Source organism: Petromyzon marinus, chromosome 40 (genome assembly GCF_048934315.1).
Source record: "Petromyzon marinus isolate PM22_M1 ecotype Great Lakes invasive population chromosome 40, UKy_Petmar_22M1.pri1.0, whole genome shotgun sequence".
In the NCBI taxonomy this organism is placed as follows: domain Eukaryota; kingdom Metazoa; phylum Chordata; class Hyperoartia; order Petromyzontiformes; family Petromyzontidae; genus Petromyzon; species Petromyzon marinus.
In genome coordinates, this window is record NC_133706.1 from 11353499 (window position 1) to 11497080 (window position 143582).

Consider the following 143582-nt stretch of genomic DNA (forward strand, 5'->3'; position numbering starts at 1 on the left):
TTCTAAAGACGGCTGCTCTCTCTCCGGAGGAGTGGGCACGGGGAGCTTATGGCAGCGTGGCACCGGGGCGATGGATGAAGGAAGGTCCGGATACGTGAAGGGTCCACTATGCAGAAGTTGCAGTTGCTTGAGTGGTCAGTGGGTTCCCGCCAAATTCTTGGGATAGCGAACTGCATGGCCCTCTTTTCCCCTCTGTACCATCCTACAAAAATACATTTATTTCACCCATGACTAATGTGTAAGAGATTCTCGCAACGTTTTTTTTATATATTTGATATATTTTTACAGTAACATTGAAAATTGTAAAACATTTTTAAATTAAAAAAAAACTTTTACAATTTTAAAAATGTTAACAAATTTGTTAACATAAAATTCAGAGCAACAATTGTCCATCTTACCTTCCAGAGTTTTTTTTGCATTGCTTGCAGGTGAAATGAGGTGCCCAGGGTTTGTCTTGATCCCCGACAGGCATGCCGAAATATGCCTTGTTGTAGGCCTCAAACAGCTTCGCAGATGCTTCCACAGAGTACTTTTTCGCTCTTGTCTTGATCAATTGGCCGCAGACATCGCAAAATGCGTCTGCCGGATGCTTACAGCCTCTTGATGCCATCTCAGAAAAATGCAGATATGTATCCACTTAGGCAGCTGGAACTAAACTGAACTGGTGGGCTTAAGGCCCCTGTATTTATACCATTATTTATATTACTGGAAAGTTCTAGAATGTTCTACAAGTTACTCCAAGTTTACTCAGCACTGAATCTATCTGGAATGTTCTGGAAAATAGGTACATTTCAAAATATCACCGTCCTGGTCACAAAAAACAAAGTCTGTGGGGAATAATAGCCATTTTCTGTACTTTTGAGGCATAAGCAATTAGGAAATAGCACTTACTACCCGGAAACAAAAAAATTGCTACGCAGTGTTATTAATGTTGGCACTTTGCCGCTGATAATGTAGTTACTACCCCACTGATAATGTAGTTACTACGCCACTGACGTGGAGGCAGCAAAGGCATCTACATGTGGCGTTACACAGAGAGCAGTGCACTCTTTGCTGCACAAATCAGTGCTGGGCAGCTTTCCTTTCCCCTCGATGGCTCTGCGCCAATGGTGGGGAATTCTACATTGCTATGGTAGGTGGGAGACCAACCAGCGACTGTTAATTCTCTACACAATGGTCCTTGGCTCATCATCCGGCTGGATGATGAGCCAAGTCCGGCTGTATGATGAGCTAAGTCGACCCGTGGCCAAAATGTGAACTCGCGTGCGTGTGTGCGTGCGTGTGTGTTTGTTTTTCCATTGTTGGGTCGATCTGCACCACGGCACAAGCAAATACCAGCAGTGGCCGCAAGCTCTCAAGCCTGCAATGAGACCTTTCCACTAGATATCAATGAATTAATACGTAAATATTTGTTGCAGCGGTGAAGCTGAATATGTTGATTATATATATACATATTTGTTTTTCAGATTTAATACACATAATGGCAACTGTTGATTACGATACCGTGTTTTTTTTAAGCGGGGAAACAGGCGAGTTTGGGGGGGGCGGTGACGTGGCCGAGCGGGTTAAGGAGGGGGGCCGCGTGGCCGCTTGTTTCGCCGTTCACGCAGCGGCAGTGCCCCCCCCCCCCGGGTCTAACACCGTGGGGTGTCTTGAGCCGCGCACGCTACGGCACCGCCCGCTTCACGGTGACGTTACACAGATTCCCCTTGGCGGTATTCGGGGGAAAAGGGTGGGCCATGAGGGCCGGCATTACGATCAAAATGTGTCAACTTTTACGGCTCATTTCTTAAATTGACTGGATTGGGTTAAGCCAGCCAACAGCGTTACCCCCTCCCCCCCTCCCCGGCTGCTGTTAGACGACAGCTGGCAGCGCAAGGCTATCACGAAGCTGCTGTTTCACAATACAAATGTCACAAATACCAAATGCACTACATTATTATGAAGAGGCTGCTACCATACAGTCCTCTAAAGGGGAGGTGGGGGGACTTTTGTTGCTGTTGGTGAAATGTTAAATATTTAAAACGTTCACTGGGCTATGGTTAGTTTGTTGGTTGTATGTATCTGCAGTATATTATTTAAATAACATACCGAAATACTTACAACAAATAATGCCTCCTTTCAGTATTTGTCTCTCCACGCCAAAAAGCCCATCAGCCGCACAGCATCCTGGGAGTAAATCATTTGCAGAAGCATTGGTTCAAAACGAGCAAAACTCTTGTCCGGATTCGACATTGTTTCGTGTCTCGACAGTGTTTCGTGTCTCATCAGCAGAGCCTGGCTTGTTGACGCCGAAGCTGAACAATTTCCAGATGATTATAGGCAAGGACCCCACGCGGAAGACATGGGGTCATATATTTGACCCAAAACTCTATAATACACCGCACATAATAGCACGTGTTACGTGAGCCTATGTGTTAAGTTAACGAATAATAATAATTTTGCGTTGTGGAAAATATTAATAAATATATATTTTTAAAACACCCCTTCTTTGTGTCTCCATGTAACATACAGTGGATTACTCAGAGAAACCTCACCCAGTTCCACAAATTACTTTTAATTGGTTTCTTTCTGGGGATTTTTGGACACTTCAGTCTATTTTGTGCCTGGGGAAAGAAACTCGACTCTCAAAATTATCCCACAAACATTTGCATCGCATGGTCAGACGCCCACCTTGCACGTTTTTTTTATGTTTTGCCATTGGGTCGTTCTGCACGTTGTTCGGCACTCTGTCAGATGTTTCGCTCCGGGTACTGGGAGCTTCAGGGCATGAACTGGTTCCAAGCAGCGTTCGCTACAACCAAAAAACACATTGCAGAGATAAAGCACCGAAATCTCTGCCCTGCGAGGGAGTGTCTCTCACGGGTTCTGTCTTGCAGTAATCCCCCAGCCGTGTGGTGGCGAGATGGTGACTACCTCGCCTGGTATACAGGCGATTGTGGCTTACCTGCCAACCCATACGGTTTACCCCGTATTCTGGTAAAGGGAAATTGAGTTTTCAGGTCCATACGGTGTACAGCCGTTTCAATACGGGCAAAAAAAATGTTTGTATATCTCCCTTGTGATGGAACTTTGTCGGATGAACGTTGAGATTTATAAGGGGCACGGGGTGATCAATAAGGTCTGAATTGGTCTGTAATAAGGTAGGGCACTGATAAAGGGTTGATATGTATGTTGTGGGTTCGATCCCGACCCTGATGCCTGTATATTTGAAGTGTGCGTGTTCTCCCTGTGGTCACGTAGATTTTTCTCCGGGTACTCCGGTTTTTCCCTCCACTGTTTAGAAACATGCCTTTAGATTATTTGGCTGCTCTAAATTCCTACATAAGCCACTTCGTTGAGCTATCATGTGTGGCCAGGTCGCTTCTGAAAAAGAGCTATATATCTCAGTGGGCCTTACTTGGTAAAAAAAAAAAGTGTTACAGTTTAGTTGTGTCTTTACATCACTGGATTAGAGGTAACACCGGCACACCTGGGGGTGAGAAGCGTGGCAATGGCTCGCACACTGCCCCTGAGTACGACTTCTGGCCATGGATAACTTTCGTGGTTTTTGATATCAGGACTCTGGATGAAGCCTACCCATTCCATATCAATTATGGGAGTTGTTTGATCATACTTCCACTGTTGGTTAGCGTGGTTTTGGGGAAATTGGAGGGTTGCGGGGGGGAGCAAGGCAAGTGAGATTATTTGCCGCTGATGTTAGCCGTAGCTAGCAGTTGAAGCGTCCAAACCGCTGCGCCAGTGTTCATCTCCGAATGTTAGTCATGCTTCAGGAATGCAGCTCACCTGCAACAACCGCCGTCTCTGGGAAAGTAAAGTTGTGTTTGCTTTGAAGGGAAAATCATATGACTGAAAGAGGAAGCTAAACTGGGTCATGTCAAGCCAAGCATCTCGCAAAAGTGGAGAACACACTTTAAAATAATCTTCTTAAATAATTTTGCACAGTTTAATTCACATATTGTGTTTTACAAGCACCGTATCAAGGTGCCTACACGCGCAAAGTAAGGTTGGAGTATGCTAATGCATGTTTACAGCTTTGTAGTTGTGGTGGAAATTCCATATTCTTATGGCTGTGGCCATTATTTGTTTTTTAGGACAACCTCTTTTCTCCACAGTGGTAGTCATTATATTGACGAGGAGATGACGGTTTAACTCTAAGCGAACACCCAACTAGGATTTGAACTCATAGCCTGCCACAGAGACACGCTGTCTTCACGTACCTATTAGGTTTTCATAAATAGCCAAACAATGAAACCAACATTCCTAATGACGTGACGTAAAAAAATCGACGGCTCGGCTATCAAGAATCGCACTGCATCTGTTTAACACGTGGCTGGATTACATTTGTTGTTGGGGGCCTGTACACTTTCAATTTCATTCATGAACTGTGTCTCTCTCACCCTGTCACTGACACCGAACTCTCCGTTGTTATTCACATGGGTTCTTTCAATTATTTTTTTTTACGTGACGGAAGCAATTATAATACTATATCAAATTATAAAGTTAAGAAAACTATTTTAATTTCAGCACGTAAACGGTTGTAACACGGACGGTCATGCTCTGGCTTTCATGACCAAGCGACACTGTTGGGATTTGTCACAGTGCCGCACAATTGCGTTTCACCAATTCTCAAGCTGTCTTTATTTTTGAAAGCTCTTCGACATCCGAGGCTCGCTAAAGCCACGATTCGATTTTTCAATTAATTTGAATAGTTCCGGCTCTGATAATTAAACTCGGCTTGCCCTTTGACAACACTGTACATAGGCATAAAAGCGCATGCCATTAGGTGTTGCAAAATCGGCGCGTTGAATTGATTTCAGAAGTAGTTCTGTAATACCACCTTTGTGGGAGCATTCCCTCACATGGTAGGGCAATGTTTGCCCGAAAGCACCAGATGGAAGTTTCTCCATGGGATTGATACCGAGAGAGCTACTGAATTAGGTTTGGCAATAAAATACAAACAAGATCATGGGGAGATGTAATTAGTATTCCACTCCAGCGCTGTCCTACCAGACAGTCTCGCTCCCTTCACCTGATGAAGGCCGCTTGTGTTGTGGCCGAAACGTCGTGAGAATATTATTGTGTTATTTTATTTTATCAATTTATTATTTTATTCTCATTCTACGTGACTTTACCGAAAGAACCAAAGAAGATGTAATTAGTACTCCATGAAAAACCATAGCTAATTTCTAACAAACAGAAAATTGTGTTCGGCAGTGTGAGAGGCATATCGACAGGTTTCACAATCGTAAAGACCCATCAGTCAACTGCACCAGCTAGAGACTGCCATGAAAAGCTCAGTGTTGTATGGACAAGGAGAGCACAAATGAACGGCGAGGCGAGTGAACGCAGCAGTAGCAGACCCAAAATTATTGCACATTAAGTAAGTGCTGCTCTGGTGAGGTTTATAAACAAGACATACATCTCTGGCAGCAACTGCTTCAGCGCAGTTTGTCACACCACAGCCCATGCATCACAGTATTTATTCGAGCCATCCACTTTCTCTCACGTGGTCACAGCTGCTTGTCCAAGATGGAAATCCCATGCCCCCTCTCGGGGGAATGCTATTTTTTTAAACCTCTGTTTATTTTGTCTGGTTTATTACATCTGTTGCAAGCCACAGTCCCCTGAAAAAGAACATTATATCTTCTTTGGTTCTTTCGGTAAAGTCACGTAGAATGAGAATAAAATAATAAATTGATAAAATAAAATAACACAATAAAATCCTCACGTTTCGGCCACAACACAAGCGGCCTTCATCAGGTGAAGGGACGAGACTGTCTGGAGGACACCTGATGAAGGCCGCTTGTGTTGTGGCTGAAACGTCGTGAGAATTTTATTGTGTTATTTTATTTTATCAATTTATTATTTTATTCTCATTCTACGTGACTTTACCGAAAGAACCAAAGAAGATGAATCCTTGCAGTCACGAAAGCTTTAAATCGAAAAAGAACTATATAGTTTAGCGGGCCTTACCTGGTAAAATAAAAGAAAATCCTAAAATGGTCTTCATTATCAGCCATTATCTATTCACTGCTGGATGAAAGGCCTCCCCAGGCTGTCACCATCTCTTACTATCCTGCGGTGTAATAATACACCAGGCTTCTGCATACGAACTGATTTCATCGTTCCATCTCCTCCGTGAACGTCCCTTCCAATACTTCCCTTCATCATCATCATCATCCCTTCCCACGACATGTCCTGCACAAGCCCACTTAAGTTCTCTTGACAGATTGAACGATTAACGTGCTTATGTTCTATAAAAAATATATATATAGCAATGGCAACATTGGCGGAAGGGAACCGAGAGACTGACGAACGAGAACAGAGAGGGATGGCGTGGACAGCATCGGTGGCGATTAGCCAACAGAGGGAATCTCCTCTCGTCCACGTGTTCCTCTTTCTATCTCAGATTGAAATTCAAAGTGTGCATCTCTCCATGCTTACTTGTGCACAAGTACATTTGTTGTTGAATGTTCGTGTGGAAATGGCCATGTTTCTGCGTGGGATTAGTAAAAAAGAGCGATGTGGACTCAAGACGACAGCGTGTTTGGGGAAGATGCAAAACGACACTGGGTACGTCGCATGCAACAGGGCCGGCGATGTTTTGGCAGTGCTAGAGACGCTCCTCTGCTGAGTCAGCGTGCCCAAGCAATGCGCTGGACTTGGCGATCTTGTACCGCCCCCTGAGTTGTTTCTCGATTTTATATAATTCATTACACTATATGTGTTTTGTGTTATCAGGACGGTGCTGTTTCGAGGACTTACCTTGTGCATCGCATTATGCGCAAATATTAACGTTGGAAGCGTTGGATCACCTTACCCAGAATGCACCAGATTTCGTCAAATCTCTGAAGCTAAGCAAGTTTAGGCCTGGACGGTGCTTGGATGGGCGACCACCATACGGAAGCGGCCAGTCATAAGCGTGGGCAATAGCAGGCCGTGCAGCAACATCCATTGGTCTACTGTACTGTAATTTCTATGGGGCTACACGGTGGACAGCGTGTACTTCTACGATCTTGGCCTTCAGCAAACCGCACTGACCACGGTGGCGAAATGTGGTCCAATAACCCAGGTGAGGAGGCCCTCAACCAGCAGTGGATTTGCAAAAGGGCTGGCAACATGTACACTCATTTTGGAGTCAAGACACAAGTGCATGTCACTGACCATGACCTCACCAGAGTGACTGGTGGAGGACGTGGGATTGTTTGGTTAGGGCTGTACGTGTGTCCCTACGTGTGACTCATCCAAGCCGATGGGCACGCGTCACGCACAATAGTGCACAGCTTTGCGCAATGGTTCCAAAGCTGAAATTTTGCCGTCCTGCAAACTAAATGACTGTACAGAGGGACCAATTACATTGTCGGGCATGATAGCGCACGCCTGTAATATAGCACTTTGGAGGTGAGGTTTGGTGGATCGTATACATTTGTTGGGCTGCAAGGTCGCTGGAAGATGGCAGTACAGCAAATAGGTTGCGAACCCCATCTGAGTATTCACTACTGTGTAGGGTTTTCACGGTTGCGCTGCTGTACGACTCTCGTTGATGTCTTTTCGGATTATGCCACGCAGCGGCATATGTGCAGGGAAGCGCAGAGACCTCTCCGCTTCTCTGCCGTTGCGAGTCCGCCTCCGGCCACGTGGCTAGCAGCCCCTGCGCCTTCGGGGGAAGGGTTGTCCTCCCTGGCAGGGCAGGTCACCGAGGGAGATGGCGAGATCTGCCGGGGGCGGCCTCGTCGAGTTGGCGGCCCGGCCCAGCCCGGCCGCGTAGGCAGAGGGCCCGGGAGGAGTTTGTTGCTCGCGGCGACTTGCAATGATGTCGGACTGGGGACTGGCAGAGGAGGCGGGGGGGGGGGGGGGCTACTCCAGGCGGCACCGCCAGGGCCCTCGTGGCACCCCCCCCCCCCCCCCACACAATTCCCCCACCCTGCTCGCGTAGACTTCGCGTCGCTTGACAGGCCAACCATTTAAATGCGGCCACCTTCCTAAACAGTCTTCAGACTCACTGGGACTTTACCGGACATCTTATTCAAGTATAAGTGGTCTATATAAAACGTATATAGAGTTCCCTAAAAGCCCTAAATTGACACTGACTGATGTCCCAGGTGAAACCAATTATAAAAGCTCGATTATTAAAGCTTAGAAGTGTAGCGTGGTTGGTACGGGTCATGGTGTAATGATATTATAAAAGCCCGGCGTTCCGTTTCTCCGTCAACTAAATTATAAGAGCCTTCTGAACCAGTATGATCAATCTAACTATAGTCTCATACATTATGGTTTCATCCATTAGCCAGAAATACGTACTTCTCCGTGAATTGAGCATTTATTTAGAGTTTTGATAGTTGCGGTCATGATTGGAGAGTGAATTTAAACAAAATATCTAATTTACTTTGAGGTCTAACCCAGTAGTATCTGCGCACATTGGGGGCGGTGGGGCGGGGGATATCAGTGGGGAGGGGCGGCGTTTTGAGAACCCCTCCGCAGGAGCGAGAATTTCTGCTTAGTTTAATTAACTTTTAGTGAATTAAATGAAGCGCCCTGTCCATCCGTTTTCCCCCTCACTCTCTTCGTGGGCCGGTGCCTGGGCTGCTGCGGTCCCTGGTGCAGTAGCACCGCCTGCACACTCGATTGCTACGCCACCGATGAAATTAGTTTTTCTCTTAACGTCTTCTGCACAAGGTTAGGGGTTAGGTTAACGTAAAGAGCTTGAAGCGGTGTGCTAAAAAAAACAGCCCAGCAACCTCTCCGTGGTGTCTGTGTAGGGCTCGGCCCAGCAACCTCTCCGTGGTGTCTGTGCAGGGCCTGGCCCAGCAACCTCTCCGTGGTGTCTGTGTAGGGCTGGGCCCAGCAACCTCACCGTGGTGTCTGTGTAGGGCCTGGCCCAGCAACCTCACCGTGGTGTCTGTGTAGGGCCCGGCCCAGCAACCTCACCGTGGTGTCTGTGTAGGGCCTGGCCCAGCAACCTCTCCGTGGTGTCTGTGTAGGGCCCGGCCCAGCAACCTCACCGTGGTGTCTGTGTAGGGCCCGGCCCAGCAACCTCTCCGTGGTGTCTGTGTAGGGCCCGGCCCAGCAACCTCTCCGTGGTGTCTGTGTAGGGCCCGGCCCAGCAACCTCTCCGTGGTGTCTGTGTAGGGCCCGGCCCAGCAACCTCTCCGTGGTGTCTGTGTAGGGCCCGGCCCAGCAACCTCTCCGTGGTGTCTGTAAACCTACGTTCAAAATGAGGACAAGGGACATCTAATTTATACAACATCAAATCTACTGCATGGAACATGTGACCGTTCTATGTGTGTTGTTTGGATTCTTTGCGGGTTAAGTGAGCCTTAAAATCGAGCCCTTAGATTTCACCCAGCGTGATGCCACAACGCGAACACGTTTCTTTCAGTAGCAGTTTGTGCCGTTTGCCGATTTGCGAAGTCAAAGGAGCAAGAGGCGTCCTTATCGCGCCTCCATCGAGCTGTGTCGCTCCAAGATTAGCATCGCGGTTAGACGGGAAACCCACGGGCTGTGAACTTGAATCCAAAGGCAAACTTCTAGTGTGTGTGTGCGTGTGTCATACTTAACGTGTTATTGTTTTTATTTCCTCACTGACAACACCGGGGGAATCGTTACCCCACTCTGCTGCACTCCCTCCCACCCCCCCACAGACGCGTTTGCCGTAAGTGAGGTGAAATGTTAGGCGAGTGTCCACAATTACCGGTGCTAACATTTGAACAGATCGGGGGGGGGGGTGGGGGTGTGGGGGGTGTCTGCCTTCCTGTCGCACATGACCCGAGATGAGCTCTTGCCTAAGTGCTACGAGATTTTCCACTGTGAGGAAAAGTCGCCCCCACACCACCACCACCACCCTACCCCCACCGCCCTCCGCGACACATTGTTTATCAGTGCATCGGCGTTCTGCCTCGAACTGATGCCCCAATCCCCTGGCAAAAAACTGTACAAGCATCGCCTTGGGGGGCCCTGCCGAGCTGCCACCTCGCCCGCTCGTTCAGGTAAAAGTTCCCCCCCTACCCCCCAAATATAGACGTCAAACTCGGCCTATGGTTTCGTGTTATATAACCTGTGTGGACTGTCGGTGTGTCTTTCTCGTTAAGTACAACACACACGCAACATTCTGCCTCTCTCGGAGGAGCCTTCCCCGTCCCCCACACTCAAAACGAGCGAGGTGGCCGTGCGCCAGCCGTGGAAATTCCACATTCCTATGACGAGGGAGCTGTTACTGTAGAAACCTTGTGAGGCTTCTTTATCATGTGGCTGTAAGTATCACATTCGATGAGGACGTTTGGCTCCGTACGGTGCGACAGAAGTTCAAATACAAAGATCCCCCGTATAGCCTTTACTGAGTGCTGGGGCAAGTGCCGTCAGCGAGCACTGTCTATGACGGCCTAAACGGTACACGAGGGGGTGGGTGGCCAGCACCGAGCTCGATTGTCTTTGTCTCCCCAGTGGCGACATTTAAACACCGCACCAGGTACTCATTTGAGGCTGAGTCGACCTAGGGGAGGCCCAGACAGGTTCAGATAATCGTCACCGGTGTTGGCCGTGAGCGGGAATCAAACTCGGGTCGCCGGGTTCGTAGCGCAGCGTAGCGCTAACCGCTACACTACCGCTCCCCACGAAAGAAGCTGAACACACATACATACATACGGGGTATGGTATATGAATATAATGTATATATAATACATAATAGATACGTTAATTAAATAACCCGCACCGATCGGAGGACAATTTTGTGGTTGTGTTCCTGAAATCCGCGGAATAATTTCCCGCGTGCGAGTACGGCGCGTGGCGCATTACGCGAGTAGCAAAGAAGTCACCCCCACTCCCAATCGTCAGAGAGAATCAAATCAAGCGCGGTACGTGACTTGCGGCTCCGGTGCCCTGCGAAAAATTCGCGGATTATGGGATTTAAAAAAAAATTCCCAACCAGAACCAACTGGAGCAGTTCTGCCGTCTGGGTCTATGTCACAAAATAAATATTAAATAGCATTAAATATAATCAACAGAACTGCGTGCAATTTACCTATCGGGTGTTTCTGCAGATCCGCTTGTGATTGTTGTGTCCTAAAGCTCTCTGATTTGTGTTTTGGTGGTTATTGTGTATTGTTAATTCGGTTTCTATAAACGTCGCCGTCGCAACTCCGGTGAGCTGTCGGGTTTACACCGCAGTGTTGCTTGGCGCGATGGTCAATCTTTCGCTGAGGGTGCTGGTTCAGGAGCTTAACTCTGTTCGCTCCGGCACGTGGAGCGAAACGCCGGACATCGCGCCGAACAACACGCGTTGTGACCCGACAACACGCCCACCGGAGAGCCTGTGACGGCGTCTCAATAATGGATTTTAAACAATGAGTATCTTAACCAAGGCCCTAACAGCACAGCCCAATGTTTTCCCAGTGGGGAAACATCATTATATAATCAGGGCGAAATGACATTCCACGCAGGAATTGCTTAGCTATTGCAGTCGGTAGTCTGTTCACGGTGTCTCCACGCTTTTCCGCACCGCGATGCCAGCTGGGCTTTGCCACTGTTGTTTCTGCCTTCGCTGTTCAGAGAGACGGCAGCGGCTGCTCCGTGGCTTTGCAGTTGGTGTTAGTGTTGGGGGGAGGGGGGGTTAAACTTTTCCGATGTGATGTATTTATTGAATTAAATTCCTCCCTAGCATCTCTTCGTGCACTGGGTTTCCAATAAACAGTAGGCGGAATAAGTTGGCTTATTTGGATCTAAATGTAGTTGCACACTTTTGTTTGTTTATCGTTCAAGGCCCTCCGCTGGCATCGTGTGCTGTGATTTTGCGCGCTATTTCAAAGTGGCGTCCCGATTATAGCCGTCCCTAATTGGATGGAATGTATCGCGTGCAGGTTACTTACAATTGTGTCAAAAAATCGCACGTATTCTACGAAGTATTAAAGTCGTGGAAATGTTTGTTTTACAGTTTAGGAGGAGAATGGGTTTTTTTTTTAAGACGTCTCCTATTTTTCACTGCCCGATTATACAACCAACATTAATTCGGGCAAGTTGCACTTATTCAAATACAGAAGTTAGCTGTGAAAAAAGACAAAATGTTAATCTTGCTATTTTTTCTTTTAAGCCGACGATAATTGTTGTAAAGACGCGTGCAGGTTGGGACACCGTTTCAGATAATGAGTGTGGCTATAAAAGGCATTTGGCTCAAATAGTACAGTACTGCACACTAGTTTCAAAAGCCATTAAACCTTGCCGGTCCACCAATCTGTTATAATAAAGTGTGTACTGTGTTGGCGGGCCACAGGACGTCACCACGCATACACATGTTATGACACTACACGCTGTTGCGATGGTCAGAACATCAAGAGATGTCGTCAATGTTTCGGTGAGCCACATCTCGAGGCGGGAGAGACCCCTGCAAGGTGCCCTTCGGGCCCAGATGTGGCGTGCCACCGCCAAGCAGTTGAATAACCCCGGTGAAGGGCCGTGCAAGTGCACGTGTGACAGCTATTCAGCAACAGATCTGTTCCTACTTAAACTCGCACCACGTGGGCTTTCAAGAGTTAACAAAAAAAAGGTATTTATTCACCCAAGGAGGTCACGCTCAGTCTCGAGACTCTTATTTCACAAGGCTCCTGCTGGGGCCACTGCGTCGAGTGGCCCAAGCGCAGAGCCTTGGCCCCGGTGTGACCGCGGTGCAGCTGCGGAGACACAGCGGATGAACGAGGACAGAAACTTGTCCCTGCGATCCACGAGAAATCTCTTTGTGCCTCTTGTCTTCACCAGCTCCCTCTTGCTTTCATCTCACTCTGGTTTCGCGAAACGATCGCCTGCCTCCTCGGCTGTGCACGTAGCACGCACAGCGACGGCGCGTTGACAGCGTCGATGTGCCAGGGCTTTCCGGCCGGGGTCAGTCGCGTCTTCTTCGACAGCCTTCTTTTTACTCTTTGGTTCTTTCGGTAAAGTCACGTAGGTAGAAATAAAATAACATTATTCACCACGTTTCGATCGCAACACAAGCGACCGTCATCAGGCGGAACCGATACAGCAGGACAACTGCTTCTTCTTGTCGTCATCGTATGGCTGCTGATGGAGACGCGGAGTGAAAACTACAATTTCACATTCAAGTGGCCAAGCGCAGATAACAACCGCGTCAGGTGCTGCGGGAGTGTATGGCTCTGAGCCAGCAGGTCATGGCGACACCCTTAGGGTCGAGGGCCGCGTTATCCAATAGGCCACAGTAGGCACTGTGCCTAGGGTCTACGATAAGTAAGGGCCTACGAAATAAAATGTTGACCGTGTTATTTTGTTGTGTTCGATAAAAAATGAACAACGTCATTTTAAAGGTGCGTCATCCGATATGATAATCAGAGTAAAAAATAGCTGAATACATTTTCGCTTAGAATATTTTTTGGCGTATCTTGTTTTTTCTCTCTCAATAATTTCAAATGAAAATGTTTTTCTCCGTGGCACACAGCGCGCTCCCATAGAATTAGGGCACAGACTCAATAATGAACGTATCAGTCGCGACATCTGTCCAGCGGCTAGACAGAGTCCGCGTGAAACAAGCGGAGTGACAGCGGCGGTAGGAGTGACGTGGTGCAGCAGCTGTACCAACTTGTAGAAAATTATCACTGAAGGCCGACGAAACAGAAGTGCCTAGGGCCGACAAGAACCCGAATTCGGCCCTGCTCGGGTCTGACGCACGCGCGTGTGAAGTACACATCGGGCAGAACGCACGTGGACGTGCGAATGCCATAGGAACTCATCAGTGAAGCTTTCTAGCCGTGGTGCAATGCGGTTGGCATGGGGACTCTGGGTATTGCTACACTGTCTCCGTATTATTCCTGATTGCCTGTGATTAACCTGCGATTGCTCTGGTCTCAGTAAGACTACGCTTGGTAATATTTGGCCAATTACGTAACAGTGGGGGTTAGCACACACGAACACACGGACACACGAACACACGGACACACGAACACACGGACACACGAACACACGGACACACGAACACGCGTACACACGTCCACACGTACAAAAAAGACAAAGATCCCCCATATAGCCTTAACAGACTGTAGGGGCAAGTGCTGTTAGCGAGCACCTATGAAGGCCGGTAACGGTACACGAGGGGGTGGGTGGCCAGCACCACGCCCGACCGCCTTTGTCTCCCTAGTGGCAATGTTTACACACTGTACCAGGTACTCATTTGAGGCTGAGTCGACCTAGGGGAGGCCCGGGACCGGTTAAGATAATCGTCACTGGTGTTGGCCGTGAGCGGGAATCTAACCCGTGTCGCCAGGTTCGTAGCGCAGCGCGCTAACCGCTACACTACCACTCCCCACACACAGACAGACACACACACACGTCCACACGTACACACGCACACACACGTACACACGCACACACGTATACACACGTACACACGCACACACGTACACACGCACACAGTACACACACACACGCAGTTTACAGCAGTACCGAGTCATCTGAATTGGATTTAAACCCGTAGAGTTCAGATATTCTCACACCCGTCCCTGTACTGCCCCCCCCCCCGTCCTTGTATTACCCCCCACTCCCCCGTCTCTTTATTGCCCCCCACCCCCCCGTCCTTGTATTACCCCCCACTCCCCCGTCTTTTTATTGCCCCCCACCCCCCCCGTCCTTGTATTGACCCCCAACCCCCGTTGGTGTACTGCCCCCCACCCCTGTCCTTGTATTGCCCCCCACTCCCTCGTCTCTTTATTGCCCCCCACCCCCCGTCCTTGTATTGCCCCCCACTCCACGTCCCTGTATTGTCCCGCACCCCCCGTCCTTGTACTGCCCCCCACTCCCCGTCCTTGTATTGCCCCCCCACTCCACGTCCCTGTATTGCCCCCACTCCCCCATCTCTTTATTGCCCCCCATCCCCCGTCCTTTTATTGCCCCCCCAACCCCCGTCCTGCCACCCAGGTGTCATTTCGTAGCCCCGCCCCGACCCTGCCCCCCATCGTCTCTGCTTGTAAAATGTTGCTGCCGTCCGTTCGTTGAACTAAATGTCAACAACAACAACAACATCATCCATCACGCTGTCTTTTGCTGCCATTGGGTGATCAGCGAGATCTGGGAGTTTGCTGCACGCGATTATCTGTTTCACCTTTGCGGGGCCACCCCACGCTTTAAACCCCGGGTCTCAGCGCTGCTGGCTTGTGATGAGCACTATAATGATATCCTCCTCCTAGCCGTCCACCTGCACCGCGTTACTCTGGCTTGTTATTCTTCCAGGAGAGGCAGCATCTGAGTTGCCTTCAATACAATCGGCGCAAGGCAGTTTATGCGAGAGCCGGGTGCTTTCGCGTAAACTGAGTTGCACAAGCCATCCAAAACAATGCAACGGCAAGATAAGGACGAATACTATACACCTGTAATGTACACGTCGATAGATTGGAGCAGCAACAGGGGAAAGCAGATAAATTATGATTTTAATGGAGGTAGAAAAGTGGGAAAATAGTGGAAAGTGACCTTATGGAAGTTACTCATCAAGAGCAGATGAGAGAAGGGAGATCTTAGAGGGGGAGGGAATCGGTAGTTGTACGTGTGTATGTTGAAATTCTGTCGCACCATATGTAGCCAACCGTGATAATCGGAGGTGCGGGGGAAGGAGAACAAACGAAACACAAAAAGCAAATCTGAATAAATTAGTTTTCTATCGATATTCTTTTAAAGTGCATAGCTCAAGTGGCTTCCTAATAACAGAAGCAAGAGCGTCCCAGACAGCCGCAAAAGCGCATTTGAAAGCGCGCGATACAGTGACCGTCTTTGTTTTAAAAAAATCCGGTGTGCAGGCGGTGCAACTGCACTGGGTTCCACGGGCCGGAGGAGCCCAGGCGCCAGGATACGAACAGGGGGCCCCCATTTCATTCCTCATACCGGGGCCATGTCAAGCCACGCGACGCCACGATGGTAGCCTGAGGTCTGAGCTCAAAATGGGAGCTCGTAGAGGGATTTCACACTTGGCCCAGGGTGGGTCCCTTCTTGCAGGTGCAATGCCAGCAGTCTGGAGGCAACATCTCTGAGTCATTTGGCTGTCCTGCAATCAAGGATTTCAGGATGCCACAGCGTTATGGACAGCATGAGGAGCGTATCGAAACAATTACTGCAACTGTATAAGATGTCCACAGTTGTTCTCTGGATATGCTGGCTCTCACCATGGGAATATGGAATTTACACCAGTGGCTCAAATCCATGAATGGAGGGTGGGTGGGTGGGCGCTGCTACTTTGTGAATTCGAGCATAGAGATGCTGTGGCCTTGACGGCGGCCCGGGTTTCCCAAGCCAATTTCATTTTTAAACAAGTGACGTTTTCAAATAAGAGTTGTTTGTGGGTTGGTTGGATAAGAAAAAAAAGACACATACAAACAACTCTTCCTACTCGCATGGATAAATCTGAGTGCATCCTTTAACTATAACTATTTTTTTAACAGGTAAAGCCCACTGAGCTATGTAGTTATTTTTTCAGAAGCGACCAGGCCACAAATGATAGCTCAAACTAAGTGGCTTATCATGTGGAAATGTATAGCAGCCAAATACTCTAAACGCACGTTTTTTTCTAAATGTGGAAAAACCGAAGGACCCGGAGAAAAATCCGCAAGACCGCTGGGAGAGAGACACGCAAACTCCACATATACAGGCGTCAGGGTTGGGATCGAGCCCACGACCTCCTGGATACCGGGCGAGGCAGTTAACATCTCGCCACCGCGGTATTTCAATACATAAATGCATTTAGGACGCAGTCATTACGTTTTCAGTCACAATAAGCTATATGTGATATAGATTCCATCCAATCACAGGCAGTCGTGATCAGCACGCCGCTGTGCAAAGGACGAATGGCAGCACACGGTGCACCAGTGGTGGCTGTCAGAAACGTTTCTGTGCTGGAAAACTGGAGGTCACTCAACTTATACGGGCACGCTTTTATTAAAATAAGCCACGTTATTTCCTCCTAATTGATAAATCCGTTCTATAAAGAGTTTCTGGGGAGGGAAAATACATAAATAACGGAATAGAACGCATCTCGGGAGAAACAAGATCCCCCAACACGAACACCCGAAGCCAAGTCGCGCAGTCTCTTTGAACAACTCAGAAAGAAAAACAGGGACAAATCTCAGTTGGCATCGCGCTGCGGTAAAGAGTAGCGCCTTCCCTGCCTCTACCGCGAGACACAAACCTCCCACTCCACATTCCGCGCATCACAGTCAAAGGTCATTCATGTCTGCGGAATATCGCGTGTGGTTTTAACTGCATTATTATTATTTTTCAGCGCTGATGGCTCCGTTTCCATTGTTCCCTCCCTTTTCTCCATCCCCCCCCCCTCCACACCCCCCATGCTCCCAGTCCCAGCTCCCTAACACCCTAATTCCCAGGGGCCCTGTTTCCCCTTGCGCGGCCTGCCTGGAGGCCCTTATTTTAACGTGGCCCAGGCGCTGTTCACTTTGAACCCAAGAATGCAAGTCCTTCTTGCCGCGTTGGGCACAGGCGGCGTGGATGTGTGTAGTGGTGGCACGGACGCGCCAGCACTGCACTTCAGGGCCCAAGCAGCTCAAGAGGCCTCGAGTTCAAGAATAAATACGAGCGAATCAGACATCAGCTCAAATTCAAATCCTAATAGCTATAGTTAAACTCAAGTAATGTGGCCCATCCCGATCGTCCCTATATGTCTCGCCTCTCATCTGACACCATCCTTGTCTCTCGTCTACTTCTGTCTCATTCCACCACATGATCTGTCCCATCTGTACCTCTCTTCTCTCACCTCGCGACATCTCTAACTCTTTTGTGTGTGTTGAACTTATTTTGCACCGTACCTAGCGAACCATGTCTCTCGTCCTTTCACTTCATCTCTATCTCTTGTCAATGCCTCTTGTCTTCTCACGAGGCGTTTATAAATCCAAACGGGGGTTACCCTAAAAATGATTTTTGCTTCGGGCCCCAAGTGGACAGCACCACTGGTGTGTGTGCTCGCTAACAGCACTTGCCCCAACAGTCTGTTCAGGCTATACGGGGGGATCTTTGTTTTTACCTGCACCTGTTGCAATGTGTAAATGTCGCCACTCGGGAAACAAAGGTGGCCGGGCGTGGTGCTGGCCACCCACCCCCTCGTATGCCATACCGTGCCAGCCTTCATAGGTGGTCGCTAACGGAATTTGTTCCAAGAGTCTGTGAAGGCTATACGGGGCATCTTTGTCTTTGCATTTTCAGGAGCTCTTCATTTCTTACTTTGTGTTTTCTGGAACGTCGCGAACTTGATATGGGGTGGGGACAATCGCCGATATAAGGCACGACCACTAAAATGCAACGTAGGCCTATCCACAATAAGCCTATATTATTGTGCCCTATCTTACCTATAAACCTATGATCATATTTATACAGGGTGCATTAGACCCACCGTATTTGTACGTGTGGTTTTCATTCCAGACACAAAATTAAGTGATTACATTTTTTATTGAAAAACAAAACCAAAACTTCTTGCTTATTTCCTATATTTTATCTTCTATATTATTTTATTTCCTATATCCCCCCCCACCCCACCACCACCACCACCACCACAAAACTTTCCCCTGCATATTAAACTCCAATGAATGAATGTAAATGACTCGCATTGACTCCCAACGTTCAGAATGCACAGCTGTGTGCGCTACGTGTGGGCTGGTACGGTTGTGCGGTGATTGATCACTGGGTGGTGAACCCAGCGACCCGAGTTGGATTCCTAGCCATCCATAACAAAGGTTTTTGGGTGAGATCGCGTTACTTAGAAATGTGTCGCAACCCACCACCGGACACGGCCAATCAGTAAAAAAATGTGTCACGTTGACAAAAGACAAACAGTTGACTACTTTAGCCCACCGGTGTGTTGAAGAGTGGATCCACAACATTTACAATTTGAGTAGTACGACGTTTCGCTGGAAATTACATCCAGCATCTTTAGGCGATTTGCCAGAATCGTGAAGCCATCCACCTGCTTCCGGTCTTAAATAGTGCAGGATGACGTCACCATTGTTGAACCCCATTAGGATTCTAGATCAGAGACGGAGGTGGGGGTGTTTGCAATTATGTAATAGATCAGTAATCAGCACTTAGCATGTGACTCACCTGTAAGGAATTACAATATGTGTTGTGTATTACTTAATAATACGCTTCCAGGCTGCGCTGAGTCTATAGCTATCACGGCAATAGAAATTACGTGAATTCTTCTCAATTTCAATTGATTCTCTCCCCCTGTCACCTGCACGCGCCAGCCCCCCCCCCCCCACACACACGGCACTCACGCCACCCCTACTGTCCGCGCGAGTTGCTCGAGCAAGACCAGCTGCCGCGTCACGCCAGGAGCCATCGTGTGGTGCTCGTCACATCGCAACATTTGCGTCACGTCGTTATTGTTATTGTTGTTGTTGCGTCATATCACAAAGGGCTGCCCCGCCACGCAGCGCCGATAGGATATTCCGTGCGCACTTTTCAACCTCGGTTTTTTTCTCTCTCGCCCGCACGGTATCTGCGTCGCAGCCCGCGTGCAGCCAGACCGGCGATGCGTTTGCCCTGGGCTTTGCCTCGCACGCCGCTTCTGGCGCGCGAAGGCCTCCCTCCTGCACGAGAGGGAGGCGCTCGATAGCCTTCGGTGCCTTTGCTGCACCTTGGCCAAACCCATCGTAGGCGGTAGGCACACTTGTACTTGACCGCCAAGCGGGATGTTTTGCGTTTGAACGAATGCAGCGGGTTAGCTCGTTAGGCACCTCATTGCAAAGGTACTGAAAAGGGTGTTTTCAAAACGTTAACGGACGTGGACAAGGGAAAAGCATTGCAGATCTTCACACTCACCCGTGTTGCCAGCTCTGTCCTCCAGACAGTCTCGTCCCTTCACCTGATGAAGGCCGCTTGTGTTGTGGCCGAAACGTCTTTAGAATATTATTGTGTTATTTTATTTTATCAATTTATTATTTTATTCTCATTCTACGTGACTTTATCAAAAGAACCAAAGAAGATGAATCCTTGCAGTCACGAAAGCTTTAAATCGAGACCGTGGGTAGCTTTACCTTCGTGCCATTTCCAGCTCTCCGCACGGCCTTGTTACCCACGTGAAACGCCCCCTTCGTTCACACTGATTTAAAATGCAACGGGACAATGTCACTTGAGATTGTTTTTGTTGTACGCGACCCACCACAGGTTGCTTGGGACCCCGGGTAACCCTGGAACCCCGTAATTAGGCACTGCAGCTAAACTAAGTTTAGACATTTTGGTCAGGGCCTGGAAACCCAAGAGGAGCGCCAGGGTCAACAGAGCCCTGACCCAGCGGTGTGCCGTGTGGAGGGCCCAGTGGCACTGCGTGGGTGTTTTGCCCGGGCGATGTTTTTGACCGTGGACCCAGAGCTGCACGAATGGGTCGTTCGGGTCACGTTGTGCCTCTGCTCCAATACAGCACTTCGAATCTGTGCTTACAACATCCCAAAAGTGTCTCTGCATTTGCAACGTTGCCTCGTTTTTATCGGCGTTTTACAACTCCCTGTAGCATTACTGTCAATGCGGGTGGATGTTTTTGTTCTATTATGTATGTCGGTCCGCTCCCCGCACCTCCGAATCGCACTGTTGGCTACGTACGGTGCGAAACAAGTTATACATATACAGTACATATATTTACACTTACATATATTTATGTATGTTGAAATTCTGTTAAGTATATACATGTTTGTATGTATATGTATGCACGTTGGACTTTTTTCGCACCGTACGTAGCCAACTGTACTATCAGGTCCTCACTGTCACCCTGTACGAAGCGGCCGATCCTCAGATTTCCTGGGAGGAAATTGGGCAATTTATCTACACCCACAAATATATAACCACGTGGATTGACTTATTTCCTTTGACCCTGTGCATATCTAATGCTATTCAATATTGTTGTTGTCACTTTTGCTTTTAAGGGGTGCCCGGGCTAAATGCGGTTATGTAAATTGTAAATACAAATGGCCATTGTTAGATACTGTATATATTTTTTCCCTATGACAGTGATCCATTCTCATGAGTAACGATGCAAAGGGATCTTTATATTTTCCCTGCAGGTCATTTTGTAAATATCATGTACAAAAACAAAGACCCACCCTCTCCATAGAGGGGTAAGTGCCGCAGGCGAGCATTTATGAAGGCCAGCACACCACACGAGGGGAGTCGGTGGCCAGCACGACACCCGGCCGCCTTTGTCTCCCCAGTGCTGATGTTTACACACCGCGGTAGGTACTCATTTAAGGCCGAGTAGACCTAGGCCAGGCGCAGGACCGGTTCAGATATTAGCCACTGCTATTAGTCGTGAGCGCGAATCTAACTCGGCCTCCAACCATCACGCTCCCCCGCCAAGGATCTTACAAACAGGCACGAAGCGCCCTCGCTGGAAGCGTGGAAGCGCCCTCGCTGGAAGCGAGGAAGCGCCCGCGCTAGAAGCGAGGAAGCGCCCTCGCTGGAAGCGTGGAAGCGCCCTCGCGGGAAGCGAGGAAGCGCCCTCGCTGGAAGCGTGGAAGCGCCCTCGCTGGAAGCGTGGAAGCGCCCTCGCTGGAAGCGTGGAAGCGCCCTCGCTGGAAGCGCCCACGCTGGAAGCGTGGATCCGCCCTCACTAGAAGCGTGGAAGCGCCCTCACTGGAGGCGTGGAAGCGCCCTCACTGGAAGCGTGGAAGCGCCCTCGCTGGAAGCGTGGAAGCGCCCTCGCTGGAAGCGTGGAAGCGCCCTCGCTGGAAGCGTGGAAGCGCCCTCGCTGGAAGCGTGGAAGCGCCCTCGCTGGAAGCGCCCTCACTGGAGGCGTGGAAGCGCCCTCGCTGGAAGCGAGGATGCGCCCTCACTGCGGAGCGGCTCTCTCCTTCTCCAGCGAGCTGGTACCACGACAAGGCTGCAGATTTTCTTTGTTTTCGCTTCGCCAGTGGCTGCGCTTGCCTACGAGTGTGTACACCTACGAGTGTGTACACCTACGCGTGTGTACACCTACGTGTGTGTACACCTACGAGTGTGTACACCTACGAGTGTGTACACCTACGAGTGTGTACACCTACGAGTGTGTACACCGCACAACTGCCACTGGACCGAGCAGATTGTTGCATAATTCCCCGCATAATATCCTGACCCTCAATGTTGGATATCTGAAAATAATCCACTTGTACAAATGGTCTGCTATGCACAGTCTCTGGTGCATTGGAGATGTATACTGTGAGTTGTTAAGGTGATGCGCCCTGTGTGGAGTAGACCATATCCGCAGCCAATGTGGCCCACCGAATAAATGAAGCCATATAAGCCACTCTGTTCGATAAAGTAAACACTTATCCAACACCGGCATTGCGTTCCCCCCCACCTCCAATACTAATCCCAGGTACGTGGCCACACACCAACACTCCATGAACGCACGTGACCAAGTGATCCCAGCAATCGCCACACTTTGGTCGTGCAGTCTTCCGATGCTTACTGTGCCATCGCAATCTGAGTGAGGTGCTGGTGGTGGCGGTGGTTGTAGTGGTGGTGGTGGTGATGGTAGCGGCCATGGTAAGCTTAGCGGGGCCACTTGTGACGGTGGTGGTGGCGGGATTGCGCGTCGTGTTTGGTGGTGTGGGGAGCGGTGGCGCAATGGTTAGCGCTACGCTGCGCAACGAAACCAGCGGCCGAGTTCGATTCCCGCTCACGGTCAACACCAGTGACGATTATCTGAACCGGTTGTGGGCCTCCCCTAGGTCAACTCAACCTCAAATGAAAACCTGGTGCGGTGTGTAAACATCGCCACTTGGGAGACAAAGGCGCCCGGGCGTGGTGCTGGCCACCCACCCCCTCGTGTGCCGTGGCGGCCTTCACAGGTGCTACTCGCTTACAGCACTTGCCCCAACAGTCTGTTAAGGCTATACGGGGGGATCTTTGTCTTCGTAATGGTGGTGTGGATGTGGTGGTTGTGGTTCTCTGGGCGTCAGTGCACCATGCTAGTTGCTTTCGCAGTTGATTGACTCAAGGTACATGTGGCAAACTGCACGCTCCACTAGACTCAGTGTGGAGATGAGGGTCGCTGATTCGCATCCGTGAGGCTGGACCCCTTAGGGTTTGTCTAAGCGTACAGTGCCTCACGTAAAAAAAAACACGACGTGTGAGAATTTCAACTTTAAATCGCCACCCTGTTAGTCGCCCAAAGCTTCCGTCCAGAGATTCCAGTTTCCATTATTTCCCAGAGGCAATGACGTGCGCCTGTCAGAAGCCTCTGCGACAGGATTTACGCCTTGCTTCGTGTTTACGTGGGCAGACTACCTCAACCCAAAGTGTTGCCCAATTCAGTGTCTTTCATGTCGTGATCATCACGATTAGCCATTGTCTACTGCTGGATGTAGGCCTCCCTGCACCATAGCCATCCCTGGCTGTGTGTACGAATTTACCGGTCGCATTGTGATGCCCCGAGTGCTCAACCACGGGGGAACACGTGGTCGTCAAACGAACCCTCTACGCGACTGAGCACTCAAAATATCAGCTCAGCCGTCGGTGGTTCAACTTTGTATTCATGTTTGTGTGTGCAGCATACATGTTGATCTCCTTTGCCAGAACACGTAGCCAACCGCGCTGCGGGGTTTGGGTGTGATACTGGTAGGAACCTCCTGGTTACACCAGCCCACAGGGGATTATTGTGTCCGTCCGTCGTGCATCCAAAAATGGGAGGTGTGGGCCTGGGTGGAGAGGGGAGGGTGGGGAGGGGCTGGGTGGGGAGGGAGGGGCTGGGTGGGGAGGGGAGGGTGGGGAGGGTGGGGAGGGGCTGGGTGGGGAGGGTGGGGCTGGGTGGGGGGTGGGAGGGGTGGGGCTGGGTGGGGAGGGGCTGGTCACCCCGTGGTGCCCTTAAAAAACTCAAAGTTCAACCTACTCACGCCGGCTTGTGCCCGCCCTCACAGTCGGGCATATTTGCGGAATACACCACGTGGTGCCGCCGTGTGACCCTGGCCATTGACCGAGCAACCCAACGTTCCTACCAGCTCCCTCCGCAGGAATGTGATCGTTATTTAAAGCCCCTATCTCAATCCACGTCTCGACGACGACTTTACCGCCACACACCCTTTTCAGTCATTGTTTGACCATACTTCACCACGCTGGTTGGTGCGGGTTGGTTGAAGGATACAAAGGGACCTAAGACCGGCACCGGCTAATATCAGACCCACACTGATGCTGTGGTAACACAAATGAGAAGCTGCCCGTGGTCTGATAGTTATCGCACTGGGCTCACAATGCAGGGGTCGCTGGATTCGCAGTTGAAACGACGGCACAAATGTCCTTAACCCTCCACCGCCTCTGTTACACCACAGGCGAGCGGCAAGCAGATACGGTGGGGTAAAATGTGGGGCGGTGGTACATCCACCTCTTCCAAGACATCTGGGCCAGAGCGGAAGAGTAGGCCAATGTCCTCACGGCGGGCTATCTAGAGCTCTCTCGAGTGGACATCCTTCCACAGGCAGTGGCGTGGAGCAGGCAAAATGTAAGGGCGGCACCTTCATCTTTGTGGAGAATAAGAATAATTGGCGTTACACTTTCTGGCATAAAAGCTGGAGGTGCCCAAGTACCGAATATAAACCTTTGAGACACGCACATGTGGTGAACATGCAAACAAAACGTGCTCTGCTAAAATATATGCATTGTCTTTGAAACTGATTGGCCGAAATCTTTACTTACTATATATAAAAACACACACTTGTAAACATCCTTAAAACTATTTAAAATCCACCGATGAAAATGTCAATTTACTAATACAGTAGATCATCTACAACTAATTATCAGGCGGCTTCGGCAGGGATTGGGGCGCCGGTTTTTTTTTAAAACGCTGGATAATTATCAACGTTTTTTTTATGATCACCGCTAATCATAATTTAAAATAGCTATTTTTGCACATTCTTGCATGACATTGTGCTTATAGGTGTTGTTATATGTTTTTGTTCGTGTTTCAAATGTGTTTACGACATGAAATTGGCATAAACAAACATACAAATCGAGAAAAATAAACATCCTGCTTTAACAAGTGACTGCATTTACTGTAACCGTACGAACCACTCCACAAGGGGTGATGAATAAAGCGCAGTATTTTCATTGTCTACGTTATTGTACGTCGTGTAAAGTGTACCGTGTATAATATTTGACACTGAAATCAAGCAGAGCTCATTTGTTTTCGTCACGGGCGTGGTGCCGATCGCCGGAATGGTGAGGGCCTCTGGAACGGTTTCGCCGGATCAACTGTAATTATTCAAAAAAATAGTGTTGTGTATGCTAAACGCATTCGCTAAAACAAACGGCACCTTCCAGGGGAAGCTTTCATCCGCCTGTGGATCGAGAATGTCCGATGAGTGAGCAATGCGCTGTGTACGGAACGCGGTGATCCGTTTTGCCACTCCGGACAGAGGAGGAGGCGGCGTTCCGTGGCTGCGCGTTCGAGGGCACCGCCTGCTGCCCCTTGATCCAAGTTGCTCTCCCGCAGATAGCGATCCACAGTTTGCTCGCTTCAACAAATCCTGCTCCACGAAAAGTGGTTTCCCGGAGAGCCAACCCACGGGGTTGGGGCGGGGGGCTGATGGACGAAACGCGTATTTGGTATTTATATGTGGAGACACGAAAGGGAATTCCGCCGGTGTGTGTGTGTGTGCGTGCGCGCACCTCTCACGTCAGTTCTAGAGGGTTGCACGCCACTTCGATTTGGCTCAGCCGCGATCCGCAACGAGAAACTTGTCGAACACAAAGCACCTGTGAGACGTTCCGCGGCAGCCGTGATTGATGTTCGTGTCTAGTTCAGTCAACCGTCGGCTTCGCATCGCGTACGGATACTGCCACCGCAGTGGTTGCGATTGGTCAGCGCAGCTGAACCTTGAATCCAGAGATCGCCGATTCGGCTCCATCTCTCTCCCCCGCCTCTTTATTCCCGGCAGGAATGATGGGTACCGCCACTTCTTCATAGACGCATGGCCAGCGTGGAAGAGTAGGCCAAGTACCCTCTAATACCTGAACAAGTCCTGGGCAACACTCCTTACTCCCTACACCAACCCGTACTGACCAGCCTGGTGAAGTATGCCCACACAACCCCCCACCAACCGACACAATGTGAGGACATCTTCATCCAGCAGTGGATTGGCAACGGGCTGTAAGTTATCGATGTATACAAACGAAAAGAAGTATCCGGCTGATGGTAATCTCCGTCTCTGTGATTAGCACGGTTGGCTACGTACGGTGCGAAGGAAGTTCATCATACATACATACATGGGGAGCGGTAGTGTAGCGGTTAGCGCTGCGAACTCGGTGACCCAGGTTCGATTCCCGCACACGGCCAACACCGGTGACGATCATCTGAACCGGTCCTGCCCCCCCCTAGGTCGACTCAGCCTTCAAAAGAGTACCTGGTGCGATGTGTAAACATAGCCACCGGGGAGACAAAGGCGACCGGGTGTGGTGTTGGCTACCCACCCCCTCGTGTGCCGTGCCGGCCTTCACAGGTACCGTACTAGCTAACAGCACTTGCCCCCAACAGGCTATACGGGGGATCGCTCTCTTTGTTGTGAATGCTGAATTCGTATATGTATGTACATAGCATGATGGCAATAGGCTAACGGGGAGCCTATAGACATCGATTGCAACCTTGTACGGCTTTCCAATTACAGTGAGGGAAAAAAGTATTTGATCCCCTGCTGATTTTGTACGTTTGCCCACTGACAAAGAAATGATCAGTCTATAATTTTAATGGTAGGTTTATTTGAACAGTGAGAGACAGAATAACAACAAAAAAATCCAGAAAAAACGCATGTCAAAAATGTTATAAATTGATTTGCATTTTAATGAGGGAAATAAGTATTTGACCCCCTCTCAATCACAAAGATTTCTGGCTCCCAGGTGTCTTTTATACAGGTAACGAGTTGAGATTAGGAGCACACTCTTAAAGGGAGTGCTCCTAATCTCAGCCTGTTACCTGTATAAAAGACACCTGTCCACAGAAACAATCAATCAATCAGATTCCAAACTCTCCACCATGGCCAAAACCAAAGAGCTCTCCAAGGATGTCAGGGACAAGATTGTAGACCTACATAAGGCTGGAATGGGCTACAAGACCATTGTCAAGCAGCTTGGTGAGAAGGTGACAACAGTTGGTACGATTATTCGCAAATGGAAGAAACACAAAAGAACTGTCAATCTCCCTCGGCCTGGGGCTCCATGCAAGATCTCACCTCGTGGAGTTGCAATGATCATGAGAACGGTGAGGAATCAGCCCAGAATTACACGGGAAGATCTTGTCAATGATCTCAAGGCAGCTGGGACCATAGTCACCAAGAAAACAATTGGTAACACACTACGTCGTGAAGGACTGAAATCCTACAGCGCCCGCAAGGTCCCCCTGCTCAAGAAAGCACACATACATGCCTGTCTGAAGTTTGCCAATGAACATCTGAATGATTCAGAGGACAACTGGGTGAAAGTGTTGTGACCAGATGAGACCAAAATGGAGCTCTTTGGCATCAACTCAACTCGCCGTGTTTGGAGGAGGAGGAATGCTGCCTATGACCCCAAGAACACCATCCCCACCGTCAAACATGGAGGTGGAAACATTATGCTTTGGGGGTGTTTTTATGTTAAGGGGACAGGACAACTTCACCGTATCAAAGGGACGATTGACGGGGCCATGTACCGTCAAATCTTGGGTGAGAACCTCCTTCCTTCAGCCAGGGCATTGAAAATGGGTCGTGGATGGGTATTCCAGCATGCCAATGACCCAAAACACACGGCCAAGGCAACAAAGGAGTGGCTCAAGAAGAAGCACATGAAGGTCCTGGAGTGGCCTAGCCAGTCTCCAGACCTTAATCCCATAGAAAATCTGTGGAGGGAGCTGAAGGTTCGAGTTGCCAAACGTCAGCCTCGAAACCTTAATGACTTGGAGAAGATCTGCAAAGAGGAGTGGGACAAAATCCCTCCTGAGATGTGTGCAAACCTGGTGGCCAACTACAAGAAACGTCTGACCTATGTGATTGCCAAAAAGGCTTTTGCCACCAAGTACTTAGTCATGTTTTGCAGAGGGGTCAAATACTTATTTCCCTCATTAAAATGCAAATCAATTTAGAACATTTTTGACATGCGTTTTTCTGGATGTTTTTGTTGTTATTCTGTCTCTCACTGTTAAAATAAACCTACCATTAAAATTATAGACTGATCATTTCTTTGTCAGTGGGCAAACGTACAAAATCAGCAGGGGATCAAATACTTTTTTCCCCTCACTGTAGCACGCGAGCACCGTCAAGCCCCCAAACCCTGGACCACACAGCGCTCATACTCTCTGGTTCTTTCGGTAAAGTCACGTAGGTATGAAATATTTTATTTTTATTTTATTTTCTACCTACGTGACTTTACCGAAAGAACCAGAGAGTATGGATTCCTGCAGTCACGAAAGCTTCAAATCTACACACAACGCTCCTCTAATCAATTGCACGGAACGCGCAATGATGCGCATCCAGACCTTTGTGTCGGTCCTCTGCCGAGTGAACGCCTCGGCACGCCGTGATTGTTGTTGGGGGTCGTTTTGTTTTGTTTGCCACTCAAATCACCCAGCCGGTGACCTGAGTGGCGTCATCGCTCCACTAGTCCAATGTATTTGATATTTAAATGTGTGATTGTTTGATTCTAAAGACAACATGGCAGGCTTAGTGCATAATTAAGAATTGATGGTTCAGAACATCTGGGCTTAAACATAAAATCGTTTTGAAATTGGCGTTGCATTATCTCGTCACTGATTGCCTATGATTTAGATAATGACTGAGCTCTCACTGGTATGTACGTACTGTATGTTCAACTTCTTTCGCACCGTACAAAGCCAACCGTGCTAATTGAAGGTGCAGGGGAAGGATAACAAACGAAACACACAAATCAGTTGTAAAGAAATGAGTTTTTAATCTACATGATTTAAAAGGGCATAGCTTCCAGTGGCGTCCTATAACCGGGGAGGAAGAGCGTTCCAGACGGCCGCAGAAGTCAGTGAGCGAGAGGCAGACACGAACTCAATCACCGCATGACTGGAAGTGTAGCGTGGGCGAGGAGTGAGGGCAAGAGGCCCTTCTGGAGGTCCCTTTCAACCAGCAGTAGCGCGAGCGAGAAGTTTACAGGGCCTGCACCTTTACCTTTCGGAACCGCAATGACATCGTCATCTGTTGTCATCTCCATCACAACCTGCGCGCGGCCCCCACACCCCCAAACCACAGTCGCCGCTCACACGCCGACGTGCTGCCACGCCTCACATTCAGAGGCAAATTTGAATTCATCTTCACCCCCCACAGGTGCAGCAGCCCCAGGCCGAGTGTCCCGCGCTCACCGCCTTTACTAGGACATCTGTTTACTATGCACATAAGCTTTTGTCAGTCCACGTACGGTCACGCTCATCACGCGCACGCGCGCACACACAAAGTGCCTGCCACGAATGAACTAACATACCATGCCGATCTCGTCAAGGAGCAAAAACAACATCACGAGAACTTCGGTCATTATCACAACAACTTCTGGCTATCCATCGAACAAAGGCGGCCACCGCATCGCGCGCTCTCAGATGCGCTTCTGCGGCCGTCTGGAACGCTCCTCCTGCCGACATTAGGAACCCACAGGAGCTATGCACTTTTAAATCATCTAGATTGAAAACTAATTTCTTTAGGAATTTTTTTTGTGTTTAAATGAGTTGTCCTTCCCCCGCACCTCCGATTAGCACGGTTGGCTACGTACGGTGCGAAAGAAGTTCAGCATACCCACACTGCAAGATGAGATCACGGGGGTTTGTGGGCGTTATTTGACCGTACTCCACCATGCTCGCCGTGCCAATTGGTGTAGACGGGAAGCATAGGCGTGATGGCATAGCCATGCGACGTCGCGCTCTACTCCGGCAGACACGTATTCCCACAAGTCCTAATTGCAGCATTGTTTGTGGATGGTGCTCGCACCTTCATCTACTCTCCAGGCTGAAAGCCCTGCTTAGCTTTGTCCATCTGGCGAGATTAAAAGAACCGTCTGTCGTTTGGTCATTGAGTGATTTAGAATTTCAAGTGTCGGAATTGATTCCATCCATACTCATGAACATATTTAAATGTGCATACATCAGTATGCAAATTCACATCGCCCTTTGTCCGAGAGATGATTCAAATGCGCCTGTTGTACTCCCATCTGCTGGGCACCTTGAAATTCCAACGGGTTTTAGAGTTCCACAAATCTCTCCGTGGCCCACCAGCCCCCAGGCGTGCGCCACTACACTCGGCTCATTGACGTATTCATGATAATCGCACATGAATTATTCCACATCATGATTTTCCAATGTGACCTAAATACAAAGAGAAAAAAATAGTGCTCATATCATTGCCTTGAGTGAAATACTAACGTACAGGGTAATCCAGATGTCTTGTGACCCACATTTAACTCTCAATACTTTTTTAAAAAATAATGTTTATTTAAAACAGGAATGAATATTCAAAGGGTAAAACATGTAAGCGGACAATTTATTGGTGGTCGGGGGGGGGGTACAATACATTTGGACCACTCTGTAACAATGCAGAGGCTTTAACGTGGGTATAAGTGAATCAAAAGTGAACGTATCCTTTTGATACTCTTTGGTTCTATTGGGTAAAGTCACGTGGAATAGAACCAAAGAGTATGGATCCTTGCAGTCACGAAAGCTTTAAATCTATCCTTTTGATTTAAAGCTTTCGTGACTGCAGAGATTCATATTCTTGGTTCTTTCGGTAAAGTCACGTAGAAGGGAAACAATAAAATAATAAAAATATAAAACAATAAAATTCTCACGACGTTTCGACTGCAACACAATCATCACACCTGATCATCATCATCACATCTGATCATCATCAGGTGTGATGATTGTGTTGCAGTCGAGACGTCGTGAGAATTTTATTGTTTTATATTTTTATTGTTCATCATCACACCTGATTATCATCAGGTGTGATTATCATCAGGTGTGATGACTGTGTTGCAGTCGAAACGTCGTGAGAATTTTATTGTTTTATATTTTTATTATTTTATTGTTTCCCTTCTACGTGACTTTACCGAAACAACCAATAACATGAACGTACCCCGCCGATTAAAGAAGACGCGAGGTTAAGGCGACCGCGGCACGTGTTTGACGCGAGTCCCTGGAGAACCCCGCACGCGGAACGCAACAACCTCAACCCACGCCCATCGCCGACCCGCGCCCACGTGGATGTAATCCGCGACGGCCGCTCTCCACTCCTCGCCAACGAACCTGCCCCTCGTCCTCTCGGAAGTTTATTTTATTTTAATTTGTTTCTGTTACCGCTCCCTTTCAATGACCGCCTGTGTTTCGCCTCGTGTGACCACGGGGATCAGAGACGCGGACACGAACGAGGGAAATGAGAGGGGGGGGGGGGGGGAGGTCATCGCGCGCTGAGAAGTGTCACAGTGAACGCGGAGAGTTTGATTCACGCGTACGGAGTTTGCTACGGGTTCAGAGAGAGAGACGCAGAGATGAGCGCGCGGGTTATAGTCAGTGAGTGGCACGCGAAAGGTTCAACGACCCGTCCGAATCGCCAAGGAGAGAGAGTCAGATTTGATTGAGCAGGACTCGTCGCTAGGAGGGATGGTGGGTCCTCGGTCGAGACTACAGTCGGGGTGTCAGCCAAAGGAGTGAACCTCTGCCGCCGATGGGATGCCCAGCGAGGAGACGGGGCGGTGGCGTCCGCTCGTGTGCATGTGCTGCACGGATAGTTGTGACATCTCAGGATCGTGAGATGTGGCGGAGGGCTTAGCAGGAGAGGTGTTTACCCAGCAGTGGTTTTAATCGTGGCTGACGAGGACGATGTGAATCGGATATCGGCGCCCGGGTGTGTTGGGTCTCGGAGCTGTCGACGCATCAGATGCGTGCAGCAGCGACTGCTGGGCGCGCACAGGTTGTGAGTGTGTGTGTGTCGAGTGTGTGTGTGGTGTGTGTGTGTGTGTCGAGTGTGTGTGTGGTGTGTGTGTGTGTCGAGTGTGTGTTGGGTGTGTGTGTTGAGTGTGTGTGTGGTGTGTGTGTGTGTTGAGTGTGTGTGTGGTGTGTGTGTGTTGGGTGTGTGTGTGTCGAGTGTGTGTGTGTGTCGAGTGTGTGGTGTGTGTGTGTGTGTGTCGATTGTGTGTGTGTCGAGTGTGTGTGGTGTGTGTGTGTTGAGTGTGTGTGTGTCGAGTGTGTGTGTGTCGAGTGTGTGTGTGGTGTGTGTGTGTTGGGTGTGTGTGTGTCGGGTGTGCGTGTGTCGAGTGTGTGTGTGGTGTGTGTGTGTGTTGGGTGTGTGGTAGTGTCGGGGTTAGTGGGGAGCGGTAGTGTAGCGGTTAGCGCTACGCTGCGCTACGAACCTGGCGGCTCAAGTTCGATTTCAGCTCACGGCCAACACCGGTGACGATTATCTGAACCGGTCCTGAGCCTCCCATAGGTCGACTCGGCCTCAAACGAGTACCGGGTACGGTGCGTAAAAAACATCACCGCTAGGGAGACAAAGACGGCTGGGCGTTGTGCTGCCCACCCACCCCCTCGTGTGCCGTTCTGGCCTTTATAGGTGCTCGCTAACAGCACTTGCCCCAACAGTTTGTTATGGTTATAGGGGGATTTTTGTCTTTGGAGTGTGTGTTGAGTGTGTGTGTGTGTTGAGTGTGTGTGGTGTGTGTTGAGTGTGTGTGTGTGTGTCGAGTGTGTGTCGAGTGTGTGTGTGTGGTGTGTGTGTGTGTGTGTTGAGTGTGTGTGGTGTGTGTGTGTGTGTTGAGTGTGTGTGTGTGGTGTGTGTGTTGAGTGTATGTGTGTGGTATGTGTGTGGTGTGGTATGTGTGTTGAGTGTGTGTAGTGTGTGTGTGTGGTGTGTGTGGTGTGTGTGTGGTGTGTGTTGAGTGAGTGTGTGTTGAGTGTGTGTGTTGAGTGTGTGTGGTGTGTGTTGTGTGTGTGTGTGGAGTGTACGCACAGGTGTGCGTGTGCGGAGTGATTGTGGAGTATGCGCACAGGTGTGTGGCGTTGATGTGTGTGTCAGCCTCGCGAGGGAGAGCGCACAAGTGAGTGCAGTGACTTCCATTCCCGCCCACGGCCAACACCAGTGGCTATTATCTCAACCAGTCACCGAGGTCGACTCAACCTCAAATGAGTACCTGATGCGGTGTGTCAACATCGCCACGAGAGAGACAAAGGCGGCCGGGCGTGCTGCTAGCCACCCACTCCCTCGTGTGTCGTTGCTATCTTCATAAGTGCTCGCTGCGCGCCCAGAGCACTTGCCACAAAAGTATCTTGAGTATATACGGGTTCTCTTTGTCTTTGTGTGCGTTGGGAGGGGCTGCCCTTCCCCCACACCCCAAGCCCCCTCTGCTCCCCGCCCGCGCCCCACCACGCTTTAAAATGAGCGCTGCGCTTACAGCAGCGTGTTCAGCATCTCCATCCTCCATCCTCCTCATCGGCCTCCTCGGTCTCCACCTCCCGTAGTGCGGCCAGAGCAGCAAAACCTGCAGGTAGAGGCACCCCGGGGTCACGTGCCTCGTTCACTCTCCTGCCCGGATTCACCGAGCAGAGGCAGAGAGAGAGGCGGGAGTGGAGGGGGGTTCGTTGTGAGGTTTTTTTTTAAGTTTGGGAAATCGCAAACGTTGGAATATCGATGCCGCCTCGCACGCGCATTAGCCGTCGTTGCTCGCGTTTAATTTTAGAGCGATCGGAATGTATACGTGTAAGAGTTTTTTTTGTTTTAATATCTTGATAAATGCGGTTTTACAAATAGACTTGGGATGTTCATTGAGTCGGCGGGACCAGGTGGCGGCTGTTGTGATAATGAGATGGTGAAGCTTTGCTGGCATTCGATTAATTGAATGGTAACAAAGCTTGTATGTATATTGTTTTATATATATTTTGTTATTTTGTTGTTTCTCTTCAACGTGACTTTACCGAAAAAACTAAGAATATGAATTACTGCAGTCACGAAAGCTTTAAATCAAAATTTAAAGCTTGTATGGTCAACCATAATTGTGTTATCACTGTTGTTGTGTTCACTGCGTGCGACGATCCAACAATAGTGCATGTGGTATGTTAAACAGCCGCGCGTGTGTGAACGCGATGTGTGTGTCTGTGTGTCTGTGTGTGTGTGTGGGGAGCGGTCGTGTAGCGGTTAGCGTGCTGCGCTATGAACCTGGCGACCCGAGTTCGATTCCCGCTCACGGCCAACACCAGTGACGATTATCTGAACCGGTCCTGGGCCTCCCCTAGGTCGACTCAGCCTCAAATGAGTACTTGGTGCGGTGTGTAAACCTCGCCACTAGAGAGACAAAGGCGGCCGGGCATGGTGCTGGCTCACCCACCCCCTCGTGTGCCGTGCCGACCTTCATAGGTGCTCGCGAACAGCACTTGCCCCATCAGTCTGTTACAGGCTTCACGGGTTGGTGGGTCCTTGTAATGAAACGCCGTGCTTGTGAAGATGCTCCCTCGTGTAACAAGGGAGGGGATTGAGGGGGCTGTGGGTACAAGGAAGTGGCACCACAACAGCGAACTTAATCAGGGGATGAGACTCGTGGTGCTGAACGCGAACGTCTGTTCGCCCTGCGAGCACGTGGCCTTGACTGGAAGTGCGGTCGGCGGAGGAAGCCACACAAGGTGTCCGTGAAGGGCAGCTCAGGGAGTTTGGCGAATTGAGAGCGTGGTTTCACTGTTGAGAGATCTACACGAAGTTGTTTCATAATAGTGGCACGGTGCAAAGTCGACGCGCTACAGGTTGTTCAAAGTGTGGACTAGTATGACGGTAGTTTTATTAATTCGCGTTACTCGTTTGGGTTCAAACGTGCACGATTGTCGGAGTCTTACTGTTTATATCTAGTAACGTTTAGGCGACGTTACGTGTTCACCCTGTGTGTGTGTGTGTCGGTGTTCACCCTCTGTGTGTGTGTCGGTGTGTGTGTGTCGGTGTGTGTGTGTCGGTGTGCACCCTGTGTGTGTGTGTGTGTCGGTGTGCACCCTGTGTGTGTGTGTGTGTCGGTGCGCACGCTCCGTGTGTGTGTCGGTGCGCACGCTCCGTGTGTGTGTCGGTGCGTGCTCCGTGTGTGTGTGTGTCGGTGTGCACCCTCTGTGTGTGTGTCGGTGTGCACCCTCTGTGTGTGTGTCGGTGTGCACCCTGTGTGTGTGTCGGTGTGCACCCTGTGTGTGTGTGTCGGTGTGCACCCTGTGTGTGTGTGTCGGCGTGCACCCTCTGTGTGTGTGTGTGTCGGTGTGCACCCTCTGTGTGTGTGTGTGTCGGTGTGCACCCTCTGTGTGTGTGTGTCGGTGTACACCCTCTGTGTGTGTGTGTGTGTCGGTGTGCACCCTGTGTGTGTGTGTGTGTCGGTGTGCACCCTCTGTGTGTGTGTGTCGGTGTGCACCCTCTGTGTGTATGTGTCGGTGTGCACCCTCTGTGTGTATGTGTCGGTGTGCACCCTCTGTGTGTATGTGTTGGTGTGCACCCTCTGTGTGTATGTGTCGGTGTGCACCCTCTGTGTGTATGTGTCGGTGTGCACCCTCTGTGTGTATGTGTCGGTGCGTGCCCCGTGTGTTTGTGTGTGTGTCGGTGCGTGCTCCGTGTGTTTGTGTGTGTGTCGGTGCGTGCTCCGTGTGTTTGTGTGTGTGTCGGTGCGTGCTCCGTGTGTTTGTGTGTGTGTCGGTGCGTGCTCCGTGTGTTTGTGTGTGTGTCGGTGCGTGCTCCGTGTGTGTGTGTCGGTGCGTGCCCCGTGTGTGTGTGTGTCGGTGCGTGCCCCGTGTGTGTGTCGGTGCGTGCCCCGTGTGTGTGTCGGTGCGTGCCCCGTGTGTGTGTGTGTCGGTGCGTGCACCCTGTGTGTGTGTGTGTGTGTCGGTGCGTGCACCCTGTGTGTGTGTGTGTGTGTCGGTGCGTGCACCCTGTGTGTGTGTGTGTGTCGGTGCGTGCACCCTGTGTGTGTGTGTGTGTGTCGGTGCGTGCACCCTGTGTGTGTGTGTGTGTGTCGGTGCGTGCACCCTGTGTGTGTGTGTGTGTGTCGGTGCGTGCACCCTGTGTGTGTGTGTGTGTGTCGGTGCGTGCACCCTGTGTGTGTGTGTGTGTGTCGGTGCGTGCACCCTGTGTGTGTGTGTGTGTCGGTGCGTGCACCCTGTGTGTGTGTGTGTGTCGGTGCGTGCACCCTGTGTGTGTGTGTGTGTGTCGGTGCGTGCACCCTGTGTGTGTGTGTGTCGGTGCGTGCACCCTGTGTGTGTGTGTGTGTCGGTGCGTGCACCCTGTGTGTGTGTGTGTGTGTCGGTGCGTGCACCCTGTGTGTGTGTGTGTGTCGGTGCGTGCACCCTGTGTGTGTGTGTGTGTCGGTGCGTGCACCCTGTGTGTGTGTGTGTCGGTGCGTGCACCCTGTGTGTGTGTGTGTGTCGGTGCGTGCACCCTGTGTGTGTGTGTGTGTCGGTGCGTGCACCCTGTGTGTGTGTGTGTGTCGGTGCGTGCACCCTGTGTGTGTGTGTGTGTCGGTGCGTGCACCCTGTGTGTGTGTGTGTGTGTCGGTGCGTGCACCCTGTGTGTGTGTGTGTGTGTCGGTGCGTGCACCCTGTGTGTGTGTGTGTGTGTCGGTGCGTGCACCCTGTGTGTGTGTGTGTGTGTCGGTGCGTGCACCCTGTGTGTGTGTGTGTGTGTCGGTGCGTGCACCCTGTGTGTGTGTGTGTGTGTCGGTGCGTGCACCCTGTGTGTGTGTGTGTGTGTCGGTGCGTGCACCCTGTGTGTGTGTGTGTGTGTCGGTGCGTGCACCCTGTGTGTGTGTGTGTGTGTCGGTGCGTGCACCCTGTGTGTGTGTGTGTGTGTCGGTGCGTGCACCCTGTGTGTGTGTGTGTGTGTCGGTGCGTGCACCCTGTGTGTGTGTGTGTGTGTCGGTGCGTGCACCCTGTGTGTGTGTGTGTGTGTCGGTGCGTGCACCCTGTGTGTGTGTGTGTGTCGGTGCGTGCACCCTGTGTGTGTGTGTGTCGGTGCGTGCACCCGTGTGTGTGTGTGTGTCGGTGCGTGCACCCTGTGTGTGTGTGTGTGTGTCGGTGCGTGCACCCTGTGTGTGTGTGTGTGTGTCGGTGCGTGCACCCTGTGTGTGTGTGTGTGTGTCGGTGCGTGCACCCTGTGTGTGTGTGTGTGTCGGTGCGTGCACCCTGTGTGTGTGTGTGTGTGTCGGTGCGTGCACCCTGTGTGTGTGTGTGTCGGTGCGTGCACCCTGTGTGTGTGTGTGTGTCGGTGCGTGCACCCTGTGTGTGTGTGTGTGTCGGTGCGTGCACCCTGTGTGTGTGTGTGTGTCGGTGCGTGCACCCTGTGTGTGTGTGTGTGTCGGTGCGTGCACCCTGTGTGTGTGTGTGTCGGTGCGTGCACCCTGTGTGTGTGTGTGTCGGTGCGTGCACCCTGTGTGTGTGTGTGTGTGTCGGTGCGTGCACCCTGTGTGTGTGTGTGTGTGTCGGTGCGTGCACCCTGTGTGTGTGTGTGTGTGTCGGTGCGTGCACCCTGTGTGTGTGTGTGTGTGTCGGTGCGTGCACCCTGTGTGTGTGTGTGTGTGTCGGTGCGTGCACCCTGTGTGTGTGTGTGTGTCGGTGCGTGCACCCTGTGTGTGTGTGTGTGTGTCGGTGCGTGCACCCTGTGTGTGTGTGTGTGTGTCGGTGCGTGCACCCTGTGTGTGTGTGTGTGTGTCGGTGCGTGCACCCTGTGTGTGTGTGTGTGTGTCGGTGCGTGCACCCTGTGTGTGTGTGTGTGTGTCGGTGCGTGCACCCTGTGTGTGTGTGTGTGTGTCGGTGCGTGCACCCTGTGTGTGTGTGTGTGTGTCGGTGCGTGCACCCTGTGTGTGTGTGTGTGTGTCGGTGCGTGCACCCTGTGTGTGTGTGTGTGTGTCGGTGCGTGCACCCTGTGTGTGTGTGTGTGTGTCGGTGCGTGCACCCTGTGTGTGTGTGTGTGTGTCGGTGCGTGCACCCTGTGTGTGTGTGTGTGTGTCGGTGCGTGCACCCTGTGTGTGTGTGTGTCGGTGCGTGCACCCTGTGTGTGTGTGTGTGTGTCGGTGCGTGCACCCTGTGTGTGTGTGTGTGTGTCGGTGCGTGCACCCTGTGTGTGTGTGTGTGTGTCGGTGCGTGCACCCTGTGTGTGTGTGTGTGTGTCGGTGCGTGCACCCTGTGTGTGTGTGTGTGTGTCGGTGCGTGCACCCTGTGTGTGTGTGTGTGTGTCGGTGCGTGCACCCTGTGTGTGTGTGTGTGTGTCGGTGCGTGCACCCTGTGTGTGTGTGTGTGTGTCGGTGCGTGCACCCTGTGTGTGTGTGTGTGTGTCGGTGCGTGCACCCTGTGTGTGTGTGTGTGTGTCGGTGCGTGCACCCTGTGTGTGTGTGTGTGTGTCGGTGCGTGCACCCTGTGTGTGTGTGTGTGTGTCGGTGCGTGCACCCTGTGTGTGTGTGTGTGTGTCGGTGCGTGCACCCTGTGTGTGTGTGTGTGTGTCGGTGCGTGCACCCTGTGTGTGTGTGTGTGTGTCGGTGCGTGCACCCTGTGTGTGTGTGTGTGTGTCGGTGCGTGCACCCTGTGTGTGTGTGTGTGTGTCGGTGCGTGCACCCTGTGTGTGTGTGTGTGTCGGTGCGTGCACCCTGTGTGTGTGTGTGTGTCGGTGCGTGCACCCTGTGTGTGTGTGTGTGTCGGTGCGTGCCCCCTGTGTGTGTGTGTGTGTCGGTGCGTGCACCCTATTGCAGCTGCATGAGTCACAGTGCTAAACCTCCCACATTTTCCCTCGGCATCACACGCGTGGGGGTTCGCACCCCACACGAGCACGCGCGTGTCCAAGCAATAACATCCTCTGGACTACATAGTGACGGAACAGCGGATGCGGGCCCATGGCATTGACGCCAGGATCTACCGTGGAGCTGATCTGCCCACTGACCATCGACTTGTCATCTGTAAGATGCACCTGCCATGCTTCCACTCCGGTGGTGGGTGTACGCCCAGGACCCCATTTAAACCCACAGTGGCCTGCTCTCACCTAGCTGATGAACGTTGCAAGCGAGAATTTGATCATGCTTGCGGCTGGGGTTGGCAACTTCCCCCGCTCCTCCTGATGCCGAGGAGAAATGTGCGAGGTTTAGGACTGTGGCTCATGCAGCTGCAATGGCTGCTTTGGGTACACGGTCCAGACCTCCCCAGAGACCCTGGCTGACAGAGGAGTTAAAGTAGTCATCCTCTGTGAGTGGCTGGCTGAGGTGCCATCTCTTGAGGAAGTACTGAAGGCGATTCGGAGTCTGAGACCAGGAAAAGCACCGGGCAGAGATGATCTCCCAAGCGAAATGCTGAAGGAGGCTGGCATTTGTGCACATACTGCCCTACATGACATCATAACAGTCTGGACCACTGGACAGGTTCCACAGGATTGGAAGGGGGACCTCAGACTGTAACAACTACAGGGGAATCTCACTCCTCAGTGTGCCGAGAAAGGTCCTGGCAAGGATTATTCAACATCGCCTTGCCAGGCACGCTTAAGAGAGGCTTGCGGAGCCCCAATGGGATTTCGGGAAAGGGGGGTCCTGCACATATGCCATATTTTCTATCCGTCTGCTACAGCAGAGGTGTAGGGAATTCCAACAAGACCTGCATCTCTGTTTTAGTGACCTGGTCAAGGGCTATAACACCATCAGTAGCCCTGGGCTCTGGGATGTTATTTGTGCTTTCCGAGTCGCTGACCCGCAGCTCACGATCATTAAGGACCTTCATGATGGTGAGCGGTCCCGGGTAAAACTACGTGGCCGGGATTCTGAGCCATTCCCTGTTCACTTTGGGGTACGACAGGGATATCCTCTGCGTCCCACATTATTTAACATCTATTTCGACCACGTAGTTCGTGAAGCCTTCAATAGCTGTACCGGAGGAATTTCCATCTGGTACAGAAACAATGGGAGGCTGATCGATACCCGGGTGCGGTCAAGGGATGGCTCGCTATTGGTCAATCATGTTATGTATGCCGATGATCTGGTGATTGCTGCTCACTCAGAGGAGGAGTTGGAGGCGCTGCTGCTGAACCTGGAACTTGCCACGAAGAGGGTGGGACCTTACCATCAGCCCCACCAAAAAAACGAATCACCTGCCTGGGTATTTTGTACCATTGGACACTCCACCCCCACAACTCCCAATTGGTAATAGGGCATTTGTGGAGAGTGTGAAGAGTTTCCCAAACCTGGGCAGTGTGCTCATGACCAGCTCTGGTTTGATAGCAGAGGTCTCAATCCGAATCAGTCGAGCGGCAATATCTTTTCATCGGTTGCGTAACGCTGTGTGGAAGCTACCTGGTCTGTCGCTCCAGGTCATCTCGGCTGCAGTGATTCCCTCCCTTTCCTACGCTTGCGAAACGTGGACCCCCCTAATGGAACATTTTCACCGGTTAGAAACATTTAGGCTGGCCTGCCTACGATCCATCCTGGGTTTAACCAGGCTGGATTGTGTGAGGAGCTCACAAATCCTTGAAAGATCTGGGCAAGGTCCCATCGGTGAGCTCCTCCGGCAGGCAAGGCTGCGTTGGCTGGGTCATGTAGCCCGCATGCCCAGCCACCGCATGCCGAAACAGCTTTTGTTCGGCCGGATCGAGGAGGCTAAATGGGCGAGGCATGGGTTAGAGAAGAGATGGAATTATGTTGCACAAGAGGATGTGGAGCTAAGTGGACTTACCGATGACTGGTGCCAGCGGTGTCAAGATCGGCCTCTGTGGAGGAGGCTCGTGAAGGATGCTACTGGCCAGTTGGAGGCAGCCGCCCTACAACAACTACGGAGGGGGGAGGAGCGACGCTCACAACAACGAGTGGAGCGCCGGGTGGTTAAAATACAGCAAAGTTGGCACAATAGGGGGCACAGGTGGTGCATCAGCCAGTCATCTCAGTCAGTCGACCCGTGGCACCTGCTGGGTCTGCCCCGTGACCTCCTGCCAGCGGGCGTTCGACACTTCAGATGGCCTCAACGTGCACCTAGCCTGGCACAAGCGTCGTGATGACGTCACCGCCACTTAGTGGCGAATGGCGGCTGTTGTTGTGTCGGTGTGCACATGCACGTGTGTGTGCGGTGTTGTAGCGGTTGGCGCGCTGCGTTACTTACCTAGCGACCCGGGTTCGATTCTTGCTCACGGCCCACACCATTGACGATTATCTGAACCGGTCCTGGGCCTCGCCTAGGTCGACTCGGCCTCAAATAAGTACATTGTGCAATGTGTAAACATCGTCACTAGGTAGACAAAGGCGGCCGGGCGTGATGTTGGTCACCCACCCCCTAGTGTGCTGTGCCGGCCTTCATAGGTGCTCGCTAACAGCACTTGCCCCAACAGTCTGCTTCGGCTATACAGTGGATCTTTGTCTCTGTCTCGGTGTGCACCTCGCACCTCCGATTTGCACGGTTGGCTACGTACGGTGTGAAATAATTTCAACATGCATACATTATCCATTATCCATACGTGCGTGTATGTTCACCCTCTTTGTCTGTGTTGGTCCGTATACATTCGCCCTCTTTTTCGCGTCGGTACGTTCACCCTGTGCGCGTGTGCGGTTGCAGACATGCCGTCGCACGATGGTCGCTTCAAGCAGCTGGAGCGCAAGCTGCACGTGAAGAACGTGATGATCCGTGAGGCCTTGGCCGAGTTCATGGGAACCTTCCTTCTCGTCGTGAGTACAGAGAAACTTTCACGAGCCCCCCCCCCCCCCAACACGCACCCGCACCCGCCAATTCTCTAAACACCTGTGCACAGCGCAGTCTATGGAGGGCACTGATAGTGTCCTGTAGGGTGTAGTAGTAGTAGTAATAATAATAGGGGTATGAAACCAGTACTAGGATAGACTAAACACCTGTGCACAGCGCAGTCTATGGAGGGCACTGATAGTGTCCTGTAGGGTGTAGTAAGTAGTAGTAATAATAGGGGTATGAAACCCTTTCTGGGAATGGAACGGGAGGTATTAAAATGTTCAAACACCAAATAGACACCTTTTGCATGGAATCAAGTGTGCATTAACCACACGCCCTTGTGGTGAACATGCAAACAAACAAACATTCTCTGCTAATTGCGTTGTCTTTGAAACTGATTGGCCTACGCCAGCGACGGCAGTCGCCTTAATGGCCTCGTCTCAGAAGTGTTGTCAGCCCAGAGAACGCCAACAAGGCGAACAGTAAAAAGATAATCTTTTTTTTTAAGCTTTCGTGACTGCAGGAATCCATACTCTTTGGTTATTTCGGTAAAGTCACGTGGGTAGAAAAAAACAATAGATCACAACGTTTTGACCACAACACAAGCAATCGTCATCGGGTGAGACGAACACAGCAGAGCTGCTGAGGCTGGAAACCCAAAAGGTGAACAGTAAAAAGACAATGTATGTGTCGGTACATTTGTAGCTCGGGTTGAGCAACTAATATCATGGATATTGTTTTATTGCCAGAATGGGTAAAACCTATTCTTATTTTTTGTAGTTTGATTCTGGCTAAAAAAGGTCCCGTGATTATGAAAGTAATAAGGGTACTTGCATTCAGATTGTGCCCATAGTATAATAAAACGTCCTCTAAGTAAGGTTGTTGGGGGGTGGGGGCGTGGTTATCCATAGGGAGGACCCCTCTGAATGTCAGCTTTTAACCCTGTCTGTGGCACAAGGCGAGTCTGCACCGGCCTGGCATGGTGGGCATTATTCCGCCAGTAGGCAGGTGATGATTGCTCTCGACCTCCTCCAATTGAGCAATTTGCGGTGCAAGTTTTCAACATGGAAAAGTGAACCGTGACTCTGGCACAGAACACAGCCGCTCTTTCTTTTTTCCTTTCCACCAAATGACGTCGAGGGATTATTTTTAACCGTTCACTGCAAAGCAGGAGGTGCGTATTTACGGTTAATTACACCCACGGCTTTAACCAGGGCTGCCCGCGGGAACCGAACTGCGAACCTCTGCGAGAAGCGGCGAACAAGCTGCCCGTTGGGCCGCTACCACTGCCGCCCTGTACGATCTGTGCAGGTGGATTCTGTTCGTATGCCCACGAAGGGGGAAAGGATTTTATGCTTTGAGTTGCATTCGTTTGGAACAACCCGCAAGCGTATAGCGCCGTGTTTATTTAATTATTTGAATCTGGTGGTTATAATTAAACGGAAGAAAAAAATTGCTCTCCTTTTTTAAAAGTAATAAAAAAACAATTTTAAAACACAGCCGCCTGTGTCAATCTACTGCTGGATGAAGCCCCGCCCCCACGCCCCTCCCCTCTCCAAGCCACGTTCTTCGTGAGCGATGGTTGTTTGACTTCGCCACACTTGTCAATGCGGGTTGGGGGAGGGTCGAGTTCGTTCACTTCTGACATTGGCCACGGCCAGGACTCGAACTCGGGTCGAGCTGCTGGTGCGTGGCTTCGTTGAGGGGTCGCTGATTGATTTATTGTAAGGGCTGCTCGGCTATTAGTCAATGCGATGGTTTTTACTCGTGGTAAGCGTTTGTAGGATGCTAGTTAAATCGTGGTTAAAGCGGTTAGTCGAGTTTGAGTAAAGTTTGCTCGTTGTTGTGCTAAGAGAAGTTGCCTGTCGTGACCTGGCTTGTTCGAGGCGCGAGGGTGACCAACACCTGCTCTGCTGCACGGCGCTTGGGTTCCACTCGGTCTCTGTGTTGCATTGCACCACTGGGGCAATTAATATGAGCGGCGCGGTTTCTCCACTCCGTTCAGGGGCAGGTGGTCATGCGCACACAAAAGGCCCTTTAGATTTACGTTCGCACCCAGCGTGGAACGGCGGGGGCGTCCACTGCCACACCCTTAGGGTCATTGCATCTGTGCAAGAGCTGCATCTCCCCCTGGTCCAGCGATTCCTCCGGTATAAATCAATATTCAGATTCGGGTGATTTTTTGCTGGGCTGCGACTCGCCATCATTATCAGTCCCTGAGGCTGTCGAGGACAATTCCACATTACTTTTCAGTAGTGGTGCGAGCCCCCCATATGGGGAGGGGGGGTGGCGGATAAGTGTAGCATACTTTTTGAGATGACATAAAGGATGTTGACAAGCGATGGAGACCTACTGAGATCCGAGAAATTTAGACAATAAAGATATGTAGTGAGATTAGATATTATTACTTGGCTTGCTTTGTTTTTATAGATTTTAAACTTGAGTTCCGAGGTTGATGCGCACCCCCTTTTCACGAATCCAGGGACACCCCCCCCCCCCTTGAGCTGCTTGAGGCCCTGAGCATTTGTTTGGTAGTGTCGCTTGCGCCAAACACCAACTCCCCCCCCCCCCCCCACCCCAATTGCGAACGACCTTTGCCCATAGCGCTGCTTAGGGGACTCGCAACCAGAATGTTGCCACGTTATAAACCCCCGCTCGAGAGTCGAGCCGGCTCGATGGCTCCCGTGCGAGGTTGACGCATGCCACCTTGTTGGGTAGTCCTCGGTGCGTGGTTGTGCCGTGCACGGACGGACTCATCCCCTGCAACAGGAGTGTGGAGTTGCTCCCAACCGACTCCTCCCCGGGGGGAGGATGAGTGCCTACCCCCCCCCCCCCCCCAACGCTGCATTGGAGTAAGGGTTGACCCCCTTAATCTCTTAACGACGGCAAACTCTGCCAACCCTGCAGGAAAAACGGGCGCGTCGCCGTCAAAAACATCGCCATCGTTCTGTCCGCCACAAATCGGCACGACGAGCACGGTAATTGACCACGCATCGTCTCGTTGCCATTTTGTGATGCGTTTCTGTGGTGCGGGCAGCGTTGCTGTGGGCCGGGGCTTGTAGGGGCCTTCATTAGTTTGCGACGCGTGATTAAGTTGGCTGTCGTCGACCATAAAATGTGCGCTTCATGGAACTTTAAAAAAAAATCTAATCTGCGATTTGTTCGGCCGAGCAGGTGACGGCATCGCCGGGTGAGCTCATGTGTGGGCGTGTGCCCCTTGCCTGCCTGTGCCTGTGCGTGCGTGTGCGTGTGTGGCCGACGGGGCCAGGGTGTGCGCGGGAAAAGGGGGGGTTGGGGGGGGATGAAGCTCTGAGGCGACGGAGGTAATAACGGGGCCGCGCCGCGGCTAAACGTGGGAGCAGCCCCGGGATGGGCATCGACTCTCAAAACCTCAAACTTCGCTCAAGTTAAGCCGCGACTCTTCCCACCCCCCCACCCGTGTGGCCCCGTGTGACACTCTCCCCCCTCCCCCCCACCCTGCCACGCAGCTGTTTGGCTGCGGATCGGTGGCGCAGGTGGAGCTGAGCGACGGCACCAAGGGGCGGTTCCTCACCATCAACCTCGCCTTCGGCTTCGCCGTCACCATGGGCGCCTACTGTGCGGCCGGCGTCTCCGGTAGGAGCGAACGAGGAACTCGCCGCACGTCGCCGCCGCCGCCAAAAAAAACACAAACGCAAGCCCCGCGACTCGACCCTGACGTGACGAACGTACGCACGTGCGTTGCTTTGAGACTTCTTTCGCACCGTGCGTCGTCAACCGTGCTAATCGGAGGTGCGGGGTTGGGGGGGGGGACGACAAACCAAAAGCGCGTGTAGCTTGCGCTGTGCGGCTGCCCCGATGCAATCCGGGTTGTGCCGCGCGATGTCCGACAATTCGCTCGACCTAAACTTTTTTTAAACTCTTCTTCTTTGGTTCTTTCGGTAAAGTCACGTAGAATGAGAATAAAATAATAAATTGATAAAATAAAATAACACAATAATATTCTCACGACGTTTCGGCCACAACACAAGCGGCCTTCATCAGGTGAAGGGAAGGTGAAGGGACGAGACAGTCTCGTCCCTTCACCTGATGAAGGCCGCTTGTGTTGTGGCCGAAACGTCGTGAGAATATTATTGTGTTATTTTATTTTATCAATTTATTATTTTATTCTCATTCTACGTGACTTTACCGAAAGAACCAAAGAAGATGAATCATTGCAGTCACGAAAGCTTGAAATCGAAATTTTTTTAAACTTTTTTTTTTACACAACCCATCGGCCACACGGACTTCTGGGACTGACACCGCTCGGCTGCTGTCACGTGCAGTCACAAATACTTCAAATGAAGTTTTCACAACCCTCTTATCCGCGGTCAACGTCGCGCCCAGTTCCACGCCCGTGCCCTGGGAGCTTCCAAGGCACTCGCGCTCAGCAAAGGGTGTTGGGGTTGTTGTTTCGCTGTCCCCATTCCACTCTCAACTCCAGCAATTTGTTTGCAGGGTTGGTGAACCACACCGAGGTGTCAAAACAACATCGCACGCGTAGGCGCAGCAAGGTGTCTCCGTGAGACGTGATGCGGACAAGTTTAGTCCAGCGGCAGGTGGGGAGGTCGTGGGGTAGGAGTGTCGGGGGGTGTGGGAGGGGGGGGTACTGAAAGGTGGAGACCAAATCACCTCTCGAGGTGCTCCTAGAGCTCCCTCCTGTTGGAGCCTCTTCCCGGCATGGTTTTAGTTCTACGTGCGATAGTTCTGACGTTCTTCCCTCCGTGTTTTTGTATTTTCTCTCGGCTCCCCCCGCCCCCCCCCCCCCCAATTTGCTCCCATGTAGAAATACCTTTAAGGGAATTGGGAGGTTCCTCCCAAGCGGACTTGGCAGGCGGTGGGGGGGGGAGGTGGGGTCACTTACCACCGCGAGGCTTTCCTGCGTACGCAAATAAATGCTGAGCGATTATCATTAAAACCAGCTCGAGGCAGTTGGGCACAACAACAGGCTTCGCTGTGTAGGCTCAAGGGGTCGTACCGCAGCCGAAAGTGAAACCGCATAGCCGGGGCAACTTCATCGCCGGTGTTCGTTTTCTTTCTGTGCCAGATTCGGTTCCCTTTTTTTTGTTTTTGGAATGTGCGCGTGCAGGCGCGGCTCCTCAACTCCTCCCGTTTTTTTTCTTGTTTTTCTGCCAGCACCTCTTTTTTTTCTTTTTTAACCGACGATCCATTCGAAGCTTTTTCCCCCCTGACGTTCAACGACATCATCGCGGAGGAGGCTCCTCTGGTGGCGCGGCACGTGCAGCGTGTGCGAATTCGCGGAATCCCTGCTCGTGTCCGCGCGTGCGCACCAACTGCTCGTTTCGTCACGCGACACGCTTCTCTTTAGGAATAACTAATAAAAACCTGACCGGCCGAGGTTCAACAGCCGGATTGTCCTTTTGACAGACGCAGTATTTGGCCTGGGTCCCAAGTATATAACATGTGGAGGCCTTCAAGCGATATTTATGATTCTAAATAGTGTTTTTTTTTTTTGGTCGGATGGCACAAGTACAATTCTGGCAACTGTCTGCTGCTGCTACTGCTTTATCGCCACCAGCGAAACGTTTGCACCCAATTGTGCGTGGATCGCTATCGAGAAATGCCACCTGTGTTGTGCAACAGCTTCATCATTCATTGGGCTGTGTCGGGTGAAGGAGGGTTTTATGGCACGCACCTTGTAGCTTGTGCAATCTCACCCAAAAGTCTGTTTATGAATCGGTGGGGGAGATGCGTTTTTTTAGGACAATTTCGGGTCTTTATAGATTGTTTATTTCTTTTTTTATAGAATCTAGTGCACTCCATTCTAACAAAAGTGGTGTCACCCGATGCTGTGTGACATCGCTTGGCAAGAAAGATACAGATGTCGCGGGATATCGGTGGCAGTTTGCTGTGACGCCATCCATTCTCTCCAAAACTCATTTTACAAATCCCTATCTAGGGCTCATTTGTAGATATTTTTTCAGATCAACCCAAAACAATCGAACACTATCCTAGTACTGGCATTAAAATATATATCCGGGAGTTTGTTCATACTCCAAGCTGTTGGGTGGTGCTTATCGCTATTGGATGTTCTGAACAAGAGGTGGAACTTCCACATTGCTGTGGTGGGGACCCGTCTTGCACAGCTATGGATTTTTTATCGGTTGGCAGTGTGGCACTTATGCCTGCTTGTTATTGAGCTGTGGGCGCACTAGTGAAGCCCATCGCTGATCAACGGCTTGATTAGGTTCCAGTGTGCCATTAGGAACCGCACTTAATTAAATTGTGCACATTATTATCGCAGCCTCTCGACAAGTGTGCCTGCATTATCGTTGTACGCTATTTGATATTTGACATTAACCCCCCCCCGTTCCAGTTATGATCAGCTTCTCAGATATTCAAAGGAAACGAGGCCAATCTGCTCTGCATTTGGGAGCCGCAGGAAAGCTTGCCATGCCATGTTTGTCCAGTCCCTTTTTTATTGGAGAAAAGCTTTGGCCACGGTAACGTATGTTGAGCTTCTTTCGCACCGTGCATATGCTAGGATACGCCACGAAAAACGCGCGTGTAAATTCGCAACGATTCTCAATTTAAAATCGTCTAAGCCCACTCTAATCGGGGCCAACACGGTGGCTGTGAGCCACAATTATTCGCCTTGTGAAGAGAACGACTGAATATAAGTTGTCTGTTCAATGGAAACTTCAGAAATTGTAATGCCTTCTGGGAGATCTCTCCCGTTGTACGGTGCGAACTAATGAAGGTTGATTAAAGAAATATCGGAGATATTGCTGGGCAGTTAATGAATTGCGAATAATTCGCAAAGATTTGGTAAAAAAAAAAAAGTATTTTTGGTCGTATTCTGATGTAACACATCGTATGCACCCGCAAGAGGGCGCACGCCTGGAGAGTCAAATGCCCTAACACGGCGTTGGCATGACCTGTGCTATGGCTGGTATTCCAATCATGAGAGGAGGAATAATTAATCAAAGTAGTAAACGGCCTACTCCGAGACGTTGGAGTTGGCTGCACACTGTTGCGCACTGTGCTTACGATTTACCGGTGCCTATGACCCCAATTGCCCGGAACGTGCCCAATTTCGGTAAATTTGCCGACACCGAGCAGGGCCTTTTCTTTTTAGACTGGATAGTAACCACCACACCCAACAGGTGCTATAGGCTTGCGGGGCTTCATAGTTTGCAGCAAATGGCAGTGCTTCAAAATCCAATGTTATTATAATTATGCCTTCCCCCGCCTTCGACGTTCACTGACCAGCTCGATGAAGTGCGGGCCAACAACCGCCACGTGACCTGCACGGTTGCGGGAATCCCCCCTCAAATCCAAGAGTCAACAAAGCGCCCATGGGCAATCGACTATGACTGAGAACGTGAAGGCATGGGGGGTAGGGGGTGCTAAGTGTAGCTGCCAATTGAACAAAATCCCACTGGAGGGAGGCCTGTCGGCCAATAATGTGGCTGCTGCTGCTTTTACCAGGACCACTTTGTATACGGACGCTTTGCATTCGCAGCAACGCGCCGCGGTCCTGTCACGTGTTTTTTAAAGCGCATGCCGATGGCCTCTCCTTTTTGTATCTTGACCTATATATAAAACCATGACTGGAACTGTACTAACGGCTCGATGGGCCCTCCCTGCCGAAATAAATAAATACAATCTAATCTAAGTTTTTGGTTCTTTCGGCAAAAGTCACGTAGGTATAAAATAAAAGAAATCGCGACGTTTTGGGCGCAACACAAGCGTCCCGGAACGTCGTGATTTAATTTATTTTATACCTACGTGACTTTACCGAAAGAACCAAAATTGTGGATTCCTGCAGTCACGAAAGCTTCAAATCAAGATTAATCTAAGTCTCTTAAAAATAAAAATGGATGCAGCATGACGCACCACACAGTAACTGCCCAGGCCTGTACGGACTGTTTGTCCTGTCGTGCTTCTCATGCATGCTTCTGTAAACTATCCCTCGGCCAACTTTTAAAAGTCCTACGCCACCATTGAGTTTGAAGCTTGTGGTTGGTCAGAATTTGATCAATGCACCGGCACGTATTGATAATATGTTTGTGTACGGGACAATATTGTTCAGTGGTGGCAGGTTAATGCCACATTTTTAGCATCGTACGAGCACCACGTGGCCTATCCTAGGGCCAGTTTGTATTGCCATTTTCGTCTCCCCCCCCCCCCCCCCAAAAAAAAATGTTGGCCAAGTATAGGCGACCTCGCAGCGTCGTGTGTTTATCAGTTTGTGGTTGTCAACATAATGGATTAAATCTGCTGGGCTTATTAACGACTCTGAAACTGAAGCATTGCCGCGTGACGTACATTGCTCAAAGGACCCTTGTGAGCTCCTTTTACGGGACGAAAATACCTTCCTTGATATTGAAAGTTGAATTTGGAAAGGGGTGGGGGAAATTCCCTTTTACGGGTCATTTGCATGGTAGATTGCTCAAAAAGCCTTCCTCGTACCGGGGCATGATACCTGATCCTGTGCGTACTGTACTTAATGCTGCATCAGTTCTCTCGCTGTCAGATTGACCCCCCCTTCCATTCGATCAATGGCATGTGCGTGTTGCCGGAGTTGCAGATTAGATTTGTCTCGTGCATCGCAACGCCGGTGTTGAAACTAAAATGTTATCATTTTAAAGACTCCTGTATCGATTTTTTTTTATTTAAACGTGCAGTTAATTAGAAGCCGAACGAAACCATTTTTTTTATTCATCGATTGTGCGTATTTATCATCGGTAAGTAACACAAATGTAGGGGAGAAAAACATTTCTCGCCTCGGCTTCCACGTGTGCCGCTGGACGGGAGGTGATGGACAGGCTTTGACGTCATCGGCCGCGTGACACCGGGCGTGGCTTTTTAGGGGGTTTCTTGCCTTTTTGGGAGGCTGGATGGGCGATGGGGGCGCCGTATTTTAATGGGCCTGGCTAATCGACCACACACAAAGTAGTTGACTAATTCACTCGTAGTCCCCAGCTGTACGTTTAAGTAAAGGAGGGGGCGACCTACGGCACCAGAGCCGCGTGGAGCTCTTAAAAGGACCGGTTCGTGACATTTTATAAGGGACCACAGTCTCGTTTTCACGTGCGGTGTGGCTCTTAAAATATTGAGGGGTTTTTTTTGTTACCGAATTCGGAAAAAAAAAATCTTATTTTGGCTGCCCAACCCCTGATTTAGTGGAGTCACAGTAGTCACGTGGGCCCAAGTAAGGGTACTGGTGATGCGGCTTAAACTATCGGCTTGCGTAATTATTTTCTTCATACAAACATTTTTATTTCACACATATGGATTAAGCCACCCAATCCCTAAGCTGCATCATATGCGAGGTGTTGTTGGACCGCACTTCACTTGGCTGCTCTGTGCAAGTGGCGGCCCAGCACCGGTCTGGGCATCCCTCGCCACTGGCGTTAGCAGTGGCTGGAGATTGAACTCTGGTCGCCGGATTTAAAGTGGCGGCATGCTAATCGTTACGCCACCCCCACCACGCCACCGTGTGTACATACGTCCCTGTTGAAATAGGCGTTAATCAACTTCAAGTAATCAACTTCAAGCAATTTTGCGGATTAAAGAGTCGCATGGTCTTATTGTCTTAATCATCGCAAATTGTAGTGTTTATGCTGCTCTTGAGTGCCAGAAATTTTGCATAACAGATTTCGTTTACACGCAGGTGGTGGGAACCGGATCGGACTCACGTGCTCTGTTTGTTTGCACTTTGTTAAAATATGCTTCTGGGGGTGGGGGGGGTAGGAAATCCCACAAGACGGAACTGCTCGTTTTGCACGCCGCGTCAGGCGGCGATGTCGTGAGTTTGCCACGCACGACATCGCCGCCTGACGCGGCGATGTCGTGCGTGGCCAACGCACGACATCGCCGCGTCAGGCGGCGATGTCGTGCGTGGCCAACGCACGAGCGACGGCTCCACGCGTTTTTCGCTCGCTCGCATCCCCGCATGGCGGCTGACCCGCCAGCCTTCCTCCGATTGACCGTTGACTGCATTTTTTTTTATATCGCCCAGGGCAGCAGTTGAAGCGATGAGCAAGTGTTTTTACATTTCACCCACGCCCACCCCCCCCAGCCGCCTCTGTCCACCCAGCGGTGTAAATTCGAACACCGCAGGCAATCGGCTAACGTTGTCTGCTCACCCTGGAAGAGTAGGCCAAATACCCTCCGCAAGCCCTTCCACCGCCACCAGCAGCAGTGGCGTGAAGAAGAAATTGCACGGATGCACCATTTAACGTTCTTTTGAAAATTGCCACATTGTTGATTTTTGCCTTGAGTCACGGCGGAGAAGTCCCTGCCACTGATGCTCTCCATGTGGACGTACATTGAACTTAAATTTTGATTTAAAGCTTTCGTGACTGCAGTAATTCATATTCTTAGCTCTTTCAGTAAAGTCACGTTGAAGGGAAACAATAAAATATAGAAAACAATAAAAAATTATCACGACGTTTCGACCATAATACAAACGGTCGTCACCTGATGACGACCGTTTGTGTTATGGTCGAAACGTCGTGAGAATTTTTATTGTTTTGTATGTATTTTATTATTTTATTGTTTCCCTTCAACGTGACTTTACCGAAAGAGCTAAGAATATACATTGAACTTCTTTCGCGCTGTACGTAGCCAACCATGCTCATCGGAGGTGCTCGGTGAGTCCGGGTTTTTCCTTGCGCAAACGAGCGCTTGGGCAGCATTCGTCTGTTTCCAAGTCGGTGATGGAAATTCGACATTCCAATGGCGGGGGGTCAGAATATCCAATGTAGTTTTTTTTTTTATCAACGGTCACTTACCACAGGGGCTACTAATTTTATCTACCCCTGAGTAATGATGGCTGAGTCCATCCCCATTTTGTGAACAAAGAAGTGGCATGTTCTTGACGTGGTGATGTTCTCCAGACACCGCATCCTGTTCCCCTACCATTAAGGCACTTTTACATTTGACCGTGCAATTTGTAGGATTAAAACTCCCAGCTGAGGGAGGGAAAATGAACGTCATGAGTGAAGAAATTTTTCATTTTAGAAAAAAAATGCATTATCCTGAAACGTAACATCCCAGGATGAGTGATCATTCCTTTTTAGCTGCAATCAGCCTGGCGATTTCCTGCGTAAGTAAATCGCATTCTGTTAAACAGCGAGACATTGATTTTTAGAGTGAGGGGAAACATGTCTTTGCTCGGCCGTTGGCGAGAGTCGTAGGCATTGCAGTGGCTGCTGTCACCGAGGGTGATGCATGCTCCTTGTACTGTACGATCAAAAGTAAATGATGAAGTAAGACCTCGATATGTGGAGTAAATGCGTTCCTGGAGCGTCGTTTGTATTTATTGAAACGTATTTTGACTGACGTATAACATCGCTATGAGGATGCTTTCACACAGCCTTTGTAACTTGCCATTTCGTCCCATAAACACGTCAGAACTTGCCATTCGTGTTGTAAACGGGCTGTATTGAAAATAATGTTATCATCTGAATGCGACGTTTCTCCAGTATTTACGACGGGCATCCAGCGACGGCCAGATCTGTGGATACATCCGCCCGTTTCGTTCCTTAAATAGAGGGGTAGCTGTGAAGGCGTCGCTCGTGAGCCCTTGTGCGTAGGTGTAGCTGTGAAGGCGTCGCTCGTGAGCCCTTCTTGTGCGTAGGTGTAGCTGTGAAGACGTCGCTCGCGAGCCCTTCTTGTGCGTAGGTGTAGCTGTGACGACGTCGCTCGCGAGCCCTTCCTGTGCGTAGGTGTAGCTGTGAAGACGTCGCTCGTGAGCCCTTGTGCGTAGGTGTAGCTGTGAAGGCGTCGCTCGCGAGCCCTTCTTGTGCGTAGGTGTAGCTGTGAAGACGTCGCTCGTGAGCCCTTCTTGTGCGTAGGTGTAGCTGTGAAGGCGTCGCTCGCGAGCCCTTCTTGTGCGTGATGGGCGGGGGAGTTGATGAATGCGTCTACATGACAATGGGGAGCCATTTACCGGTTGGGTTATTTACATGGTAAAATGTTGACTTAAAGCATTCGTGACTGCAGGAATTCATATTCTTTGGGTCTTTCGGTAAAGTAACGTAGATAGGTTCAAAGAAAATAACAAATAATTTTAAAAACTACGACGTTTCGATCGTATCGCAATGCTTGCGACTTTACCGAAAGGCCCAAAGAATATATTAATATGGTAATCAACGAACATTATGCATGTACATTGTTCCTGTACGTCCTGTCGTTTGTGTGCACTAAAATAGCAGTGCGTTATTGTCTGTTCACAGGTCACCCCCATTGACGTATGGTGACCTGTATAGGCATGCATTTAAACAATATATTATTTGATGATTCAAACAACACTAAGTCTGTAGCTATCCACACGGTTAAAATTAATTTTATTTATCAATTTCAATAGATTATCTAATTAGTCTAATGGAAGAAACGTAATGTTATTGTTATTTCATAGTACTGTAGATGGATGAAATATGTATTATTTTACTTTCTCTCTACCTTTCTGTGTAAAATTAACTTGAGTTGATTGAATATACACACATCGAGCTATCGCTGCGCAGTAGAGTGTACTATATACATATCTGGCTTGGTGGCTCTGCAGCTCGAGAATCGCACTGCTGGATATCTGAGAAAAATACATGTTTACAGCTCATCCGATTTCCTCCAGCATAAATACATATTCTGAGATCGGGAGGTCGGCGTGGCCCATCATCCTTGCTGCGTTTTGATAAATTAGTACCTGACAGTGGTTGTGCTGCAGAGCAACGGGTCCCCGCCATAGGAATGTGTAAAGTCCACCACTGTCGCAGGGCTGTCGGGGGGGGGTGGGGGGAGGAGCAGGGCAGTTGCTCGCTGCCGAGTGCTTTGATGGCAGCGAACGCGTGATGTTCGCTAAGCTCTCCACGATATAATGTTTCGACGATACGCTACCAAACTTGACGACGTGATGACTAACGCGATTTTACCAGTGGCCAGTTTATCATGGCTGTATGCATTGTCTCGGATTTTATTTTAGTTTTGCTACTTTGCTTTATATTTCTTGTATGACTTGAAGGTCGCTTAAATATTCTTCAAATGCAGTTCCCATGGCAGGCCAACGTCAATAGAATTTGAATCGTAGCAACTTCACAACAACCCCCTCGTGGTTAAACCGCACTCGCCGCTGTCAGTCGAACGCTTCCAATAAAATAAGTCGATCACCTTTAACGAACCCTAATCTCCATGCCACCACTTACTCTTGAAAAACATTTTACAAAGCACCCCCTAATTGAATAGATAACAGGAGGTATTTATTTACAACTTTAATCGTACACTTTTTATTTATTTTATACCTACGTGACTTTACCGAAAGAACCAAAGAGTATGGATTCCTACAGTCGCGAAAGCTTCAAATCAAGATCGTACACTTTTGTTCATTTCGTAAGAATTTTGTCAAAAAGTAAAAAAATTGAGGTGAATTAAACGAGCGACCGATAATCGCGCGATGGCGAATTTTGGCCCAAGTGGACCCTCCACTGTTGACGAAGGCGTTGCTGTGTAATCGCCAGGGTAGATTTGGGGTTCTCCCAGTTCAGCACCAGTTGGGCCGGCGTTGGGGGGGCGGGCTGGGTGGGGAGATGGAGGAGGGGGGAATCCACGTCCCCACTCCGCGTGTGAATCGCGGCCCTGTGGTGGGCCCTGCAAGAGTTGCCAGTGGTCGTGGGGGGGTGGGTGGGGGGGGGCTTCTTGCGGTGGGCACTCATCGTGGCGGGAACAGCGCTCGCTGTTCCCAGGTGAAACCCAAACGAACAAACGGCTCCTGTTCCACACGCAGTGCTCGCAAGGGGTTATGGATTGTGCTTGGAGGGTGACCGGCCCATTGGGAGCCCAAAGCAGAAATCATTTTGGGTCTCTCCGACCTTTTTGGATTTTTAATCTCCCAGTGAGATGCTCTGAGAGCCGCCTCGAGACCCGAGATGGCTACGTCGTGAGATGAGTTGAGACGGATGTGAATTTAGAGTTGTAGATAGACATTGCATTGAGTTTTGTTGCCTTTGCCTAGGTTAGTTTTACATTTTTATGCTGATTAGGACTTGAATTTGAGCTCCTATTTAATGCGCCCCTTTTTCCATGAATCCATGGCCCCTTGAGCAGCCCCGAGGGACTCTGAGCTTCCGCTTGGTGCACTTGCGCCCAACTCTGCCATCTGGGGTTTTATGCAAACACTACTTTGTGCAGAAATATAGAATGATCCGTGTGTAAGGTAGAAGTGTCTCCGTATGACGACACTCTTGTACAATCTGTTCATGGCTGTAAACCATCTCGAGGTGGTCACGGTTGTGAGAGACCTCTGAGCGTCCCGCGCGTGACCGGGGTCGGTCGCTCATCAGTAGTGCCCCTTTTTTTGGTTGACCGTTCCAGGGACATCACGTGGTGTGTTCCTCTCGCCATGCTTACAACCCTAACCGAAGCTTAACACTCAATGCCCCCTCCTTCATTGATTTTCATCCGTAGTCTGCAAGACACCCACCCCACCCAAACCCCATTACCCAGACGAAATTATGTAAATCGATCCCTCCCTCCTCTGCCGGGGACGCCCCCCGCTCATCCACTGAGCACCGTCCGCTCCACGTTCTCTCGTGACCCGATTTTCTCACCCTGGAAACCCCCACCCCCATCGCCAAAACCTATATTTTTTTATATTGCCATCGTTAGCACACCCGGGTCTGTCTGAAGCCGGATGAAGGCCTCCAGAAGTCGTCCTGCTCTCTCTCTCGAGCTCCTGGCCGGGCGTCGTAACAATCGATCCGGCTCCTGCCCACAAGGTGAATTCGTCGCTCCCATTTCAACAGCGGACGTGCTCTCGGCCACTCGGGGTCACTTGTTTTGCAATTGGCGTGAGTGGTGGTCCCACCCTGGACACCAGCGACTGCACGCACATCCGCTCCACGGATGTGGCTTTTCCCCGTTAATGGACTTCCCTCCATCCCAGCCCTGGATGGACTGATGGGCAGGACGGAGTCTTTTTTCAGCAAAATCTACGTGCAACATTGCAGCACGACATATCTCGCTGTGCTTTTTTTAGTTCAATGCGCCCTCCGCATTCACCAAATCGCGCCCTCCGCATTTACCAAATCGCGCCCACCCATCACGGTGAAGTATGGTCAAATGACCCGCACGGCCTGGGAAAAGCCCTCATCCAGCAGCGGATTGACATGGGGAGGGGGGGGGGGGCGTTGAATGCGGCGACACGTGTACACACGGACAGATGTGCGAGCGTTCGCATTTCGCAGGTGCAGCGTTGCCACCGCTACGGAACCTGGTCCGATCTCCATGGATGATCGGGTCGATCTGAACACTTGGGCGGAGGGGGCTTTGATTGACCTCTCGTGAACCGTTGTGCTCTGTGACCGCCGCCTCCCCCCCCCCCCCTCCTCCCACCGCCACCCACCCCCGTCCTTGTCCCCATGCAGGCGCGCACTTGAACCCGGCGGTGTCGATGGCGCTGGCGGTGCTCGGCCGCTTCTCTTGGAGCAAGTTCCCCTTGTACGTCACGGCTCAGCTGCTCGGGGCCTTCATGGGCGCCGGCACCGTCTTCGGCCTCTACTACGGTGCGGCCGTACACACGCGTCACCTGCGCCACCTCCCCCCCACCGTCTCTCTCTTCTTGTCGTTATTTGTTTATCTATTCCGTCATTTGTCAATAGTTGCGGAGTGACGGGAATGCTTCTGTGGCGTAACAATTGACAAACTCGACTTGCAATCCAGAGGCCACCGGATCGATTCCATCGCTTGGCGCGGCAGTTGATGCAATGGGGGCGGGTTTTTTGTTTTTAAATCTCCCTCTCCCCACCGACTCTGTCCACCCAGCGGTGTACACGGGCTCGACTGCAGTCGGTCGATCGGCTTGGCGCGTGTGTTCACTGGCAGCCAAGTTGACCACTCCTCGTGAGGCCCTGTGCATTGTCCTGGCAGGGTTCACCGGACGGTGCTTCCACAAACGATGTTGATTGTCGATGTGATCGCAGTGAATAAGCACTCGATTACAGTAAGCGAGAAATCGAATTTTCAGCGAAGCAAACAAATTGCTGACTCGCTTGCCCCAACGCCGCTGGAACTCGCTGCTTCGATCCCGACCCTGACGCCTGCTGCTGTATATTTGGAGTTTTTGTGTGTCTCTCTCTCTTATCATCACCACGGTGACTAGGAGATGTTAACTACCTCGCCTGGTGTGCAGGAGGTCGTGGGTTCGATCCCGACCCTGACACCTGCTGCTCTATATTTGGAGTCTCGCCCCATGGCTGCGTGGATTTTTTTTCGCCGCGTCCTCCGGGATTTCCTGCCACATTTAGAATCACGCTTTTTGGACTTTTTAGATTTTTCTGCGATTTTAAAATGTCCGAATGATGAGCCACTTTGTTGAGCTATCATTTGTGGCCAGGTCGCTTTTGAAAAATACCTCAGTGGGCTTTGGCTGCTAGGAAGGGGATTTGTTTAGATTTATTTGTGTGTGTTTGGGCGATTTGTTTACCTTTTCTTGTACTTTGAACTCCTATCGTGTTTTTGTACTGTTTGTTGTCACGTTCTTACCCGCCCCGACTGGACAGCTGTGAAAAAGAGCTTTATAGCTCATCGGATTTCTCGCAGTATAACTACATACTGATTCTGCATTTTAACAAACCATTGGGTCGCCACGCCTCCTCCTTCGTAGCGCGCACACGTCGTGGCCCGGGTGTTTTTTTTTTTAAGGACACTCCGCGTCTGCACAATGCAGAGTTGTGATGTACAAACATTATTTTATCTGGCATCTGTGCGTGCGTGCGTGCGTGCGCGCGCACAAGTGGCTGGCACCAGCATGAGAGTTTCCGTGGGTCGCTTCCACGTGAGCGACAAGACCGTATTTTTCCAAATGCTAACAGGCGCGCTGTTGTTGCTGAATTCAGATACTGTTTTTGCGTTGCGTGAGGACCCAAGGGTTGTTTTTTTCTCCTGCACCTAGGAATGTGGCGATTGAATGTTTTGCACGTGATCCATTGTGACCGCTGCGGCGTTTTGAAGAAGTTTGCGAAGTGTGTGCATGCGCCGGGGTTTCGATTCTGCTGGAAATTTCACCGTCTGGTAAAAAAAAATATACATGCAGCACGGCACACATCGACCGATGCCTCTCCACCTGGCTGATAACCGCACTCTCCCAGTGTACTGTTCGTGCACGGTGTAGCTCTCGTTTGCTATATATATTCACACGTCCAACCTTATTAGCACATCCGCCTAATACCTTCGTCCCCCAGCTAGGCTGGTACGTGATGTTGTCCTGTAAATGTTTTCCTTGTGAGCTCTTTCTTGGCGGCGCCTGGTATACAGGAGGTTGAGAGTTCGATTCCGACCCTGACGCCTGCTGTATATTTGGAGTTTACGTGTTCTCCCCATGGTCATGTGGATTTTTCTCCCGGTCCTCCGATTTTTCCCCCTCTACATTTAGAAACATGTCTTCAGAGTTATTTGGCTGCTATAAATTTGCACGTGATAAGCCACTTCATTGGGCTATCATTTGTGACCAGGTCACTTCTGAAAAAGAGTTATATAGCTCAGTGGGCCTTACGTAGTTAAATAAAAAGTTGAGTTTAAATAACTGCTGTTGAGCTCGTGTGTTTTCAGAATGACCAGAGGACAGTTGTGACTTACCGGGCAGCTCATGCTGTTCATGCATTTCTCGTTAATGCAAGCGGGGACACTCATTGGCAGACCACAAAATATAAACTCTGCGTTTTGCCTCTGCCTTGGATGAAATTCATTTGGCAAAATGCAATGCCTCTCAACCCATACGGTTTACCCGTATTCCTCTACAGCCGTTTCAATACAGGCAACATTTTTTGACTCGTTTGTTTTTCTCCCCTAGTGAGGGGACTTTGTAGGGTGAACGTTGAGATTTATAAGGGGGCACGGGGTGACCAATAAGGTTTGACTTGGTCTGTAATAAGGTAGGGCACTGATAAGGGGTTGACAGGTATGAAAATGTGCGCACGGTCAACAGTTTAACACGGCCATGCAACCACGACCGCGCTTCACTTATCATAACGGCTGACGCAGCGTTCGGCAACTTACGCGATCCTCGCTAGCATCACCTCGATCAAGAGGCCGTCGCAGCCATTGCCACCGGTGGCGCCCAAACTTCTTTCCTTCTGCCCCCAAATCCTTTCGGCTGTTCCGCAGTTGACTCCCCCCCCCCCCCCCCCCCCCACGGGGTCCACTTTCGGCGCCGCCACTACCACCACCAACGCTGTCTAGCAATGGGGTTTTTTTTTACCACCTATGCTGTTAACGCTGAAAGCGTTGCGATCTTAATCTACACAAAAAGGTTCGGTCGTTGTTTTTGATATCCTCGAGGTATGAACCCTGGGGCAGGAATGTGATGGAAGATGATACGACTGGCGGTGGACAGACGAGAAAAGAGATGTGGGTGAGGCACGCTGATTTAAACCCCCGACGCGTGGACGCGGTTCTCACAGATGATCGCGTCGATGAAGCACAGATGTACGACATCCTCCAACCCTTCCCCCTTTCATACCAGCATCCTATCTCCAACACTTATAGTGCTGCCCATGGGTAGAGCTAGCGTTGGTGCCAGAGTTCGGTTAGAGCTTGCGGAAGGGATATTTGTGTGTTGTTGGTGGTGCGATTAGGGTTGGGGGTAGTGGCAGGACTCGTATCTGGTTGGGGTGCTGTGGTGGCAAGATGTTAACTGCCTCGCCTGGTATACAGGAGGTCGTGGATTCGATCCCAACTCCGATGTCTGCTGTATAATTGGAGTTTGCGTGTCTCTCTCCCCATCGATTTTACTCCGGGTCCTATGTTTTTTTCCTCCACATTTAGAATCAACATCGCGCGTTTTATATCATTTGTCTGCTACAAATTTCCACACGATAAGCCACTTCGTTAATGTTATTTGTGGCCAGGTTGCTTCTGAAAAAGAGCTGTATAGCTCAGTGGGCCTTATCCAGTAAACTTTAAAATAAAAAAATAGTAAATAGCTTGGCAAGCTCTGCCGCATTAAAGTTCGCCCATTCTCCCATTCCTCCTACCGATCATGACTTCTAATATTTGTGTTCGTGCCTCTCGCGTGAATATCTTTCCTGAACCGTCATGCCGATGGCTGTTTGTGACTTTGGGCACCGGGGAAACTTCCGTGTGCTGCTCGCGACTGCCATGGGCTTTGTGTTCCACCCTGTCTGGTTTTTGAAATGTTTATTTCTATTTATTTACCCCCCACACAGCGGCCTCGCTCGCACGGGGGGACACACGGCAACGCGCCCGACTTCCCCCCCCACCCACCTTGCCCCGTCTGCCACCTGCGTGATCCGATGTCTCCTCTCGCGTGCTTTTTAACTTTCTCTGCATGAGGAACTCTGCACCACCTCCGCAATTCTCACGGAAACCTCTGGCGCGGTGTGTGGTCACTTACGCTTCTCTGCTGCTCCCCAACCCCCACCCCCACCCCGTTCATTGAAACGTCCTCCCGGTGTCCACTGAAAATTCCCCTTTGATGTTTCAAATCTCCAACGCGACTCCCCTCACCTCCCTCCTCCTCTGAGACCTCGTGTGTGTATTGTATAGCCGGTGCATTGTGGATCAATGTATTCCAGGACCTTGAGTTCAAAAGGCGAAAGGACCTTGATCTGTTTTGGTGCTGCAAGGATGAGTTTAGACACCTCGGGTTTGCTTAGCAGGTGGGCGAGTGCAGTGGCTGTTTTTTGTTTGTGTCACCCTGTCGTCGCAGCGACGTGACTCCTCAACCCCACGAGCGTCACAAGTGAACCGACCTGACAGTCCGACCTGCAACCCCCAAGGTCAACATCGCTAGCTCGGGCCTGCAGTGCCCCCCCTTGGCCCCTAATATTTAGGGCGCGACCCTTAAATCATCCCCGCCATGCAGCCCCGATCTGTGGTCTGCCGCGAAAACCCCATTGTCCTCATACAGATCTACCCCTCCACCTCCCCTCTCTGCGTTTAGAGATGTGGGCCCCAATCTCTCCCGTGGTGTTGTGACCTGCAGCCGACTTGCAGAGCGCCACCGCACCCTGCGGTGTCCGCCAACCGTGACGTCGGCGGAGCGATGCGTTCTGCTTTTCTTTTGGCTCCCGGAGTTCATCACCGACGGCCCTCTTCCCGCTCGGCGCGTCCAATCGCAGTCGTCAGCCGCGGTCTCTCCCCCGCCCGGATGAAGGGTCTTGGAGACGCCGTTTGCCGTCGACATCGTGGCCTTGCGACGAAACCGATCCGTCTGGCTTGGGCGCACAAGGCGATCTCGTGTCGCCCCGACATCGCCGAGGCGGATGTCCTCCTCTCTCTCTCTCTTGGGTGCGTTAACGCGTTTGTCACGGTTTTTCGCAGACGCCTTCATGTACGTCTCCAAAGGGAACCTGACGCTGCAGCTCGCAGGGGTCTTCGCCACCTTCCCCTCACCGCATCTCTCCATCGGAAACGGATTTGTGGATCAGGTGACAAACTCTCCCTCCCTCCCGTGAGTCGCGAGGCTCGCCGGGCCACGCAGAGACGTTCTGAAGTTGTAAACGTAAGACACGTTGCACTTCGCCAGCAATAGGTTGCTGCGGCCTTGACACCCTTCCGGAGTGTTACTCTATTTCATTGCCCACCGAGTGATGACGGCCTTGGCTGACCGTTGACCTGGACTTGCCAACTGCCCCGATGTAAAGCTGCGCGTTGAGCTCCAGCGCCCCCCCCTCTCGCCGCCCCCCCCCCCCCCCTCCGCAGCTGATCGGCACGGCGGCGCTGCTCGTGTGCATCCTCGCCGTGATCGACAAGCGCAACAACCCGGCGCCGCGCGGCATGCAGCCCTTCCTCATCGGCCTCGTCGTCGTGCTCATCGGCCTTTCCATGGGCTTCAACGCCGGCTACGCCGTGAACCCCGCGCGCGACCTCGGCCCCCGCATCTTCACCGCCCTCGCCGGCTGGGGCTGGCAGGTCTTCTCGTAAGTCTCGTCGTCGGTCGGCCGTGGTCAATCCACTGGCGGATGAAGGCCTTTCTTTGGTGAAGTCGCGTAGATAGAAAAATATAATTATTTTATAATGCGGCTGGCTCGCACAAAATTTATTTCTCTAAGACGATGGTAATTTTTAAGCCTACTGGCTATCAACAAAGATTCGTTCATGAAGCCATCCATATATACAGACACACAATATCAACCGAGAGGAAGGTTATAGACACGGCAATCATTGGAAAAATGTAATCAACCACTTTGGGTCATGATTTGACTTTTCTTGTCAATCAACCTCCACCGTCAGCAGTGTGGTGTGTGGAGCGGGTGCAGGGATTTCTTGGCGGCCCTTTGCTACATTGGCATTGTTGCTGCATTGGCATTGTTGCTGCATTGGCATTGTTGCTGCATTGGCATTGCTGCTGCATTGGCATTGCTGCTGCATTGGCATTGCTGCTGCATTGGCATTGCTGCTACATTGGCATTGTTGCTACATTGGCATTGTTGCTGCATTGGCATTGTTGCTACATTGGCATTGTTGCTGCATTGACATTGTTGCTACATTGGCATTGCTGCTGCATTGGCATTGCTGCTACATTGGCATTGCTGCTACATTGGCATTGTTGCTGCATTGGCATTGTTGCTGCATTGGCATTGCTGCTGCATTGGCATTGCTGCTGCATTGGCATTGTTGCTGCATTGGCACTCATACACCGCCCATGTTCCTGGTGCTGTTGATACACTTGGGCTACGCTCATCCCCAAACCCTTATAAAAAGTTTGCCTTTAGAGGCTGACTCCTTTGCCTGATGACGACCGCTTGTGTTGCGATCGAAACGTCGTGATATTTTTATTCACTTTATTTTTATTTTTTCTATCTACGTGACTTTACCGAAAGAACCATAGAATATGAATTCCTGCAGTCACGAAAGTTTTAAGTCAAAGCAACAACACCCACTGACGAACAAACGTGAGCTCACGCCGGGAGTGTGCGTTCTGCTGCAGGGCGGGCAACTACTGGAGCTGGGTGCCCGTGGTGGCCCCCATGCTGGGCGGCGTGCTGGGGGCCTTCATCTACGAGATCTTCATCGGCCTGCACCTCCCCGAAGAGCCGGCCTGCTCCGGACCCGAGCCCGGGACCCCGCGGTCGCACCAGGAGCTCGCCAAGCTGCAGTCCAGCATGGCAGACGCTATGTGCTGATAGGGCGCGGGGGTGGGGGTGAGGAGGTGGGGTGACTGGGGGGAGGGGGGCTCTAGTGGGGAACGATGAAGGCAGCTCCTCCCACGTGGTTTTCGAGCCGTGCCGCCCGTTTTTCGGCGCGACGTCCGACGTTTCGCCTCCACGTGCCACGAGAGCTTCTTCGGCAACCTAAGAAATCCACGATGTCTGAGCAAAACGTCAGACATCGTGTGCCGAACGACGCGCGGCACGCTCCCCCCTCCCCCCCCCCCCTCCCCCCCCCCCCCCCCGAGAACCACATCGGAGAACCGTGCAGCGCGACCGCAAAAAGAACCCTGGACAGTGGGACAAAAGGGGGGCGCGTGGGGCACGGCGACGCGTCAACGGCCCCCTCAACCCCGCCAGGGCGAGGTGCTGCAACGAGGCTGTTGCGTGGACCCCCCGTGTCCGTGGGCGGCATTCGGTAATCGGGCCAGATTCAGTTGCACAAGTTGGCGAGTCGTCTCGTTTCTTCCGCTGAGGTTGTCGTGCCGCGTGTGAACCCCTTTGCCAGGCCACAGAGCCGGGGTCACGCAGCCGGCTCCATCGCGCTGCAGCGCTGGTGTAGCGTGCGGCGTGGGTGTCGCGAGCTACGAGCGTCAGCGGACTGTGATGCCAGCGGTGTGGGTGACTTGTAAACCAAAAGCTACCCGCGTAACATGAAGTGGGAACCACTCGTTGCGGTCCGTTCAGCTTGAATTGGCAAACTATATTCATTGCTGACAGTTTTTTGGTTCTAGATACTAAATGTACATTGTAAAGTAAGAGCGACCCCCGCCCCCCCCTGTCCAGCAAAACGTTATAGCGGAGCCGATTCTAACTGCGCGGTGAGAAATAATTGGGCCTCCCTTAAAGACAATGGCAAAATGAGAATGGTGTTTGTAATTTTGTTCCGATCTGGCATCCCACATTGAGCATTTTGGGTCAAAAAATGTAACAGACTCCCACCAAGATGATCATGATATAATTTTAGTCTATGTATCCATTATTTCCAGTAAACCTCCTTGTAACATACCAGCCCTTGCTTTTAATAGTTAAGTTACTCTCATTTGATCTAGCAAATGTAGTCTTGTTATCAAATACTAAGCATTTCAAAAGTGAAGCTTAAACATTTTTTAAAAGTTTCATAATTAAAATGGGTGAAGGTCTGCGCATACACTAGTTAATGAACCTGATTTTATATACGTTTTTATTTCAAGACTAATAAAGATGTTGGGGTTGTTGGGGAAACGGGGCCGAAGGTCCTGAAGTGTTCTCAAGCGAGCCCGTCGGCTCTTGAGCCACGCTCGACTTGAGCCGGCTCTGAGCATGGTCCCAGTCACGCTCGGGATCAAAGCCGAGCCGCGGCTGAGCCGCTCGATGTCATCAAAGCGGACCGAGTGGCTCGAGTCGAGTCCCGGTCCTGACTGCAGTGCCCACGGTCACTTTTATCGCCCGTGTCCCCCCCCCCTCCTCCCTACTGGCAGACCAACATTGACCTCTCAGGCCGGTGCTGTGTTCACCTTGCAGCCACACAGAGACAGCTGCCACTGGGTGAGGGGGTCCCCCTTGGCTCGACTGCAGCAGGGCATTGGGATGGTTGATGTGAGACGCAAGGCGCTTTGCGTTGCCGAGGCTTTTTGAGCGAGGGGGCAGGGGGGGGGGGGCCTGTACTAGCAACTTTACTCTTCTTCACTTGTACATCGGTTGCATATTAATTATTGTATCTTTGTATATGTAAAAGTAATATAGTTTTTTTGTGTCCTGTGCTACAAAGTCTTATAAAGTCTATGCATTTCAATTTAACAGAATAAAATAAAACTGCCTCGAGAGATATAGAGTACCCCCCCATCACTGTATGTGCGGTGTAGTGAGTCGAAGCGGGTGCAGCCTGGGCCTCTGCTTGGTCGACTCGGCCCTTGAAGCGAGAGTCAATTTTTGTGTGCCGGACTTGGGACATTGTTGGGGGGGTGGGGGCGAAGGGAACCGAATCTCGGCCACGCGGTCATCGCGTGTGCCGTGGTCGGGATTCGCTCGCTCGCAATCGCCAGGAAGGTTAAAGCTGCTGCGAACAACCATTTCCCTTTGTGAGTGCAAGCACCAAAATGTCGATTGCCGAGTTAAGCCGCCCCCTCCATTCCCATTTGTAACGTCGCACGCGCAATCTTCCCGGCCCGCGACGACCCAAGCGACGCGCTCGCACCCCCTCCTGCTCCCCAGCCTGGCGGACGCCACCCCTCGCCGCGCGCGTCGAGTGCACAAGCGGCAGTGGCGGAGGAGCTTTTGGTGCGGTGGTGGTGCTGGGGGTGGGAAGAAATGACTGTAAAACTATATTACGGTAATAAAATATTAGATTTGTATTCAACCCAAAAAAACACGCTGCACGTATGTTTCGCGTACGGTTTGCGTGGCCTCGTAAATAAGTTCACCTCTGACGAACACGACGACTGTGGATGCGCTTTCGCAGGTTTTGACGGCTTCACCGCGATTCCAACGTGGTCCGAGAATACATCTCGCCCACTCGTGGCTGAAGGCCCCCAGATTGTGTCCGTGGTTTTAAAAAAATATTTTTTTTCTGAAGGTCTTGCGGAAGCAGTCCAGAAGTTTTGATGCACAATGATCCATTGGTTTGGAAAGCCTCTTCGCTTATTGCTGGGCCGAGAAAATTCGTTTGTTGAACCTCCGGGCAGGCCCGAGTGAGGGTTGCCCAGGGCTTTGCTCAAGATAACCCAAACGGCCTTGGCCCTTGAAAGTCTCACGGCATCAGGGAGGTGTCTACCGGAGGGACGTGAATCCGATTAAATTAGTCAGCGCCTGGCTATGTGCAACGCAATGAAATTTTAAGTCTCCGTAAGAAGGACATTTTTGAAGCGTATTCATGGGGGGAATGCTCGAAACGCGACAGCAGAAATAATCGTGGGCCTGCTTCTGTATTTTCTTCAACGACGAATCTCAGCGCTTGTGTCAAAACCTGCGTGCCACTCTTGAGCAGCGGAGTGCAAAGACTCTCTATGTTAAGTGGCACATCTACCTGATGATGCTGGCGTCCATGTTGATCAGAGTGCACCGTCTACTGTAACGTGGGTAAAGGTGTCCACTGACGCGTCAATCACGCGCTAGCCGCTGGGTGCCAGTCTCATGTGGTGGGGCAACTTGAGTGTGCAGGCGGTGCAAATGCACCCGAGGCCCACGGGCCAGAATGGTTTTAGGTGTCGGAACATTAACTGGGGGGGGGGGGGGCATTTAACAGGGTGCCGTGGTGGTGAGATGTTAACTGCTTTGCGTGGTATACAGGGGTCGTGGGTTCGATCTCCACTCTGATGATATATATATTTGGAGTGTGCACGTTCTCCCATTGGTCGCGTGGATTTTTTTCTACTGGTCCTCCGGTTTTTCCCTCCACCTTTAGAATCAACATCACGCGTTTCGAGTATTTGTCTGCGATCAATGTGCGCGTAATGAGCCACTCCTTTGAGCTGCCGTCTGTGGCCAGGTCGCTTCTGAAAAAGAGCTATGCAGCTCGGTGGGCCCTTTCCTGGTGAAATACAACGTTGAGTTGCTTTCACATATTAAACATCGTAGCAGAGCCCATGCCCAGTAAACGAATGAGTGTAAACTGCAGAGCTTGGGCAATTGACGCCGGCTCGCCGTGTAGGCTGCCTTCTTGCTTGTCCGCGGTGCCTCCTCGCGCCAACTCCTAGAGTCGTTCGCCCTGCGTCGCGCTCTCTTAGAGTGAGCGACTAATGTGCGGCGAGTTACACGTTACAATCGTGTGTGTGTTTGAACGCGAGTGACATTCCCAGTGTCTTGCTACTGCCTTCAGATTCAAGGTGTGTGCCCCCCCCCTCCACCCCTTGGCTGGTATGGCTTCAATTAACATGCCGCTCATTCTTCATCACCCCAAAGGTGTTCCCGCTGATCTTAGGGTAACGAATTTTTATCTCTCTCAAACTTGAAAGGTTTTGGCTTGGACCCAGATTTGGCCTTCAAAGGCTAAAACTCCTCTTTGGTGTCTAAAAGAGCTCACATCAACCCATGACCATACTTCTGATCATTCACGAGCCTCTGATACATTGCCAGCTTTGTGTTCATGATGGAAGGAGCTGAATTTCTGAATTCACATTTCCACTCCCGTCCAGTTCGTATCTTACCTGTCATCCCAAAACTCAATTTTTCCTTCCACTAAGTCACACGTCGATAAATGAATCGATTGGCGGTAACCCGGGTCACCATCGTGACCCGGGGGTGCCAAAACCTCCATAACTCCGAAACCAGAAGGCCTATGAAGACGGGAGATGTCACTGAGCCCGATACGCACGCCAAATATGGAAATAAAAAAGACACGCAAAACACCCATAAAAAAGGGGGGCTGCTGGGGATTTGTGCGTGGCAACGGTTGTTTATTGCATGTTGTGAAAGTACATCGGGATGCTGGTCTGGTCATTCCCCAGCACGTTATGCTTCTTACGGGGGCGGCCACCCCCTTGTCTTTGGGAGCGAGTCCACTTGGAGGCAATGGCGCACCGGGCGCTCTCTTGGTACGGCCGGCGGTCACGGTCGTGCTGGCGGGATCGACATCGTCGTCATCATCATCGCTCCCAGCGTCGCCCTCCGGCAGGACAGGGTGGTAGTACCAGCGATGCTCCCAGAAAAAAAACCTTAAATTATGCCCGGCCCACCAATATTTTGCGGTGACCCGGGCTACCGCCAATCGATTCAAATGTCCTTAAAACATTAAGCTCGGTGGCTTATCAACCGTGTGTATACGGCAGCCCATCTATCAACACCACTGTATCTGCACCCGTGGAACGTAAACTCTCTGTCGGCTTGTGTATTCGCGTGTGTTTGTCGCCACAACGTGGGACTGCAGTCTCCCCGCACACATTTGACACTGTGCACCTGCACGGGATCCGTGCGCAGCCTTTCAACCACGTGCCTAAGAGCGGCCGCGCGAGCCGCTGGACGCAACTCTCCCATTCGCTTGCTCTTGTTGAAGTGTTTGGCGAATCTCGATAGCTCCCCCGGTCAGTTATTCCACTCGTGGCTTGTCTCCCCTTGGCCTTCCACGCTGCTCAACGCGACCCCCTCCCTACTACCACCACTGTCGTCTATTGCGTCTAACACCTGACAAACGCATTTCTCGATTTAATCTCGTGAAGCAAATCGAAGTGAGCCAAACAGTCGTGGAACATTTGGCTTGGCTTCTCGCGCAAACGTTCGCCGCTTGCGCATTTTGATACCAATGACGGCCGATGTCGTCTTGGCCTACCATCGCCGATGTAAAACCAAGTCACGTGCGCACAGCTTCCAGAGAGACACTCGCGTCGTGCAATGAATCCTCGTTCATACCGTTCGTTCGCCAAGATGAGTCCACCTGGGGTTTCGCGCAGCAGCCGTGCTGGCCAAGGGATGTCATCGTCGATTATCTCGGCCACGCTGGTTGAAAAAAATTTCCGCTGAATCCTCAGTCGTCGAGGGTCACTGACTGGCTCGGTACCCACGTGGCACGCAACACGTCAGCGCGTCAGAGGATCGATGTGAGAAGCCGTATGCGCGTCTTCACCCCTGTTCTACACCAGTAGGCAATACATGTACGGTAATCATCGCATGTGCCTACATTCGCTTGATGTGTTTTTTTTTTACGTTTCACCCGGGCAATCCCGACTCACTGCGCATGGATCTGACTTCGCTTCGTCGCAGTGATCTTCGCTGCCTTTTAATTCGTTAAAACCCCGTCTGAATGGTAAATGGGACCGGCTGAAACAGTGGGGCGAGACAGAAACTGGGCTGCCCACTGAACTCCTTAAACTCCGCGCGCGGCTCTTGTACGGCCCGGCCACACGCGGCGCAAGAGGCATGAGGCGCTGTCCTTGGTATCGCCAAAACCATCGCGGCCGTGCGTGCGGGTTTGGAGTGAGAAACCAACAATATGTGAGCGTCATAAAGCTGCCGTATGCCACCTTGCGTCCCACACCGGTACAGGGAAGGGGTGCGGCAACCTCGAGCCCTGGACCCCTTGGGCCCTGTAATCTCCGGAGTGGCATGCGGCTCTGTTTTTGAAAGACCGCCGTCTCGTATTCGCATGCATCGCGGCTCTTGACATTTCTAGGGGTTTTTGTTGTTGTTGTTGTTTTTTTTAACGAATTCGAACAACAATGTGTGTCGGTTGCTCGCGTGAAGTCGCGCACAGCATTCGTGTCGCCCCCCCCCCCGCTCCGTGTGTCGGAACTAAAGAGGGAGCCTTGTAACCCATCGACTGGTCTGCTGCTGTTGTTATTACATCGTATATAGCACCAGCTGTGCGGTGTCGTGATGCATGTCACTCGCTCGCGGGGACTTCGTAATGGTGTTACCAGGGCCAAATGAGGGATAGAGGGGTGGGGGGCTCGGGATATTAAGATTTTTTTGGGGGGGGGGGGGGCCCTCTTAGCTGTCAATTCCTTCGCTTTACTGCGTTGTGTTGCCACCAAAAAGCCCCGTGCCATTTCACCAAGGGAAGGCAAACAACAGCAAAGCATGCTGTGATGTCCGCACTTCACTCGCGGCTGGTTGCGAGTCTCTCGCGCTGCTCCGCGATTTATTTGGGCGCACCACAACTGCCTTGCCTTGTCCTCGTGATACTCGTTATCAGAGGGATACATGGCACAGTAATATTGCATTAGTATGGACAAGCGTACCCTTCATCTTCTGGGTTCTTTCGGTTAAGTCACGTAGAATGGAGATAAAATAATACAAATAATAATAATAACAGAATAAAATTCTCACGACGTTTCGGCCACAAAACAAGTAGCCTTCCTCAGGTAAAGAAACAGGACTGTCCGGAAGACAGCGCTTCAGTGAACCCTGCCAAGCTTGGCAGCGTCTCTTAAGCTGTGTGGGAGGAACAGAGCCGAAACGTCGTGAGAATTTTATTCTGTTCTTATTATTTTTATTATTTTATCTCCATTCTACGTGACTTTACCGAAAGAACCAAGGAGATGAATCCCTGCAGTCACGAAAGCTTTCAATCGAAGCGTACCCTTGTACTCCAGTGGTAGCGCCTTACGCCGATTATTTATACTCTCCGAGCCAGTGAGGACGCAAGCAGCGCTCCGGAAAATATTTAGTGATTAATGTCGACCTCTGGTAATAACCCACAATGATGCCATGGATTGAATTAGCAAATCATCTCGAGAGCAGTGGATCTTACCCTTGAGCGCAGCCTCGCATCCCTTTGGGTCTCAACCGTTACAAAAATGTGCAATAACTACAAAGAGTTCCATGAAACCAAGTAAGCTGTACTCACGTGCCCCGTGCTACATTTGTGTTTTCGATTATTAACCTTCTAAAAAAAAATCTGACCATGCCTCGCACCCCCAGAAAGGGCATCTCGCACCCCCAGGGAGTGCGGTGCACCCCAGGTGAAGAATCACTGATCTCGAGGACTGATCATCGTGGTACCGTATTGCATTTCATTTACCATCAGCAGCAGCTGCCTTCAATCCACTGCAGGATGAAGGCCTTCAAAAACTACTGCCGCCGCCGCCTCTCACGATCCTGCGATGTTAATTCTCCACCCTGCACCTTGCACACGAACCGATGGTGTCACTCCATCTCCTCGATGTTACATCCTCTCAGATGCATTCCATTCCTTCCGTTTCATTTGTAAGTCACCAAAGACTCATGTGAATGTTGCACCAATCAGACTTGACCTGTGTATCAATACAGTATGTTTTTAGGAAGCATCTGAACCGATTTGTGTAATGGCGTAGGTATTCAAATTCGGCACGACGAGATGAGGTTTGGGGCAGTGGTAACGTTTGCGTTAACATGACAGGCAACTCTGAATACCTTGGTGTATGGGGAGAGAGATATATGGGGGGCGGGGGGTGCTTGGAATGTCATGGCATGGCGGGGGCAAGTGACACGGACATTTAAAATAGAACGCGCTGTAAATGTGTAATCGTGAATGGGAGGTTGTGATTGACGAGGCATCGGAGTGCCACCGAGGGGTCGGCGACCCAGGGGAAGATCTATAAAGAGAGCGTCCGAGTAGGCCTCGGAAGTCTGAGGCCTACTCGAACTTTCACAAATGTTACGCGCTCCATTATAGTAGTATGATGATGATTGGGCGGCCAATCTGAATTTTTTTTTTATGAAAACTAAAATGGCTTATTATAAAACTGATCAATATTCGTATGCAGTATATATTTATATTGTTTTTATCTTTTCCCCCAATCTCACTTTAATTGTCGTATCGCTGTCAAATCATGAGCTGTAGAACCCATTCTGCTATCTCCCAAAGCAGTGCCAACTGAAGTGTTATAGAATGGTTCACGGAAGCAGTTACCACAGATCCACTTCTGAGATTCATTTACCAGTGACCTCTGGTCCACACAGTAGAGGACAGCACTTTCCTACCCGCTATGCCATATGAGAGTCATGTTTACGGCAAGGCTATCAAACCGATCATTTAATTCCCAAAGCTGGAATTTGGACAAAAGTTCGTTCGTTTCTCAGACTGCTTGTGCTGGTGAGGGTCGCAATCTCACCAAGATAAAAGTGCAGAAAAAAATTAATGACATTTTTTTGTTTGTTTTTGCAGTCGTTAGTGATGAGGGTAAGAGCTATCAACACGCTACTCTCGAGATCCTGGATGCGAACCCAAGATCTAAACCATTTTTAACAATTGTATTTTTCATCAGGTAAGGCCAACTGAGCTGTGTAGCTCTTTTTCAGAAGCGACCTGGCCACAAATGATAGCTCAACGCAGTGGCTTATCACGTGGATGGAAATGTATAGCAGCCATATACTCTAAACGCGTGTTGATATCTAAATGTGAATGGAAATACTGGCGGACCCGGAGAAATATCCACGCGTTCACGGGGAGAACATGCAAAAATATACAGCATGCGTCAGGGTCGGGATCGAACCCACGACCTCCTGCATACCAGGCGAAGTAGCTAACATCTCGCCACCGTGCCAGCTCAATACTCTAACCTTTGACCGGCCCGGCATCCCAAGGTCAATTAATACTAACTCGCAGTAGTCCAATGTCAACTTCACCAGTGATCCTGGCACGGGTGGTACTGTATTACGAACACTATTGGTGTGACACAATGTCTTATCGGTAAATAGGGGAGGTTGACCGACGTTTCCATAATAATTCAAGTTTTTTTCGGTTTCGTTAAATGTAGCCCTTTTTCCGAACGACGTTAATTCGTTAATTTGCTTGAGGTACAAGGAGGCGGTAGATTCCAGTGGACACAACCCCCTGTGCGTTTCATGTTGAATCAATCAGCGCAGCATTTAACTATGTCGAGCTATGTTTCCACTCACTAGTGATTACGAACTAGCCACGAGAGTGCTGTGATGTTTGTGTAAGGGAGACGCCGCTGTGTGGTAAGAGAGACACAGCTGTGTGGTAAGGGAGACGCCGCTGTGTGAGTGTGGTAAGGGAGACGCCGCTGTGTGGTAAGGGAGACACAGCTGCGTGTGTATGGTAAGGGAGACACCACTGTGTATGTGTGGTAAGGGAGACGCCGCTGTGTGGTAAGGGAGACACCGCTGTATTTGTGTGTGGTAAGAGAGACACCGCTGTGTGGTAAGGGAGACGCCGCTGTGTGAGTGTGGTAAGGGAGACACAGCTGTGTGTGTGTGGTAAGGGAGACACCGCTGTGTGGTAAGGGAGACACCGCTGTGTGTGTGTGGTAAGGGAGACACCGCTGTGTCTGTGTGGTAAGAGAGACACCGCTGTGTGGTAAGGGAGACGCCGCTGTGTGTGTGGTAAGGGAGACACCGCTGTGTCTGTGTGGTAACAGAGACACCGCTGTGTGTGTGTGGTAAGAGAGACACAGCTGTGTGGTAAGGGAGACACAGCTGTGTGTGTGTGGTAAGGGAGACACCGCTGTGTCTGTGTGGTAAGAGAGACACAGCTGTGTGAGTGTGGTAAGGGAGACACCGCTGTGTGTGTGTGTGGTAAGGGAGACACCGCTGTGTCTGTGTGGTAAGAGAGACACAGCTGTGTGAGTGTGGTAAGGGAGACACCGCTGTGTGTGTGTGGTAAGGGAGACACAGCTGTGTGTGTGTGGTAAGGGAGACGCCGCTGTGTGTGTGGTAAGAGAGACACAGCTGTGTGTGTGTGGTAAGGGAGACACAGCTGTGTGGTAAGAGAGACACCGCTGTGTGAGTGTGGTAAGGGAGACGCCGCTGTGTGTGTGTGGTAAGAGAGACACAGCTGTGTGGTAAGGGAGACACCGCTGTGTGTGTGTGGTAACAGAGACACCGCTGTGTGTGTGTGTGTTAAGAGAGACACAGCTGTGTGGTAAGGGAGACACCGCTGTGTGTGTGTGGTAACAGAGACACCGCTGTGTCTGTGTGGTAAGAGAGACACAGCTGTGTGTGTGTGGTAAGAGAGACACAGCTGTGTGTGTGTGGTAACAGAGACACCGCTGTGTGTGTGTGGTAAGGGAGACACCGCTGTGTGTGTGTGGTAAGAGAGACACCGCTGTGTGGTAAGGGAGACACCGCTGTGTGTGTGTGGTAAGGGAGACACCGCTGTGTGTGTGTGGTAACAGAGACACCGCTGTGTCTGTGTGGTAAGAGAGACACAGCTGTGTGGTAAGGGAGACACAGCTGTGTGTGTGTGGTAAGGGAGACACCGCTGTGTGTGTGTGGTAACAGAGACACCGCTGTGTCTGTGTGGTAAGAGAGACACAGCTGTGTGTGTGTGGTAAGAGAGACACAGCTGTGTGTGTGTGGTAACAGAGACACCGCTGTGTGTGTGTGGTAAGGGAGACACCGCTGTGTGTGTGTGGTAAGAGAGACACAGCTGTGTGGTAAGGGAGACACAGCTGTGTGTGTGTGGTAAGGGAGACGCCGCTGTGTGTGTGTGGTAAGGGAGACACAGCTGTGTGGTAAGAGAGACACCGCTGTGTGTGTGTGGTAAAGGAGACAGCTGTGTGGTAAGGGAGACACCGCTGTGTGTGTGTGGTAAGGGAGACACAGCTGTGTGTGTGTGGTAAGGGAGACACCGCTGTGTGAGTGTGGTAAGGGAGACACAGCTGTGTGTGTGTGGTAAAGGAGACGCCGCTGTGTGTGTGTGGTAAGGGAGACACCGCTGTGTGGTAAGAGAGACACCGCTGTGTGTGTGTGGTAAAGGAGACAGCTGTGTGGTAAGGGAGACACCGCTGTGTGTGTGTGGTAAGGGAGACACAGCTGTGTGGTAAAGGAGACGCCGCTGTGTGTGTGTGGTAAGAGAGACACCGCTGTGTGGTAAGAGAGACACCGCTGTGTGTGTGTGGTAAAGGAGACACAGCTGTGTGGTAAGAGATACACCGCTGTGTGGTAAGGGAGACGGGGAAGGATGCAAGAACCCGACCGTGGTGCGGTGCTCGCCAAGCTGAATTGGCTTCCGGTTCCCTAACGAATACAACAGAATCAGAATATTACTGGTAGCAAACGTAGTGGACTGGAAGCCCAACCGGGATTAATTCACAGGAGGCAGGGGATTAATTGTGTATGTCTGTGGATGTCTGTCCACTTGTATCCGGACACCCGGATAAAATGGGAGGGGTGGGGCTGGGTGGAGAGGGGAGGGTGGGGAGGGGCTGAGTGGGGAGGGGAGGGTGGGGAGGGGCTGGAGAGGGTGGGGAGGGTGGGGAAGGGCTGGATGGGGAGGGGCTGGGTGGAGAGGGTGGGGCTGGGTGGGGGGTGGGGAGGGTGGGGGAGGGTGGGGCTGGGTGGGGGGTGGGGAGGGTGGGGCTGGGTGGGGGGTGGGAGGGGTGGGGCTGGGTGGAGACGGGCTGGTCACCCCGTGGTGCCCTTATAAAACTCAACGTTTAACCTACTCCCACCGGCTTGTGCCCGCCCTCACAGTCGGGCATATTTGCGGAATACACCACGTGGTGCCGCCGTTGACCCTGGCCTTTGACCGAGCAACCCAACGTTCCTACCAGCTCCCTCCGCAGGAATGTGTTTATTCATACTGGAGGAATCCGATGAGCTCTAAAGCTATTTTTCATCAATGTCCAGCGGGTAAGAACGTTACAACAACAAACAGTACTATCACACGATAAGAGTGCAACGTTTGAGAAAGGTAAACAAATCACCCGAACACAAACTTAAATCAAACTTAACCATTCCCATCCAACCAGGCAAAGCCCACTCAGGTCTAGATGTGAAGTTTTCGTGACTGCAAGGATCCATATTCTTTGGTTCTTTCGGTAAAGTGACTCAGGTATTAGCTTATTTTTCAGAAACAACCTGTCCACAAATGATAGCTCACCAAAGTGGCCCATCATTTGCACATTTATAGCAGAAACAAATATCTAAGTAAGGTCGCACTCGTTAAACACAAAGTGCTTGCCACATATGCAGCACGTGACCTTGCTGAGCTCGTCAAGGAGCAGAAAGCATCATCACGCGAACTCCTCGCAGCAGCAGCGGCTTTTGGCTGCTGGCCATCAAACAAAGACGCTCACCGCATCGCGCACTTTCAGATGCGCTTCTGCGGCCGTCTGGAACGCTCTTCCTTCCGATTTTAGGAAGCCACTGGAGCTATGTACTTTTACATCAAATAGATTTAAAACTATTTATTTTTACTGCTTTGTACGTTTAATTTCTTGTCCTTCCCCCGCACCTTGGATTAGCACGGTTGGCTATGTACGGTGCGTAAGAAGTTCAACGTAGACACGCATATAACGTAGACCTTCAGGCGCCTGTGGTACACCAGCTCTTGATGTTGTCGTCGATGCGTAGTGGTTGCTCATTCAAGCGTTATCCAGGCTCAACCCAGCTTAGCTTTCTGAGACCTGACGACATCGGCTTTCATTCTGGGGCATTTGGTTTGAGGTTCCTGGGTGACATTTATGTCTCTAAACATTCACACGAACCTTTGGCCCACGGCGGAGGCTTCCGTTCTCCCAGATGCAACCCAAAGGACATCGCTGGCGATGGTTCCCAACGTGGAAAGGCAAAATGTAAGCAGGAGATATACGGGATGGTATGTTGTCGTTTCAAGCAATGGCACAGGATATTAAGGCGGTGTTTGTTTTGGTTAGAACAGTAAACAGCCTTGTGTGCCTCCCCCCCACGGCCCCCTCTCAAAGGCTGCCTTCAGAATCCCCATCAGCTGTAGCGTGGGGGCAAGGGGGTGCCTTGCCCACCTCCTCTCCTTTAGTGGCCAAAGCTACGAGTCGGGTGGCCCCACTTGACAACCACCATCCGGCTGCCCCCCCCCCCCCTCCCTTACCTCTCGTCGCTATCAACGACTTGCAGCACAGCGCACGGCGGTTGCCTCCTCTCGGCACCAAGATCGAGGAGGGCCCGCGGCCACGGCTGCCCCCGCACGGGCTGGAACGGCGTCCAGCACCTGGCCTCGCGGGTGACTCAGCATGCGATTGGCTCCGCGCCTCTGAGTTGCGGGCGTTCTGTGCGCAGATTTACGCGCGTTACAAATTGCATCATCTTTATTTTTTTATATTGTTATTGGCTTTCAACAACAGTGTCAACGATACAACAACAACTTGTTTAAAACGCGGTTTCAATTTCTTTTTCATGAAAATGCTTTCACGCACGTTCCGCGTTTAATTTGTATTTGAATCAGAGCAGTGATGAACGTGTTGACTTGCGAACATTGCCCAACGCATTGTTTATTGTTGTTGTCGTTATTGTAATGAGGTAGTTGTAACGAGGTAGTTGTAACGAGGTAGTTGTAACCAGGTAGTTGTAACCAGGTAGTTGTAACGAGGTAGTTGTAACGAGGTAGTTGTAATGAGGTTTCAGTTTATTTATTTTGGTATAGCCCTGTGAGCCATTCGGCTCTTGAATCGGATGCAACCACAACAAACAAAAAAAACAAAAACACGAGCAAGAAAACATCTTAAAGTGACTATGTGACTGTGCAAACAGAAAATCCATGGAAAAAAACTGCAAAATATTCCTGAAAAAAGCACCGTACACCAACGCTGTATGCAAAAAATCCCAGTGGGATGCAAGTCAAACAACAACAACCACAAGAAAACTTAGATTAAGGCCATCAGTCTAACTCCGTACTACAACAAAACAAACATGTCCAAACCAAAAAACGTTTTCGAAATCACCAAAAAATAAAGCCATAATTGCAACGTAACAGTGATCATAGGGACTGTGACCGAATTTTTACAATAAACTACATAAATAAAATGTAACACCAAATCCTAGAGCCATAGCTGGCTGCATGAGTTACTCCACAACAACAGAAGCATCAGTCGGAGTATCAAATTTTTAAATGCACCTTTAAGATCAGCACGCTAAATCAAAATACAGATAATACTTTGCAGCGTCATCCGGAGCGAAACATTTTATTTTATTTTTACGCTAATGAATAGCAGTGGCAGCTAGGGGTGTACAACTCCTCTAGAGCAGTTTTGAGAGAAGATCTCATTGGTAGCGATTCAAGTTGCAGTTTATTGGCAATAGCATTCCAGACCCTGGGGGCATCAATAGCAAAGGCCCTTCCTCCAGTTATTGTACGGCAATAGGGAATGTGAAGCTGGTAAATTAGCGAAGACGAGGTCAAATATGTTCTTTGAAATAGAGAGGAGATCCAGCAGGTAGTCTGCGGATTTTTTTGTAAGTACATCGTGAATAAATAAGATCTGGTGTACAAGCCGTCGAACATTAAGAGATGTTAAGTTTGACCCAATGTAGAGATCACAGTGGTGAGTCCTATATGGGCAGTTCAATGTAAATCTTAAGGCCGATTGGTAGATGGAATCAAGCTTCTTCAGTGCAGTACTTGGGGCTGATTTATACACGATGTCACAGTAGTCAAGTAGAGGCATTATGGTAGCTTTTATCAATTACAAACGGAACATTGGGGGGGAAGCAGTGCTTGTGTCGATACAGAAAACCTATTTTTATTTTTGTCTATTTACCAATGTAATCAATGTTGAAATAACTAGGAGAATTTAGCATTGTAGTGTATACCCAGTTACTGTGAATAGCTCAAATGTGTAGGCCTTGACTTCAACATAGCCATTTCTGTGACCAGTCACAAGCTAATCACTCAGTTATTTCAGTGCTAAATTCTCCTAGTTATTTCAATGCTAAATTCTCCTGTTTGATTTGTACTAGGTGCCTCTGTGAATGTGTATGCTCTGACTTTAACATAGCTATTTCTGTGACCAGTCACAAGCTAATCACTCAGCTGTTTCAATGCTAAATTCTATGCTAATTCCTTTGTCAAGGCGCTTTGTTTCTTCTCACACAGCTTAAAGGTCGCGATCTGAGCGTGGCTTTTTCGCTCCAGCGCTGTCCTACCAGACAGTCTCGTCCCTTCACCTGAAGAAGGCCGCTTGTGTTGTGGCCGAAACGTCGTGAGAATATTATTGTGTTATTTTATTTTATCAATGTATTATTTTATTCTCATTCTACGTGACTTTAACGAAAGAACCAAAGAAGATTAACCAGGTAGGGTGTTGACTGTTATGTTAGCCGACTATCTGTGTTGTATTGAATTATATTTCTAAGTTTACGAGGTTTGTTTTCTCTTTCATTTGTACCTGATGATGATTGCTTGTGTTGCAATCGAAACGTCGTATGCTATTATTTAATTTAGTGTTTTCTTTCTACGTGACTTTAACGAAAGAACCAAAAAGTAATTCCTGCAGTCACGAAAGCTCCAAATCAAGTTTGCGTGGTGATGCTTAGCACCCTCGGGGGGGCGAGTGATTCCTCAGGTGTGGTGCGTGCGATGTGACCGTAAATACAAGTTACTTTGTTTCATCAACCCCTATGTGTTTGTTCTTTGTTTTATATATATAAAGATTGAGAACCAAATGGGTCCCAAGGCTGCAGTGAAAGGTGCAGGACCACTGTGCCCCAAAGCGACTGACCGTGATCTTCTCATCCTCCCCACCCCAACGAAGCAAAAATTTAGCACGGGCCCGTCAAAGTACAACTCTTTCGTGTCATCAAACCCCCATGCGTGTATTAACATCGCGATGTTGTTCAACGATTCAGAATGAGTGGTGTGCAAAGGCTGCAGTCAAGGTTAAGAGCCACTGTGTTACACCGTCGACCTTACATTCTGCTCGCCCCTCGGAGAATATCTCCAGCCTACTCAACATTCCATAAGAGGATTTTTTGGGGGGGTTATATCGCGTAAAAATATTAATGTGGCGTTAAACCCGCCACCACCCGACACAGCCGACTGCGTGTTCGACAGCCAACTCCCCTCCGCTTCATGGTGATGGGGGTGATGGCACAGTCGTACATTTTGCACGGTGTTGAAGTGTCATTATTCGTACGTAAATATTGAGTTCATTGTTGTTGATCAGCACGGTGCGCTCCTCCGATGTGCACGGCTGGCTACGTACGGTGTCAAAGAAAATCAAAGACGTTCAACTTACATACGTACAAACAACGTACACAAAGTGTCCCTCCTCGGAGGAATGTATACGCGCACGTAATGAATGCGCGCATTTACATCATTAGACCTCCTTTGCCAGTACCAAAATGTAATAATAGGGTTTTTCCCCTTTTTTCTGGCAACAAAACTGAAACCTTTTTACAAGGATTCATGTCTGCATTAACCACAATACCTGCAGTCAAAATGCAAACAAAAAACATACTATGATAATATATGCATTGTCATTGAAACTGATTGGTCCACACCAAGGGACGGCCTTCTGGCGTCATCTGGTCGAGCACCAATTGGGTCGAGGCTCAAAAGAAAGCGGTCCCTTGGTGTGGACCAATCAGTTTCAATGACAATGCATATGTTATCATAGTATGTTTTTTGTTTGCATTTTTACTGCAGGTATTGTGGTTAATGCAGACATGAATCCTTGTAAAAAGGTTTCAGTTTTGTTGCCTGAAAAAGGGGAAAACCCTATTATTACAACGTGCGCATTGTTTATATTCAAGACAGGCTTATGCGATCAATTGATAGCAGTCGTACCCTGTATGCTAATAGTCGATGGGGTTGGTGGGGGATACACGGCAAGAAAAATCTTGGTCTTGTATTGGTCACAGCTTTGAAACAACGAATAGCTTTAACCAATTTATTACATACATTTACGCGATCTAACCCAAAAAAAACTATATTATGAACACCTCACCTACAGCCCTTTGTAAATATGCTGCTGGATAAAGGCCTTCCCGTGCTTTTTAGTAATGGGGGGGGGGGGGCGGTAGTTGTTTGACCATACTTCACCACGCTGGTCGGTGCGGGTAGGTGAAGGAGCCCGGAGAGAGAGAGAGAGATATGTGTGGGGCAGCACCACGTGTTCAATCCGTCCCGGATCACCGGGTTCGTATCGCGATGCTGTGCTCCCCACGGTGCCAGGAGCTCCAAACCAATCGCGCGTGCGTGCACTCGACGGGAGAGAACGCGTTCCGTGTGTGCGCAAAGCACCACACGATCGGGTTGTCCAAGGCGCGTAAAGTAATGCGCGGATGGAATATAAAAGGCGACGATCGTAAACAACAATCTGTAATGCGGGCGGCAGCCCTCCCGGGAGACGTTCCAAACTTTGATCTCCGTTCTTTTGTAATGTTGGACCGAGCTGACCCCACTGCACGTGCTCTTGGACCGAGCTGACCCCACTGCACGTGCTGCCCGTCCCCCCCACCCCCCGCTGCCCCCCACCGGTGTTGTCGAAGAGATTCGAGGGGCGCCCGTCACCGACTCCCTGGACGTGTTCACGCGCACGTGGTGGTACAGCGAGCGAATGAAACGGAGAGTTTGCTCTTGACTTATAGCTTTCGTGACTGCAGGAATTATTATTATTTGGGTCTTTCGGTAAAGTCACGTAGATAGAACAATAAAATAATTTTAAAAATGAAAATAAAGTGAATACAAAAGACGAATAATAATTTTTAAAAATCACGACGTTTCGATCGCAACACAAGCGGGGGAAAAGCTGCTTAAGCAGGCTGTTTTAAAACGTTTAAAACAGCCTTCCTCAGCAGCTTTCCCACCACGTTTTCACCTGATGACGATTGCTTGTGTTGCGATCGAAGCGTCGTGATATTTGTATTATTTTTTATTCACTTTATTTTCATTTTTTATTATTATTCCATTGTTCTATCTACATGACTTTACCGAAAGACCCAAAGTATAAGAGAGTTTGCTGTCGTGTAAACTTAAAGCGGCCCCACACAGCCCCTCTCCTTCGCTTTGAGGCTTTCAAAGCGGCCGGCGCGGGGTCTTCGAGCGCGTGCCCCCTCGCAAGGCGTCGAGCACCGGGGCGTGTGGCAGAGGAGGAGGAGGGCAGGTGGATGGAGGTAAATAGAAAAACCTGCCGCTAATGAGAGGCTGCTGTTCTAGAAGCGTTGCCAGCTGGCGCGTGGCCACATGCAATAGGTGAAAGCGAACTAAAAAAACCTTCAAGTGTTTTTTAGACCTATTTTGGCCAATGCCCTCCGAGTTGAACCGTCCTAACTTTCAAGGCGAAATGTCCTTGCCAGTTAATGGGATAAGTGATGTTGTTGTGGTCGTCATAGAGCAACACGTGGAGACTGCCGATGTTATATTATACATTAACAGCGCGGTCGTGCCACTTAAAACACACAGGACTGGGTTTTGTGTGAATGGCAGCAAGGGTCTTATTTTAATATCAAGCAATGTGCTATTTCTACTCCTTAGGCAAGTACCTCGTGGATCGAGGATGGCTTGCTTCCACAGTGATTCTGTGCGTTCTCGACTGTCACCGGCGGGGAAGCTGGTAACTTAGCGAGTTGAATTTGTTTACGTGGAGTGTAGCGGTTAGTGCGCTGTACTGCGAACCTGGCCACCTGGGTGCGATTCCCGCTCACGGCCAACACCAAGTGACGATTATCCTGGGCCTCCCCTAGGTCGGCTCAGCCTCAAATACATACCTGGTGAGATGTGTAAACATCGCCACTGATGAGACAAAGGTGGTCGAGCGTGGTGCTGGCCACCCACCCCCTCGTGTGCCGTGCTGGTCTTCATAGGTGCTCGCTCACAGCACTTGCCCCTACAGTCTGTTAAGGCTATACAGGGGAATCTTCTTTTTGTCTTTTTGAACTTCTTTCGCACCGTGCGTAGCCAACCGTGCTTATCAGAGGTGAGTCGGTGGAGCTGTAAGCTCCCTCCTTCCTCGTGATTTAGCCGGCGAGACTCAAGAGTGCGGCAGTGCTGACCCGATTGTTGCCTCCATCAGTCAGCGCGGTCTTCAGGCACACAGACTCCCCGTGTGTGTTGGTGTTGATGTTGGCAGTGCCGGATTACCCCAGTAGCAAAAGTAGCTACAAATGCTACGGGCCCCGCACTTTCAAGGGTCCCGCGCTAAATGTTTCAAGCTATCAATTCCGTTTCAGTGATTCTGCACTTGCTCTATTACTATAGTACTATACTCTTTGTTTTTTTTCGGTAAAGTCACGTAGGTAAAAATTTAAAATAAATTAAATCACGACGTTTCGGGCGCAGCACAAGCGTCCTTCTTCATGAACTGGGTGTTTAAGGTTGGCGATTCGTCGTATTATCTGGCTGTATACCAAATGAAAAAATATAATTACTTTACTATGCAAGTAAATTGTGTTTTAATATGTACGTGTTTTTTTTTTAAATAACATATACTACAGGCCCCGCACTAGCTTAATCCGGCACTGGATGTTGGATTTGTTTTTCTTCAAAGGAGGCTGTAAGGACGTCCTTGTTTATCTTCCAATGAGATCGTTTGCCGTGGCAAAGTTCAGAGATTTATGCTTTGGACGGCACCGATGCCTCTGACGTGCGGACGATGTGCCCTAACCAGCGATGTGGCCTAACCAGCGATGTGGCCTTACCAGCGATGTGGCCTAACCAGCGTGACTGCACGGCCGTGGCTGATTTCAGGACCTGAGTGCTAGGGCGGCTGGCCTGAGAGAGAGCGCTGATGTAGGTTCGTCATAATAATAATAATAATAGCTTTTTACCCTTTCTGGCAATAAAACAGGCGTTAAGATGTCCGAACACCAATAAGGTACATTTTGCAAGGAATCAAGTCCGCATTAACCACACGTACTTCTCGTGAACATTACAACAAACATGCTCTGATAATATATGCATTGTAGGCCAATCGGTTTCAAAGACAATGCATCTATTATTAGATAATGTTTGTATGTATGTTCACCACAAGTTCTGTGTATAGTTAATGCACACGTGATTCCTTGCAAAATGTATCTACGTGGTGTTTGAACATCTCAAGACCTGTTCTATAGCCAGAAAGGGTAAATCTTATTTTCATTTTTTTCCATACTAGTTTCGTCTGTCCCGCCCAGCGAACTTTTTAATGTTTTCCGGATGCAGTGTCGATGGGCACTTCTCCACGGCTTTGAGGTGCCATGCATGTGTGAAGGATCAGTGGGAGATTTGTTGCGGCCATGAGTGGGAAGAAATCGAGTAACAGCCTCATACCATCAAGGGTACTACCGCATTAATGGGTCCTGGGCCATAATCTCGTTACTCAAATGCATTATTTTACGGATATTTCCGGGATAGCGCTACCACCATGGGCTACTGAAAATACCCATTGTGGTACCGTCCTTAGGATCTCACTTTCACGTCCCCAAACGTTGAGTGACCCGGACTGACCACCGGCGTGGTGAAGTATGGTCAAAGCGCCACGATGACCTGCACTTGACGTGGCAAAGCGAGGCCGTCATCCAGCAGCGGCGGCCTCGACGAAAGGGCCCTCCGTTCGCGTGTCGACCCAAAGTTGTGCCCAGCCAAAAATACCCCCCCCAAAAAAAACCCGTAACGACACACGTACAAAAAAACAAACCAGGCACACAGAAACCAAATACACTCAAAGTGTAAGTTTAATAACTACGAAAAAGAAGCAAGTGTTACAATTAATACAAAAAAGCACGTGCCAAACGTGATAAGCATGAGGCGATGTATCTTGTGCTGCGAGTGCGTTGTGTTGCGTGGGCAAGCGGGGGCCCGAGTGTGCGGGGTCACCACTCAATGTCACGAAGCTCCGAGTAAACCCAGCGGTGCTGATCAAAAAATCATCGTTCCATCGAAGCGGTGTGCGAAATCACCTACCCCCACCCACCCACCCTACCATCCTCGATCGCCAATCCCATCGTTGTATCACGGCTATACGTTGATCGTTACAGAACACAGATCATGAATCCCCTAAACCGGTAGGTCTTAGCCCCCCCAGGGGGTGCACGCACTCCCTGGGGGTGCGAGATGCCCTTTCGGAGAGGGGGGGGGGGGGGTGCGAGACACGGCCAGGTTTTTTTTTAGAAGGTAAATCATGAAAAAAATTAAGCACGGGGCACCGTAAGTGGACCTACTTTGTTTCATCAACCCCGATATGTTTATTGACATTTTTTTGTAAAGATTGAGAACCAAATGGACTACCAAGGCTGCAGTAAAAGTTAAAGGCGCCACTGTGACCTTAACGTCTCGCACGCAGCGACTGGCCATGATCGTCTTCTCCTCTTCCTCCCCACCCTCACCCCACCACTCGGTCGCGATTGGCGAGGCGTGATCGTGTGGCCGGCGCCATATATCAAAAATCGCGACACGATATGTTCACGAAATGGCGATTATCGCGATGTGACTTCCGTCCCACCGCACACACCTCCCCTCCCCCCTCCACTTAAGCTCATCGAACTGCATTTCGCATCTTGCGCCATTGTTGTTTTTAGCTCGCAGGCCCTCCGAATAATGATTCGAATGTTCTTCAACCGGTTACCGGACCGTCACAGTCGAGAACGCGTAAAAGACGCTCGCGCCATCAGCCACACTGACATCAGTGAGTCACAGAGAAGCCATTTGCGGTTGCAGCTCGCTGACCCGCCCCGTAATGGACATCTGTGAAAAAGAGCTTCATTGCTCATCGGATTCCTACGGTCCAAGTACAGATTCTGATTCTGATTCATTAAAGCAAACATGAATATGATCCGTTCTAATACGACGGCATAGTGTGAATGTGATGATGTCATATTATTATTGATGTGGTGGCGTCATAGTATTATTATTAATGTGATGACATCATAGTATTATGAATATGATGACCTCATATTCGTATGAATATGATGACCTTATATTGATATTACCGTGCAGTCAATTTACTCCGAACGAAACGCGTTCTTAGAGTCACGAAAGCTCCAAATCATGTTTAAATTTAATGTCATCGTGTTTGTGATGTATTATTTGGAGAGAAAAAAAAGAATGTTTTTTTTGGTGTTTTTTAAGTTTTTTTAGTTTTTTTTTTAATTGCAACGAATTATATGAATCGATGTCGAGAGCCAATAAAAATAGTTGTGACTTCAGCCAAATTTTGAATAATAAGAAGAATAGGAAAGAAAAATCGCGATGTCACCATATTTGAATGTGGGGGGGGGGGGGGGAACGGGACTACGATTATCGTTCACCTAACATCGTACGTGGACCTAACATCCCTCCACATTTAGAAACATGCGTTGAGAGTATTTGGCTGCTATGAATTTCCACACGATAAAGGCACTTCGTTGAGCTATCATTTGTGGCCAGGTGACTTCTAAAAAAGAACTATACTGTACAGTATAGCTCAATTGGGCTTTACCTGGTAAAATAGACATCGGTGTTTTAGTTTAGGAGGGGAAGGAGCCCCTTACTGGTAATTAAGAATGATGTTCTTATTTCAGATGCGCTTCTGCGGCCGTCTGGAACGCTCTTCCGATATTAGGAAGCCACTGGAGATATGCCCCTTTAAATCAAGATTGAAAACTCATCTCTTCAAGAACCACTTTTTGATTCTAGATTTGAGGCTTTCGTGACTGCAAGGATCCATACTCTTTGGTTCTATTCGGTAAAGTCACGTAGGTAAAAAATAAAACAATAAAAAATAAAAAATCACGACGTTTCGGCCACAACACATGATGAAGGCCACTTGTGTTGTGGCCGAAACGTCGTGATTTTTTCTTGTTTTATTTTTTACCTACGTGACTTTACCGAATAGAACCAAAGAGTATGGAACCACTTTTTGCGTCTAGTTTGTTGTCTTCCAGCGCCTCCGATTAGCACGGTTGGCTACGTACGGTGCGAAAGAAGTTCAACATACATACACATCGCACCATCTCCGTGTTGCGGCAAGCCCCAGTGAATCCCCTGTGAGCGTCCGGCCGCGCGCCCTCTCAGTCGTGGCCGCCGGCTGGGGGCGACTCGGCGCGACCCGGAGGCGAGGAGGCCTGCGGACCTCCCGGGCGCTGCTTCTTGTAGAACACTCTTTGATTCTGGAACCACGAGGTCACCTGGCCATCATCATCAACGACACGAGACAAACACACGCGGTCACGGAACGGTGTCGGGTGACGTCGGCAGCTGCGGCACGAACGGTCACCGCATTGCGCGGCGCTTTCAGACGCGCTTCTGCGGCCATCTGGAACGCTCTTCCCTTCCAATATTAGGAAGCCACTGGAGCTCTCCACTTTTAAATAATCTAGATAAAAAACTCATTTCTTTAGAACTGCCTTTTTGTGTTTAGTTTGTCCTTCCCGCACCTCCGATTCGCACGGTAGGCTACGTATGGTGCGGAATAAGTTCAACATTGATACAACGTAGACTCTCAGCTGCCTATATGGCAGCAGGTTTTTGTTTTACGTACGGTACGAAAGAAGTTCAACATACTGTACACACACAATGACCAACTCGCGCCACCAACAAATGCGGCCCTGTCCAGACCAGCAGCTCAACGGAACTGAATGTGCGACCATGTTTGTCGTGGTGACCGATGACTCAAAGAGTCTAGAAAACGTGACCGTGCCAACGACTCGTTTGAGTTGGTGGTCCAAAAGACAAAGAGCGACACGCTTTTTGATATTTTTGAGCACGTGGTTTGGACAAGGCCGACCGCTTTTGTACATGCAATGCGAATCTCTTTGTTGTTTAATCTCTTTAGGTGTGTTGTACATGCAATGCGAATCTCTTTGTTGTTAAATCTGTTTAGGTGTTGTGTACATGCAATGCGAATCTCTTTGTTGTTAAATCTGTTTAGGTGTTTTGTACATGCAATGCGAATCTCTTTGTTGTTAAATCTGTTTAGATGTTTTGTACATGCAATGCGAATCTCTTTGTTGTTAAATCTGTTTAGATGTTTTGTACATGCAATGCGAATCTCTTTGTTGTTAAATCTGTTTAGATGTTTTGTACATGCAATGCGAATCTCTTTGTTGTTAAATCTGTTTAGGTGTTTTGTACATGCAATGCGAATCTCTTTGTTGTTAAATCCGTTCTGCTTCTTTGGCCTGCGCTAACTGTTCTGCTGTAATTTACAGGGTGTGAATAGGCGGAGTTTGACTTCTAGATTTTGGGGGGTCGGCCTGCGGTTCGCTTTGTCCCACACGTAAGGAATCGCGTGCGCATATAATTAATGATGATTATTATAAACTACTGAAAATAAAATAAATCAATAAAAGTTACCAGTTTTGGGGGGAGGCTTGCCTCCCCCCCCCCCTCAAACTCCGCCGATGCACTGCCCCATGCTTAATTGAACGGGAGCGCTCTCCATCCCACACGATAGGCGGTGAGGCAGCCAGCGAGGGCGCCTGTGGTGGACGCCTCCACGACAGGAACAAAGCCATCAGCAATCCACGGCGCGAACATCGCCCACGTGGGTGGGGGGGGGTGCGCTGGCTGCCCCGCCCGTGTTGCTTGGGCATTTGGAGGCTTGCCCCCTCTTTTCTCTCCGCCTGATGAAGACCGCTTGTGTTGCGATCGAAACGTCGTGGGGTATTTTTGCTTTTATTATTTTCAATTAATTTTTATTAAAAAAAATATTTTACTATTGTTATTGTGGGTTTTTTGCTTTTATTATTTGCAACTTATTATTTTAAAAAATATATTTTATTTTATTATTATTTTGATTTCTATCTACGTGACTTTACCTAAAGAACCAAGAATATGAATTCCAGCAGTCACGAAAGTTTTAAGTCAAGGAGTAGAACAATATAGGGTTATTGTGGATGGTATCTTATACTCTAGTGGGAGTGTCAGAACTTTTTTTTTAAATGAATCCATGGTGGACGGCGTATAGGGCGACCCGTAATCTCTCAATACCCCACTAGTTTATCATTAATGAGACCACGGAATTCTCAACAGCTTTTTGGCTGCTGGCCATCGAACAAAGGCGGTCACCGCATTGCGTGGCGCTTTCAGACGCGCTTCTGGGGCCGTCTGGAACCGCTTTCCCATTCCGACATTCGGAAGCCACTGGAGCTGTGCAATTTTAAAACTAGATTAAAAACTAATTTCTTTAAAACTGCTTTTTGTGTTTAGTTCGTTATCCTCCCCACGCAGCCACGATTAGCACGGTTGGCTTACGTACCGTGGGAACGAAGTTCAACATACATATGTAGTGACTATTCATACATGACAACAGAATAACTTTACATATCGAGAAACGGTGCGTGCAGCGTATTGAGATGCAGTCGCTCTCAGACTCATCAATATTAAACCAATTAAAAATCCCATTGTATCGTGCACACACAAAGCGCATTCCCTGCTTTACCGCTCTCACACCCCTTGAAGCCCACCACCCTCCTACCCCACGCCACACCCAACCCCCACGCCACACCCCACGCCACACCTCACCCCCACGCCACACCCCACCCCCACGCCACACCCAACCCCACGACACACCCCACCCCCACGCCACACCCCACACCTCACCCCCACGCCACACCCCACGCCACACCCCACGCCACACCCCACCCCCACGCCACACCCCACCCCCACGCCACACCCAACCCCACGCCACACCCCACCCCCACGCCACACCCCACACCTCACCCCCACGCCACACCCCACCCCACCCTCTTTAACCACACCGGACAATTAACACCCCCCCACCTCTCTCCACCCCGCGAATCCGCCCTCATTAGTAGCCGCAATTCATGGACGAATATGTAAGTGGCTTAACATTCAATCTTGACTGAAAGCTTTCAAGACTGCAGGAATTCATATTCTTTGGGTCTTTCGGTAAAGTCACGTAGATAGGTTCAAATAACCTATTAAAGAACCTATCTACGTGACTTTACCGAAAGACCCAAAGAATATGGCTTAACATTATTATGGATTAGGCAGAGTGTTTACTCTTAACCCAATACGGGAGCTGCGTCTGTTTGATTCGGACGAGTCCCGTGGTGTTTATCGACGTGGCTGTTGTTGGAACGGTGGTTGATGGGCCGTGAATACATTTACGCGGTCGCAGGTTTCTTCAAGGAATGGGCGTGGTGATGGTGGTGGGACCCTTTGCGATTTAAATGTCGACCTTTGGGGAAGGCGCGTGTGTATGCACGCACCGCATTTGCATGCCAAAGAGTTCTGCCGCGCTTCAACACCTGGATCATTAACATCGCAAGGCTGCAAGAGCGGGGGGAGCAACGGCTTTGCACTTACGCATCACTTCTTCCTCACCCGTACGCAGCCGTGCGTGGCAATCGGAGATGCGGCTTAGCGAGCCCTTTATCCAGCAGTGGATTGAGCCTAACTCCTACACCAAATTGTTAAAATGCGAGTGGATCGCTCTTCTCCAGCAGCGCAACGCGGTGGTGTTGCCGAAGCAGCAGCAATGGAACTGCCACGTGTGTTAATCACGCGCGTGGGGATTTACGAGACGCACCCAATTTAAATTTCGATGTAATGCCTACACGTGACCTTTCCAGGTTACCCACCCACTTACAGGCACTCATTCCGCTCATTAAATAAATTGACGTAAAGGTAACGTGTCGTATCTACGCTTAAACAAGTGCTGTTTGATAATGTCTGCAAAACCAATTAGCTGATGGGACCAAAACAGATGCATGTTCATGCGTGGAGACGAAACGGGGTTTTACTTGTGTTATACTGTGTATCATTAGTGCCGACTGTAGACAAATCTCAGCAAAGGGCCTCCTCTATCTCTGTTATCCCGCGATGCAGCTCTCATCCCGTAACGTCTCGCCTCCTGCCCGCGGCTATCTCTCACATTTGGGACTCCCTCCAGACCCCCATCGGGGGGGGGGGGGGGGGGGTGTGAGGCGGGGTAACCAACCCCACCCACCCCCACCCTTGACCCCCGAACGCCCAACGGGCACAGCAGCAGCAGCAGGAGGCTCGGCTCTGTGCGGAGTGTGAATGGCTGGGGTGAGAAACGGCGATGGGGCGTGGAGATAGAGCACCAAGTCGAGAGGGATATATAGGCGCTAGGCTACGGTCAGGTTTGTAAGTAAAGGCGCAGCCCTGCAAGTGCTTGATAATTTCTACTGCAAGCTTGTAGACGGATGGGGGGGGGGTAATGAGTTCACCACAATAGCACGCAAGCACGGGGCATGCGCGCACCCCCAACGACAAAGATCCCCCGTGTAGCTTTAACAGGCTGTCAGGGCAAGTGCTTTTAGCGAGCACCTATGAAGCCTGGCACGGCACACAAGGGGTGGGTAGCCAGCACCACGCTTGGCCGCCTTTGTCTCTCTATTAGCGATGTTTACACGCCGCACCAGGTATTTATAAAATAATATTTGATACCTACGTGACTTTACCGAAAGAACCAAAGAGTATGGATTCCTGCAGTCACGAAAGCTTCGAATCAAGATTGGATAAAAATAGCTGAATAAAAACGGGCGCGTCGCGTGGTGTGGTGGAGTGGGGAAGGGGGTAGGTGGGAGCGGTGGGGAAGGGGGGAGCGGTGGGGAAGGGGGGGGCGGTGGGGAAGGGGGGGGCGGTGGGGAAGGGGGGAGCGGTGGGGAAGGGGGGAGCGGTGGGGAAGGGGGGAGCGGTGGGGAAGGGAACCCTCAGGCCTCACCTGTTCTGGCGTGAGGCCGATGGTGGCCCCGAGGCTGGCCCTCTCCACGGCTCCCGGGCGCGGTGCGCGCGCGAAATGCCACTCGAGGGCGTCCAGCTGCTCCGGCGTGAAGCGCGGACGCTGTCGGCCTCGGCACCGCTTCGGCCTCCCCACCGCCTGGTGGCCTCGATCCGAGCCCGCGGAGTCCGCGGAGTCCGCGGCGCCGCCGTTGCCTTATTGGGAAGGGCGCACGTGGGACGACGGGTGGACGCGGCGGTGAAACTTCCACACTCTCAAAACTAAAAACATCTGAATATTTATTCATTCTGGAGGAAGCCGATGAGCTACGACGTTCTTTTTATGTTCACACGCGGATATCGACTCGTGTGGTGGGTGCCAGTCCCTTTAATGGAAACCCCCTCGGTTGCCCCCTCGGTGACCATAGCATGAACAACATTCCACCCAGATGAGCCACGACCGCCTAACTACTCACGGGGCTCACGGTTGGGGTGTGATTTGCGCTATGATACTTGATTTTCGCGGAATGTTCGAAATTAACCCACACGCGGGCACAATGAGGGGACACGAGGCAGTTCCTGCACACACACGCGTGGGTGTGTACGAGAAGACATTTGTGTTGATATGATTTACGGACGGCGAATGAGTGTGCATCAAAAACAAGGGAAACCACTTTCCTTGCGCTTTCGAACATGCGATCGTCTTTGCAAGCCATATTGTCCCATAAATGTTTGAATGAATGTGTAGGTACATGTGTGCTCTTGACGACTTACCAGAAGCTACAGCTGCGCTTTCCAACGGTGTCCCAGCGGCAGCAACAGCAGCGTGCCGCTGCTGCAGATAGTGCCACGGAAAAGGTAGAGGAGCCGGTGGCCCCATCAAGGGATACGCGCGCACATAGACGAGATCGCCGGACAGCAGCGGGTGAGGAGGCAGGAGGACGCGACTCGCCGCGGGCCACGGGAAGACCACGGGGCCCTGTAGCGGCGAGGTCACGGGCCTCGGGGGACCCACGGGGCCTACTGGGCCCGCGCCCTGCTCCGCGTCGTCCGCGAGCAGCGCCTCGATGGTGAAGGGCCTCTTGGGGTGGTTGTAGCACAGCGGGTGCGTCAGATAGGAGCCTCCGTAGATATTCATGGTGGAGGTGAGGTCTAGAATAATCACTGTGCCGACGAGCCGCTCGACCAAAGACGCTTTGGCCTGGCGTGTGACCCATCCCCTTTTAAAACTTACGGACCGCACGGCGCAATATTTACATGCAACTCAAATGCAAATGGGGGGGGGGGGATCGCTTGCGAAGAGGGCTTCGCGCACCGATTGTGTTGTGTGAACGCTAAAGATAAGGGTGGGCAATGCGCGCATGAATAGCCCGGCCAACGAACTCTCGCGGGCTATTGTCACGGCTTGGAACTTTTCAAAGTGACCATTATTTGAACGTCGTCGTAACTCTGTCGATCAACTGCTGGATGAGAGGCCTTCCCGAGTCACCGCTCACGACCCCGCGATGTTATCAATCCACCTAGCGCCTAAAGAAAAGTAAATGGGATGTCTCATTTACTTCTTTTTTTTACAGTTTGAGTTTAATTTATCTTTCATCGTCTCCCCAAAAGTTCGGCATGAAGACAATTTAAATTACGGTAGCGATATGTTAACTACCTTGCCTAGTTCTAGATTTGAAGCTTTCGTGACTGCAAGGATTCATACTCTTTGTTTTTTTCGGTGACTTGTAAGGGTTTAGTGGCCACAGTACAAATTGGTGTGCAGAGACGGGCATAATGATTGTGTACAACAACATTCATGCGGTGGGTTCTGGAATATATCTGCGCAGTTGCGACTGCCAAGCAGTTGCGACTGCCGCAATATCAGCAGCAACAATGGTTACAGGAATATCTTCATCATCATCTGGAGCACCATTCTCATACCTGTCAACCCATACGGTGTACCCCGTATTCTTGTACGGGGAAATTTAGTTTTCACGTTCATACAGCGTACAGTCGTTTTAATACGGGATAAAAAAAATGTTGTCTGTTTGTGTTTCTCCATTGTGATTGGACTTTGTAGGATGATAGTTGAGATGTATAAGGGAACGAGGTGACCAATAAGGCCTGAATTGGTCTGAAATAAGGTAGGGCACTGATAAGGGGTTGATAGGTAGGCATTGCCTCAATTTAAACACCCATGTATAATTGTAATCGATCACCATCACTGTAAATATACTCACAGAATTACATTCACAACCCGAGTAACACAAAGCCCTGTGGATGCTTGGGGCCTAATCCTTGCGTCGACACATTTTGATTAAAATTTTTGCATGTTGGCAATTCGCAAGCGGTTGATTTATCACGAACCCCCAGCCATTACGTCTCCGCACCACGTGATTTCACACAACACGGAACGCGCAGCGATGTTGCTGCCGTTTTAGCTGCGGCTCTTGCTTGCGCACGCGTGCAGTATCATGGGCCCTCTGCCGCCCCTACCTACTGATCTTTACTTAACACCATGAATTCACAGCACGTCGCTCTTTAAATGTAAATCGGGGAGCGCGCAGCGATGCAGCGATATGCGCATTTACCCGACGAACCTCCCCGGCCTACGTTTGATGACCATATCACGTGCACATTGGCGTGGCCAGAAGGCGGTTACAAGAGTGTATTCGTGACTATATCTGTGCGGAGATTAGACGAGCAACTCTTGAGCGTTGAAACAGGGGGGGGAGGGGAGGGGCGAATTGGAGAGACGAAGGGTAACATTTTACGATTTTTTTTATCGGGGCCCATGTCGACCATGGCTACGCCAAGGTGGGGAAGGGCGAGGCGGAGGGGGGCGGAGCGGGTTAGAGGCCCCCCCCCCCCCTGTTGATGGGGGGTTGCGAGGATTGGGGCTGTGAGGAGGACGTCTTCTTGGACCGGAAGGGAAATCATGTTCCTGACCAGAACTCTACTCTTTGGTTCTTTCGGTAAAGTCACGTAGGTATAAAATAAATTAAATCACGACAATTGTTGATTGCTGTGGTTGTCCCACCTGATCACGGACGCTTGTGTTGCGCCCGAAACGTGGTGATTTAATTGATTTTATTTGATACCTTACGTGACTTTACCAAAAGAACCAAAGAGTATGGATCCCTGCAGTCACGAAAACTTCAAATCAAGATTGTTCTTAACCAGGTTTAGATGATTTTGCTGCTGTGTCCACATAAGCTATCATTTGTGTCCAGGTCGCTTTTGAAAAATAAGTTAATAGCTGGATGGGCTTGATCTGGTAAGATAAAAAAAAGTTTATTTGTATGTATTTTTAAGTTATTTGTTTACCTTTCCTACACTTTGCACTCCTATCGTGTTTTTGTACTGTTTCTTGGTGTAACGTTCTGACCCGCTCCCACTGGACATATGTGAAAAAGAGCTTTATAGCTCATCGGATTCCTCCAGTCTAAATACAGATTATGATGATGTGGCACGGTCCGGGCAGTGGGGGTCTCGATTCATATTTCACGGCCAGCACCACGACGAGTGGTGAGCTGTCAGCTGCCTCGCCCGTTTTGCGGGTCGACGATTCGATCCCGACCCCTGCATATTTGGAGTTTGCACGTTCTCCCCGAAATTGCGTGCATTTTTCTCCGGGTCCTCCGGTTTTTCCCTCCACCTTCAGAAACTTGAGTGTAGAGTACAAAATTTGACTGCCATACATTTCCACGCGATAGGCCAATTCGTTGAGCTATCATTTGTGGCCAGGTCCGTTTTTGTAAAAAAAAAAAAGAGCTCAGTGAGCTTTACCTAGTAAAATAAAAAATAAAAAAGTTCAGTTCAGTTTTACTTTTGTATTTCCCATCATGCAATTAGTAGCATGCAATTAGTAGCATGCACAGCGATTGATTCTTACCGACGGAGTCCATGCAGCGCTTCTACGGTGCCATCAAGAGCTCAACACAAGCGTCGACAGGAGGGCTCTAAAATGGATAAAACTTAGGTAAAAAAATAACACATCGGGGTTGCGGGTGAGGGACCACAGACTGAACAGCTTTTTGCGTTCAGTTTGTTGTCTTTCCCCCTCGCCCACTCCGAGGAGCACGGTTGGCTCTGTCCGATGCGAAATGTGTGCAGCACCCACACGTACATAAATGCATGCGTTTCGCTAAAGGGTCGCGTGTCGGTCAATTATCATCACACGCGCACGCACGAGTGTTCGATCGCGGAGCTCCTGTGAAGTTGGGCACAAGTCCGCTTCAACGTGTTCTCTCGGCATACGTACGTTGGCACCGTTTTGAAGAAAAAAAAAGTTCAGGTCGATCCAAAGGGTGATTTGAAGCTTTCGTGACTGCAGGAATCCATACCCTATGGTTCTTTCGGTAAAGTCACGTAGGTAGACATAAAATGAAATAAATCACGACGTTTCGATCGCAACACAAGCGATCCAAACGTCGTGATTTATTTGATTTTATTTCTACCTACGTGACTTTACCGATTATCACTTGTGCTGCGCTCGAAACGTCGTGATTTATTTTATGTCTACCTACGTGACTTTACCGAAAGAACCAATGCGTATCGATCCGAAAGGGTTTGGCGAAGCGGCGTCACGTTTGCTCTTCGGCAAGCTCCAGGCGGCTGGAGTTAATTATCGCCCCCACTTTGACGTGCGCGTGTTGTTGAACGGGAGTCGTGGCGAAGTGTTTTGTGCACTTCCCCATACACCCGGTGGTGACTTGAAAGAGTTTATTGGCCACAGTACACATTGGTGTGCAAGGACGGACGTAGTGATTGTGTACAACAACATTCATGCCGTGGGTTCTGGAATATATCTGCGGAGTTGCGACTGCCACACAGTCGGAAATGCCCTCGCCTCGGCATTGTCTTCTTCGCTTTCAGAGTCAGCAGGCCGCAATATCAGCAGCAACAATGGCTACAGGAATATCTTCATCATCATCATCTGGAGCACCATTTCCATACCTATCAACCCATACGGTTTACCCCGTGTTCTTGTATAGGGAGATTGAGTTTTCACGTTCATACGGTGTAGTCGTTTTAATACGGGAAAAATGAAATGTTTGTCTATTTGTTTATGTTTCTCCCTTGTGATGGGACTTTGTAGGATGAATGTTGAGATTTATAAGGGAACGAGGTGACCAATAAGGCCTGAATTGGTCCGAAATAAGGTAGGGCACTGATAAGGGGTTGATAGATATGCATTGCCTCAATATAAACGCCCATGTATAATTGTAATCGATCACCATCACTGTAAATATACTCACAAAATTACATTCACAACCCGAGTAACACAAAGCCCCGTGGATGCTTGGGGCCTAATCCTTGCGTCGACACATTTTGATTAACATTTTTTTTTGCTTGTTGGCAATTCGCAAGCGGTTGATTTATCACGAACCCCCAGCCATTACGTCTCCGCACCACGTGATTTCACACAACACGGAACGCGCAGCGATGTTATTGCCGTTTTAGCTGCGGCTCTTGCTTGCGCACGCGTGCAGTATCATGGGCCCTCTGCCGCCCCTACCTACTGATCTTTACTTAACACCATGAATTCACAGCCCGTCGCTCTTTAAATGTAAATCGGGGAGCGCGCGGCGACGCAGCGATATGCGCATTTACCCGACGAACCTCCCCGGCCTACGTTTGATGACCATATCACGTGCACATTGGCGTGGCCAGAAGGCGGTTACAAGAGTGTATTCGTGACTATATCTGTGCGGAGATTAGACGAGCAACTCTTGAGCGGTGAAACAGGGGGGGGGGGGGGATTGGAGAGTCGAAGGGCCACATTTCATGAATTTCACTCGGGGCCCACGCCACGGTGGGAGGGGCGAGGCGGAGGGGGTTAGAGGGCCACCTGGTGATGGCGGATCGCGAGAACTGTGCGTGTGACAGAGGACGTCTTCTTGGAGTGGAAGGGAAATAATGTTCCTTACGAGGTTTAGATGATTACGATTATGTTACTGCTGTTCACGTGGAAAGCCACTTTATTGAGCTATCATTTGTGTCCAGGTCGCTTCTGAAAAGAAGCTATATAGCTCAGTGGGCTTTACCTGGTAAAATAAAAGTTATTTTCTTGTTATGGTGCAAGTTCATAACTTCCCCTTATACAGAAAGGCACGAGTCAAAATACACTCAGCACAAAAGCAGACGTTTATAAATTATCTGAGAATAATCCCAAACGCGTACATCATTGCAAGCCAATTATATTAGAACGTGTCCAAAAATATGAATCTTTTTTACGCACGAGTCAGAATGACAACAGAGCCGTGTGGTCTGTGCGCGCGTGCACACTTTCTTTGAGGTCAGAGCAGGTCGTAGAAGTAGTTGAGGCCTTGTCCCAGCTCCCAGAGAGCCAGTCCCGTGCCCAGGCTGCTCGCCAGGTGCAGGCGCTCCCACACCGACTGAAGCGGGGACACAGGGGGACGCGGCAGACACGGAGCGGGGTTCACGAAGCGAGACACGTGCCCAAACATAGAGACACGTGACCAAACAAAGAGACACGTGCCCAAACAAAGAGACACGTGCCCAAACAAAGAGACACGTGCCTAAACAAAGAGCCACGTGCCCAAACAAAGATCCCCCGTGTAGCCTTAAAAGACTGTTGGGGCAAGTGCTGTTAGCAAGCACCTACGAAGGCCGGAATGGCACACGAGAGTGCTGGGTGGCCAGCACCACGCCCGGCCGCCTTTGTCTCCCCAGTGGTAATAATTACACGTCGCACCAGGTACTCATTTGAGGCCGAGTCGACCCAGGGGAGGCCCAGCACCGGTTTAAATAATCGTCACCGATGTTGGCCGTGAGCGGGAATCGGACTCGGGTTACTGGGTTCGTGGTGCAGCGCTGAACATTACACTACCGCCCATCACACACATACGGGCAGAGCGAGAAAGGGGGAGCACAGAAGGAGGGGGAAGGCAGACAGTTACGGGCACAGACTGAGCAAGAGGGACAGGTACAAGTACAGAGTGGGACAGATACGTAATTGAGAACAGCGAAAGGCCAGGGATGAATATTTTTTATCAAGGGAACAGCAGTGGAGGTAAAAGGGGGAGAGGAGGGGTGTGGCGATGGAATGCATTCAAGCGATGCAGGGGGTGAGTGCAGAACATCTTGCGACACGTGCGTGCAGACATTTAACGTGATCAATTGAGACTTATTTTTCCCCGACTGAAGATAAGTGGACGTCATCCATCAAATCCTGCAAGACAACAGGGGCCGTGCACCTGGGCGCAATCGGGTGACGTGTCCGCGAATGTCGCTCACCTGCAGTGTTGGGAAGAACACGATTCCCTTGCCGCCTCTGTCCCTGCCACATCAACACAACTTCGTGTGAACCAGTGCCACGTTTCAGAATCAGAATATGTATTCATACCGGAGGAATCCAATGAGCTATAAAGCTCTTTTTTTTAGATGTCCAGGAACTTAAAACAGGTAAATGTAAGAATGCCCCCTGACACAACATATTTTTTGTACCTTCCAAAAATACAAAATATAGCACTCCATCAAGCCACTGCTAGATTGGATGAAAGTTTCCCCCAGGCCATCGGCCATCTCCCACAATCCTTGGATGCAACAATCCCTATTGTAACGCTTCCAAAGTCACACAATGGATAAACTCGGGCGGATTGCATGGTCGTGTGACAGGGTATACCGGTGGCACACGAACGACACGGTACACCAGTGAGACACGGACGACATGGTTACACCGGTGGCACACAGACGTGCAAGTGCAACACGACGCCACCATACACAACGTTCCACAGCACGTCGGAGAGATTTCCCAATGCTCAATCGAGCGTTACATAGTCACAGCCCAGAGAAAATGGTGAAAAATCCACGCGGTGTATTTTTTTATGTACACGATTGCTTACATTAAAATATTGAAATGATTGAACACATTAAAAAAAAGTTATCTTGAAACTTTGAGAACAAAAAAAATAATAATTCTAATATTTTATAAAATATTTCAGTGAATACATTTAGTGCAGAAACAACGGGCGCCGTTAACATTTTATACACGCGAGCCTCAAAATACAAAATCAAATACAACCTTGGCAACCCCCGAAACACCAGAAAACCCACTTATCTCTAAAAATGTAATCTGAAGCCCCTCCTTGAGTGGAGGAGCCGTGGGCGCACACACGCAGGTGGGCACCACCACCTACTGGCGGAGATCGAAGCCAAACGGGAGCGTGGGGCCGGGCGCACGCCAGCCAATGCTGGCAACCACCACTCAAATCCAGACCCAGCTATCGGTAGTAAATTGCCCCACAAAGCAACTTTGCTCAGGTTATCCTGGTTCCTACTAAAAGACGTCCGTATGTATCCGTGTATGTCGGACTTCTTTCGCACCATACGTAGCCAGCCGTGTTAATCGGAGGTTCAGGCGTTCTATGACAAGGCCCATTTTTAGAGGCCACCGATATTAGCGTGACAACAGAGGACCCTTCTCGAAGAGCTGCTGTGGCTTTGGCGTGGAAGGACGGTGTCATATTATTATTATTAATTTCCCATTGCGCATCTCCCGGCGCGGCAGCTGAAACAGGAGAAGTTTTTTTTAAACCACCCACCCGCCTCTGTCCACGCATCAGCGTAAATGGGTCACGCTGCAGGCTGTCCCGCAGGCAGATTGCGTGTGACAGGAGATGCCTGGCCAGTGTGAAAGAACCACGATGCACTTCTTTAGGAACCGCTGATGCTCGATGTAAAATGCACAAGGGCTGGGTGCTTTTGACACATTTATTTTTGCATCTCGGTTGCAACGTACCGTTCTCCAGCCTTCACAATTCTTCTGCTTGCGATGCGTTCCCCCACCCCTCCCCATCATTCACGGATTTGCCGAGAGTGTGTAAGAGTTGGATAAAAACCGTCTAGAGGGGCCGCTTCAGAGCCCTCTCTAGCCGAGTCCCCTTCCACCAGCAGTGGCGTGAGAAAGCCATCGCAGGGCTGTACCCTTTGCCTCACGTAGCCCAGTGTTTTCAAGGGACCGCAGTGTAAAGCTCCAGCTCCGACTATAAATGTCAATCTCTCTTCTCTGAAAGCCAGACGGACCGCTGACTGAAATATGTCCATTTAAGACTTTGAATGACGGGGGTGGTGAGATGTTTCTTACGTGTTTGTACACCACTACCAAAGCAGTCCCATCACTTCTGATCTATTTTTTTCTTCTTGAAGTTCCGTTGGATCACCGTCACAGTAAGTGTATTCAGAAACGTTTACAGAATCACGATCTTTGCTTGAATTTTTTTTACGTGATAATTTCATTGATTTCCTGAGAAAATGCATGATGATTTTGTTTTGGGGAAAACAAACGACGAATTACGATCTGCAACAGATTCTCCTTAAGGGGGCCAACCATGCCAAGTTGGGTGAAAAAACTTGTGGACAGAATCCAAACAGCTGTTTCCCACATTCCTTTTGTAGTGACTTATATGGAGTCACTATGGTGTTTAGCGCCGGCTACTGTCACAAGAGTGTAACTGCGCGTCTTGAGTCTCTCTCTGGCACCAGAGTGGATATGGCATGGAAGCGGGCCCTAGGGGGCATAGTTCTGGTGAGGGTCGGAGAGAGAGCAAGTGAGGACGTGATACTCTGGGCGAACCCGAGAGGGCACTGTGACCGGGGCAAGGTAGCAAGGGGGCCCGAAAGTGGGGCTCGAGGGACACGTGATATGGGCCAGAGCCTTCTAGTAGGATCTAGAAGGGGGCGTGGCCGAGGGCGGAGCCAGGCCACGCTCGGGCGCATAAAAAGGAAGTCCTGAGAGCGGTCGAGGCTCTCTGTTGGAATGGAACCCGTCGGTGCTACGTCTCTTCGATCCTCGGTCTTCGGTCTTCAATGTCACGCTCGGCATCGTGGGTCAGGCAGTGTGTTACTGACCCGGTTATGTAGTTACCCCGTTGTGGTCTAGTTACCCCGTTGTGGTCTAGTTACCCCGTTGTGGTCTAGTTACCCCGTTGTGGTCTAGTTAACCGGTGACCCTTCCGTGATGGCTCTTCTGGTCGCACCGCGTGTCGTGCGGCTGCCAGCCCCTGGAGCGAGACCGTGCCGGACAGCACGCAGCTCAACCCGGAGCAGTGCAGCGCAACCAGGAGCGGTGCAGCACAACTCCCAGCACCTGTGCAGTGACATCCCCGTCGTCCCACGTGATAACGACAGTGATTTGCGTTTGATAGAGTCACCCCTCCTTTACACCAGGGCATCTCGGAGCGGCTTTGCACGCGACGATCGACTTGCATCACACATCCCACATCAACACGTTTTAAAGGGCACCCCCCGGTAGCAGCTGTCACTGCGCGGTGCAGGGTGACTCTGCACCTGAACTGCAAGTGGACATCAGTCTGCCACTGGGGGGCAGGGAGGGAGAATTGCTCCTTTGTGTCATCCCAATTGAGTAAGCTGTGGGTAATATCTTTCGAATTATTAGCGAATTTGGACCGTCACACCGGCACAAAAATGTACCCGAATCGTTACGAATGACGTCAAATGGATCTTTAACGTCCTCTGCGAAGCAGACGGTGAGTACTTTACGGTCAATGCACACTGCAGCAATAAACAAGGCGGCTTGCCGCATGCGAGCCGTGAGCCAACCACTTCACTGCGTCGGCGTACGTACGTTTTGTACTCAAAGAAGTGCTCGGCTGTCTCTTCGTCCCACTTCAGCTTGGGCTTGTGCTTCATTAAAATCTCCAAGTACCTGCAACCGTGAGCAGCGCGAGCGTGCGCACGTGAACACGCGGCCCTCCCTCCATCGCTGCGGTAAAAATCGTGAGTGCAATGTAATTCGTAACAAAAACAAATCGCCCGACGAGCTGGTTGTATTCACCAACGAAACGTCACAGTACTCAATTCGTAAAAGTTGTGGGTTTACTCTCCAACACACCGGTGTGCTGAACTAACAACCATTTGGCACGTTTTGTTTACGTGACAAACCTTACCAATTGGCTGTTCCAAGTGGTGGTGAGTAACGAACGACACATTTATATTTACACAATCTAATCCCAAAAAATACATTATTATGGACTTGCCCCAACAGCTTATTGAGGCTATACGGGGGGATCTTTGTCTTTGGTCTATGAGCTGGTTACCGAACCAGGTGTGTGTGGTGAACGAGCGTTGACGTACCGCATCCCCAGGATGGGCTGCCCTCCCGTGGCGCTGTACTCCATGCCGTAGAGGTTGACTCCGAGCAGCATGCGCTCTCGGTGCTGGGACAGCGGGTCCAGCGACTCCACGCACCTCCTCACCCAGCCCAGCGGCGCCACCGCCCCGGGCCTGCCGCGCCGCCAAACACCGCCGCCGCCGGCAGCAGCAACCGCCCGCATTTGAGCTCATCTCGGCAAAAAGTAGATTTAGAATAAAGTCTAAACATAACCGGAACGACATGGAGAGCGGGCACGCCGTGGAGTATGGAGCGATTACAATACCTTGCTTATCTCGTCAAGGAGCATAAACCATCATCGCGTAAACTCCGGCGGTCATCCTCGCAGCAGCAGCAGCGGCTTTTGGCTGCTGGCCATCGAACAAAGATGGCCACCGCATCGCGCGCTTTCAGATGCGCTTCTGCGGCCGTCTGGAACGCTCTTCCTTCCGAAATGAGGAAGCCACTGGAGCTATGCACTTTTAAATATAGATTGAAAAGTAATTTCTTAAGAACTGCTTTTTGTGTTTAGTTTGTTGTCCTTCCCCCGCACCTCCAATTAGCACGGTTGGCTACGTGCGGTGCGAAAGAAGTTCAACATACACACATACATAGCAGCTCATGTACGCATTTATACATCACAAAACCGTGAGAGACAGCTACAGCTCACGGAGACCTTCATCCAGCAGTGGATTAATCATGGCAAATGATGCATTCAACAACACAAGTTGCTGAATGCATCATTTTCGACGTGGTGTAGCCGCTTCTCAAGACAGCCTACAAATGGTGCGGCATGCACAGGGACAAACTGCGGAACATGCACGCGGAGATACCTCGATGTAAACATCCGAGTGACCTTTCAGGGGTGCATGAACGAGGGGGAGACGCTACGAAGGTACAGCGGCGCGGTAATGGTGCAGATGAATTCCCTTGGTTGTGCTTTGTAGGGCTTGCCCGGTTGTGCGCGTCGTTGTGTTTGTGAGCGTGTGGCGTGGATGCGCGGAGAGGACTTGCCGTGCCGGGCTGGAGTAATCGTAGGTCATGAGGCTGAATGCGTCCACGGTGAGCACCAGGCGAGAAAACTCGGCTTCTCCAAACTCGCCACGCTGCTCCCCGGGCCTGGTCCCACACACACACAGAGAGGGCACGCGCGCCGCCGCGGGTGCGGTCGGTGTGAATATAATAAGTTCCGATCGATTTATTACACGACGAGGTTCCGCACTGACCGTTGTGAAAAGTGGGGAAACCGTGTCGTCACAAATTAAAAGCAATTACATTATGAGCCACATTCATTGTACGCAAACTATCCTGGGGAGAAAAAAAAAAACTCATGACGAAACATGGCCAATGTTAAACAGCGGCCGATGAATAAAACACCAACGTTTTGCCAGCTGAACATGAGATGCCACACACTGCCAAGTTAAGTGCCACACACACACACAGAGCAAATTGACCCACTGTGTATAAAGCGAGCGAAGCCTCACAGGTTTCCCCCTGCCCTCTTCTGGTCAACGAGGTTGACGCTGGTACAAAGCTTGGTGTCGCGTTCTCGACAGTGCAGTTTCATACAAGGGCAGTCATGATGAGCGAAGGAGCGGGTGGCCAGTGACTGGTCGGTAATAATTACCATCGCTCTCTGTCAGTGGTTCTTAATCTTCACTGCAGCCTTGCACCCCTTTGGTTCTCAATTGTTACAAAAATGTATAATGTTAATAAATACATAAAGTTTGATTGAACAAAGTAGTTGTACTTACGTGCATGTGCTGAATTTGTGTTTCAATTATTTAACTTCAAAAACTAAATCTGGCCATGTCTCGCACCCCCAGAAAAGGCATCTCGCCATTATTATCCTACGGCAGGGTGTCAAGCTAGTCACTGGCTGCAAGATATGTGTGTATGGCTGTGGTGCAGTGTCTGCTCAGTGTGCGCAGGTTTTCGACAATGCGGGCACGGGGATGACAGCGAAAATTGTCTAGGCCAAAACGCCCACTGGTAATAGAGGCTCGTGGCAATGACCTTGGATTGAGCAGTGATTGGCTCGATTTGCACACGTATGGGGGGGCGAATGCTGCATTGTCCCCAGCAGAAGATGAAAGTGCTGGCTCACTTTTGGTCTATTTTGCATGGTTTTAAAATTAAGCAGTTGATTGTCTGGAATTGTGCAGAGGGCTGATTCGGAGCAATTAGGCAGCCAGGTGTAATGGATAAGGGTGGTGCTGCTCTCCGATTGACCGGGTATGGTATAAAAAAAACTCAGGAGCCCATAGGATTTGGGAGACATCAGGCGCTACCCACAGTAGAGGTCAGCTACACTACCAGCAGCGGTAGCAACAGTAGTTTCAGCAGTGGTCGACTCAACAGCCCACTCGAAACTGCCAAGCTTTGCTCTGCGAGTAAAATCCTACACTATATGGTATTTCATGTATTATTCTGTACACCAGGGTCCTTGAATAGGGACTCCCATGTGAGGGTTGTTGGTGAACAGTCTAGAGGGGAGTATGGTCAAGTAGAGTGCATTAAGGGAGCCGGGTGGTTGGTTTTCAGTTTCAATTTTCAGTTTCATTTATTTGGTATAGCCCTGTGAGTCATTCGGCTCTTGAATCGGGTGCAACTGCAACAAACAAAAAACAAAAACACGAACAAGAAAACATCTTAAAGTGACTATGTGACTGTGCAAACAGAAAATCCAGGAAAAAAACAGCAACATATTCCTGAAAAAGCACCGTGTACACCAACGCTGGGTTGGGGGGGAATGTCAAGGGATGTTGACTGACGTCATTTCACGTCGACGTTCTCCTCCCCCCCCAGCATAACGACTCCTGCTGACAAAGAATCACGTAACGCGCCATTGTGCTTTAGATGTCACGTACCCCGGGACGATGCCGGGAGGAATGACCAGGATGAGCTTGAGCTGCTCCGCGTGGAAGTCTTCGGCCAGGCGCTCGATCAGCTTCATGAGATCGCTGTGGGCGCCGGCACCAACACCGCGAAATGGAGGCAGCCAGACGGCCCGACACACGTCAATTGGCAGAGGCATTTATGTGATTTTTAACGAATGTGAAATTGTTACGTCTGAAGATTTTCTAACGGCTACACAGCAGCCTTTGCCTTTTTTTTAATCAAATCATCCAACGTGTGCCGAATCCAATCGGCCCTTGGAAGCTGAGCACGAGCCTGGACGGCGCCTGGATGGGTGGCCACAAACGAGCAGTAGGCATTGTGGGCAGTGTGGAGGTGAGTGGCTCTCTATCAAACGGTTGTGAGTTCAAATCCTGGTTGACAAATGCAGTGCCACTTTGTCGGGTAAGTCATTGGTCGTTGCCTCACCATAGGAATGTTGATCTTTCACCACTGGCTCAAAGCTGTGAATGGGAGATGGATACTGCCTCAATGATCATTTGAGCAAGAGGAAACTTTGGCTTTTCAATGTCTCTGAATTTGTGGGATCAAAGGCCCGTCCTTTACATGGAAGAAGTCGCCACCAATGACTACATAAAACAACGTATTCAATACAAGTGAATTAGCGCCCACTTGTTATATTTAAAAAGGGGACAACCTCGTAATTGAGCAGCAGCTCCGACCTCGCACAAACTGTAGATGGTGCTCCCTCTGCAGGGTCTGGCGACACCACCAGTGAACATGATGCATGTGCGCCCGTACAGCCCTGTCGATCCACTCCTGGATAAGGGCATTCCGCACACACTGTGCAGATTCAGGGTCATTTGACCAAATTTCACTGCACTGCCCGTCGGTGTGGGTCCAGGCTCGACCTAGATAGTGCTTGGTATGGGCAACCACCATGTATAGCAGATGTCTAGAGCCTTCTGTGAGGCTATCTGGTGTACAGCAGAGGGCAGGTTCGACCTGGCTAGTGCGGTTGCATTCTGGGTGATGTTGGTGGACGTGTGTACAGTACGTTGAACTTCTTTCGCGCGGCACGTGGCCAAACGTGCTGATCGGAGGCGAGGGGGAAGGACGACAAACTAAAGCTGGCACGCGGTGTGTGTGTGTGCGTGTACGTGGGAGAAGCTACGACCTGCCTTTTCTTATGGCCGCCAAACTGACTCCACACCTCCAGCACAAATCCATGAAACTTGTCCGTCTGAGGGTCAAACACGGCAGACGTTTACACAGTGGTTCCGCACCCCCTGGCGGTGCGAGATGCCCTTTGCGGGGGTGCGAGACGCGGCCAGATTTTGTTTTAGAAGTCGAATCATCGAAACGCATTAAGCACGGGCACATAAGTACAGCTACTTTGTTTCATCAAACCGATGTGTTAACATGATACTTTTTTTTTTACAGTTGAGAACCAAAGGGGTGCAAGGCTGCAGGAAATTTCGCCACTGCTCCAGCAACAGAAGCCGAGTGGACTGTTTCGCAGACAACCGACAGAAAAAAAATCACTTCCCCCTGCAAATGGGATCCGTGTCGTTGCTCTCAACTGGTTTTAAATGTCATATGCGCTGTATGGCTACTCATTATTTATCTATCAATCCTTTACTTTGATGTCCAATATCGCCCTCAAAGTGGGCATCGTGCACATTACAGCGGAGCGGGCACGGTACAGGGTGGGGCACGGAGCAACAGGAGTGAAAATAGAAACCCGTCACGCCCTCAGCGGCTAACACCGACTGAGCAAAACAAAGTGCACCCCCCGCGCGACGAATAGCGTAAGAAAGTAAATGGATCAAAATTAATCAAATAAGTGAAGGCAAGTCTGAATAGGTGTCTTGCACAGACCACGGTGAGATGCTAGGAGTATTATTTGTACGTTATCTGATGTTATTACTATTATTATTATTACGCTCGTTCACCCAGGAGAGCCTTGCAGAGTTTCACGACTTTTCCAATAGCTTCCCGCGAAATTTTCACAGAGATGCGATGATTACCATCCAAACCCAGGTACACGGCGCATGTAGTATATGTACATAGTCACGCACCTTGGCGACTTTTATGAGGGCCTTGCTCAGGAGTTTTGCTTCTTTACGGCTGCCAAACACTTGTGCGTAATCCGCCGTGCTCCATCCCTCGAAGAGCACGCGAGGAACTGGGCACGGCACACCACACCGAGACGCTCGCACGACGGCTAGCAGCGACACTGCGACACACGCCACACGCCCATCACTCTCGACCCCCAACACAGATCAAGCTCCTGGACATCTGTGAAAAAGAGCTTTACAGCTCATCGGATTCCTCCAGTATAAATATTCTGAAGCCTGGATCTGCCACCTCCCCTCAGGTTCAAAAAACAGAACCTATCGTGGGAAGAATATCTCACAATACCGGAAGAGGGGGTATACTAAAAGTGAATTGCAACGTCTTGCGTGGACTATCATTGTTTGCAAACGATGAAAACTGGGATTTTTAAATTTCCTGGGAAGACTAACAAATCTTTCTTGGCCAGCCAGCTGCCTCAATGGTATTATCCTGTGAAAACCAGGACAGGAGTCAACCCTAGTCCAGCTTGAGTTTCGCCTCCTATCTCACACACACACAAAACCTTCCGAATAACACATTCGCACAATCTGCATTTACCACAACATAAGAAAGCACTCCATCACATCGTACACACCTGTCAGGTTTGAGGAAACTGGCTGGAATACCTGGCAAAAACTAATCCACGGAGGTCTGACGGGGAGTTTTTGAAATAACAATTGTCAGGATTGTGTTCCAGGACTACAACTCTCATCCACCAGTGTAAATAATGACGGATACAATTCATGAAGCACAGAGTTGTTGTTTTTTTACTACAATGTGTAAGCGATCTGTGTGAAATGAGAACAGAGTTGTTGTTTTTTTACTCACGGATTTTGAGATCCTTTTTTCCTCGTTTCACGTCCCGTATCCACCCTGCATGGCCAAAGTGTGAACAGCACAACAATGCCCAACATTAGTTGGCAAAGATAGCTCGGGTTACGTTATGACACCTTACACAGCCACAGTCTTCTAGTTTCTGGACAATAACAATATATTAGAATCGTCATTGTAACATGCGCAAAGTGTTGGACTACTTTTGAAATAATTTTAAAACCTATCAATATGCAATTAAGAATCTAAAACACACATTTACCACTATGCCTGTTCATCATTTTTCATGAATGTTCTTCCACGGCTTTGCAGTAGGGGGGGGGGGGCGATGTTGCTGTACGTCATCCCAAATAAGTAATTTGCAAGTAATGTTTCAGAACTGTGATTGTTTTGGCCAATACCAGTTACATCGCGTGGCGTTTTTTTTAAGCTTTGGGAGGAAACCCATGCAGAACGTGTGCCCTCCGTGGCTTAGTTTTGCGAGTCTCGACCACCAGCCATCATCATCCCTCCTCGTGACATGTCTTGCCCAAGCCCATTCTTTTAAGCGTTTTTTTTTTACTTTTTATGTTTTCTTTTACCAGGTAGGCCCACCTAGCGATATAGCTCTTTTTCAGAAGCGACCTGGCCACAAATGATAGCTCAACGAAAGTGGCTTATCACATGGCAATGTATAGTAGCCAAATGTTTATCATAACAGATAAAATCACGTTTCCAAACTTGCATATTTTCTCTAATCTATGTACTTCTCTTTCCATCTCTTAATGTATCCCTGCAGAGACGCTCAAATATATGTTTTTGGGACTTGGAAGTGTGTCCATGACGGATGCTCAATCTTCAGTGGGGGCATCCACCACTTTATATTAATGGTTTGCAAGTGTGATTTTACAATTCAGAACCGGGGTTGTACGCAATGCAAATTATGTTTAAACGGTGTCTTAATGAGTCGAGAGTGAGGCGTGTGTGTAGAGTTTGGTAACCTTGATCAATGTCATGACGACCTGTGACGTCATATGACCCCTGAACCTTGGGTTTCACCTGCAGCCATACTGGAGAAATGGTCGTAAACTTTGACCCCAAGGTTTTTGCAATATCATATCCATGACTGTTCCACTGAGGAAGGGAAGGAGGAGGAAAAGAAACACATATTGTTAGTGTACAGTAATAGGTGCAAGCGCCGTGAAAGAAAATCACATCATGAACATCCAGTGAGACAAGTTTAACAACAAACGTCCTTCACGTGCCATTTTAAAGAAAGACGACTCGGCGTTTCCCGTGCCTACATAGACTTTTCATTTTCTCGTGGAGTGGCTTTGGTGGACATCATTGAAGCTACACTGAAAGTGCCGTATCCGTTTTGGTGGCCTCAATACTGCAGTTCGGCAAAACCGTGTAAAGTGTAAAATTTTGATTTAAAGCGGTCGTGACTGCAGGGATTCATATTCTTGGTTCTTTCGGTAAAGTCACGTAGAAGGGAAACAATAAAATAATAAAAATATAACGTGTAAAGTGTGTTAGGTTATGCAATTTAAGTCCATTACTTGTTAACATGATGCTCAACATTACAGATAAAGTAGGAATTCCTGCATCTACGAGATAGACATACAATAAACCAACGTACCTACTCCTAACAACTGCCGCAGATCCATAAGAGAGGTTTTTGAGCTAGATCGCATAAATATAAACGTGTCGTTAAACCTGACACAGCCAATGAGTAAGGTATTTCACGTAAACAAAACACGCCAATTCGTTACTAGTACAGCACTCCGGTGTGTTGGAGAGTAAACCCACAACATTTACAATTCGAGTACGACATTTCGCCTCTATCATGGATAAGATTGGTGGCGAAAGTCTACGTATTAAATAGCCACAGAAGCTGTCTACCTGTGATCTATCATTTTATAATGCTCCAGCAGCATTGTGACCAACACATCAACTCTGAAGGCCCCCTTTTTCACCTTACATGCTCCGACATCTGCGTATGCCTACAAAACCAGATACTCTTTCAGCACAACATGCCCGAGTAAGCACCTCTAAAAGTCAGGATGACATACACAGGGCTGTGTCACACAAGGTACTAATTTTAGACTTGAGTCTTCGGATAAAAGGTCACCAGTTTAATCTCCCCCCCGCATGGAAGTTGAAACAATGAGGCAAGTTGCTTAAATTCCCACCCATCACCCCCCCCCCCCCCTTGATGGTCCACCCAGCAGTAGATCGGAAGGTCGGGTGTGGTGGGGCAAAGTGTGGGTACACTCTCCTCGTCTTAAGAAAACTGGTCAGCACGAAAGAGGTAGGTGGCACCCTCTTGAGCTCCCATTCAGTGAACGCCCCTTCGGCTAGCGGTGACGCGTGCGAGAAATTACAGGGCGGTACCTTTACCACCCGCTGCGCCATTGTACGTGCTGTATGTTGAACTTCTTTCGCACCGTACGTAGCCGACCCGTGCAGCACAGCACCCGTGGAACATCAACCTCGCCGCAACCACCACCGACACCACCCCCCGTGTACACTGACCGGTGTGATGTAGCCGAGGACAGGGCCAGCGAAGCGAGTCGAGATGTTCCGTCGAGGGCAGAAGGTCGCGTGCTCCTTCACGATGTCCTTGGAGCGTGGCGAGAGAGTAACCAGGCCTCGCTCCCACACGCTGGCGTCCGCCTCCAGCAGCTGGAGAAGGACAACCATGCACATACACACACTCTGACTCTGACCCGATGGTCATTTTACAAAGAAAAATGTATGCCGGGTCAGAAAGTGCGGTGTTGTCGGTGTTGTTGTCCGGGGGGGTGGGGGGGGAATGGAAGTACACCGGAACGAGAGGAAGACCCAAGAGGAGAAATGGTTTGACGACTGAGGACATCGGAAGAGATTTGATTGCCAGAAAGATGTGGCCACACTACTTGAGCATACTGGCACTGCAAGACGGAGGAAACGGTGGAAACAAATGACGAAATGTGTGCAGCAGACACCAAATTTACGGGCTTATCTGCCCACGGATCGAATACCTGTCAACCCCTTATCAATGCCCTTACCTTATTACAGACCAACTCAGACCTTATTGGTCACCCCGTGCCCCTTATAAATCTCAACGTTCATCCTACAAAGTCCCATCACAAGGGAGAAACACAAATAGACAACACATTGTATTTGTTCCCCGCATTGAAACGTCTGTACGCCGTAGGGACCTCAAAACTCAATTGCCTTGCACAAGAATACACGGAGTTAAACCGTATGAGCTGACAGCTATGGGATGATGATGATTATTGCGAATTGAGTCAATGCAAGGCTCACTACCGGCTAATATCCAGGCTCAAACCCTGTTTAGCTTGCTAAGGAGACGAGCTTCTGCGAGACAGGCGGCATCCAAGCAAGACCCTCGGGGAGAGATTGGAGTGGAGTCGTGGGTCAGGAGGATGGGGAGCGGTGGTGCAGCGATTAGCCCGCTGCGTTACGATCCCGGGGGCACCCGAGTTCAATGTCAAGGCCAACACCAGGTGACGATTATCTGAACCGGTTCTGGACCTCCCCTAGGTCGGCTCAGCCTCAAATGAGTAACCTGGTGCGGTGTGTAAACATCGCCACCGGTGAGACAAAGGCGGCCGGGCGTCGTGCTGGCCACCCACCCACCCCCTCGTGTGCCGTGCCGGCCTTCATAGGCGCTCACTAACAGCACTTGGCCCAAGAGTCAGTGAAGGCTACACGGGGGATCTTTGTCTTTTGGAGTGGGCCCCTCACCGTGACCTCGGGCTTCTGCTGCCGCTCCTTCTGAGTCCGCGAGAGCGCAGAGCCCGGGACCAGCAACGGCAACAGCGCGAGCAGCAGCGGTAGCGAGGACATCACAGCCGACTACAGCACCTCGACTGCCACCACTTCCCACAACACCCCACCAAACTCCTCCCACCATCACCACGCCTCCTCCCACCATCACCACGCCTCCTCCCACCATCACCACGCCTCCTCCTACCATCACCACGCCTCCCTCCTCCATCACCACGCCTCCCACCTCCATCACCACGCCTCCTCCCTCCATCACCACGCCTCCTCCTACCATCACCACGCCTCCTCCCTCCATCACCACGCCTCATCCCTCCATCACCACGCCTCCTCCCTCCATCACCACGCCTCCTCATACCATCACCACGCCTCCTCCCTCCATCACCACGCCTCCTCCCACGCCTCCTCCTACCATCACCACGCCTCCTCTCTCCATCACCACGCCTCCTCCCTCCATCACCACGCCTCCTCCCTCCATCACCACGCCTCCTCCCTCCATCACCACGCCTCCTCCCTCCATCACCACGCCTCCTCCCTCCATCACCACGCCTCCTCCCACGCCTCCTCCTACCATCACCACGCCTCCTCCCTCCATCACCACGCCTCCTCCTACCATCACCACGCCTCCTCCCTCCATCACCACGCCTCCTCCCACGCCTCCTCCTACCATCACCACGCCTCCTCCCTCCATCACCACGCCTCCTCCTACCATCACCACGCCTCCATCCCATCCAAGCTCCACATCGCCACTCCTGCCGACTTTTCCGTTCTTTTACGCATGGTGGCAGCATCGTTATTCATAATAAAGGTTTTTGGGTTAGATCGCGTTATTTATAAATGTGTCGTAAGTCACGTAGAAGGGAAACAATAAAATATACTTTTATTATTTTATTGTTTCCCTTCTACGAAAGCTTTAAATGAAAATTCATCGTTATTGTTGTTTGAGGAGCTCGATTTTAATCTCGGCGGTCTATCTCGCCACGGCGAGATGGCCTCGCGTTTGAGTGGAATCTAGAAATTACTCTCCGTGCGAAAAAGCGCAGACTACTGTGGTAGGGTCAACCAGCACACTGCCGTGGCTAGCCCTTTAACTTTCCATTTTCTGTTGATGTTCTGAAGGGCCGTCCATAAATGACGTCACGCGATTTTGGACGATTTTTAACCCCCACCCCCTCGTCACGCGGCGTCACAAAAAGTCAGACCCCCCCCCTCAAATATGACGTCACAAAGCTCTGCCCCCCCCCCCCCCCCCACCAAAAAATATAAAACATGCTTCAAATCGCTTTAAACTATTGTCATTGTAGTGCGTATTTAATGTGGCTTGCACTCTGATGTTGTAGGAGAAAACATGTATTAAAAAGTCTATTTAATTAAGTAGAACGTGTTGTCTATATTTATTTAAAGTTGCGCATTTTGATGTGACTTCACATTTGTCTCAAATCCCCCTCCTCGTCACACATCGTCACAAATGTCTGACCCCCTAGGTGCGTGACGTCATTTATGGACGGCTCCTGATGCGGATGATGGTTGCATCAGTCTTCGATGCAACACTATCGCACCATCCTGTACTTTGCACACAGCTTGCGGAAACAACGCTTCTTTAAACTTGGTGCAACGGCGGTGCCCTTTGAAGAAGAGGCGACGATGTTTCATGCAGTGTCTGTGGGTATATTCCATCCGTTTTAAATTAATTATACGACTATTGTAGTTACACACCTCCTAGGCCCTGTCTCAGAATGTCCAACACGGGTTTGAAGATTCGCTTGTGGAAAAAGCGTTTTTACTCGTGGTCAGCTCTGCTGTGGGTGCAGTGTGTAGCACCAACGTGGACTTTACATCAGGCACGAATACACGAGGCAGGCCACGCTTATATGCAGGCCTGGCAATTTACGTTTGTTTAACCAGGCGAGGTAACTCAAGAGCCCCAGGATTAGTCTAATTTGCAAGAATGACTTGGGGAGGTGGGGGGGGCATTAGTCTGCCAGTCGATCATTGCTACTGCGTCTAATCCATGTTGAATAATCATTTGCGGGTAATTTTCGAATTTGGCAGTCGGTGGATTGCAGGTGGATTTAGGCTCTGAGCAGGAGCCCAAGGCGTGATGGGCAGTAAAGGGGTACAAATGAGACCAGTCCTTGAATCGATGAACGCAAAGTAGCAATACGATCGCCGCATTCAACATGAGTATGGGTGACCTTGCGATCGATATCCGAGTGTCTAAGTCGCGCACCACCAAAGCCTGCAATGACCCTCGCAGGCAAATGTTGTCTCCGAATGGAATTGTCTTCCGCCTTGAGTTGTGGGACTGATGAGTGATAGAAGTGGCGACGAGGTGAGCTCGTGTTCATTAGCACGGGAGGCATTCATCAACAATTAAATCCTCATCGTTATCAGCCACGATCGATCCACTGCTGGATGAAGGCCTTCCCAAGCGCATCGCCATCTCTTGTGTGATGCAGGGAGGTGATGTCACGTCTCCGTCTCCTGGCACGCAACGAATTGGGCTGCCACTCTACTGTTACCGTCGACCTGCCGGCCACAATCCCATCCTAGGCCCCTACTTATTTGTGTGAAGTCGTATTTGTCTGCCGAGGTTAACTAGAGACTATTTTTGCACCCAGTAGGAGTTCAGGTGAAGGTATAGTTTACTGGTGGAAGGCTGCTTTTTGACAAGGATGAACAGGATTGTCCACCATTGCCTGTTGGGTGGCTTAGAGTGACCTGATCTGACATTAGGTCAACATGGCGAACCACTTCGAGCGGTGGTGCATGGAGTTTCTTGACAGTAGCTGAAGATGTTTACCCACAACTGTGTTCCTGTAAGTTACTTCATAAGCAACTTTATAAGGGAATTAAGGTGACTGGACACTGATGCGTATCGGTACGTTGTAGTCGGTTGACACGGTTACAGCACCTTTTGTCGAGATGGTTAACCGGTGTCTACGGTTGAGTCCGTGACCACGTGGCCGTAGCGAACGGTCAGCTGGAATGAGTCTTCCCGTGGCATCGGCTGACTTGTGGTTGTCGACGGGAGGCACACTGTTGTACTAAATACTCGATTGGTGGTCTCTTAAGAATTGCGAGTGTAGAGAATGCAACATGAACAGAGCGAGTAGGTACTACTGTCACCACAAGGAGTAGTTTATAGCTGTGCTGGATATGAGCTGAATGCTGAATCTGACTGTCCTGCTCACAGCTGATGACAAATTGCCAATTGGGTGAAGCTTGACAACTGCACTCGAAGCAGACTCCAATCGTAATGCGTAGTTGTGGAGAATATAAATAAATAACCATACATGTCTCCACTTATCCGTCCCTCCACATAAAATCAATCTTAAGAATTTTATTAGGCGACCCTCAGCCGCATGCCCTTCCGGAAGTGCATAATTTCAGCCGCGTTATTTCAAGACAACCAAACTGTGGACCGGTTTAATTCTAGTAAGCCTGAATCTGCCGATGAGACACTTTATTCAAACCGGTCCAAAGTTTACTTCTCTTGAAGCAATGCTTGCTACATTTATGCACTACCAGAAGGCTGTGGGGCCCTGATGGGAGTTGATGTAGAAAATACTTTTCTTTTTAATGTGGAGACATTCAAGCAACCCATGAACTGTCCGGTGCAATCCCTGCAGCTTGGCGTGAGCCACGGGGTTTCGCCGCTGTGGTGAGTGAGGTTCATTGTTGGGAGACACGTGCATAATGCCAAACCTCAAGAGCCCTTAACTGAGCACACCCCATGGCAAAGGCAGCAATGATGCCGGTGATATTTTCTCAGGGCCAGCGTGTGTCGCCTAGACTAGGGGTCGGCAGCCGGTTTTTTTCGAATTCGGTAAAAAAAAACCTCAATATTTTAGAAGCCGCAATGCACTGTGGTGAATACGGGACGGTGGGTCCTTAATAAATCACTGTCACCAAGCAGTCCTATCAAGAGCCGCACGCGGCTCCTGAGCCGCAGGCTGAAACCCCTGGACTGTAGACGTAGGGCTGCCGCGATCTAATTTTACACGATATAAAATTTCACACTTGGACGACAATCGCGGTCTCATTTTTTTCTAAATTTTATGCCATTGCTTTCGTACTTTGCTTTCTGATCTGAATAAACAGTGCATACGTTATTCAGCTGCAGTCGACTCCATATAAGCCCTACGTGAGCAGTTCTCCTGCTGTGTTTGTTTCACCTGATGACGGTTGCTTGTGTTGCGATCGAAACGTCGTGATCTATTAATTTTCTACCTACGTTGACTTTACCGACAGAACCAAAGAGTATGGATTCCTGCAGTCACGAAGGCTTCAAATCAAGATTCCATATAAGTTCATCATGCGTCTTCTTATCATTGCAAATTTACAATCTCTGAAGCTTACAAATAGCACGCTGTGAGTTACATTAAACACAACTATACAAAATGATTACGACGTATAATTACTCCGGAAATACTTGTACACATAATTTAATGGGTAACAGCTATTGACAATTTTAATTACTGATAAAAAGTTATATCGTATATATAATATATTTTAATCGTGAGGCTCGGCTCCGCATCGAATGACGAGGCCGGCTGGAGATGTCTCTCCGAGGAGGGACGAGGGACAGGCGGTAGCTAAACAGTGGAATCAAATACTCTGGTTCCTTAATGTATATTAAATTACCTTCTCCCAAAAACAGAATACAAACACAGTGCAAGCAGATGAGGTAATTTTTTTCTGTTTGCCATTGATGTGCAACTTTGCTGATCGTCAACTTTGTGAGTCATGAGTGGTCCACAGTGCCGTGTTGTAGGGAGCTTATCTCTGTCTTTGTGTGTAGCGTGTGGTCTATAGTGCCGTGGTGTAGCGAGCTTTGTGTGTAGCGTGTGGTCTATAGTGCCGTGTTGGAGTGAGCTTTGTGTGTAGCGTGTGGTCTATAGTGCCGTGTTGGAGTGAGCTTTGTGTGTAGCGTGTGGTCTATAGTGCCGTGGTGTAGCGAGCTTTGTGTGTAGCGTGTGGTCTATAGTGCCGTGTTGGAGTGAGCTTTGTGTGTAACGTGTGGTCTATAGTGCCGTGGTGTAGCGAGCTTCTTTCGGGCTCTCTGCGACGGAGCCTGGGTGGCTCGATCCCGTTGAGAAGCCGTTCGTGGTGTCTTTGTCGGGCGGGCCCTGGGAGCTCGCAAGATGCGCGTATCGTCCCGTGCGGTGCTGGGCAAGGTAGGGGCCCCAGTCGGCCTCGGGCCTGCAGACGGCCTGGAAGCGCTGTCATGTCAAGGAGAGCGCAGAGTTAGATGATTGTGGACAGCTTAATCGATGTCAACACCTACTAATCATCTCAACGTTTATACGTACATACATTATTTTGTCCACAAAAACAAAGATCCCACCATATAGCCTTAACAGACTGTTGGGGCAAGTGCTGTGAGCGAGCACCATGTATGTTCAGCATTGCATGTACCAAAGCTCTCGATCCTTATCCAGACCACCAGCTCAACAGACCTGAGCGTGTGGCCATTTTGTCATTTAGAACACCGACTCGTGAAAAAAATGTTGTGGCCATCTCGACAGGCAACAGTGAAACAAGCTATAGGTGGGTTTCATCCTCATTGTAGTCATCCCTGTTTGCTGCTCTTGTATGCATCTGGGAGCCCGATATGGAGAGGGCCGTAGCCTTGAGACTCTGGGGACCCCATTCGCGCTGCCTAAAAGGAACAATTCACATCTGTAAACGATGAGAAATGCCCCATCGCAACAGAAAAAACGTGTGCAGGTTGGAAAACCAAAAATTAAACAACGCACAAGGATGTGCATTGCGCATTCAAACTTATTCAGTCCCTGTCCAAAACCAGAGGTGCTTCGTTTGAGCAGTGCAGCCTCACCTCCCAGATGCTGCCACCTTCCGCCTTGATAATCTTCCACACACCAATGATGGGGATCCAGATGAGACTGAAGATGATCATGCACCAGCCAAGTGCGATGGCCCACATGGGGTAGATCACATCTCCGTATGTTGGTGCTTGAAATGTGATGATTGACCACAGGAAGATGGCCTGAAACGGGTTTTTTTTTCATTTACATTCAATGGATGAGCCTCGTGGAAACAACAGGTTAATATGAAATTCAAGCACAGGATGCTGTTGCTTTTAATGATCAAAATACATTTTCCAAAATGACTAACCTGCTCTCACGCACCTGTTTACATCTTAATTTTCATCAACATTTACGCGAGATAGACATTCTCAATTGTACTATCCAGTTTCGTCCATTATCACACGTGTGTGTGTGTGTATATAAATTGGCCTTAAATATAATGGGCAATTTAGAAGACAAGCAACTGCATAAGCAAACTGGATTACGAAAACAATCTAGAATTGACCACGTACGTACGATTATCTGGAGGGAGAAGGCCACGGTCAGTGGTGAACAGTCGGGAAGTGATTTGTGGGCAGCCATCGTTGTGAGTGCTCGTACATTGACTTGCGATAAGGAGAGGCGATGAACTTACGATGAGGAGTAGGGGTGAGATCACGAACCAACACGCACGCCACCAAATCCAGAAAAGCTGCGACTTCTTCCCAATCATCATCTCAATGTCGCGGATGAAACGGTTTCCACCTGAAGGTGTGCAAACACACTTACCTCCAGCTCTCAGAGGGCCGTGCTCGGATTACAAATGTAAAGCAGACATGCAACAGTGGCCGTATAACAGGTGGCCAATGTCAAAATCTCGGGACTGCTATGGTAATCCTCGAAGCACACCGCTATAGCAAGAGTTCATAAGGCAGTATTTGTTAACGGTGGTTATGGTAAAATGCGTTTGGTGTGCAACTGGTGAAGCCGATTTGAAGTGGGCAAGTCTCTTAAGGCTTCCCTTTACCAAGCTGATGGTTCGACTACTGAAATACATTACATGTGCACATTAGTGGAAAGCGCAGGCAGGGTCATTGGTTGTCTCGCAAGTAGACACCGTATGTACTCAACATCTCTCGGAGGCAGACAGGATTCAGCTGGAATTATGGGTGTGCGCAAATAAGTATTCCCAAAATGTTTTGTTTTAACTCCAGCTGGAATACCGTCGGCACATAAACCAAGCTGTGTGACAGAAGGACAAGTTGGTGTGGTCATTCGTAAATATGCTTTAATTCAAATGCATTTAATTTATAAAATGTCCAAGAATCTCACGGCACCATCAGTAGGCCATGATCGGTGAACCTGTGCCCGTGGGCACCCGTGTGGCATGAGCGTAGAACGCACGCAGCTTGCAATGTTTTGTACTTTAATAATTTTTGGGAGGCATATGGCCAAAACATTGGCTGAGCTGAGTCTGACCCTGACAGGTTTTAGGATTGGAATAAGGAACTACAACCCACATGTTGGCTGACATGAGTTTTACATGGAGACACAGACTGCTGTCTTATTTGCTACTCACAATTCTCCGCAACAGAGCACAAGTGCTTCTAGCGCAGGACATGCGTGTACTTGAATGGATAAATAAACATGTGACGCATGCTCCTTCACAAAAGTAACATCTGATCCACCACCGAATGGAATTTCAGGACCAATGGTACCCAGGTAGCCTTTACCATACAGCAACAATGCCTGTACTCCACTGAATTCGATTTAGAACCCCAAATTTTACGTCGATGACTTGTCTATGCCATCAGTCTATCCAGTATCATGAATCTAAAGGTCACACTGCTGGTGCAGCTGTAGAGTCGATGCTGGTTCAGGGTTATCTTTGGACGAACAAATGCTCTCGCGAGCACTGGCTTGTATCGTAGCAGCTCAGTGTGTTATATCTCACCATATATCCAGTTGATTCCAATCAGCTCTAGCGCAGCAGCCACCAAAAGTCCCCACCCACCGCAGAAATGGTCAACCAGATTCACCCAGTAGATCCCAGTCTTGGGAGATGAAGACACGCATACACACGGTAATACAACTGTGAATGCACATCTTGCCTAAATACGTAGAGTATCCCAAGATTCTGTACAGAGTGATTCACAGAATAAAATAATCATAAGCAAGGCTCCGACGTCGATTGAACCTCACTTGGGCTGCATGCGGCATGCGGGCCACGTGGTTTGGGCAACAAAGCGTCACCTTGGCAAGAGAGCATGGGGCACCTGAGTTGTGGTCGTCAGCCCGAGCAGGAACAGCAACATGCACACCGAGAAGAGTAGCGGGAGGCGGCGCTTGCGGAAGAAGTTGGGGAACTCGTCCACCAAACCCGTGGTCACCGTCTCTGCAGGCGACACGTGCTGTGCACTCACGGAGCGGGCGAGCCAGGAGCCAGGACACCTGGGGTCCGGCGTCTGTGCTCCCAACGGTCGGTGCAGCTGCTCTTTCAATCGTGTGCCTGCTCTGAGCAGCTACTTTTTGTGTTTTGTTTTACTAGGTAAAGCCCACTGAGCTATACAGCTGTTTTTTAAGAAGTGGCCTGACCGGAAATGATAGCTCAACGAAATTGGCTTGTCGTGTGGAAATTTATAGCAGCCAAAAACTCTAAACGCATGTTTCTAAATGGAGGGAAAAACTGAAGGACCGGGAGAAAAATCCACGTGACCACAGCGAGAACATGCAAACTCCACAAATACAGGCGTCGGGGTCCCACACGGATCATGCCTATAACAATAAAAACAATTTTGATTTAAAGCTTTCGTGACTGCAGTAATTCATATTCTTAGCTCTTTCGGTAAAGTCACGTTGAAGGGAAACAATAAATGTATATTTTAAATATATATTTTATTATTTTATTGTTTCTCTTCAACGTGACTTTACCGAAAGAGCTAAGAATAAAAACAATCTTTATTTTGGAACAACTCAAGACTTTTTATCAGGGTTCTACTTTGGATTGTTTGGCAGCTTCTTTAAAATAATTTATTTCTACGTCCCAATGCCTATGCTCCTTACTTTCACCAATCCACACTTACCAACGTGGCTAAGTTTGAAATACTCCCCATGGCCAGCATGGTGTGGCGAGGCCCTCTTCCAGTAGTGCATTGACTTCAGGGCTGTCCGTACACATACATACTGTTACCCCGAACACTCAGATGTTTCGTTTTATTCAACTCGCCGGTGGAGGAACAGATTACGAGCCATGCATGCAAGGGGTCCAGAGTGCATGAACCTTGAATGTGGAGCGACGCTTCCGTGCTCCACAGCAGGTGCACGAGCCTTTTTTGAGAGGCGCGGTTAATGGGAAATGTGATGCGGACTTACCTATAGTGGCAAACTGGCTGTCGAGGCCCAGCGTGAGGAACATGAGGAAGAAGAGGATTGACCAAAGAGGAGAGATTGGCAGTTGTGCCAGCGCTTCAGGGTAGGCCACAAATGCCAGTCCAAATCCTGTGGACAACAACATCGCCTTCGGCTCTCCAGTAGCGACGTTTTTACACACCATACCAGTTACTCATTTGAGGCCGAGTCGACTTAGGGGAGGCCAAGGACCGCTTCAAATAATCTTCGCGTGTTAGCCGTGAGCGGGAATCAACCTCGGGTCGCCGGGTTTATAGCATAGCGCTACACCAGCGTCCCCATAGCACCAATTGCACGGAAACTGTGTGATAGCTGTGCAATAGCTGCACGCGAGATCCGTGTGATAGCTGTGCAATAGCTGCAAACGGGATCCGTGTGATAGCTGTGCAATAGCTGCACACGGAAACCGTGTGATAGCTGTGCAATAGCTGCACACGAGATCCGTGTGATAGCTGTGCAATAGCTGCACACGGGATCCGTGTGATAGCTGTGCAATAGCTGCACACGGGATCCGTGTGATAGCTGTGCAATAGCTGCACACGAGATCCGTGTGATAGCTGTGCAATAGCTGCACTCGGAATCCGTGTGATAGCTGTGCAATAGCTGCACACGGAAACCGTGTGATAGCTGTGCAATAGCTGCACACGGGATCCGTGTGATAGCTGTGCAATAGCTGCACACGGAAACCGTGTGATAGCTGTGCAATAGCTGCACACGGGATCCGTGTGATAGCTGTGCAATAGCTGCACACGGGATCCGTGTCATAGCTGTGCAATAGCTGCACACGGAAACCGTGTGATAGCTGTGCAATAGCTGCACACGGAAACCGTGTGATAGCTGTGCAATAGCTGCACATGGGATCCGTGTGATAGCTGTGCAATAGCTGCACACGGGATCCGTGTCATAGCTGTGCAATAGCTGCACACGGAAACCGTGTGATAGCTGTGCAATAGCTGCACACGGAAACCGTGTGATAGCTGTGCAATAGCTGCACACGGAAACCGTGTGATAGCTGTGCAATAGCTGCACACGGAAACCGTGTGATAGCTGTGCAATAGCTGCACACGGAAACCGTGTGATAGCTGTGCAATAGCTGCACACGGGATCCGTGTGATAGCTGTGCAATAGCTGCACACGGAAACCGTGTGATAGCTGTGCAATAGCTGCACACGGAAACCGTGCAAGTAACTACAGGAACTCACCGGCATCGGCTACCTCTGAAACGGGCTGCCCGGTGGTGTGAGCCATGTGCCCAAGAACACTGAAGATCACAAAGCCGGCGAAGACGCTGGTGGAGCAGTTGGTGATGGTGACGACGAGGGCATCCTTGAAGCAGTTGTTGTGGAACTTGTTGTAGGAGGTGAGAGCGATGAGGCAGCCCGAGGCCGTGGCCAGGGAGAAGACGATCTGCGTGGCTGCGTCCTTCCACACCTGAGGACAAAGACAAAAGATCCCCCACCTCCGTATAGCCTCAACATACTGTTGGGGCAAGTGCTGTTGGAGAACACCTAAGAGCACACACCCAGTCGTACACGTACAGTGGCTGTGCGTGCAAAATACACCCTTGGCTAGAGGTAAACGTGGGCAAAACAAAAAGACGGCATCAGATTGGTTAAACGAATTTCTGGAGGCACAAACTTGACAACGCAGATACGCACGATGCAATTTGGGTTTATGCCACGTTCAAGTACAGCTGTGTCTGTAGAAGTTTTACAAAAAGATTGGGAACCAGCGGAGGGAAGCCCAGGACCAGTTCAGATGTCATTTACCACTGATGTGAAAAAAACTCGGGTCACTGGGTTCATAGCACCGACTAATTAGCATGGTTGGCTAAGTATGGTGCAAAGGAAGAAGTTCTACATATGTAGTGACGCCGGACAACTTGAACTGTATAGGTTTCTTTATTTATTACTTAGGACACTCCACGCAGATAACTTAACTTGGGCAGGGATAACGCACAGATCGCTTGGGCCAGGGATGGCACGCAAGTAGCGACGATGCGAAGACAGTGACGGCGTGAAGACAGTTGACCCCGATCCCACAGCAGCCCCGAACCTCGCCTCTCACCCCTTTTATTACCGGCGTGGCCCACCTTTCCGCCTTCGGCCACGCCCTCTTTTTTCGAATTAGTTCGCACTTTCCCGAACTTCCCAGATGGTTCCCTTCTGCAGTTACCCCTCGTGACCACTTGGCCACGCACTGTCCCTGCACCCGCACTGTCTCTACACCAGCACTGTCTCCCCCCATGCACTGTCTCACTCCCCGCACTGTCCCTACATATGTGTAGTGGTTGAACTTTACACGAACAACTTTTGTCTTTCTTCAACCACTTCTTTATTTTCACCGTTTAACACGTTCTCCACACTCCACCGTATCCTGGACACCATGGCCCGCTCGCCGTGTCTCGCCCGTCTCGCTCACCACCTTGGTTCCCAGTATCACGTCGCTCTGCTCCGCACACACGTCTTCAACTCTATTCCTACGCTCTCTCCACTGCTGGCTATCCTCCTCAGCTCCTCCGCTATACAGCGTCGTCGCACACAGCGAAACCCAATCTCACTTCTCTGTCTCCGCACACCTCGTCTCCAGCTCCTCTATTACTACGCTCACTCCACTGCCAACTGTTCCGTCTTCTTCAGCTCCACTAACTCCACACTCACTCCACTGCTAACTGCTTCGTCTTCTTCAGCTCCGCTAACTCTACGCTCACTCCACTGCTAACTGTTCCGTCTTCTTCAGCTCCGCTAACTCTACACTCACTCCACTGCTAACTGTTCCGTCTTCTTCAGCTCCACTAACTCCACACTCACTCCACTGCTAACTGTTCCATCTTCTTCAGCTCCGCTAACTCTAGGCTCACTCCACTGCTAACTGTTCCGTCTTCCTCAGCTCCGCTAACTCTACACTCACTCCACTGCTAACTGTTCCGCCTTCTTCAGCTCCTCTATCACTACGCTCACTCCACTGCTAACTGTTCCATCTTCTTCAGCTCCGCTAACTCTACACTCACTCCACTGCTAACTGTTCCATCTTCTTCAGCTCCGCTAACTCTACGCTCACTCCACTGCTAACTGTTCTGTCTTCTTCAGCTCCTCTATCACTACGCTCACTCCACTGCCAACTGTTCCGTCTTCTTCAGCTCCGCTAACTCTACGCTCACTCCACTGCTAACTGTTCCATCTTCTTCAGCTCCGCTAACTCTACGCTCACTCCACTGCTAACTGTTCCGTCTTCTTCAGCTCCGCTAACTCTACGCTCACTCCACTGCTAACTGTTCCGTCTTCTTCAGCTCCGCTAACTCTACGCTCACTCCACTGCTAACTGTTCCATCTTCTTCAGCTCCGCTAACTCTACGCTCACTCCACTGCTAACTGTTCCGTCTTCTTCAGCTCCGCTAACTCTACACTCACTCCACTGCTAACTGTTCCATCTTCTTCAGCTCCGCTAACTCTACGCTCACTCCACTGCTAACTGTTCCGTCTTCTTCAGCTCCGCTAACTCTACGCTCACTCCACTGCTAACTGTTCCGTCTTCTTCAGCTCCGCTAACTCTACGCTCACTCCACTGCTAACTGTTCCATCTTCTTCAGCTCCGCTAACTCTACGCTCACTCCACTGCTAACTGTTCCATCTTCTTCAGCTCCGCTAACTCTACGCTCACTCCACTGCTAACTGTTCCGTCTTCTTCAGCTCCGCTAACTCTACACTCACTCCACTGCTAACTGTTCCATCTTCTTCAGCTCCACTAACTCCACACTCACTCCACTGCTAACTGTTCCATCTTCTTCAGCTCCGCTAACTCTAGGCTCACTCCACTGCTAACTGTTCCGTCTTCCTCAGCTCCGCTAACTCTACACTCACTCCACTGCTAACTGTTCCGCCTTCTTCAGCTCCTCTATCACTACGCTCACTCCACTGCTAACTGTTCCATCTTCTTCAGCTCCGCTAACTCTACACTCACTCCACTGCTAACTGTTCCATCTTCTTCAGCTCCGCTAACTCTACGCTCACTCCACTGCTAACTGTTCTGTCTTCTTCAGCTCCTCTATCACTACGCTCACTCCACTGCCAACTGTTCCGTCTTCTTCAGCTCCGCTAACTCTACGCTCACTCCACTGCTAACTGTTCCATCTTCTTCAGCTCCGCTAACTCTACGCTCACTCCACTGCTAACTGTTCCGTCTTCTTCAGCTCCGCTAACTCTACGCTCACTCCACTGCTAACTGTTCCGTCTTCTTCAGCTCCGCTAACTCTACGCTCACTCCACTGCTAACTGTTCCATCTTCTTCAGCTCCGCTAACTCTACGCTCACTCCACTGCTAACTGTTCCGTCTTCTTCAGCTCCGCTAACTCTACACTCACTCCACTGCTAACTGTTCCATCTTCTTCAGCTCCGCTAACTCTACGCTCACTCCACTGCTAACTGTTCCGTCTTCTTCAGCTCCGCTAACTCTACGCTCACTCCACTGCTAACTGTTCCGTCTTCTTCAGCTCCGCTAACTCTACGCTCACTCCACTGCTAACTGTTCCATCTTCTTCAGCTCCGCTAACTCTACGCTCACTCCACTGCTAACTGTTCCGTCTTCTTCAGCTCCGCTAACTCTACACTCACTCCACTGCTAACTGTTCCATCTTCTTCAGCTCCACTAACTCCACACTCACTCCACTGCTAACTGTTCCATCTTCTTCAGCTCCGCTAACTCTACGCTCACTCCACTGCTAACTGTTCCATCTTCTTCAGCTCCGCTAACTCTACACTCACTCCACTGCTAACTGTTCCGTCTTGTTCAGCTCCGCTAACTCTACACTCACTCCACTGCTAACTGTTCCATCTTCTTCAGCTCCGCTAACTCTACACTCACTCCACTGCTAACTGTTCCGTCTTGTTCAGCTCCGCTAACTCTACACTCACTCCACTGCTAACTGTTCCATCTTCTTCAGCTCCGCTAACTCTACACTCACTCCACTGCTAACTGTTCCGTCTTCTTCAGCTCCGCTAACTCTACGCTCACTCCACTGCTAACTGTTCCATCTTCTTCAGCTCCGCTAACTCTACGCTCACTCCACTGCTAACTGTTCCATCTTCTTCAGCTCCGCTAACTCTACGCTCACTCCACTGCTAACTGTTCCATCTTCTTCAGCTCCGCTAACTCTACGCTCACTCCACTGCTAACTGTTCCATCTTCTTCAGCTCCGCTAACTCTAGGCTCACTCCACTGCTAACTGTTCCGTCTTCCTCAGCTCCGCTAACTCTACACTCACTCCACTGCTAACTGTTCCATCTTCTTCAGCTCCGCTAACTCTACGCTCACTCCACTGCTAACTGTTCCATCTTCTTCAGCTCCGCTAACTCTACGCTCACTCCACTGCTAACTGTTCCATCTTCTTCAGCTCCGCTAACTCTACGCTCACTCCACTGCTAACTGCTCCGTCTTCTTCAGCTCCGCTAACTCTACGCTCACTCCACTGCTAACTGTTCCGTCTTCTTCAGCTCCGCTAACTCTACACTCACTCCACTGCTAACTGTTCCGTCTTCTTCAGCTCCGCTAACTCCACACTCACTCCACTGCTAACTGTTCCGTCTTCTTCAGCTCCTCTATCACTACGCTCACTCCACTGCTAACTGTTCCGTCTTCTTCAGCTCCTCTATTACTACGCTCACTCCACTGCCAATTGTTCCGTTTTCTTCAGCTCCGCTAACTCTACGCTCACTCCACTGCTAACTGTTCCATCTTCTTCAGCTCCGCTAACTCTACACTCACTCCACTGCTAACTGTTCCGTCTTCTTCAGCTCCGCTAACTCTACGCTCACTCCACTGCTAACTGTTCCGTCTTCTTCAGCTCCGCTAACTCTACGCTCACTCCACTGCTAACTGTTCCGTCTTCTTCAGCTCCGCTAACTCTACGCTCACTCCACTGCTAACTGTTCCATCTTCTTCAGCTCCGCTAACTCTACGCTCACTCCACTGCTAACTGTTCCATCTTCTTCAGCTCCGCTAACTCTACGCTCACTCCACTGCTAACTGTTCCGTCTTCTTCAGCTCCGCTAACTCTACACTCACTCCACTGCTAACTGTTCCATCTTCTTCAGCTCCACTAACTCCACACTCACTCCACTGCTAACTGTTCCATCTTCTTCAGCTCCGCTAACTCTAGGCTCACTCCACTGCTAACTGTTCCGCCTTCTTCAGCTCCTCTATCACTACGCTCACTCCACTGCTAACTGTTCCGTCTTGTTCAGCTCCGCTAACTCTACACTCACTCCACTGCTAACTGTTCCGTCTTCTTCAGCTCCGCTAACTCTACACTCACTCCACTGCTAACTGTTCCGTCTTCTTCAGCTCCGCTAACTCTACACTCTCTCCACTGCTAACTGTTCCATCTTCTTCAGCTCCGCTAACTCCACACTCACTCCACTGCTAACTGTTCCGTCTTCTTCAGCTCCGCTAACTCCACACTCACTCCACTGCTAACTGTTCCATCTTCTTCAGCTCCGCTAACTCCACACTCACTCCACTGCTAACTGTTCCGTCTTCTTCAGCTCCGCTAACTCCACACTCACTCCACTGCTAACTGTTCCATCTTCTTCAGCTCCGCTAACTCCACACTCACTCCACTGCTAACTGTTCCGTCTTCTTCAGCTCCGCTAACTCTACGCTCTCTCCACTGCTAACTGTTCCGTCTTCTTCAGCTCCGCTAACTCCACACTCACTCCACTGCTAACTGCTTCGTCTTCTTCAGCTCCGCTAACTTTACACTCACTCCACTGCTAACTGTTCCATCTTCTTCAGCTCCACTAACTCCACATTCACTCCACTGCTAACTGTTCCATCTTCTTCAGCTCCGCTAACTCCACACTCACTCCACTGCTAACTGTTCCGTCTTCTTCAGCTCCGCTAACTCTACGCTCTCTCCACTGCTAACTGTTCCGTCTTCTTCAGCTCCGCTAACTCTACGCTCACTCCACTGCTAACTGTTCTGTCTTCTTCAGCTCCGCTAACTCTACACACCTGCCTGGCTTCCAACTCCAGACCCCAACTCTCCTCAGCTCCCACTCCCAATTCTCTTCAGCTCTGACTCCTCAACTCTCTGTGTCTCCTCCCAATTTATCCCCCTGCACATTATTGCTAATTAATTGGCCCGCGTGCCTCCGCATAGAACGCGTCATCCACCACCTGTCTCCTCTCAGCCATCCCGGCGCCTCTCCAGCCCCAGTAACAGTCCCAGCCAATCACCGCCGTTGCTTCCCGTCTACCTTGATTGACCCAACCGATGACGTCACCTTTCAGCTTCTGCACGTGGTGCCTGTCCTAAGGCGACCCACGCTGTTTACGCCTTCCATAGGCTAACCCCTAAATAACCCCACACTGTCCGTGTGATCAATACAATCGCGCGGTTTCCCCAGCACACCTTCCTACTCCACTACATCTGCACTAACAATTGTACCACCGCGCTACTCCCCACGGTTAATTGTCCAAGAGGAGGAATGGATTTGTCTGGGTTCGGTGTGGAGGTTTGGAGTGGGAACCTCGGCAGACTGCAGCTTCGTGAAGTTGGACTGGCGTCCGATGTAGTACTCGATGCCCAGGATGGCTCCCGGCAGCGTTGCCCCACGGATCAACAGAATGATGAGCACCACGTATGGGAAGATGGCCGTGAAGTACACCACCTGCATGCGAAACATGCAGTTCATAACCCCACATTAAATCATAAATATAGTCGCAATCGTACGGCAACACGGGCAAAAAGGTGATTTCCAGATGAACAATATGCAATTGTGACCATAGGATGAGTCCTCTCAGCATGCCTTGCATGTCACGTGACATCACCATTCTGCACGTGCAATGCAAACAGCATTGTTTAAAAGATGGCGGGTCAATGTTGTGGCCCTGTCATTTCGCACAAGAGCAGGAAAATGAGACGGCTCTACACCGGCTCCATCCGTCTTAGGAAACCATCGAGGCCAGTCTAGCCATCCTTGGTTTCCCCTCCTGCTCCCCTGTGCCTCGCGAGCTCGATGTTGCCTAGTGGCAACAATAAACCATCCCGAACGCTTCCATCCTCCGGTAAAACGATGCAAAAAGTCGTCGGGACGGGCGAGAGTTGCCCCTCTGACCTCCTGCTCGGGCCCCCGCGTGCCCCCTCCTTCTCGGGGTGCGAACGCCCACCTTGCCGGACGACTTGATTCCCTTGACGAGTGCCGCGCATGTGACGATCCAGGACAGCAGCAGGGTGAGCGCGAGGTGCCACACGACATCCCCTGTTTCGTCCATGGATTCCGACCGCCGCAGAGCGTACTTGCTGGAGGGGGGCGGGGCGCGCACGTGCATCGGTGGTTCTTGATACGAAGGTCCTCTCGGCGAATATCGCTATCGGGTAGCCTCATTAGTTTAACAGCCTCATTCAATAGAGCCTCTCTTTACATCCTTATTCCACTGGGACATCTGATTCGATCCGAGCAAACGCAGGGCTCTCGAGGTACTGGATACTTTGGGGGCCGTCCATAAATGACGTCACGCGATTTTGGGCGGTTTTTGACCCCCCCGCCCCTTCGTCAAACGGCGTCACAAAAAGTCAGACCCCCCCTCAAATATGACGTCACAAAGCTCTGCCCCCCCCCCCCAAAAAATATATAAAAAACATGCTTCAAATCGCTTTAAACTATTGTCATTGTAGTGCGTATTTAATGTGGCGCTGCACTCTGATGTTGTAGGAGAAAACATTTATTAAAAAGTCTATTTAATGAAGTAGAACGTGTTGTCTATATTTATTTAAAGTTGCGCATTTTGATGTGACGTCACATTTCTCAACCCCCCCCCCCTTGTCACAAATGTCTGACCCCCCCCCCAGGTGCGTGACGTCATTTATGGGCGGCCCCTTATATGCCGAGGCAGATCTCTTGTGGCCCCAACAGGCAGGTTCCATTTTTCGATTTAAAGCTTTCGTGACTGCAAGGATTCATCTTCTTTGGTTCTTTCGGTAAAGTCACGTAGAATGAGAATAAAATGATAAAATAAAGCAATAAAATTCTCACGACGTTTCGGCCACAACACAAGCGGCCTTCTTCAGGTGAAGGAACAAAAATCTGTCGGGACGACAGAGCTCCAATGAACGCTGCTAAGATTCGTAGCGTCTTTTAAGCTGGTTGAGAGAAGAGAGGCACCTTGATAAAGGGGTTAACATATCAAACAGCAGAATTTAGCATTGAATATCTGAGGGATTAGCTTGTGACTGGTCACAGAAATAGCTATGTTAAAGTCAAAGCCTACACATCAACAGAGGCACCTAGTACAAATCAAACAAGAGAATGTATCATTGAAATAGCTGAGGGATTTAGCTTGTGACTGGTCACAGAAATAGCTATGTTAAAGTCAAAGCCTACACATCCACAGAGGCACCTAGTACAAATCAAACAAGAGAATTTAGCTATTCAATGCTAAATTCTCCTGTTTGATATGTTAACCCCTTTGTCAAGGTGCCTCTCTTCTCTCAACCAGCTTAAAAGACGCCACGAATCTTAGCAGCGTCCATTGGAGCTCTATCGTCCCGACACTTTTTTGTTCCTTCACCTGAAGAAGGCCGCTTGTGTTGTGGCCGAAACGTCGTGAGAATTTTATTGTTTAATTTTTTTTCTCATTCTACGTGACTATAACCGAAGGAACCAAAGAAGGCGGGTTCCAGTGACGGCGCAATCGACGCGTTCGTTGCATGTGGTGTTGGTCGAGACACCGTGAGGACACGTGTAAATGACGCATCACCGCGTCATTTAAACGCACCTCGACTCGTTCATTGCGCGTGTCGGTGGCGCAGTTGTGGTATTGCAGTGGGAAAAAAATCCAGTGTTTCGTGAGCCGCACCGGGCTGGCTTGGCATGGGCACGGAACGTCACAGTTGTACCGTGGAAAAGAGCTGTTATATCCACTCTGTATGTATGTTGAACTTCTTTCGCACCATGCATAGCCAACCGTGCTAATAGGAGCTTTCAATGCGGCACACTGCATCTGCTGCTTATTTACACAGCCTCACAGATGGACAAACCGAAATGGAGAGAATTTTTTTTTATTTAAAATGCAAATTATGGATTTCAAGAGTTTTGGAACCATTTGTGAGTGTCTATAAATTATTATATTTTCAAATTACTTTGCGCGGTATACTTTTGCAAGTACCGTACAGTGTGCAACACATCTTACACCAAAGGTAGCGAGTAACCCAGTGCTCAAACCTAGGCCCGTAGAGCTGCTGATTCTGTGTCACAACTGCTACTGCTGTGTGTGTGGATGGGCAGTCCTCACTTCCAGTACTGCTCGCTGGGCGTCTGCTTGCTGGAATTGACGCTGGAACAGTTTCCCTCTGCGAGGGAGCTGTTGCAAACTTAGAACAGAGGGATGCAATGTCGCAAAAAGTGAGCAGTCCCAACTATAAATGTAAGTCCATAATAATTTACTTCATGCTTTAATGCGCCGACAACGAAAAGGTGAAAATAGTTGCGGTGCTGATAATGCACAGTTCCTTAGCGACTCCACGCCACACGTGGTTTCACGTCTCACCTGAGCGGTCGAAGCAGTTTTCGTCAGCTCCCCACCACTTCTTGCAGGATGACCACGGCAGCTCGGATGTGAAGCTCGCAAAGAGGTAGAAGAGGCCGTAGGCGATGATGGAGTTGTAGTAAAGTGCGATGAGGGAGGACGTTATCACCATCATCCAGCCCAAGCCTATAGGAGGGAGGAGAGGAAAAGAGGATGTGGTGTAATTTCTTTCATTTTTTTAAATATTTAGACTCTGGACATGCTTGCAAACGAGATGTTCAATCTCAACAGATTTTCCAGGTATATATATTTATTAAAGTAAAAAAAAGCCATCATCTCAATTTGATCAACAAATTAGGGTTCTCAGCCAGGGCTTCATGTTCTCTTGGGGGAATGGACACGGATGTATTTAGTGGGAGGGTCCCTCCCAGTCTGACTCTATCCTGAGATCTACTCAGAGACGCACTGCGTTTATCTGTGCACCTTTCGACTCGGGAAAACACCAATCGCGATTATGATGGGGCTCTGCGTAATACGCTGCCTGAGCTGGCTCCGGTGACGAGCCCACTGCGAACTAACCCCCGGCCACACACAGACCCCGGCCTTGGTCGCACCGCAAGTTCACTCCCCCGACACGTGTGTCGTTGACCTTTCAGGAGAGGGACGACCTTCCATATGGTGATGGGACCCAGGCTGGCGAACTGGCCAATGGAGCACTCGAGGAAGAAGAGCGGGAGCCCCACAAAGGCCAGCATGATGATGTAGGGAATGAGGAAGGCTCCTGTGGGGGTAAGGCGAGTCCATGCGGACCACGGCAACGTCCGGTGGGGGGGGGGGGCACGGGGGAAGGAGAAGAGGACGCGTTTGGGAACCGGGCATGAGAACAAATGCAGAGCCGTTGCTAACACGATACCTTGAATATATTCTCGGTGTTCAATGCAGATTGTATGAATGTACTTGTGATTGGAATGCCGCTGCGGTGTGATGGTTAGCAGCACACTGTGCTTGCAATCCAGGGGTCGCCGGTTTGATCTCCCACCGTGGGAGTTCAAACAAGGAGGCAGGTTTATTAAATCGCAATATATGAATCGCAATGGACACGTCACAAGATTGCAATCCAGCTTAAACACAATTCAGATGTTTTTTTTCTCCAATCCAACTTATTTGAGTGAAGTTAAAACAGAAGTACGTATTCGTGAGTCCTTAACATAGAATAGGAAATCACAGTGACGGAACACGTACGGCTGCAAAAGAAACTGAATTTAGCTTAGAATGCTTAACGAAATTACGGAGGCTTCACGCCCATTTTTAGCTGATGGATTACTGACCCTGCAAACAACTGTAATCCTAATAGCCTCACTAAACGGGTCATTCTTACATATTCAAAAAAAGTTTAACCTGTCGTTTACTGATATGTAAAAACAATATAAAGAAGATGGGTCAATGAAGAGTCCAACCGTGGCAATGCAATGATATTCCGCGTTGACGCCTGACGATAGTTAATGGTACAGCCCTGCAATTGCTTGCTCGAACCGCCGCTGGCAGAAGACTTTCAGAGACAGCAGGGGGTCTGTAACCTGCGGCTCTTCGAGGACTGCTTTGTGATGGTTATTTATTCCGGATGGTCTCACATTCACATGCATCGCGGCTCTTTTAAACAAAAGTGTTTTACCGGATTCGCCAAAAATTGTCTCTCGAGTCGTGGTTGTTCAACTTTTCTGCAGCCGTGCACCCCTCCGGTGCTCAACCGTGTAACACAATGTACAATGTTGATACCGACGTAGAGGGCTTGACGAAACAAGTTGTACTCACGTGCCCGTGCTTAATTTGTGTTTCGATGATTTACCTTCTAAAAAAATCTGGACGTGTATCGCACCCCCTAGAAAGGGCATTTCCCACCCACAGGGGGTGCACCTGGCACCCAGGTTAAGAACCACTGCTCTGGAGGGTATTTTTTTGCCTACTCTTCCAACAGAAGGGGAGGAGAGGGGAATTTTTCGATTTAAAGCTTTCGTGACTGCAAGGATTCATCTTCTTTGGTTCTTTCGGTAAAGTCACGTAGAATGAGAATAAAATAATAAAATAAAATAAGACAATACAATTCTCACGACGTTTCGGCCACAACACAAGTAGCCTTCTTCAGATGAAAGAACAGAACTGTCGGGACGACAGAGCTTCAATTAACGCTGCTAAGATTCGCAGCGTCTTTTAAGCTGGGTGAGAGGCGTGGCGAGCCTTGAAAAAGGTGTTCACATATCAAAGCAGGAGAATTTAGCATTGAAAAAACTGAGGGATTAGCTTGTGACAGAAATACCTGTGTTAAAGTCAAAGTTTACATATCCACAGAGGCATTTAGTATATGGACGCTAAAGGCCTCCAATTACCAACTATTATAAAGTAAACCATATGTAAACTTTGACTTTAACACAGCTATTTCTGTCACAAGCTAATCCCTCGGCTATTTCAATGCTAAATTCTCATGCTCTGATATGTAAACTCCTTTGTCAAGGCTCACCACGCCTCTCACCGAGCTTTAAAGACACTATGGTTTACTTTATAATAGTTGGTAATTGGAGGCCTTTAGCGTCCATATACTAAATGCCTATGTGGATATGTAAACTTTGACTTTAACACAGCTATTTCTGTCACAAGCTAATCCCTCAGTTTTTTAAATGCTAAATTCTCCTGCTTTGATATGTGAACTCCTTTTTCAAGGCTCGCCACGCCTCTCACCGAGCTTAAAAGACGCTGCGATTCTTAGCAGCGTTAATTGAAGCTCTGTCGTCCCGACAGTTCTGTTCTTTCACCTGAAGAAGGCTACTTGTGTTGTGGCCGAAACGTCGTGAAAATTTTATTGTCTTATTTTATTTTATTATTTATTCTCATTCTACGTGACTTTACCGAAAGAACCAAAGAAGAGGAGAGGGGAACTTTATCAACTAAAACTGATTTTATATTAAACTTACCACAGTGGTCTCCACTATAGTAAACTCAACTTAGATTACACATCGAGGTCATTCTAGTTGAATACTTGATCTATATTAGCTTTGGCTATGGTTAACATACAAGGTATCCGTGTGTCTTTCAACAAGAGGTGTATGGACGTATAGAAAACACATGGGCAATACCCACAATGCATTACTTAAAATAAGCACATCTAGGGATACATAACTCGCAGGGGAAAAAACCTCATCAGCTCTGTAATCTACATGGCCCGCATGGCCTCGAGTTGCAATGCGGTTTGTGTTTTACGCTGTTCAACCTTGGTTCTCGACACAATAAAGTAACATTTATGATGCCAACTGTTGTAATTTATGATCAACCCTCGCTGTTGTTCCGCACATATCAAAGGTCTTGCTTATTGCTGAATGGGATTTTACCTGACTTTTTTATTCCTTTGGTCAAAACTTCACAAAAATAACTGGAGAATTAGGCGCAATTAAACATAATTCTGATTGATAATTACTCAGTGGTAAATGGTGGAAAACCCTTTCCCAAATACAGCTTACTCGTGTGTTTGATTGGTCTCTAAAAATCAATCTGTTCCTTATTAATTTAATGAACGATGCCTGTGTGTGTGTGCGAAAGTAGGTTAAATCATTTTGACGAATAAATCCGTTATGCCCACTCTGCCATGATTTGGAAGAATTTGGAATGACAAAAATGAAGAGCTGAATATTGCCTGGCAGCATGGAGAGATGCGTTCTTGAAATGACACTGAGAGATAGAAAGAGACTCGCATGGATTAGGAACACGCACACAAGATCTTGACTTAAAGCTTTCGTGACTGCAGGAATTCATATCCTTGGGTCTTTCGGTAAAGTCACGTAGATAGGTTCAAAGAAAATTACGAAAAATAACAAAACAAAAAAAAGACCCAAAAATATGCACACAAGAGCTAAGAGACATAATTCTGGTTGTTTAGAAAACCAGAAGGCCTTAGAGAGGACGAATCGTTAGAAGGCATAGTGGCTGGTGGACGAGCCTGATAGCAAAGGAGAGATCGCAGTTGAGCATGGTCACCGTGGAGATTGGAACAACGCTAGATGGAGTGTGCAGGACTGTGAGGAATGACGACAGTGTGAGGTCTTCATCCAGTCGTTGATAGACCAGGCATTATGATCATGATATTAATTGGGTCTGAGTGATTTCTATCTCAAATGAACATTGTGGTAGTGCTCATATCCTGTTTGCAGCTCTGAGCCAGCGGTGGAAGCTCCACGCTCCTATGACGGCAACAAGTCTATCCATAGGACAACCAGTGTTAAATTCCCCACAAAGTAGTTCTATGTTTATCGATGGGTTAAGTCAACCACCAACCAGAATGTGAACCTGGAACCTTCCGATTGCGATCCACTTGTTCTACCGCTGAGCTAATCGTGCAGTGAATTTTGTGGAGGTTTACGTTGAATGTAGGAGAAAAATACATTCTCAAAAACAAGGCGGGTGACGGGAGGACAGCAGACCTGAAGATATGTGGAAGGGTTAATAGATACGTGGACACAGATGGCAGATGGTTAACGAAACACGAACAGGCAGTTGAGTGATTCATCACAGGTCTAAGGGCTCTTTATATCCTTGCTGTAGAGTGATATTCATAATTGGGTTTTATATATGAGTAGTGTCATCTTCTTTTGCTATTTAAAAGAACACATTATCTGTTATTGTATTGGTAGGATCACTGTGTTTTTAATGCAATACAACATTAGATGATCCAACATGAACCAAAGGTTTGTAAAAAGTTGAGTTGCTTTGACGGACTCAACCTTTTGCAAACGGGCAACATTGATCTCGGGGTTTGCTAAAACGTGGAGACACAAACCAATTAATAAATGTCTCCGCTTTTTTTGTCTCAGTCATGCTCTCATCATGACTTGCAGGCCTACCACCTCCTGTGTGCCTGGTGCAAGTGCTACCTGTTTTTTTGTTTCAATTAAATATTAACGAGGACAAACGCACGTTGGAATGCGTTACATAATCCATGCGTACCCATAGTTTTTCTTCCTTCTTAAACACTTTTAATTTGAACAATTTTCCATGACATTACGCTGTGGGATATTATGACATTTCTATTCGCGACATAAATATGCAACGCGGTAGCTGCGATGTTGAACGCATGGTTAATTATATGACAGCTCGAATTATAAATCGAAATGGAAAAGAAGAAAACTGTTTTGAAGCGTTTTTTTATAGGGTGCTTTAGTCTTGTTTTTAAAGATGTTGCACCATTAACGTGTTGCTATGATCACCGTTGTTTTTATTAGTGGAAAAACTGACAGCTTGGACAATACATATCAAATGAGTACCTTGCTATTAGATTTGCCTTTTTGTTATACACTACATTGCGAAGCGGTGTGTGGACGAAGCTTAGGGGGGAGGTCCTCATCCAGCAGTAGATTTACAAAAGGGCCGTACACGTATGTGTTCTTCCTTGCGCAAAGGCATGTGAAAAAAATGCAATTGGAAAGCACAAGGCGATTGCCAGAAATGTGTGGGGTGACACTCCTGGGCACCGCAGACAGTGACATAAAAACATGCCACGTATCTCTTTACAGGCACTTATTTCTAGTCAAGCCCTGCTATGAGGCCCCGAATGGACTTCGCCGGTTATAAAGGTACTTATTTATGACTTTGAAGACACAGACTCGATTGTTGCGTTGCAGATTCACGGTGGGGTAGATGCCCTTTGTGGAGATTACAAATGAGACGAAAAAGGTTCAGAGATGAAAGAAGGGGAACAAGGTGAAGTTGATGAAATGATGGCCGAGAATGAAAAAGGTATCTTTTCTTAGCAACAGTTTACTGCTGATGACAAAACCAAGTTTAATAAAAGCTCCACAGATGATAAGCTTAAACCTTAAAACACCAGCATCGTGCCATGATTACAAGACGGAATGCGTCTGTGCAAGTTTCAATTACATTAAGCACATTACAAAACAAATCACAGAACAATAATTCCTTATACATAATATACCGGCAACCTCAACCAAATGAGAATGCATTGAATGGAAGAGATAAGCTCAATACACCTCATCTCTTTTGTATCGTGTTTTCATTTATACTCTTTGGTTCTATCGGTAAAGTCACGTAGGTATAAAATAAAATAAATCACGACGTTTCGGGCGCACCACAAGCGTCCGTCATCAGATGACGCAACACAAGCGTCCGTCATCCGATGACGCAACACAAGCGTCCGTCATCCGATGACGCAACACAAGCGTCCGTCATCCGATGACGCAACACAAGCGTCCGTCATCCGATGACGCAACACAAGCGTCCGTCATCCGATGACGCAACACAAGCGTCCGTCAACCGATGACGCAACACAAGCGTCCGTCATCCGATGACGCAACACAAGCGTCCGTCATCCGATGACGCAACACAAAGCGTCCGTCATCCGATGACGCAACACAAGCGTCCGTCATCCGATGACGCAACACAAAGCGTCCGCCATCTGATCACCACCGCTTGCGTTGCGCCCGAAACGTCGTGATTTATTTTATTTTATACCTACGTGACTTTACCGAAAGAACCAAAGAGTATGGATTCCTCCAGTCACAAAAGCTTCAAATCAAGTGTTTTCATTTGTTCAGAATCATGAAAATAGAGCAATTACGCATCAAGCTGCCAATGTGGAAAACTAGCGTTGCAACAGAGCAAGAGCTTCTTTGGTTCTTTCGGTAAAGTCACGTAGAATGAGAATAAAATAATAAAATAAAATAACACAATTCTCACGACGTTTCGGCCACAACACAAGTGGCCTTCTTCAGGTGAAAGGAACAACCTGCCGGGACGACAGAGCTTAATAGGTGATACATTGTAGCTCTGTCGTCCCGACAGGTTGTTCATTTCACCTGAAGAAGGCCACTTGTGTTGTGGCCAAAACGTCGTGAGAATTTTATTGTTTTATTTTATTATTTTATTCTCATTCTACGTGACTTTACCGAAAGAACCAAAGAAGATGAATCCTTGCAGTCACGAAAGCTTTAAATCGAAACAGAGCAAGATGTTTCAGCTTTAGACGAATCGGGCATTTTGGTCAAAATTCAATACTGCTTCCAAATATCCAGCACAGCCAAATGTTCAGTGCATCTCCATATAGGCACATGACCGACTACACGAAATGGTAAAAGCATTGCTCGTATAATGCCAGGACGTGTGTGTGCATGAATGTGGCAAGCGGTGGCGCAGTGGTTCGAGCGCTGTGCTGCAGACTTGGTGACCCGGGTTTGATTCCCGCTCACGGCCAACATCAGTGACGAATATATGAACTGATCCTAAGCCTCCCCTAGGTCGACTCAGCCAAAAATGAGTCCCTAGCGTTCTGTAAACATCAGCACCAGGGAGACGGCAGTCGGGCATGGTGCTGGCCACCCATTCCCCTCGTGTACCGTGCCGGCCTTAACAGGTGCTACTCGCTAATAGCATTGCCCCAAACAATCTGTTAAGGCTATACGGGGGGGGGGGGGGGTAATCTTTGTCTCTATCTCTTTGCACGCGTGCGCGCTCACCGCCGCCGTTCTTGTAGGCCAGGTAGGGAAACCTCCACAAGTTCCCCAGCCCCACGGCGTTGCCGATCATGGAGAGCATGTACTCGCTCTTCGACGCCCAGTTGCCGCGCTCCGCATTCTCATCTCCGGAGCCGCTCGCTTCATCCTGCGTGGCCCGTCACATTTCCTCCGACGTTGGGTTAAAGACGCTCGCGCAAGAAAAGAAAAAAAAGCATCCCCGCAATTCAACGGAGAGAGCTGTCATATTTTAACCCGGTGAGATATGTTACGCCTTCACTCGGTGTAATTCCAATTCCAAGCACGTGCCTCTCCCCGATTCTTAGCACTTTTCAGCTTTTGTTCCACTTTAATTGAAACGAAACTATTTTTTTTATTTTGACCAGGTAAGGCCCATTGAGTCTATATAGCTCTTTTTCTGAAGCGATTTGGCCACAAATGATAGCCCAACGAAGTGGCTTATCACGTGGACATTTTATAGCAGCCAAATACTCTTAAACACGTGTTTATAAATGTGGAGGGAAAAACGGGAGGACCCGGAGTCAAATACGCACGACTACGGGGATAAAATGCAAACTCCAAATATACAGGCGTCAGGATCTGGATCACAATCGAACACACAACCTCCTGCACACCAGGCGAGGTAGTTAACATCTAGCCATCGCAACACCCCAATTGTCAATGTCCGTGTTTCTGATATCGAGAGGTCATTTGCAAGGCTACCTTGGCGAAAAGAGGAACGCATTGCCGAAAGGGCATGTGAAAGTTACAGACATCACATTGACTCTTGAGCAGAGTGGTCTTGGCAGTGACACGTCGCTATAAACGTTCATTGCTGGAGGTCGAGTGGAATGATGGATCGGCAAGAGAGAGAACAACATCTGAAGGTGCACACAGTAAATTTAGATTTAAAGCTTTCGTGACTGCAGAGATTCATATTCTTGGTTCTTTCGGTAAAGTCACGTAGAAGAATTCCCTCATCAAGACTCTGCACCATAGAGCCCAATGCATATCCGACCAGGAACACATAGCCAGTGAACTCAAGCACGTACACCAAGCTCTTAAGGCTAATGGTTACTCCAACTACACAATCCGCAAAGCTATCACTCCAACCATGAAGAAGGACCCTCTTGAGGAGCCTTTCAAAACCATCACTTTACCCTACATTGCGGGGATCACAAAAAAAGATCTCCAAAATCTTGAATAAACACAAGATCCAGGTCCCATTCAACACATTACATAAAATCAGTGATCTGGTTCCGTCTTTAAAAGATGTGATTCCGGACATACAGTACCCTGGCGTCTACAAACTAAGTTGCCTCTGTGGTAGTAGTTGCATTGGAGAAACCAAACGACATGTCTCAGACCGCATTCGTGAACACAAAGCAGACCTAAAACACGGTAGGACCAACACCTCGGCCGTGGCAGATCACTGTTATAATTCAGTAGGCTCACATGACATTGACTTCTCCAAGACAGAAGTTATTTGCAAGCCATCTGGCTACCATGAGAGATTCGTTCATGAGGCTATTCACATATACAAACACAGAGACACTTTCAACCGAGAAGATGGATTCTGGCTTAGCAATCATTGGAAGGATTTGATCAACCATTTCGGGTCTTAATTGATTGTTCACGCTTACGGTGGCTTTCAGATCGCATCGATTATTTTCGTCTCCCCCCTCCTCTTTTCCGAACATAGATGGACTCGTCCATCTGAACAAACTGCCAAATCGCTCTCCGTGGTGCTAACGTTAAAACCCCGCCACTTTTTTCAAATTTTCTTGCTGTGGTTTTCATACCTGATGATGATTGCTTGTGTTGCAGTCGAAACGTCGTGATAATTGTATTGTTTTATATTTTTATTATTTTATTGTTTCCCTTCTACGTGACTTTACTGAAAGAACCAAGAATATGTGCACACAGTATTTGAGGTGCCATTGAGATTGTTCTTTGCAATAGCTCGCTCAGGCAACTTAACAGGCGAGTTGCCTTAGAATTAGTAACTTACGTTATGGTTTGAGGAGATTACAGTTTGACGTGCTGATGTAAATACAGTACAGTAATAACAGGAGTGCACATGCCTGACAATAACAGCACAGTGTACTGTACTATTATTATTGTTGTGTAATTTCTTTACTCCGGAAAGTCTCAAGCCTCTTTTCGGGAGGGTCCTGCTCCCTTTTCACAGCAGGGGGTGGCGATGTAATCGCAATTGAATAATTTGCAGGTTTAAACGTTTGCAGAATGATGTTTGAGACAATACAAGTTACATCGTATGGTTGGTTTTTGTTGTTGTAGTTATGGGAGGGAAATTGAGAACCCAGAGGAAAGGCACACATAAGATGGAGAACATCCAAATTCCACTCACACGCACACACTCATTACTCCGCAGAGCGGAACATAGAAAACTCGGCACAGAAACGGGCGCCCGAGTCGGGGATGCAACCCAGGCGAAGCCGCCTCTTGCCGCGAATGAGCCACGACTGTTACCAATGTACACGCGGTACACTGTCATGTTGTAAATTATGTGATAATGTAATTATTGCGTTTAACCCACGAGAGTGCCAACCCATCACGCGCCCCAGGGGCACGACTAAAACGAGCACCAATTCGTGAGGTGTTTGCACTACGGAACCGTCTGAGCCCCGCCATAGTAGCGTGGAATTTTCTACACTCAGGGGACACTTTAGTGAAATGCGCAATCGCAAATGACCACACAAACAGCTTGAGGGCCAAAATGTACCCCCGGAATGAGCCCGGCCTGGTTGACATCTGTGAAGCTCGGCAGATCTGTGGTGAGCCTGGACAGCAGCAGAGCGTCGCGTTGGCGACCAACATCGCCGCCACGGGGCTCACAGGCGCTGTAGGATGATGATGCTGCTGCTGCTGCTTAGGGCTGAACGATTTGGGGAAAATAGCTAATTGCGATTTTTCTGACAGATATTGCGATTGCGATTTGATTTGCGATTAAAATTGTTTAAGGCGAGCTTCAGTTCAGTATTCACTGTGTAATAGATTTTTAACACGTGATGGAGCATTACCACATGATATCATCACAATATGAACTGCTCTATATATTCTAATGCAAGGATGAGAACTTAAAATATATGAATTGCTTCCAAACATGTATTTATTAAAATGTTTTAATTGAAAAAGAACACTCAAACATATAACAATTGTTAAGTTAAATAAATAAAGTTATAATAATATTTTTTTATTGACAATTCCTATAAGAAAGTAATAGGACTTTTCAAATCGCAGCCTTTGCGATTTGCTAATCGCATTGTTTCAAATTGCGATTTGAAATCGATTAATCGTTCAGCCCTACTTCTATGCTCCCGCGTCTTTGGCGGTGGCCTAGAGAGAGACAGAGAGGTCTGGGAGCTCGTACCGTACTCTCCGGTTAATAAGAGGCACCAGCCCACCCCAACCACGGATTTCAAATATTATATTCTTGGTTCTTTCGGTAAAGTCAGGTAGATAGAGAAAAATTCTAACATAAATTGAAAATAATAAATAAAAAACCCACGGCATTTCGATTGCAACACAAGCGGTCTTCTCTCCGCCTGATGAAGACCGCTTGGGTTGCGATTGAAACGTCGTGGGTTTTTGCTTTAATTATTTTAAATGTATTATTTTTAATCGTATTTTATTATTATTTTTATTTTCCATCTACGTCACTTTACCGATAGAACCAAGGATATGAATTCCTGCGGTCACGACAGTTTTCATTCAAAATTTCAAATAATTTCAAAGCCAAACTTTGGGATGTTTCGCTCGTCTTATAATCCGGCGTGTGCACGCTCGTGTGTACGCGTGTGTGTGTGCGTGCTCGTGTGTATGTGTATGTGCGTGCGTGTGTGTGTGCGTGCGTGCGCGTGTGTGTGTGCGTGCGTGCGTGAGTGAGACCAGATATGCGTGACCTTATTGACAAGTGGCGGGATGGTGGTGGTGGCGGTGGCTGCCAGTTTGCGCGTCTTGACTCTTTTCCCGGAGCGCGTCTTATTATGATCGCGGGGGTTTTTGGGGGGATTGGTCGCGGACGCAGCCGGTGGCCTCACCTGGGGCCGCTCGCCACTCTCCCCTTGCCGCGAGCCGCGCTTGACGGGTACCACCACGGCATCGAAGCCACCGCT

The 143582-nt window shown here is 49.6% G+C and overlaps 4 protein-coding genes across 5 annotated transcripts in view; 1 reads left to right on the forward strand and 3 right to left on the reverse strand.

Annotated features, from left to right (window-relative positions):
- The first annotated feature begins 9752 nt into the window (after nucleotides 1–9752).
- On the forward strand, nucleotides 9753–65576 carry LOC116950639 (aquaporin-3). Of its 2 annotated transcripts, none has more exons than XM_032968557.2 (7): nucleotides 9753–9989; nucleotides 41495–41604; nucleotides 45109–45235; nucleotides 57028–57165; nucleotides 61943–62049; nucleotides 62324–62541; nucleotides 63552–65576. In XM_032968557.2, exons 1-7 carry the CDS (start codon nucleotides 9764–9766, stop codon nucleotides 63745–63747), a joined length of 1122 nt encoding a protein of 373 aa, XP_032824448.2. In that variant the 5' UTR covers nucleotides 9753–9763; the 3' UTR covers nucleotides 63748–65576. The 2 variants fall into 2 exon arrangements, with proteins under 2 accessions (XP_032824448.2, XP_032824449.1); XM_032968558.2 differs by lacking the exon at nucleotides 9753–9989 and adding an exon at nucleotides 33326–33459.
- An 18940-nt stretch (nucleotides 65577–84516) lies between these two features.
- On the reverse strand, nucleotides 84517–92758 carry LOC116950810 (uncharacterized). Its single transcript, XM_032968895.2, has 3 exons — nucleotides 92264–92758; nucleotides 91494–91705; nucleotides 84517–86964 (listed from the first exon to the last, which is right to left on the reverse strand). Exons 1-3 carry the CDS (start codon nucleotides 92625–92627, stop codon nucleotides 86848–86850), a joined length of 693 nt encoding a protein of 230 aa, XP_032824786.2. The 5' UTR covers nucleotides 92628–92758; the 3' UTR covers nucleotides 84517–86847.
- A 4840-nt stretch (nucleotides 92759–97598) lies between these two features.
- Nucleotides 97599–112315, reverse strand: CHID1 (chitinase domain containing 1). Its single transcript, XM_032968746.2, has 12 exons — nucleotides 112152–112315; nucleotides 110934–111083; nucleotides 109397–109529; nucleotides 108414–108458; nucleotides 107549–107655; nucleotides 106649–106710; nucleotides 105479–105571; nucleotides 103623–103727; nucleotides 102593–102742; nucleotides 102084–102164; nucleotides 98735–98777; nucleotides 97599–97872 (listed from the first exon to the last, which is right to left on the reverse strand). The coding sequence occupies exons 1-12, from the start codon at nucleotides 112251–112253 to the stop codon at nucleotides 97774–97776; spliced, it is 1170 nt and encodes a 389-aa protein (XP_032824637.2). The 5' UTR covers nucleotides 112254–112315; the 3' UTR covers nucleotides 97599–97773.
- A 4664-nt stretch (nucleotides 112316–116979) lies between these two features.
- The window catches only part of LOC116950666 (sodium- and chloride-dependent neutral and basic amino acid transporter B(0+)-like), a 26612-nt gene continuing 9 nt past the window's right edge, over nucleotides 116980–143582 (reverse strand). The window contains exons 1-14 of the mRNA XM_076072990.1: nucleotides 143508–143582; nucleotides 139447–139591; nucleotides 132585–132716; nucleotides 131957–132121; nucleotides 131186–131274; nucleotides 129578–129778; nucleotides 128938–129078; nucleotides 122614–122842; nucleotides 121376–121501; nucleotides 120280–120398; nucleotides 119958–120057; nucleotides 118659–118768; nucleotides 118033–118203; nucleotides 116980–117415 (exon numbers count right to left, since the gene is read on the reverse strand). The exon at nucleotides 143508–143582 is cut by the window's right edge and continues 9 nt beyond it. Of these exons, the coding sequence (XP_075929105.1) occupies nucleotides 117218–117415; nucleotides 118033–118203; nucleotides 118659–118768; nucleotides 119958–120057; nucleotides 120280–120398; nucleotides 121376–121501; nucleotides 122614–122842; nucleotides 128938–129078; nucleotides 129578–129778; nucleotides 131186–131274; nucleotides 131957–132121; nucleotides 132585–132716; nucleotides 139447–139591; nucleotides 143508–143582 (2001 nt within the window). The 3' untranslated portion in view covers nucleotides 116980–117217. The remainder of the gene's footprint in view (nucleotides 117416–118032; nucleotides 118204–118658; nucleotides 118769–119957; nucleotides 120058–120279; nucleotides 120399–121375; nucleotides 121502–122613; nucleotides 122843–128937; nucleotides 129079–129577; nucleotides 129779–131185; nucleotides 131275–131956; nucleotides 132122–132584; nucleotides 132717–139446; nucleotides 139592–143507) is intronic.

Bases quoted from the DNA above. Each gene is read 5' to 3' on its own strand.
- LOC116950639 (XM_032968557.2), top strand. From the start codon at position 9,764: ATGACCCGAGATGAGCTCTTGCCTAAGTGCTACGAGATTTTCCACTGT. The intron at 41,605-45,108 runs GTGAGTACAGAG...CCTGCCACGCAG, and splicing joins TGGGAACCTTCCTTCTCGTC to CTGTTTGGCTGCGGATCGGT. The intron at 57,166-61,942 runs GTGCGGCCGTAC...GGTTTTTCGCAG, and splicing joins CGTCTTCGGCCTCTACTACG to ACGCCTTCATGTACGTCTCC.
- LOC116950810 (XM_032968895.2), bottom strand. From the start codon at position 92,627: ATGAATATCTACGGAGGCTCCTATCTGACGCACCCGCTGTGCTACAAC. The intron at 91,706-92,263 runs GTAAGTCGTCAA...CTTCCCAATAAG, and splicing joins AAGCGCAGCTGTAGCTTCTG to GCAACGGCGGCGCCGCGGAC. The intron at 86,965-91,493 runs GTGAGGCCTGAG...GATGATGGCCAG, and splicing joins TCGGCCTCACGCCAGAACAG to GTGACCTCGTGGTTCCAGAA.
- CHID1 (XM_032968746.2), bottom strand. From the start codon at position 112,253: ATGTCCTCGCTACCGCTGCTGCTCGCGCTGTTGCCGTTGCTGGTCCCG. The intron at 111,084-112,151 runs GTGAGGGGCCCA...GTCCTTCTCCAG, and splicing joins AGCAGAAGCCCGAGGTCACG to CTGCTGGAGGCGGACGCCAG. The intron at 102,165-102,592 runs GTACGTCAACGC...TCACGGTTGCAG, and splicing joins CAGCCCATCCTGGGGATGCG to GTACTTGGAGATTTTAATGA.